The sequence below is a fragment of the Diabrotica undecimpunctata genome, chromosome 1 (assembly GCF_040954645.1).
Source record: "Diabrotica undecimpunctata isolate CICGRU chromosome 1, icDiaUnde3, whole genome shotgun sequence".
NCBI classification, from domain to species: Eukaryota; Metazoa; Arthropoda; class Insecta; order Coleoptera; family Chrysomelidae; genus Diabrotica; species Diabrotica undecimpunctata.
The window spans coordinates 185,366,421-185,506,437 of record NC_092803.1 but is presented as its reverse complement, the minus strand read 5'-3'; the positions used below and the strand labels follow the sequence as shown (position 1 = coordinate 185,506,437).

The 140,017-nt window shown below is 34.1% G+C and overlaps 1 protein-coding gene across 1 annotated transcript; it reads right to left on the bottom strand.

Moving 5' to 3' along the window:
- Positions 1-24,878: 24,878 nt before the first annotated feature.
- l(1)G0289 (plexin domain containing lethal (1) G0289) lies at positions 24,879-135,599 on the bottom strand. Its single transcript, XM_072520765.1, has 8 exons — positions 135,353-135,599; positions 75,805-75,938; positions 67,324-67,644; positions 60,104-60,235; positions 45,021-45,423; positions 32,257-32,408; positions 28,597-28,947; positions 24,879-26,002 (listed from the first exon to the last, which is right to left on the bottom strand). The coding sequence occupies exons 1-8, from the start codon at positions 135,441-135,443 to the stop codon at positions 25,934-25,936; spliced, it is 1,653 nt and encodes a 550-aa protein (XP_072376866.1). The 5' UTR covers positions 135,444-135,599; the 3' UTR covers positions 24,879-25,933.
- Between the last annotated feature and the right edge of the window lie 4,418 nt (positions 135,600-140,017).

Below are 140,017 nucleotides of genomic sequence, written 5' to 3'. Positions count from 1 at the left end.
CAACATATCATTTTAGCATACATACTTGGTACAAACTTTAGTAGTACACAATGCGACAGTCTCATTGTTTACTATCACCCAGTGTACCGAGTAGCTTTGTTGTAATATGTATATCATTTTCTCGTAAAAAGTTTAAAGATTGTATTCACAATTCAATTTTAAGTTGTTCCTTAGCCAGCTTTCTCCAAAAAACAGTTTTTTTTATAAATTTTATTTATAGTGAAAAAGATATTTCAAAATCAAACTTTTTACAGGTTGTAATGTTATAAACATCACATATTTGATATTCTACTTCAAACAATTATTTTATTTCAATTTCTTTCGATTTTATTTATTTATAAACTTTCTCTTTTGTTTTACGTTTTATTCTAAAACTAGTTGGCGCTCAACTTTCTATTTACTAAATATTAAGTAAATATAATAAAATCTAAATTAAAATTTTAATTTTCAGTTTATATTTTAATTCACTGTATTCAGACCCCATTTTGTTCTATGCGATAGACATAAATTGATTTCTATGGTCCGTTCCAAGCGTCACGTTATCTGTCAATTGGCAACGGTTGTCACTTCAATTTAATGAAAAGCTAAGTAGTTTTTATAATACTTTTCGTTTACTGCCAGTAAATTCATTTATATATTTAAATCTTCTCCTGTGGTAAGTACATTTTATATTTCTAGGTTATAATTTTTTTTATATCTGTCTTTTAACTTTGTTTTATAGACAATCCAACCTCCAACCCACGTGTGTCTTTCAAACCCTATATTGTATATGCTTGTAGGATCTTTATTTAAATCATGTTATATAACTAATTTAATAATAATTATTAATAATAATTTTAATGGTAATTATATTTGTTTAATTATCCTTGCAATCAGCTACGTTCTTTCAAAATTGGTTTTTCTATGGCAAGGAAATTTAAGACGTATACAGTCGCTAACTCAAGGTTTATTATTTAGGTTTTTTTGGCTTAATAAATTTTTCTTGTTTCTCTTCTTAGGTGGAACTTTCTGAAGACTCATGGTGCACTACACATGGGATAACAGCTGTAGCAGCATAGCAGATATCATGCGGAACTAAATAACTGCTTAAAACTACAACATGTTCGATCCAAACATCTCAATCAACTTAAAATCTACTCATTCAGTTATAATCCATCCAACCACCATCAGTTCTCAACAAGTTACCCTGTCAACCACATGAAGCCATAATTATCAATTTCAAATTTGCTTAAGGCTATAGGCAGGACTTTATACTATACCTAAGAGACTGAACTAGACGAAGCCTAACAATTGGTTCCCAAAGAAAATTGTTAGTTTTATTGTAATTACTATTGTATTGGTAATAAGCCAATAACGGTGTATAAATAATATTATAAATAATACTAACGGTGATAATGGATAAAATTCAATATGAAAACAAAATGAAATATCTAATCACAAACGGACCCTATACAAAATTAAGAAAGGATCATTAATTACACCTCATTACAGTAAGACCCCTCATTTTTATGAAGTACTGAATGTTCATAAAACGAATATACCACTTAGACCTATTTGTAGTACCATGAATTCTCCTTGTAGTGAACTGTCAAAAATTTTATTAAATATTATACAACCACTTCCAAATAAAAATGACACATTTGAAAAAAATACACATTTTTTAAATAAATTATCAAATATTGCATTTAATTCAAATAATATTTTAGTAAGTTTTGACATAAATAGTTTATTTACAAATTATCCATTAGATAAGACTTTGAATATAGTCAAGACAAAGTGACTTAGTGAGTGATGATACATTGGCAACTAGAACAAGACTAAACATATCAGCTATAATGGAGTTATTGACATTATGTACTGATAATACATTATTTTCAACTAAATAGTGAATTCTATAAACAAAATTTTGGTCTAGCAATGGGCTCTAGTTTATCTCCATTATTAGCCGATATATTTATGGAAGATTTTGAAACAAATATTATTTCTAAAGAAAATTTAAAATCCACAGTATAATGGAGATATGTAAATGATGTATTCTCAATATGGGCTTATGGATCAGAGTTGTTGGACACATTCCTGAATGATATAAACGATAAAGAAGAGACAATCACATTTACCATGGAAAAGGAATATAATAACACACTACCTTTCCTGGATGTTTTAATATCTAAGAACGATACTGAATATGAGACTCAGGTGTATAGAAAACCAACACACATCAACAGATATTTAAATTTCAAATCACAATATCAATATTAAAAAGGGAATCATTAAATCCTTATACGATAGAGCCAAAAGTGCTTGTTCTAACGAAAATTCGAACGTTTCAACGAACGTTCAAACGAACATTTCAACAACATTCAAAACAACAAACACATCGAGGTCTATTTTGTCTAAAACTAAACCTAACAATGAATAAGAAAGAACAAAGAATTGTATTTATAAAATACCTTGTGAATGTGATCAGTTTTATTTAGATAAAACATCAAGGCCATTAAATATTAGAATAAGTGAACATCAATTTTATATTATAAATAGAGAATTTGATAGATCTCAAATATGTACACAGGCATGGGATAATGAACATAGGATTCAATGGAATGATTCTAGTATAGTCCTAAAAGAAACGGATGGTAAAAAGAGAAAAATCCAAGAAGCTCCCTAATTATGCTAAATGAAACCAATTGTGTCGCAAATTCCTCAGCAGAATGCAGTAGGATCTGGTTACCCATACTAAAAGAGAAAGATAATAAAAGGAAAATACAAGTATTAGGAAGTCAGTAACATTAAGAGTAAAACTAAATGTAAGACCAAATACTTACAATGTCGGGATGAGGTTTTTTCCTGGTTTTTCCTCATGATTTACTATGGAATCACTAACAGGAGAATTTTACCGTCATTATGTCATGTTGTTGTCTTTTTAAAGACGAATTACATGCTTTGATTTTTTCTGACGGATATTCTCAAGTTAAAGTTGATTTCATGTAATCGAATGAACTATCTTACAATAAAGTCTTCCCAGGAATGCAACTCAGCAATATTGGCAATATCATTTTGAGGTCGTCTACTTTAATATGCCTGAATTGTCAATATAAATGAGCCAGATAAAATTAAATTATTAGAAGAAGTTTTCACCAAGTAACAAAAAAACAAAATTTGTTTAATTTATTAGTGTTTGTATTTTGAGAATGATTTTCGAAGTGGAAATTGAAACATCAATAAACTTATTTTAACCTTCAATTGTGGCTTATTCCCAATAAAATAGTAATTACTTTAAAATGCAACAAGAAAATAGCTTCAGAAGAATGTTAGTTTTATTGTTATACATTGGCACCCAACTTTCAGTGGTGGTTATAATGTTACCTATTGGCACCCACCGTTTCTGATAGGTCGTTCGATGGTTACCCATTGACGCCCACCGTTTCTGATGGGTCGTTCGATGTTACAGGGTGCACACAGTGTACATTAATATTAAACGACTTGAAATTTTTTTTTTTCAAAATGGCTACTCAAACTCTTCCAATTTTTTGGTGAGTGAATGAGTACAATGAAACATCGCACCAAAAAAAACCAAAATAGAGAAGTGCAATAGTTTAGAAATGCGAGTGAAATTTATTTAAAAAAAAGTGGTTTCAAGAAAAGCCGTTTTTATTCCTGAACAGTGGGGGCGCTTTAGTGGCAGGATTAACCGCTTGGAGCGCTCCGCTCTTCCCTCTTCTCTACCTACTTCTCGGTCGTGCGGGCCTTTGGAACTAATTATATACTAAGCATTTCTAAGAGTATTTTCTAGCAATTTAAAGAAAAATCGATTTTTTGAAAATTGTTTGGAGGAACCTGTCCTTAATGATAAAGTCTATCAACCCCTCTCATCGCTCATTTCTTTCGCCAAGTGGCGTAGTACTATATTTTCTACTAATCCATTAATTGTTTTATCTTAGACATTACCAATGATCAGGTTTAGATCGTTCTTAAATAGTTTTTTAATAAAAGCCGCAAGATTACCATGGAACTCTTCAAATACCTTTTCTGATTTGAATTAGTTTTTATTGGAACCGATTAAGTTGCAATAGTAGTATTTATTTTGATGTAGTGATGATATAAGCTGATGTATGTACTGATAAACCTGTTAAGAATCCTATTTGCTTAATATTATGTATTTCATATATGTAGTTTAGTTCAAAGCATATTCTAATTCTATTGTACTAATTATTCATTTTGTCTTTCTAGAAGGTGAACTCGATAAGTAGGTAGTTCATACACCTACGATGAAAGGCAGTATTTTTTTATTTCTAATTATCAAGATGAGCCTTTGTTATACAGAGTGTCCTGAGAAAGCTGTCCTCCTTTGGGGTTCACAACATATCCTTAAAAACGTGAAACGAAGGTAGCAAACGGTGCTATCGGTAACTAAATCTTAATTTAAAGTGCATAAAAGATAATGGGCATGATTGTAAATAAAAATGTAACTTATAGTACAGGGATAATTTAAAAATATTGTAAAACGTTTTGTGCTTCATGTATTATTGTTTTTAATTCAAAATATCAGTTGTCAGCGGTTCATTAAGTTTAAAATAAGAATTCTGGTCTGTGCCAAAAAGATTTAAGCGATTTTAAGCAGGGTTTAGGCATTTAATGTGTGTTCCAGTATCAAACATTGCTTATCAAACATATCAAAGAATTCCAATATCAATCCATCTTTTCAAGGAGCTAATATACTGATTGTCTATTCGTCTTTAATTTGTTTCACTGCCATAATTCTAATAAACAAACCTGTTAGCCAACTCATTCCAGTCTCTTTAAGTTTAAGTTTGAGTTTTAGTGATTGTTTTATTCTGTAACTTTCCAATCTTGTCTCTCTTTGTATTATCAAATGCAAGGGAGGCAGGCCTAGTAGAGCCTCCATGGCTGCTGTTGGAGTGCTGCGCATGGCATCAGTTAACCCGATACGTTACGATCTAGCGGGCCATTTAATTGTACCACGTGTATTTATCAGTCGATTGGGAAACGATTGATTGAGGAAGTTAATAGTTGCTCTAGACTTGTGAGCCACATACCCATCCTATTGGAAATAAACCTCCTGAAAATTAACGAGAAGGCGTCGAACTGCCATAATGATCTCATTCTGTAAAAATTGTAAATATTTGGGCCCGTTTAGGTTTCCATCGATAAAATGGACCGACAATATGGTCATCTAACATCCCAGTCCAAACATTTAACTTTTGCGGATGCTGCGTTCGGACTGCAACACTGAGGTGCTTATTTTTCCGAGAATAATACCTTGCAACGGATAGATTGTATTTGTTATGTAATGAGAATGAGGATTCGTCAGAAAATAAAATATTTTTTAAAAAGTGTACATTTTCATTCTGTTTATCTAATATAATTTCACAAAACTTCATCTGCCTAAAGTTATCTTCCGGAAACTGTTCTTATGTTGGTTGTATCTTAAAACAGTGATACCCATTCCAGAACTCGCTGGACAGTTCGAGCATTCACGTTAACTTCCCTACCAATTTGTACACTATTGCAGGGTTCACTAGCTTCCACAAAAGCACAAATATCAATATCCCTGTTTTGAAGTTCCTCATCGACAGGTCTAACACGTAGTTTATTACCTTCATGACACTTTTTACAACTGTTTACACATCTAAAAGTTTGAAAATGTTTAATGGTATTTTTAACTGTTGTAACACTTGGTGGGGGTCTATTTTCGGAGGCAACAATAAATAAATCAATTACTTCGCGTATCGAATGACCCTGAAAGTACCATGTTACAAGTTGTACTTTTTCTTGGACGGTATACAACGTAATAGGCATTTTATTAATTATTTGTTTATTCTGTCAGAACTTCGTTTGAAATTTTTAATGTCAATGTGACAATTACAATTCGTACCTACTGTGAAATGAATATAGAGGTGGAAACGTGTAAACTGTCACAATAGCACAATAGCGATTGCTATTGTGTTGTATGGTCAATAAAACAATATCGTGATCTGTAAGCTGCTGTAATGCTATTATGGTATCATGGCCACCTTCTTTATATAGTTCAGCTAGGAGATTATCTAGTCCGAGTGATTTGTTTCTGACTAGTTTTTTAACTGCATCTTTAACTCCAAGAATCGTTGATGGTTCTTCTTCCCTCTCGTCTGTTCCACTTTCCTCATCTCTTTCGTCTTCCAGGTTTCCTTCTTCTTCCTCTATATTAAGTGCTTGGTTAAAGTATTTCACCCAAATACATTTTTCAGCATTTTTTGTCGCATCTCTTAGTTTTTAAAAAAATTAATTTGAGATAAACAAATAAAATAACTTATAAAGTATTTGATCGCTTTGAAATTTTGATTATATTTTAAGCACCACAAGTTCCAACAATCCGTGTAATATGAAGGCTATAAATTTATTTTTAAAAAAGTTAATATCAATATTAAACCGAAATTTCTAACACATTTTGCAACTTTTCACATAAAAAATAACGAACGAAGAAACGTTCAGAAAACACAATTTTTAAGGTTTTTATATGAGTCATAAGTTTCTTATTCCCAAATTTGTTTCAAAAGATACACTGTAAACAATAAAATAAAGGCGATCTTTTTTATTATTTCTCCATACATTGCCAAAAATCTATCAACAAACTTGAAGCATTTGAAATGTGGTCATTGAGAAGAATGATGCGCATACCTTGGGTGGATAGAGTTCGAAACGATGACGTCCTTAAGAGAGCCGGCGTGGAAAGAGAACTCTTTGAATTAATTAAAAAACGCAAGATTGGTTACCTTGGGCACATATTGAGAGGAGCAAAATATGAAATACCACAGTTAATCCTACAAGGGAAGATCGAAGGTAGGAGAGGAGCCGGCCGCAAACAATTATCTTGGTTCTTCTTCTTCTTCTGGTTCCTATCCGTTTCGGATGTTGGAAATCATATTGGCAATCATGACCTTGCTCGCTGCGGCTCGAAACAGCTTCGTTGAGGTTTTATCTTGGTTAAGGAATATTAAAGAATGGACATGAATACACAATACATTCGCGCTGTGTTACGCCGCCAAGAACAGAATTCTAGTAATGAGATCGAGCGTAGGTCGCCTACGCACTTTGGTGTATGGCATGTTAAGAAGAAGATTGTCAAAAACCATTTTTTCGTCAATGAATATCAAGCATATAAATAAATAAACGGTCCGTTTGCGCAATAATAAATAAAAAATTTGCAATTGAAATTCTCTACAACCAAAATCTTTCTTTCTTTCTTTCTCCCCTTCCTTTTATCCTATCAGGGTGTCGGATTTGGGCTAGCTATTTTAATTTCCATTTACCCACCTCTTTCATTCTTTTCTGTTTCCTTCTACAACCAAAATCAAATGTATTTTATTTTCAAAAAAAACGACACTCTACAAATTCAGATCTTCAGTTAAATGGAAACAACTTAGCTTATGTGGAACACTTGAATATTTAGGAATGATCTTTGATACGAAATTATCTTGGAAATACCATATTATGTAAATTAAGCAATCTTGTCAATCTGGTCTCAATTTAATGCGATGATTGTGTTCATGTATCAGTTGTGCAAAGTTGTTACTTATCTGCAAAGAATTCTTGCTCAACTAGAACACATACACAATTCAGCATTAAGAATAGCTACAGAAGCATTCTGTACTGGTCCCCAGGAACACAGTCACACCTTCTTCCTGGAAATTTCTTGCAATATGTGATCTAATTCTTTCTAAATACAATAAACTTAAGACCCCCATGCAACAATTATTCAATCCATTTACAACATACTTGCTTCGATCCCAGATCATTGTCATACCAATACAAATTCATCCAAAACTATTGATGGTTGATGGTGTGGGATCAGCAGTTATAGCGCCGAACATTGTATAACAGTTTAAATTATCTTCCACATCCAGTATTTACGCTGGAGAACTATACTCAATTCTACAAGAACTCATTCATATACGTACTCAAAAAATTCCAAAATCATAATTACCGACTCTCTTAGTGCATTGCATACGATAAAACAGTTACTTACAAGTAATCCTATTAGGTATTTTAATAAAAGAACAATTAAATTTACTAAATAACGCGAGGCAGCAAGTATGGTTTATATGGATTCCATCACACATTTGACTTCAAGGAAACGACACAGCAGATTTTCATGCCAGATAAGCAATACACAGTGTCTCTCCAGTGTTAAAGAACTCAGTTTCCGAGTACAAATCGTCCCTTGAAGAAAAAGTGACAAAAAAATGAGAAAATGGATATGAGAGAATATGAAATGGAGAATGGAGAGAGCGGAGGAGAGAGAAAATGAGAATGGAATCTTTCGCCATTAACTATACACGTCGTAAAGCCCTCAACCGAATATTGGTGCGAGATAAACTTAAATCGAAAGCTAACTCACAGCTACCCAATCTTCAATTCAAATCACTCTGTTTGTGACTTATGTAACTGCAACATTAATGTAGCACATATCCTAATAAAGTGTCCTAATATATTAGTAAAAGACAAAACACTCAATTCCTAACAATATAAAAGCAGTCTTAGAAATACATTGTAAATTTATAAATATGTATGCACAAATTGCAAAATATGAAATTCCTACTTAAATGTGAACCTAATAATTAATAAAAAATACTGTTTAGATTTGAGTCTATATGTATTAACTATTATAGTACAACTAACAACCCAAAGTGATTGATCCTGTTATCAGTAAAATAAAATAAAAATAAAAAATATGATTTTACTTCACTTAAACTTCAATAGATTGAAAAGTATTCTATTTCAAACACATATTAAAAGATATCTATAAATACGTTCGTGTAGGCGGTAAAATCTAGAAGAAAATTTTCTACAAGCATTGTCTTCATTGTTTTAACGAGGCTAATAGGAAAATTGTCGTGTAATTAGATTATGTAGTTATACGTTTTAATATTCAACTGTTTATATCCTGCAAATACGATTCATTTGATCGTTTTGTACAATAACAATCGAGAAGAAACTCAGTGGCGCACCCAGAATTTGTCTTAGGGGGGGGGGGTTTTGAAATTTTTTTATGCTACCTCCATGTTGAGTCCCTACAATTTGGGTTTTAGTTTAATTTAAAGTACTAAAGATAGCAGTTCCAAAGATTTAAGTATCTATTATCCTGCCTACCAACTAAAACCACCCTCTCTTACTTATGCGCAGTTGACTGTCGCACATACCGTACTCCGAAAGTGGGGTGGCCACTGTAAGGCTGACGACATTTTTGGAACACTCCGTTCTCTTATCTAGATCTTATATATTGTCCTGAAGCTATTTTCTTGTGGCATTTTAAAGTAATTACTATTTTAATGGGAATAAGCCACAATTTAAGGTTAAAATAAGGTTATTACGGCTATCGCCGTATTCCCGTTCTCCTCCGGGAATCCTCCCGGTCCAAGGCATGCTCCTCCTCCAAACCTGTCGATTCCATCGCTCTTCTAATTTCATGAGCGTCGAGGTCTACCTCTTTTTTTTTTCAGGGGGCTTCCATTTGTGAAGTTTTTGGGGCCAACTTTTGTCAGGCATTCTCAATTTATGTCCAAACCATTTTGAACCTCTTCTTTCTATTCTGTCAATGATCGTTTCTGTAGAATTCATGTTATTTCTTATAGATTCGTTAGTCTTCCTTTCCTGCCTTGATGTTCTATCACTTCTTCTCAAATAATCCATTTCAACTGTCTACAATCTTCTCTTCAGGTCTGCATTAATTGTCCATACTTCAGAGCCATAACAAAAAACTGATTCAACCATGGTTTGCCTTATTCTTTTTTTGTTTCTTTTGGAAATGTTGAACACCATAAGGAGTTCAGACATCCTACAATTTTACGCCCCTGATTAATTAGTGTTTAATTTCGGTTTTTCCCAAGCCGTTCTTAGCAATGAGTGGATCTTCTAAATATTTAAATTTTTTCACTTGTTTGATTTCCACGTCCTCGTCTATCAACACTTCAAACCTTGCATCTGAACTGATAATTAAGTAAATATTCTGTTTTCTTCATGCTGACTTGTAAACCCCATTTTAAATAATTCTCTCTATAGACGCTTTATCATAAATTCTAGATCATAAGAATCTTGAGCTAGGATGACTTACTCATCCGCAAAGTTCAGGGATTTCAGGGTTCAGGTCATTTCCTATGGGGATTCCCATTCCCTGGCAGTGGTTTTTCCAATTTTGGAGGGCTGTCTCAATATATAAATTAAACAGTAAGGGTGACATACTGACTCCTTGTTTTAGTCCTTTAGTTACTTTTATTGGCTCTGATAGTCTATATCCAATTTTAGGTAAGTAGTGTTATCCCTGTATACTTCTGTGATTATTCCTAGAAAGGTATGGACTAATGTCGAGTTGTTGTTAAGCTTGCCACAATTTAAGTCTTGGAACTGTATTATACGCATGTTCTAGGTCGATGAAGGCTACTTCTGTACCAACCGCTATTCTTTTTGATATTAATTGTTGGAGTATAAACAAGTTATCAGTGCAAGATCAAAGATCAAAAATTCAAACGTCAATAAACTTATTTTAACCTTCAATTGCGACTTATTCCCATTAAAATAGTAATTAGATCTTATCTTTGTCATTAGCCCGGTTGGTGTTCCTCTTCTTCTTCTTTCTTTTTAATAACTACTTGAATGTGATTGTGAAAACTATTCCATCCCTCCGTATTTCCCGTCATCTTCGCGATCATCTACAGTCACAGGGTTCATACATATTTCTTTATACATTCTGTTTTTCTCCACTGTACATCTATTACACTCCAGCATTGAGTGAGTAACAATGTCGGAATATTCGCAGTATAGGCATTTATCTGTATCTGTCTTTCTGAACCTATGAAGATACGCCCTAAAACAGACAATCTACCCAGTCCCTTAGGCTCGGGATCAGCATCTTTGTCCACTGAGCAACATCTTCCTTGTTGTTCTACTCCTCTTGCCATTTTTCTATTGATCTTTCCCTTTCTTTTTTTTTATAGCTGTTGTCAAATGCTTTCTTCTCCCATAGAGATGTCTCTTTTCTTTTCTACTGCTAACACATGCAGGGGAACACAACCCGTGATAGTCCACAAGGCCGCCGCATATACAGTCCTGTAGGCGCATGCTACTCGCAGCAGACTCGTTCTGTCTAATTTTTTATAAGCCTAATATTAGGTATCTATATCTAAATATAATGAAAAATATTATTAATTATTGCGTATTTATACAATAATTATTGTGTTCTACATATTTAAAGTGGTAATTTAATTATTCAATCAGCGTTTTGGATTTTTTGTATTGTTTGTGAAAGACAAGTTACATTTTCCTACTATTCTTTATATATTGTTTACTTTATATGTCCTGGGGGGGGGGTCTAACCCCCAAACCCCCCCCCCCCCGGGTGCGCCATAGAAGAAACTTACAGTAAAAACGACGAAGCTCCGTTTTTATTATATTATTAAAGTTAAAGGAACTGCCTGAATCGTATGGTGTAAGAAATTAGAAGGTAAAAGTAATGTAAGACAGAATAAGCTTGGATGAAGCGTCGCTCATTCATAATTTCAATATGCTTGTTCCATTTATATGCCTTGTTGCTATTAATATATGAGGGGCTTCATTCCAAAACTGGTCTTATCCAATTTTTAAAGAAATAAGATACGGGTGCTAATGGCATCTATTAATTGTAACGATTATTTTGCCTACCACATAGGGTATTATTATGGGGGGTTGAAAATTGGGGACAGAAATTATTGGGGTGGAGATAGGGAAAGCAAAACAAATCGAAACTTATGCGAACGGCTCTCAGGGTTTATTTGGAGAACTGGGTGGTGGATAAGTGAATAATACAATGGGATTGGATTGAGACAACTACAAAAATTAAATAAAGGGGTACTTACATAAGTCTTCTGGACAAAACAAAACACAAGAAGGTCCTCTAGCTATTTAAAATAAGGACGCCGCTTTGAGGAATCTTCCTGCTGGGTGAAAGAAAAAGGCTGTTCCTTAGTTAAAACACAAAAGAGGGTTTGGAGACTTTTTTAAAGTAAATAAACAAAATTGCTTAGGGAACAAAATTAAACATTTATTGTTATCGCACCACAAATAGTTACAAATATAAATGGTAATACAAAAAAAACTATATAAATAGTTACAAAGATAAATACACATTAATAAAGAAAGGCACTTACTATCAGTTTACAAACTCTAGAAGTTGAAGATACTACAAAACTTACAATTGTTAATGGGCGACAATTTGTAGCAGAAATAAATTATTACAAATAAAAAAATACCTTTAAATGAAACTTTACTAACTAGAGAGGTTAACCTTTAAAAAAACAAAAACAAAGTCTTAAATATGATTAGATATTTACCAGATGTCAAAAATAGTGCTAGCTGTCATATATCAATATTACATCTTAAAACTGAGAACAAGTAAAATGACAGCTAAGCACACCCTAAGATTTAAAATCAACACAAAAGAGTTACCTGGATTTCACTAAAATGTCTTTACTTTAAATTTCTGAGGTTAGGAACTGGCTTTACACTCTCTGTACACGAACAAATTTATCTCCAAACTGCAAAAACAATTCTGAAACGGCTTCTTAGGACTGACAAATTGAGGTTGAAGCTGGGGCACTGGACGCAAAATTTGAAGCTCTGCTTCTTAAAAAACTGAAACTATGTGGGTATTTTATAAAGTTGTTGTAAACGCCGTTTTACAAATATCTCAGATGAGAGACGGCATACAAATAAAAAACAGTGATTACTTGGTCAAAAATTGACACATTACATTGAGTATAATTCACTTTTTTCAACAAATTTGCCGGTTTTTTAACGCCGACACTCGTAGCGTCTTGACTCAATGACCAATCATTCAAACCTCACTTTAATTGTAACTACACATTTAACTTAACACTGCTACACATTTTCCATGAAAAGGGGCAAAAAAACACATTTCAAATTTGACGTAAAATTTGGACCAGCACTGAAGCCAACTGCCCCTGACAGCGACCTCAGCGAGAGTGAAGTCATTCTTAAAAATTATTCGCTTCCCCGCATAACTTTCTCAGCGATCTAAGTGGATGTTTATTTTAAACGCAATATTAAGCGGAAAACGATCAAAGAAAACACCAAGAATATGCGTCTGTGATATATTAACAAACTGTAAAATGTGTTTATATCAACTCGGCGACGCAAAAAGAATTGAAATCACTTTTTGGGTGTTTTAACGTAAACGAGGGGATTTTAATATATACCAAAGAATTTAAAAATGCTACATAATAACTACCTATACGTTGTCACTTGAAACTGGCCAAAATTCCCTTTGTCCTGCGTTAAAAGGATAATAAAATCCAAGCATCATTCCATAACTTGCCTTTTTCATCGCATCTATCTTTTCAAAACTCACCTTTAACTGGGCGAACAACAGAAAATCAGAATTTGTATTTCTTAAGGCACGTCCACACTGGAGCAACATTTGGCAACTTGTAGCAATTTTATGTTGCAACAAGTTGCTAAATGTTTAATTCATTAAACGTTTGACATAAAACAAACTGTACTCACTAGTGCAACAATGTTAATGAATGTTAGAACTTGTCGAATCACAAATTCAGTTGAGTACAACATTTTGTCCACACTGCTGTAGTTTTGTGACATGATGGAGGAAGACTTATTAACTGCTACCGCGTGCTTTCTAATTTTGTGTGGTGATTCACGAAAACGGAAACATAAATGTTGGATCCGTCCAAGTTTAAAGAAAAGGGAAGAGTATGGTGGAAAGGAATTATTATCGGATTTAAAGAAAGATGACGTTTTATTAGAATTTTGAACCGATGGGTGCTTCAAAAATTTTTTGCTCATCAATAGTTCCGATATGGAATTTTTGCTGCAAAAAATTGCACCAGTGATAAGAAAAGCAGATACCAACTGTAGAAAGGCTATACCTCCACAAGAACGGTTAGCTGTAACATTGCGCTTTCTGGTAACTGGAGATTCCTACAGCAGCTTGATGTATTTATTTAAGATTTCGAAATAAGCTATCTCAAAGATAGTACCAGAAGTAATTGCTGCGCTAATAAACGCAATTAAAGATCCAGTTAAGGTAAGTAAACTTTATTGTACTTTTTTTATTGATAAATTTAGAAGTTTTACGTGTTACTTAAATGAAATGCCTCTGCGATAATGTTTGAAGAACTAAAAGCAATAGAGGAGTCTAAAAAGTTTTGTATGTATGTCTCCGCTGGTGATGTAGCTGGTGTGCTGCAATACGATGAATGTGATTGTGGTCTCGTAAAAGGTTGCATTGATAAAATTGGCTCATATGTGTTAGTTGATTATGGCATTCCATAATCATATTTACCCATACTTGTATCGACCAAAATATTACTTAAAAGATATACTACAATATTTTGTGCACAGGTGGTATTTAAATCTCTAATTTTACACGCCATATCTTCTCCAAATACATCGAATTTGTCTCACTGTCGTTTATTTTGTAGGTCTTGAATTATTTTATATGCCTCTTCTTTTCGAGCGTTATCAGCGACTTTTTTTTAAGTGTTTGTGTGACACGTCTAGTTTTATTAGGGTGTTTAAATTCGTCACGATTTGTGCTATTCGAATATTCCACGGTTTCCTTACGAGACTCTTGAGAGGCTTTGTTAAATGTCTAAGGCTCCTCACAAGCAGCGTTAGATGTTGATGGCTTTTGAAAACCATCGTTAGACAAGTCTTTCATGCGTTGATTGCCATTTTCTGCATCTTAAAATTGTTGGGTTTTATTTCCACCTTCATCACAATCTGTTACTTGTGAATCATCTAAATCAGTTTCGAAGGAAGAGCCATTAAGGTCGTCCTGAAAAGAAAAATACGTTGTATAAAATATAAACACTACAAAGTAGGAAAACACGTAATATTACAGTGATAAGGTTCAGTGTTCTCATCTAGGATCAGATTTCCTGTTGGATCATAAATTCTAGGTCATTTTGATCATCAGCGAAATAAATGTGTGTACAAAGTGTTCTCCTTATTCAATTTTACACTTATTCCAGATCTTCTCCACCTTCCCAAAGCTTTTATTTTAATTCTTTGATTTTCTTTTTTCTTCCATGAGTTACAGCATATTGTCATTCATTTAACTTTTCCTCTTTTCTTTATTTTCTTTTAGATGTTCTTCTCTGATCTTGTTTAAGGTTTCACATATATTTTGGAGTGATTCTTCTGGATCATATGTTTGCTCTATGTTACTTAGCTTTTCTGAAAGAATCCGTGCAACTGTCTCCTTTGTTTCCTTATCTTTTAGTCTTCTCATATCACATTTTTTGTTACTATTCTTTTTTGTCACATTTTTAAATTTAAACCTAAACTTACCAATAACAGGAATATAATCTGACAATACGTCAGTATCGGGGTAACTTTTAACCGATAGGCATCCATTACGGAATCTCTAGTTCACCATTATGTAATCAATTTGATTACTTATTATGTTTCCTGGTTGATCTTGCGGAGAGACCCAAGTAAAGTACCAAGTACCAAACGTCTTGTTGGTAGTATGAAAAACGTATTTATTATTGCAAATTCTTTTTCTTCTACAAATAGTTTTAATCTTTCTTCCCTTTCATTCCTTTTCCCTAGACCAAAATCACCAATTAATTCACAGCTTTTCCCTTTACCAATTTTCGCATTCAAGTTACCCATAATAATAGTTATATCTTCTTTTTTAATTTGTTTAAGTGAATTTATCAACAACTTATGGAATTGCTCTACCTCTTCTGATTTATTGCCGGTTGGGGCATACACTTGTAAAACATTTAATTTGACCGCAGTAGTGTTCAGTTGGAACTGTATTAATATCAGTTCAGTTGGATTAATCTTTCAGAAACATGTATAACATTTGTAACATATTGGCGTAATTGAGGAAATACGATTACTCCAACCCCATACATATGTTGACTGTCATTATTTCCTGAGTGGAATACCATATGGTTGTCAACAATACAAGTACCACTATTTGGTAACCTCATTTTCGCTTATGCCCATTATACCTACTCCAAGTCTAGTTATTTCTTGAATGGTATTATGAAGTTTTCTAGCCTAATACATTGTCTTCTCATACCAGGTACATATTTTGATAATTAACTCTAACGTTTTTAGACACTTTTCCAGTTCTGTCACAGGGGTTTATCTGGGTTACGACCTGGGAGGCCCTGTGATCTAGACTAGAGGTGAATCACCTCCCCTGCCGAATCTTGGCTTTCGTATTCCATGATTAGTAGCTGTTTCTACTTTAGTTGTGTTTGCCATGAAAGCTGTACTAGAGATGTTATCAGGGACCTTTAATGCAGTGGTTTCTCGTTGCCTTCTAATGCCGTTGACCACTTTCTTGGTTCTTCCGCCTTCGAGACCAATTTCTCAATCTCAGGACAATAGAGTGCCCTTCCACTTACCAGCTCATCCGCCCAAAGCCGTTGGCCAGTAAATGGTGGATTGCTTATCCTGGCAAATACTCGAATGTCAGAGCCTTGTTGGTTATCTAGCAGGATGCACCAGATGACCATGATCTAGATCATCATACGAGCAGGAGAGGTTGCCATTTGAATAGTAGAAGCTATATGTTGCGCATAACTAGCCCATTACATCCCTTTAAACATTTTAGGTTATGTTTTTGTTCCTCTTTTATAGACTATTTTATGCAACTACTTGTTTTCCCAAAATGCCAACATTCAACGGGAAAAATGTTCTTGTTATGTCCGTTATTTGTTTATGTGTTTTCTCTTTTTTTATCTACACAGTTTATCAACTGTTCATCTTTTGTTTTCAAATACCATTTTCCTTTCTCTAGTTCATTTAGTCAAACATATTCTATGCTTTACTTCGTTCTTTAATTGCCGCCTTACAATTATTATAAAATCATTAGTGATTGTTTGGAAAAGTATTTGATTTTTAACTAATTATTTTATATATTTTGTTTTATTATTCTTAATACTTAATACTTTTAACATATATGACTATATTTAAAAGCTACTTATATTCTTTAAATTTCTCACTTTAAAATAAGAACTAAAACACATTTGAACATGTGTAACAGCATGAAGGTTTTTCGATAACCACGTCATAAATTAGAAGATACCGTTAAAACATGTGTGTGGGAACAGTTCGTTAACTTTTACCTCGAATCATATTTCACTAGAAAGTATCGTTCTTACTATTACTTCAAGATGAGTTGAAAAGCGCTAGACTTTTAGCGCGTAACCAAGAGCGCCAGAATATCGTTATTATTCGCGGGTGCACAAGATATCCAGTTTCTACAAAACTAGTCCATATCACAACAAAGCCGCCTTCGGTCAACGGGTACAACTACAATTGAAACAACGAGATGAGTGGTTATTTAAATAAATCCCTTTGCTGATATTTGTGTCAAGTTACGCCAATCAACTGTTATCTCTTATCTGCTATTATTTATTATTTTAAATCATTAAACCAGCGATTTCAATACATCCTAATCAAACAGTCATCTTTTCCTTCTTTAGTTCCTAGCATCGATTTTGCTCCGTTTATGTGGTTCCTGCCTTATAAGGTGGAAATTATTTCCTTTAGTGTCTCAATTTTCTAATTAGGACACTTGTCAGTTGTCATTTTCAAAGCAATGAAGAGCCAGCATAGAATTCGGTTCCAACTTACTAGTCTGTCTGTCATCATCACCACCGGTAATTTAAGAATGTTAGATCGTAACAAAGCCAAAAATAATAACGTTTAGTGTAGTACACTATGTTTTCAATATCTTCTTCTTCTTGTTAGACCTATCCGTTCCGGATGTAATTGATTAAAATGGCTACCCTAATTTTGCTAGCAGCTATTGCGAATTATCCGGTTGTAGACTATTGAACCACTTCCTCACATTCAACGATCGTACGCAAAAAAAGAAACATATAATCATTTTAAAAACAAAATTTTATTCAAACAAAACATAATACTACAAAAATTGTTAAAAATTCTATCTGTTCAAGTCTTAACATTCACTAACTCTTCTTTGCAACAAATAAAAGAACACTTTTTGCCTATTTATGATAGATATTGACTATGTTCAGCTGCACAGTGAGAAAATGTTTTAACCGGTTTTGTCTGTACCTCCGAACATCATCTAAAAACCTGAATATAATTTGTTTATGTCTTTTCAATGTACACACTATTTATTTAGTCATTCACAGTGTTTGGTGACTGTTTACTTTACATCTATATAGAAGTAATATTTGTTCAGTATGGTTACTATGCTATTAGCGAAATAATTGATTCTATGGTCTCCTTAAATCGATGGCTTCATTATATATCGTAAAAGCGATCGATTTTCAAGAAATTTTGTCAAGAATCATGACGGTGGAAAACCAAAAAGAAACCGTCGATCAGAAAATATAAAAACTACAGTATTTATTTAAAATAGTTTTATTGACATACAGTTTTGAAAATATGTATACAAACGTAATTTGAAAAATATTAAAAGAAAGTAATAACGATATAATGAAATAAAGTCAGAAATAGAAATAAATTTTAGAAGTCATCAACAAATTAAAAATTGTGTTAATAGCTTATGATTAAATAACTACAAAAGAATTGATTTATAAGAACTAAAAAATAATATTATCAATATCTTTATTCAGAACATCTCATCAGAACTAAACTGCTTCACAGTTCTATAAAAATAGCACAGCCAGCCGATAGAAATTTACACTAATATCGTAAAATAGAATTATTAACTCTCAAATAAGTAGTCTTTGTATAATAGATCACATCAATGGAAAATATGATGGAAAAATCAACGTGAAGCAGAAATGTCACTGATATACATTCTTGTTAAGTGTTGACAGAATTAACCGACCACCGAATATAATTACTGTCTACGTTCATTGTGTGGCACCTTCATGTCTGAAAGGACATTGAGGTTATGTTAGGTTATATCAGACATGGAGTGTTTATTGGACCTGTTTTAAACAAATCGCATTTCTTGCAAACTAAATCGTTTCCACAATCGAATAAAATACAATTGCGTGAGAAACCAGTAAAATTTCGGAAGAATTTTCTATTAACCATATAAACCACATCTATCAAGATACCAATTTTAACGACCCGTTAGGATATTTTGCTATTTAAATTCACCTTTCAGCTTTACCCACTTATAAAGGTATTTCATCGAATTTCAGGAATATTTATTTAATACCTGATTTGTGTAAATTTACATTTATGTTTTTTTTTGCTTTTTTCCTTGTTTGATTTGTCTACTGACAGGAATCTAGAACGACAATACAAGGTAAGTGTGTTTGTTTCTCCTTTTTTTTGACTATATATGCATATTGGTTTTTAGAGGTTTAGCCTATTTTTTTATCCTTCTTAAGTCAATCGTTTCATAGGTCTAATGTTGAGTTTTCCTCGTCCCTCGACAAAGGACTAGGTGGCGCCCTTTATTTTCCCCCTTTTGTTTAGTACCAAATTCTGTCATTTTCGTAGGAACATTTCAATTCCCCAATTTTTTTAAATATACCCCCATCCCCAACCCAAACTCACCGTTGTGTCCTTCAAAACTTTTAAGCGCCGATTTGTAAGGTGAAGTATCTTGCACCTGAATTTTCTTCTCTTTCAATCCCCCACTTCCCATACAGACAAGTTATTTTACAAACTTATTAAAAAAGGAAAAAAGTTTTACAGGTGCAGCTCTTCAAGTAGACGCTTCAGAGTACCTAACACTCCATTACTACCTGAACCTGTTTTGCAGAAAATGTTGAAAATATTAAGAACTTTATGGCCTACCTGAATCAGCCAGCAAGGCAATTAAAGAATCTCAAACGGTCTTAAATCAAAAAGACGCAAAAAGCAGTTTTGTGAGTGACACAATAAATTCTCTCGATAAAAAAGTAATGACGTTATATGACTCCATTAAAATAGTTAATAATTTTGAAGGGACCATTGGTAGTATTCCTGAAATAACTGGTCAAATTGTATAAAAAACTTACAGACACAATGTTCGAGAATAAAGGCTTTCAAAAATAAAAAAAATGCTTTGGTATTTAGAGGAAATACTTATACCGACTTCCAAATAATACCGGACAATCATATTATATGATTTTGTTTATACATTTTTTTAATAAATTTTGTTTTCATCTTTTTTAATTTGTATGCCTTTTTGTGCATATTTCATGCTTTTTTTTTGAGTGAATCTTGAATTGGTGAATCAACCAATTGGTATTTTATGAAATTTAAGCGCTTGTTTTAATTTTTTATGCTTCTTAATCCAGACTCTAGTGACTAGAGATGCAAAAGCACAGACTATTCTACAAAGTGGTAGACCAATTGACGGTAAAGAGATGGGAGTGGTGTTTATGGTGGACAAGCGAAATCTAAATTATTTTTCACACAGTATTAGAAACAGTATTTTGGGTAGAAAATATTAAATTTTTCTATATAAATTGTATATACCCTTAAACATTCTGCATGGGAAACTCATTAATTTTAACCCCGAAACGATTGACACTAAATACGGGTAAGAAATTTTGATTTTTATTGTTAAGATTCGAAATTTTTTGGTTATTCCCAAGCATTCCATTTAAATTCTACCTTAAATCCTAAGGCGCAACCAGAATTCAATAAGTATCTTCGGAGTAAACGCGAAACATCAATTTATGAAGCAAAGCTTCAATGTATTACTTTTTGTTGTATTATTTTTTTTTCTACAGTAAAATGTCGAGGCAAGCGTCACGGAACTAGCGCCACAAGATGACGTCGTCCCGGATAGAGTCATAAAACAGCGGTTCTTCATATCAATTCACTACTCTCGATCAATTTGTTTCTAGTCATCATACATTTATGTTATTCTAAGCAGATTGAAATTAACACTGCATAAAAACAACCAAAAAATCAGTAAACTAGATGAGAAGTAAAAAATTAAAAGAATAAAATATTCGATTCGAAACGATTGTCAAAATTTAAATGTCATAAATATCATCCAATTAATAACAATATCTGTTTAAATTTTTATGACATTTTCTCGTTTTAAAATAATTTCATATAAATACAATTATTATTTTTTAACATCTTATTTAGTTTATACAATAATTAAATTTACTATCAAATGATATTTATTTGTATTTTATTATTAATTTAATATTTCATCTGAATTTGACAGGTCTATCAGATGTAAAACAACGTATGCTTTGTTAATACGTTAGCAAACATATTAATTTATTAAATTACTTTAATATTACTTGTTTAAAGTATAAATATTAAATAATAAAATTACTTCTCTAGTAGATCGGCAAAGATAAAATCTCAATTCCTGGAAGGAAATTCCATATAGGATATAATATAATAAATCTGCACTTTAAGTACACATATTCTAAAAGATTAGAACGAATAGATTTCACAAATATTTCATTATCGGGTAACGAATATGTGTGTTCGATAACGCTAATAAAATAAACCATCATTGTTCGACGCCGTTGATAGAAAAAATTAAACGCCATAGAATTACCGAAAGGGCCAGAAACATTCAAAAGAATAAAAAGAAGAGTCTGTAAAATTTTGAAACTGACAGTAACTGAAACAAAAGTAAATATAAAAAATTTTGTCCCCTGGTTTAGCAGCATCGAGTTAGAATCTATAGAGAGGGCATCACGTGACTAAAAACGACCTCACTTCGGCCATATTGTGTTGCCACTTTTGACAGATCGTATATGTTTATTTACGTTGGTTGTTTTTCGAATATTTTTAGTTTTATAATACTTTTATAGAAACTGTAATAGTATATTGTGATAGTGCATAATAATGGTTTCTTGTTCTCAACGTAGTTGCAGTAGCAGAAGCGGTATTAATAAAAAATCTTCAGGAATATCGTTCCACAGGTTAGTATACAAACATGTAAACAAAGGAATGGCCCGTACTTCAGAGAATAAATTAATAGTATTTGACTGTATTAATTTATCTTTATGTATAATATATCGTGTTTTTAGTGTTTACCGAGGGATAAATAAATCATAGTTTATTAAAAATGTATTGCACTTTTTTAGATTATGATTAAATCTTCTGAATAACTAGTCATATTTTTATAGTAGTTTTAATATTATTGAGTCCGGCCATGATCCCACCGCCATATTGGTTTCACAGTTAGCCACGCCTACCTACGCAGTTTTTAGTACATACGTTAATATGCTCATAGCTTCTCCATAGATTCTAACTCGATGTTTAGCAGTTAGTTGACAGTTCTGACAGTGACGTTTTAAAGGTGATTTTCTATGACGATAAATACGCATTTTCATCATGAAATAGTGTCAGCCATTTTTTTCGAACAGACATTTTGTAAACAAACAGGTTAGATTATTAATATAAATAATATAAAAAATACCAAAGAAAGTTTATTATTTAAACAAAAAATTAAGTGCCACAATTAGCAAAGCAATTTTTAATCGATTATTATTAAGATACCTGTACGAAAAAGAACAATGAAGCGGTGTTATGGAATATGTAAGAGTGATAGACGCTCTAAATCCTTTAAAGACAATACATATATTATTTTATAAGTTTCCTAAAGCCTTTATTTGTTTATAAACAACGATATTTCTTTATTAAATAAAAAATATTTATTTAAGTAATAAATATTTGAAGTTAAATGTGTCGATAGCAATTAAAGTAAATTGTATACCCAAGCTTAATCAAGCCATTCAGAGCGATGCTGGGAATATTTATATTCCGCTATGCATCAACAATTTACCCATATAAATTACTATCATTCTTGTACTCATTGCGTCGAGTAAGGACGATAAATATACGAAGACGGTTGCGTTTCGATTTAATTCAAGTCTCTTACCACTCCCTAACACGTATTTCTGGGTCTACCCGTCATCAGAGAGAGTTTGTAAGAAGACTCAAACTAAATCAAAACACACCGACTACTCTGGCAATTATAGGAAAAACAATTACCAAAGTATGCTACTAGAGACCTCTAGTGAGGAAATATGACAATCTGATGACGGGTAGACCCAGAAACACGTGTTAGGGAGTGGTAAGAGACTTGAATTAAATCGAAACGCAACCGTCTTCGTATAATAAATATTTCTTTATATATTTATAAACGTATGACTTATAATAAATATTAAACGCCATTGTGAAACCTGTCTGTACGAAAAACATGGCAGCTGATGAAAAGTCCTAGTGTAAAAGAATAATTGGTTATTTTATGTATATGAAAGAAGTTAATAAAGTTTGATGTTTTGAATAACGACTTTTTATCTACTAACAACTTTTTTAGAGTCAATGCGCAGGTGTTAATAAAGGTATTGATATATTTCGGTTATTTATTATGTAATTTATATAGAAGCAAAAGATTATACAATATTCTACAACTTAAAATGGTACAAGGTTTAATGATTCTCTTTAAATTAATGAGATAAATGCTTATTTAAAACTTATATCTATATTTTGTTACAAAAAAGATAAGGAATTGTTTGACACATATTGTAAACTATGACATTTTCATCTATATACGGAACTACAATAATATCTAGTAAAGATATAAAGTTATTGTTCACTTATTATTTTGGTATTTTCAGTTTATTTACCTTTTCCTGGGACCAGTGATCTTATACGTGATGTATATACACTTTTTAAGACACTTTCCTACACATACGCACACTTAAATTCAATCTACCGAATGTGAATTTTCTCAACGGATCGTGCGACAACACATTCACATCAAAAGCAATGAAGTATTGCTTTTTTTATACTCTCTAATTTAATTCTCCTGGTCTTCCACTTTTGCAAAAAGTAAGTGACCATCGGAAAATATAGAAATAGAAGAAACAATGTAAAATAAGTGATTGTCCAGTTCCCTCTAGAAATATATCGCCCGTTAAAACTCTAGCTTTTCCATAAAAAAAGCGTGCGTAATTAACTAGTATACGCACAGGCCTAACAGTACACATTAGTACAGATATATTTCACTAAAGGGGTATTTGTTTCAAATCAATATCACACTCGACAGCATATTTCACTGAAATCAACTGCACCTGTCTGATTAGTTACTAATAAATTCATATCATTCTGTTTTATACCAAATGTCAAAAGTTTACAATGAAATAAGCAGGAATACCCTCACTTGGGAGACACTCCTTCACTACCACTCTGACGTCACAAGTCATGCTCCTTTTCAAGATTGCAGCTACTAAATCGCCTATGTGTTATATCGCATGTCCCGATCGGCTCAACCGAGGTACATGAACCCACATACGCTAGAAAAAGAACTAAGATTCCTTCAACATGCTGCCTTTTTATTCATTAATATTCACTAAATTTTACTGTATGATACTTCGCACCGTCAGTGAACGTTGGGACTCTTTCGCGTTTATCATATGTCAAGCAGTAGTCGTATGTACTGAACGGAAACTTATGTCGAAGAGTGGATGTTAAGAATGTTGTTCGTATAGGTAGATACAGAGATTATGAAAAGAAGACGAATATATGAATTTTGATATTTTTTCACTTTTGGCGTACATACCAGTGCCTTTGCCAACACATTTTTTTTTGCGAGATTTTAAAAGCTAAAGATAACAACGGAGATACACGAATTTCGCACAAGAAAAAGAATAGCGAACCTTTGTCGACAAGTTCGCAGCGACTATGATGTTGAAAAAGAAGACAAATTGACAGTTGAGACAACACGGCGAATTGACAGCTGACATGACAGCTGCGTCATAACCGAAATGGGGTGTGTCTTGTGACGTCAAAATAGTAGTGGAAGGGGCCTCCCAAGTGAGGGTATACCTGCTGAAATATATCGAAAATGTATCGATTGCGCATCGCACTAACTATCGATTTTGTAACTGGAGGAATCGGGTAAAAATATACAATACAAAATAGTCAAATATATGTATATACACCTGAAAAACAACTACAACAATCTTCAAAAATGTATACAAAATATCTTAAGGCACGAAACAAAGGCCACGTTGGTTATTTGTCGGCTCAAAGAACAAAAAATAATTGATAAAATGGATTAATTTGTATTATATACTAGGGTAAGTCCGATACAGATCGCCAAGCGGGAGAATTGGCCAAGCTTAAAAATGACAAAGTACTAGTACTTTGGTACAAATTTTGGTAGATAAATTACAGAAAAGTTGTTAAAATTTGATTTTATTATTATTAACTAGTTTCTGTTTGTAGCGGGAAGAATTTTGTCAATTCAATTGATTCTGAACCGACTTCTCGATGAGCTAGAGACCGAAAATTTTAAACACAGCTCAAGACTGGATGACAATCCAATAAATATTATAATATACATTAATTATAATTTCCACTATGGCCATTAATCTGCCACTTTGTAGGTATCTAGTCCAGGAAATAAAATCTACCTTGCTGAAAACTGCTGAATTATTTATTGAGACCTTCTTGGATAAAAAAATGGATCATTTTAAGTAATGAAGCCTAAATTAATTTATCAAATTAATGAACTGACGACCTAGATTTTAAAAATTACTGTAAAATCTGTGGAAAATGACTTGAAAACCAAAAAAAATCGGAAGACTGTATACGATGTTCGAAGATATGTTCGAACTGGTTGCACCAAAATTGTCGCATAAAATTAAGATAGAATAACATAATATCCTAGGAAAATATAAAATATAAAGAATCTACCAGACTTACCCTATTAACTTTTACTTAAACTATTTACATAATACGACGGTTTAATCAAAAAAATCAATTATTTCCTGTACCTCAAGAGCCTCGTCAATTCCTTCCTTTTATTTATCACAGAAAATCTTGTTGCACAACACTGTAAAAGTCGTTCTCTAAAATTTGGTTAACTAACAGTTCATCGTTTTACTACGGCTTTAGAGAACGTTCAGTTGCCTTTCCTTTCAATTGTCTGATACGTTAAAAAAATACCTAAGAATTAAAATTGGTTAAATCACATATGAATCGTAGCTGCTGTGTATCTGGCTTCGCCTCTTCTCCATCTCCATTGGCTGGGTCGGTACTAGAACAAAAAACAACAAATATATCAGTTTAATAAAAACATTTAGGTTAGATTAGGTTAGAAGAAATCGTCGACATAATACAAATAGATTGACTGCTGCAATACAGTCGCGTTTCCCAGTGCAACAGAGAAAATTGAAGCAAAACAGCGCTTGCATCTCTTTCTGATGTGTCGGGCTTATCGACCACCGATCCTCTCATTGGTCATTTAGGTCATGTGGTCGATAAACCTGTCAAATTAGAAAGAGATGCAGGTACTTACTGCGTTGCGTCAGTTTTCTCTGTCGCACTGGGGGAACGCCACTGTATTGCAGCAGTCAGTCTATTGTCTGTCTGTTCCTTTAGTTATACAGATAGGTTTTTGATCTTATTATTTAGTCTTTTCTGCGCAGGAATTTTATACGTTTATTTGCAATTGCTATCTCTGTATCTTTCTGTGTTAAATTTGCTGCGCCTCTTTTATGACTTCTTTCTTCTAGAGTGTTACTCACGTTTGCTGTTCTTACTGTTATATTCCTAGTAGACTGATACCATTATACAACGCAATGAAAAATTTTAATGATTAGTAAGGACAAACTGACCAAGAGAAATATCTACCTTCTTCTTGTTCTTTCTCTTTCTGCTTGTTCAATTGCTTGAACAAGCAATTCTGCTTGTTCATTGGCGGATTAATACCTCTATGGAAGGTTGTTACTCCATCTTTTCGCGGTCATCCTATACTTCTTTTGCCGATTAGTGACATCTCTTGCTATTTTGACGACACAGATCTCCTCCGTTCTCCTTAAATATATACTGTACGTTATATTTTTTTCTGTTTTCACTTCTCTTTCGATCTCTCACCGCATTTCCTGTAATTCTTCTCAGTACTCCCATCTCTGCCGTTTCCAGTAGCCTTTACCTTGTGGCTGTGTCGGGTCTTGTTTCTGAGGCATATGTCATTATTGGTTTTACACTGGCTTTATAAATTCTTGACTTCATCTCAGTGTTAATGTGTCTGTTTCGCCATATAGTGTTATTAAATTGTATTTGCTTTTTGTACTTGATCTCTCACTTCTTTGTCTAGGTCTCCATAGCCATCTATTTCTATTTTACATCTGGTTGGTTCTTTGCTGACTACTATTTTTACAGTTTCCTGAGATGAGATTTTCATATTAAATTCTTTTGCTTTTCTGTTAAATCTGTGGACCAGTCTTTGCAGACTATCTTCATCTTGGGCGATCAATATTGCGTCGCCTGCGTAGCAGAGTATTTTTATTTCTTTGTTTACCATTCTATATCCTCTTCCTTTGTTAACGCTTTTGATGATTTCATCCATGATTAAATTGAAGAGCCTTAAATTGTAGAGCATGGAGTTCAATGAGTCCCCTTGGCTTATTCCACTGACTATTTCTATAGGTTCTGTAAGTTGTCCATCTATTCTGACTTCCATTTTTTTGTTTTGGTAGATGTTTTCGATAGTTTTTATAATATTTAGGGGAACTTCTTTATTATGCAGAAAATGGATTACATCTTTAAGTCTTACTCTGACAAACGCTTTCTTTAGGTTAATCAGACACAGAAATGCTGGTCTATTCTAGTGATAGTAATTTGCTTTATAACGAATATTGCATTTGTACACGATCTTCCACTACGAAAACCCTGTTGTTCATCTGTTAAACTTATTCTCTGATTTATTAGTACCTGTAAAGTTTTAGTAGTATTTAACAAGTTTATACATCCGTACTGCTCTGGCTGTTTTTTATCTCCTTTTTTGAATAGTAGAATTAGTTCGCTCGTTCTCCACTCTTCCGGTATTTTATTGTGTTTTATAATTTAATTAATTAATGCTGTTAATTGTTCTGTCATTGCTGCTCCACAATATTTCAGTAATTCATTTGGTATTCCATATTTACCTGTGCTTTTTTGTTCTTCAGCTTTTCAAGTATTTTACGAAGTTCCTGTACATTTATATTAAGTTCTTCATTCATGGTAGTCAATGTACGTATCCTTTTCTATGTGTTTTGGTTATATTAGTTCCTTTACCTCCGTTCTTTGACCTCTTATGAAGCGCTTTATTTCCTTTTGCAGACCGTAAAAATCATGTTCCATTTCTTTCGAAAAGCGTTCCTAGTGATCATATTTTTCTTACAAGTGCATGTGTTTCGTTTCTAAGTGTCTTGTAAGTATGGTATACCTCTTATGTTTTGGTTGACATGTATTTCAGGTAATCTTTTTTCTTTTCTTTACATTTTTCCTTCACTTCTGTACATGGAGTTCTTCGCCTTGGGAACGATTTATTTTTATTTATATTTCTTTCACCAAGAACTTTCTTGGCCAAGGCCAAGACATAAGACTTAATTTTTGACCAGCTTTTTGCGTTTTTTATAGATTTTAGAAAATATCTACCTGTTCAAATTAATTCTTCAAATTCTTTAAATGTATTAATACTATTCGAAAATGTTTTAAGACATAAATCTTCATAAAGGGTTATAAATAGTCCTTTTTAAAAATCCCTTACAATAGATCCGATTCCTTTCGTTCCTAGATAGACCTAGGTGATAATTCACAAAATGGTTTAATATAAAAAATTTTACTGTACTAAAATCGAATACTCACTCTAATTAAAATTTGTCCACTAAACGTATGTGGATTCCGATAAGCGTAGAACACCCAAAATGACAATCCAGACAGCATTGCAACCAAGAAGAGTATAGCTACAACACCGGACATTCCTACCTCATTTGGCGGATTGGGTCCTATCATTTTATGGGCCAATGACATTTTATTCTGAGATAACTTGTTGGAATCGCTATGATCGAATACGTAGGCGGTATTTTCGTTTTGATATACCGCTGAACAGACAGAAGCGTTGCTGAAGCTGTTTTTGTCGCATTTGTTCGTCAACCAGTTCTGACGGTGCCTGTCGTAGCCTTGGGAACATTTCGACATGGCGGGACACCAGAAGCACTAAAAAATATATAAAAAATACATTTAGTCGGTATCAATAATTGAATCACGTATTTCACAATCAAGTGAATCACAAATTTATGAAATTACAGTTTTCTGTAGTATATAGGTATACGCACTTAACAGTAAACAGAAACCCCAAAACCCACTAAATTTACATACATTTGTTGCCAGTTGAAAATTTCATGTATTGCAGAAACACCAAAACTCCAGGAATTTTGGTGTTTCTAAAATATAATATTTGAACACACTGATTTTTGACATGACAGGAGGTTTTAAGTTTTTTAGGTTATACACATATAGCATTTTTCATATAAAAATGCTTGCACGTCATAATTTATATAAAGTGACGTCACTTATATTTAAAATTTCCAGAACGTCAACCTTAGAGTTCAAATTTTCCTAAAACAGCTAATAATACGAAACCCATACGGAACTGCTCGATCTTTCATAGGCGTCAACATGGTATAATAATCAGAAAAATAAAATCATGATTATATTGGAAATTTTAGAATTATATCGATTAAATAACCAAAAACATTTATTAGTATTAATAATATAAGTTTTATGAAATAAGTCTTTAAGTCTAATATTCCTCCTATTGCACAAAAGCAAAAAAGAAAAAAAAACATATATAAAGCTAAAATTCACCACTTTTTTATGCACTTATTAAAACACATCTCATGATTTTATTACAAAAGCACAACAGGTTTTTTAAAATATTTCATGAAATAAGGTTTTTTTTAATTTCTCAACATTTTATAAAATTGGTATTATGGGGTTTCTGAAATATGTAATTCAATTGTTTTTGGTACATGATCAAGAATTTGATGTGGTGAGAAGATCGATGAAGCAAAAAAGGAGTAGACAATTCAGCGCACAAAAAGACTGATCAACCGAACGTTATTGAATTGTTAAATCGCTCGAAAAATGTTATAGAAATATTTGGATAGATAGATTTGGAAACATTGGAAATCGAAACGTCGAAAACAAATATAAAATGTTATTCTCGTTAAAGTAAATTGTGGTTTAATTCTATATAAATATAATGTTTTACTTAAACATGCCAGAAGAAAACACTTGCAGAACTCCATTATTTATTTGGTTCAAAAACCTCGATTAACGTTTGCACTCGAGCGTATTTGAGAGACTTGATACATATGTATTCACAAAAGAATATTAAGGAAGTAGTAATTATAAAAAATAATAAAAATTGGCCAATTATTAATGAATTTCAATAGAATCCTAAAATGGCATAAATAGAATGTACCAGAATATAAAGAAATAGTTCCTTTGAAACAAATACCAAAGGACGTTCAGAAATTCCTGAAACAATACACAAACATTATATTGCAGAGAACAGCCTTTTAACATTTGAAATGTGGTTCTAAAAGCGTATACTGAAAATATCATGGATTCAACAAGTTACCAAGTGCTAAGACGGCTACCAAAGGATTGCGAAGTTATAAGAACTATTAAAACGAAAAAATTATAATAATTAGGGCATATTACCAGAGATGATAAGTACTAAGGGTTATGGCGCAAAGAAAGATCAAGGGTAAAAGAAAATTATTCCGAAGAAGGATGTTCTGGATGAAAAACCTTGGAGAGTAGAATAATTGCACCTTAGTAGATCTTTTTATGATGACCTTAGCTATGATGTCAATCAGAGAGTTAAAAACTCTCCGAAAACATTATTTTCTTGGAGTTTTGAGCATGTATGAGGCAGAACAATTATTGCCTAACAAACAGAGATTGTATACAAATACACTGTCGATAGTAAAATTAGGGTTACCAATAAAGTTTACTGACTCATTGCTTGAAAAAAAGTTGTTGTTTCGATAAGCGTTTGACAAATAAAAGGATCATTGTTAATATTTTGCAATGATCACAAATTTTGTTGTGGTAAAAATTGTGGCTGCTGTAGCTCACTAGAAAACTTTGTTCAGGACGAGGCAGAACTACAATAGCTGCAACTGACCGCATTCTCGTTTCTAGTGCTTTGAAACATCGAAAGGTGATGAAAATTTCGTTTCGAAGTGCAAGTAGTGAGAAATGTAAACATAAATGAGTTAACAGCTGCTTATTTATACTGCTGAATTATCTTCTAGGACTAGGGCTACTGGTCTGCCAACTTTCCAGTGAATATCGGATTGACAGATTGAATTTTGCGTAAGAACACTTACTTTTGGGAATAAAACTGTCAAGCTACGGAAAAGTGGAAGAAGAAGTACAAAAACAAATGAACATGGCAAACAGAGCAGCAGGATGTCTCAACAACACAATCTGGAGAAACAAATACCTCACGACGGAAACGAAAACCAGGATATATAAATCAACAATAAGACCGATAATGACGTACACAGCGGAAACAAGAGCAGATACGGCGAAAACACAAAGACTACTGGAAATAACAGAAATGAAAGTCTTACGAAAAATAACAAACCAAACTCTAAGAGATAGAGTAAGAAGTGAGGAAATACGAGCGAGATGTGGTATAGAGGAAATAAACGTGTGGACCAAAAGAAGAAAAGTGGAATGGAATCAACACATCGAAAGAATGACAGAAAATAGAATAGTACGAACAGCAAGAGACAAATCGCCAAATGGAAGAAGATCATTGGGACGACCGAGGAAAAGATGGTCAGACAACGTCAATTGAGGCTAAAAACCGAAGTAAAACAGGCATTAAGCCTATTTATAAAGTAGGAAGAGGAAGAAGAAGAACACTTACTTTTGACTTAAGCGGAATGAAATCGTGTATTATTTTTCGATGACTGCGATTCTGTCTTTCAAATTCAGAGAGACGTATAAGAGTGTGGCGAGAGTAGTGATCAAACGTATGAATGTTTAGCAACTTTCATTTGGTGGAGGATCTGTTATGGCATGGGGAGGCATATCTTTTGAGGTTCACAAGGAGTTGGCCTTTATCGAGAATAGGAAATTGACTGCGCCTAGGTACCGAATAATAATAGAACAGAAGTTCTACAAGACCATGTTTACCGTACATAATTATTATTGAAAACAACTCAACATTTATGCATGATATGAGAAGACATTTACGGAGATATATACCAAAACAACAAAAACATGTTTATTGCAATTAATTATTTATTCCCATGTACATAGCATTCAGTGAGAAACTTTTTTTGCAGGCAACCAGTAAACTAGTTACAACGGAGGACAAAGCCGAGCAAAAAAATAAAAATATTTAAAATAACGAAGAAATTACGATACTATCCTGATTTTATGTTCGGTAGTGATTACAAAATAGTCTACTTTTTAAGTAAAACTGGTGCAGATACATACCTGAAAGTTCAACTTCCTAGACAAACACGTGTTACAATCAGTTGCGTCCAGACACGTAGGTAGAGCTCTCAATACAATAGTAGTCCAGTTTTTAATGTATGTCTTGTTGAAATGAACTCTATCATATTCGTATATTGTTTTTCTTCGAACCACTGCAAAAATTAGTAAAAACTTATTAATTTTTACAACTTAATTTGAATCTCATTGCTATTTTAACTTTCTTAATATATCAATGTACATATTTTTTTATCTATGGCGAAGTTAACCAAATTGAAATTAAATATTCAAGCTTCATTAAATCCACGAAATGTCGAAAGAACAAATACCAACATTAAATCATTGAATCGTTTTAAATTGGTTATCGTTAAATACTCTCGTGTGGGGTAGCTAGCTAGAAAACATCCCAAATATTGCTGGTACCAACACCCCGCGTACGCCAAAACTAGCAAAACAAATAGAGTGATCCAGACTGGGGCAGGAAAAGCTCTGATCCAGCGAGAATTTTTCCGAGATATAACTACCACGCGATAAATCCCGTACTGGAAAACTTCACAAGCGCCTAAAGACCGTAAGATAATCAGATCTATTCTGTAACTTTTAACAAATCGAGTAGTAATGACCAAGTCGAATCGTAATTGCCCGAAATCGAAATGATGGATATCTATCTCGTCGTCTTCGTATTTGGATTGGCATTCTGTAACTCACATCGTAATCGGTGTAAATCGAAAACGCCAACTTCTACTTGACGCGCTCAGAAGTTGGTGGCAACCCCGCACTGAAAAGTGAAATAAGTGTTCTGTGACGTTATGTTACTGGAAAGGCTAGTGCGCGCGAAAAATTCATCAAAAAAGAAGATTATATTTCAAGCTTGTCGTCAAGTAGTTTTGATTTGTTTTGGTTAAGTTTGAAAAGTTCGTTACAAGAATACAAAATGGCAAGCGGAACAAACAGAAAAAGACATCTGCTGAGCAGTTAAATTATTTAGTAAACTTTATCTAAATAAATAACACCACAGACTAAAAAATAAAGCAGCTACAAAAATTAATCAACCGCTAATTTATATCAACAAGTCAACAAATAAATGTCAAAACAATAATGATACCAATATCTATGATACCAATGCGCAAGCGTCAAGACCAATTTCGATGTCGAAATTTGATCTCGACAGCGCTTGTCAATTATAGTCGAAATCAATTTCTACACATATTCCGATAGTAGAGGTCGAGATGAGTTACAGAATACCGATTCCTACAATTCCGATCGACTTGATGACCTCTATTCGATTTGATTAATTTCTATTCGATTTGTAGTTACAGAATAGGGCTGATTGTTTGCTCAGGGAACGGCAAATTCTAATCCGAATATTGGCACGATTCGATTGGTTAGAGATTGATGTATTCCAACCAATTATTAAATATCTCTACCTAAATCTTTACACAATATTTGGATAGATGGATGGATATTTGGATATTGAATTAGTTGAAATTCTTTTCGGAGTAATCACCGATATACAATTTTTTGTCGCTACTTAGTACACATATTAGAAAGAAATGGGACACAGAAGAACCATATCTCCATTGTTTAAACTTCAGCAAGTCTCCACAAGATGGCGCCAGTAGAAAATAAGAAGATTATAATATAATGGTATATTATAAACCATTCTCGATTTATTGTAGCGTAATTATTGTAGTTTTGCAGTATCGAGTCAATGTATATATAGTATATAGTCATTGAGAAAATTGTTATACATAATGAGATTTTAATGAGAAGACATCAGTTTTATAATGGTAGTTTAACCTTCACATCGAAACTGAATATTTTTTAAAAAGAAAATTACTCGTAAAATTAAAAAATATTTAAATATACTAAAAAAGCAGAATTTTTGAAATGTACAGGTATAAAGGTAAATGGCGCGATTGACAGTATTAAATTCCTGAATGTACGGCTGACTTTTGTGAAAAAATCTCTACGTTTGGGATTACAGCTTTCTTCACTGAATCCGGCATATATTTAATGTCTCAAAATATTGATAACAACGACATTAAATTCACAAAACCATTGCTATATTTAAAACATTTTCCATTGACGCAACAGAACATTAAAAAAAAGCAATTCATAAATTCTATATTCAGCAAATTATTATTGCAAATAATAGACAATAAATTATGTTTGCACAAATTAATTATAACAATTTAAATAATGCTTAAACTTGGTTACATAAATAAATAAACATTTTGTTTCTTAGAAGGCAATAATTTTTCATTGTGATGACAATCAATTTAACTCAAATATTTTATTACAACAAACGTATACATCAATTGTTTCGATCGTTTATATGATTAGACTAAAATGTTGCAGTAGACATAACAAATTTTTAAACGTGAAATTATTAATTATCTAAATTTCTTGCCTTTATTAGAACAAAAAGGAAACTGGAAATAATTCAGTTACACCTAAACATAAACATTTATTTTATTAACCCTACATTTATCGCGTGATAAGTTTAAGATACTCTGGTCGAGTCGCTCCCTGTTGCCTGAGACCGGTTTTGCTGGGTAAAAAAATTCTGTAATTACCTATTAACTATAGGTTAATTTTTTTAGATCAAAAATGATAGGACTACATATTTTAAACCCGTTTTTATTTAAACGAAAAATATACTCTTACAAAAGAACAAACAAAATGCAAAGAAACTTCAGCTCTAAAAATAAAGTAGTAACAAAAAAATGAAAAAACATTTATTAAACTACTAAAACACGCCGTACAAAGATAAACTAAATTATTTACATTTAGCAATCAATTTTTTCGGTCCGGACAATTTTTTCAGTAATTTTTCTGTAAACTTGATCGTTTTCGAGTTATAAACAATTTAAAACTGAAAACAACGCAAAATTACGTTTTTCAAGACTCAAAAACACAACTAAAGAATATTAACTTTGATCAAATAAAAGGCAGATGTCGAGCACAGTTTTATTAATTAAATCTTGCCCAAGTACTTTCGCTCCCTAGAGCATCTTCAGGGGCATTTTGTCAATTTTGGCCTATCCAACAATCATAGAATGTCGTAAACATAACATTGCACATTACACTACACTACACAAGGACACTTTGTCCTTGTAAAACAAAGAATATCAATGGTAAGAAAAGACAAAGGCGCCAAACAAAGAAAATGGAACAAATATATGTTTAAAAATCCTAAAAAGAAGAATGAGTACCAGCAGAAAATAAAAGTAATATTAAATGAAAGAGGAGAACAAAACAACATTGAAGAAGAATGTTATCCAAACGACAATTTCAAATATGGCAAAGGAAACATTAGGTGAAACCTCAAGCAAAAGAAACGAGAAATGGTTTGACCAAAATTGCCAACAAGTAATAAATAGCAAAAATATAGCTAGACAGAAATGTCTACAAAGGGATTTCCGATTGAATAGAAGAGTATATGAAGAACTCAGAAAAGATGCAAAGAAAAAAGAGAGAAATGTTGAATAGAAAAATACAACAAATTACAGATTATAATAACAAAAGAGAGAGTAGAAAATTTTACAAAAAAACCAAGTAATACACCCAAGGTCACATGACAAAATCAACAGTTGGCAAGGACAAAAATGGGGCAATTATCAGCGAGAAAGAGGAAATAATGAAAAGGTGGAAGGAGCATTTTCAAGAGCTGTTAAACCCAGAAAAAGAACAAAACGAAGATGAAGAAATAATTCACCATACAGCAGAATAACTAGTTAAGCAACCAACATTGAAAGAAACGATAAACGTCATAGAACATCTAAAAAATAACAAAGCATCTGGCACAGATGGAATAACTGCACAACTGATAAAGAATGGTGGACATGCGCTATGGAGGCGTATCCATAAACTAATCGACCGCATAGGGATACTAGAAGTCATCCCAGAAGATTGAAAAGTAGGAATCATACTTCCTATGTACAAAGGGGGAGACAAACGACTCTGCAAAAATTATAGGGGCATAACAGTTTTAAATGTCGTCTACAAGATATTATCAGGAATTATATACAGCCGCCTGGAATCGTTTTCGGAGGAGATGATTGGTGAAATGAAAAATGTGTTGAATATAACATACCTATTTACAACTTGTATATCGATTTCAAACAGGCCTTTGATGGAGTAGATCGACAAAAGATGTTAAAGCAACTATCTATGTTAGGGATACCTAATAAGTTGGTTAAACTTATACGAATGACTCTGGGGGGTTCCAAAGCTATGGTGAGAATAGATGGAGATATGACGCAGGCCTTTGATATTGAAAATGGAGTTAGACAAGGTGATGCCTTATCAACAACACTTTTTAATCTTACTTTAGAAGCTGTTGTTAGAACACTTTATATAAACGGCTGTATTAATACAAGATCAATGCAAATATACGCATATGCGGATGATGTTGCCATAATAAGCCGCAACAAAAGGGTATTAAACGAAAAAGTTATAGAACTGAAACGAGAAGCTGCTACGTTTGGTCTATATATAAATGAAAGGAAAACAAAATATATGGAGTGCACAAAATAGAATCAACACGAGAATCTGAAGGTAGACAACCATACCTACAAATATGCCTCCACTTTTCCCTACCTAGGCTCAATAATAAATGACAACAACATCAGTCAAGAAATACAAGCACGGATTCTTAGCGGTAATAAGTGCTTTTATGCATACAAAGACTTAATGAAAAGTAAGTTACTGAATCGTGAGTCTAACCTTAGAATCTACAAAACAGTAATTAGACCAGTGGTCACATATGGATATGAAACGTCTCTCAACCACTGATGAAAATCAACTGAGAATATTTGAGCGCAAAATACTAAGGAAGATATTTGGACCAACCCAATGTAGCGATGGTTCGTGGAGAATTAAAATGAACCACGAGCTGGATGAACTAATGCAGGGCGCAGATATTGTTAGATTTGTAAAGTCACAAAGACTAAACTGGCTTGGTCACCTAGAAAGAATGCCAGATAATCGAGCTGTAAACGTAGTAGAGTGATGGAAGCCCCAAGGAAATAGAACAAGAGGAAGGTCCGTAAAAGATGAATAAACGACGTAGAGAGGGATCTTAAAACCATGAACATCAGGCAGTGGCGAAGGAAAGTATCCGACAGGACAGAATGGAAGAACATCGTTAAGCAGGCCAAGACTCACAAAGGGTTGTAGAACCATTAGAAGAAGAAGATTTTACAAAACGTAACAAAATGGAAATTATAGAAAGAAGTTTTTTTGAATAAAATGGTTTACCTATGTTCTGAGTAACGAAAATAAGGAAGTCTGGATTAAAAATATCCGCTTTATTTTATATTAACTAATGATAAACAGTAACACAATTGTTATTTGGTGGAAACCCCATTATTGTCAATAATACTTTCCAATCTTCTGTCTCTTCTTCATAGATAGCACCAATCTCCTCATGCTATATGCAACAAGCTCTTCTCGTGCCTGCTCAATTGCTTCCCATAGTTGAATTCTTGAATTCTATTCTGTGGTCTAAGGTTTCTTTCATTTAATTCCTTTGTCAACTCTACCCACAAATTTTCGATGGGGTTAAGTTCTGGATTCTGGGAAAGCCAAGTTAGAAGAACATTAACATGAGTTTTTTCCAACCATTCTCGAACAATTCTCGTATGCACCGGGTAATTGTCATGTTAGAAGATGAAGGTGTTATTGGAGAATCTCTGTATCACTAATGACAAAATTATGTTCTTAAGAATATGTATCTAACACAATCCTGTTATTTTTTCTTCTATATGAGAACAAATGCCGGGGTCATCCATCCCCATACGTTGACCGATAATCCTCCACTATTTCTTAAATGATGAGTATACCGTTCATCAAACCTATGATTTCTCGGCATATAAACTCTTATTCGACAATTGTTATATGATTGAAGCATTTTTTTATCGGAAAATGCAACGTTAGACTAAAAGTTGTCTTCACAGTTTATGAATTCATTATAAAATACAACTAGTTCTCCTCTTCTGATCCTCAGTCAAAAAAGGTTTCCTTGCAGCTGCAAACTCATTATTCTTCAAACAATTAAAAAAATCAATATTTCCAACTTCTTATGGGACAAATACACACGAATTAGAAATGTTTGGAAAGGTTTTTAAAATCCCCGACCATTGGACATCAGGGCTTAGGTAATCCATAGAGGACTAACTGGTATATTTTAAACATTCATAGTGGTACACATATATGTACCTGGAGTGTTGAAAGGAATGACCAAGGAAACACAATTTATAAAGATCCAAGAAAAGGCTGTAAGCCGTCCTAAATTGCATTATGCACTAGGTATGATAATCAATGTAGAATATCAACAGAGCCATATAGGCGAAGACTCTGAAGTAACTCTCATCAAGAAAAAAAGATATAAAAAATATGTACCAAAAAAATGTTCAACTCGTCTGGAAATGCATGTAAATCATCTTAGAAGGAACTTAATGCAGCAGGCACGTGTAGTGAATAGACTGGAATAAAAAATGCCCAATGATTTATATTGTTACTCAAACAAAAAACTCTAATATATGGGTTTTCCTTTAATTTATTCAAAACTATTTTATCAATCATGATAACATTGTAAACATTCATGCTTGTTTATGTTTGGTTCTTTTGTGAAGTTATTTTCTGATAAGGAAATAGTTGTCATGCCATGAATCATGTCATTAAATTATTCTGATTTATGGTGATATGGATGTGTTGAATTATTGATTATCAATTTTGTTAAATTGTTCTATTGAAATGTCACATTTGATTGGATTGTGTCTATTAATGTTGATAATATATTTTGTTGGCTGTTAGTGCCTATAAAACATACGCATATCATCTATATACCTCGACCAATATAATAAATTTATGACTTGAGTTTATTTATTACATACATTTTAAAGAAAATTACTTGTATCACAAAAACGTAACAAAGAAGTTATGATGAAATTGGAAAAATAACATTTTAGAGAAACGGAAGAATATTTTAGAAAGATGCATAACAGACAAAAACAATAAAAAAAAGAGACAGAAAAAAATTGATTTCTATACAGCGTTCCACGTTAAGAAAATAACATTAGGCTTATGGAGATCAGTGTTGCCAAAACTCTCAGGCATGCGGTTTACTAGATTGTCGATATATTTTTCGAATTTCCATTTTCAATTAACATTTAACTGTAAAGAATAACAACTGAAGAACCACAAAGCCTTATTATCATTATGTAGTCTCAGAGAAGGACATAAAATCGCTGACATACTGTCATCGAATGCCATAGTCTGTGGACTAGTACGCATTTCGATGCGCATCGCCCCGCCTCGAATTTTCCCATTGGCTCTTGACCTGGAAATCCCTATTTATCGCTCGAACAGCGCATATAAATATTGGCGATTTTCAGGTCAGCCAAGTCAGTCCCTCATGGGCTCTTCGAGAGCTTAGTGCTCTCGGGGCTCTGCTTCCTGCATTTATTTTCCATACTCTGTGGCTGAGAATTGTTTCAACTTAACTTGGTGTTTTATTTCGACGAAGAAATTGTCATGTAAGAAATATCTTGCCTTTTTCAAGGTAAGACACCGAAGATAAATATTTTCCAAGTCCATAACCCGAAAATGGACTTAAGTAGAGGAGCTCTCGACAGTATATTCGAAGCCCTCTACAGAGCACCCGGGGATATCAGAAGGTGATTAGACCCTTATTTGTTCCCCCGAGGTGACAATACGCACACCGTATTATTTTAAATTGCAATTAGTAATTAGATATATGCATTCCAAGCGGTCCGTTTATTTGCTTTTAAATCTTTAATAGCCGGCAAAGTGCATGATTTAACTAAGCAATATTTTATACTGATTTCTATGATTCATGGTATATGATATTCTTACCGAAAAACAAATAAACTGTCGTTACTATAATTAAAATAAGATAAAATAAAATTATCTTTTGTAAATACTATTTATTTAATTAAAATCATTTTCCCTACTTTTCATCTCTTGTTTCGAATGGACACTTTTGGTCAATTACGTTAAAAAACATTAATTCATGTCTGTGAAAACGAAAATACAAATTTTACAACCCTGACTCGTGCTTGTGTTCATCGTGGCATCGCTGCGCTTCTATCGTCCATAAGAAATACATGGCCCTATCTCCGCAATGTTATTTTCTTAACGTGAAACGCTCTATAGAGAAGAAATTATGTAAAGGATGAACAAAGTACTAAAAATACCGATAGTGAGGAAATAAATACAACAACAGATAATAAAGATATCAATAGAAGATATTTACTGTATAAAAAATAATTAAACTCCAAGAAGGAACCCAACACGGATCCAAAAATTGGAGGAAAAACGATAATAACGTTAAGAATGATATTGATAAAAAAAATTGTAACAAAGAGAGCCTACACAAAAGAGAGAAACAAAACCGCAATCCTACTACGACTGCGTAATTATCGTGATATAGCGCAACAAAATGTGGTGGACAAAATACTAGTGACATTGATGAAGAACAACCTGGAAAAATTGTGGAAAGAAAACTCGGGCAATACCAAGAAGGTATCCGTGAACCTAAACGACCCACTAATGAAATTTTCTTACTGAAAGAGTCCGATATATAAATGCACTACGAGTAAAGAGTAAATAGAAGGAAGACTTCCAGATATTTTGAAGGGTTGAGTTAGGGTGATCCATTATCGACTCTAGCCTTGAAAGTTATCATCAGAAATACTGAAATGAACAGTGGAAGCTCAGCTTACCCGAAGTCTTCAATGCTATGTTTTTTTAAGGAATGTCAACAGTATTTGGTCACCAAGGTGCAAGATTATGTTTCTTAATACTGTGATCTGAAATCGTTGAATAACTTGAACTGTTAGTTTTATTGGCTACTACCATACATCCAAACGGATTTCTATATCTACTAGACGATTATTATACAGTGTGTAAAAGCCAAATGGAATAATTTCATTATTTAGGTTACTGTACATATTTATAAAAAAATCCCGAAACACGTCAAATTTAAATTATAACTTGACATTCTTTAACGTGAAAATGCAACCTCTACCTTCAACCCCCTTAGAAGGACAGGTACAATCCCCAATTTTTAAAATAGGAAGTATAGGCTTGTGATATATCGTTTGAAAGGTCTTTTCATTCTCCATTCAAAAATGTTGTCGCTTTCAAGTTTATTAAGATTAATTAAGATAAAATAAATTAAAATCATGTGGTTACCGAAATTCGCTAAAATATACTCAAAACGTATTTCCCGTTTAGGTCTTGATAATGAGAAAGTGAACAAAAACCATAGCAATGTGGTTTTTAGATGGTAACCATTAAAACACTTTAAAGAATTTCCGTGGCAACGTTATTTTAACACGCATTAGTAAATTGTTTTATTTAAGTTGTCAGTATTTTAATTTAAGTAAAAAGTTCGTTCAATTCAATTCTGAAAAATGATTAGATTAACGGAAATGCATAAAATAACAGTTTTACAAATGATTGGTTACGGAGATAACACCCGAACACAACAGGAAGTAACTCGCCTATTTCATGAGAAATTTCCTAATTTACCGCCTATATCCCAAGGAACAATAAGTAAAATAGAGAAGCAGTTTCGCGAGTTTGGTCATGTAAGGCAGATAAAAAAAGCAGCTGCCAATGCACTGAGTGATGAACTCAAATTAGATGTGTTGCTTGAGTTTCAGGAAAATCCACATACATCGAGTAGACAGGCATCCACTACATTCAATGCTAGCCATACATCGATAGTAAACATATTAAAAGAAAATAAATTGCATCCCTATAAGATGATACCTACTCAGGAGCTCATGGAAGACGATTTTGATAGAACTTTTTTTTGTGAGCAAATGATGGACATGTTGGATAACAATATTATCCAATTAGAAGACGTTATGTTTTCTGATGAGTGTACTATTTCACTTAACGGTCATGCTAATCGGCAAAATTGCCGCTACCGGGCTACGGAAAATCCTCACTGGATGAGAGAAGAGCACACTCAATACCCTCAAAAGGTTAATGTTTGGGCAGGGATTGTAGGAAACAATATCATTGGTCCCTTTTTCATTGAGGGCAACTTGAATGGCAACAATTATTTGGCACTACTTCAAAATGATGTCATTTCAACGTTGGCAAATTTATATCTTGATCCAGGAAACCCTCAAGTTCCAGCGAATACGATATGGTTTCAGCAGGATGGAGCACCACCACATTACCAACTTAATGTCCGGCAGTACCTCGATACAATATTTCCCAATCGGTGGATAGGGAGGCGAGGATCGATTGAATGGCCAGCGCGATCACCTGATCTTACATTATTAGATTTCTTTTTATGGGGATATGTGAAGAGCCATGTGTACAAAACTAAACCTTCTGATTTAAATGACTTAAAAGAACGAATAACGCTTGCGATTAGGTCGATCGCGCCTGTTATGTTAAATAATGTTAGAAGACAGTTTTATTTGAGATTAGGATGTTGCCAAGACGTTCGCGGTGAACATTTTGAACATCTACTTCATTAACATTCATAGTTCTTTTTCGTGTTCTACATTTTATTACGTTTTGCATTACATTTTAGTTTTTGATTGTATTGTAGCGAATTTCGGTAACCACATGATTTTAATTTAATTTATCTTAATTAATCTTAAAAAACTTGAATTGATTGTATTGTAGCGAATTTCGGTAACCACATGATTTTAATTTAATTTATCTTAATTAATCTTAATAAACTTGAAAGCGACAACATTTTTGAATGGAGAATGAAAAGACCTTTCAAACGATATAGCACAAGCCTATACTTCCTATTTTAAAAATTGGGGGTTGTACCTGTCATTCTAAGGGGGTTGAAGGTAGGGGTTGCATTTTCACGTTAAAGAATGTGAAGCTTTAATTTAAATTTGACGTGTTTCGGGATTTTTTATAAATATGTACAGTAACCTAAATAATGAATTTATTCCATTTGGCTTTTACACACTGTAGATTGTTATGTACAGACACCTTGGAGTCTCTTGCCAGCAGCCATTACATCGCATTATATTTTATGCCAAGCTCTTCACATTTCTATTCGATATAGTTTTCCAGCAAAGCCTAGCGTCGAGTGTCATTCCCAAATAACACTTTGCTGTTATTTATTCGTATGTTAATTTGTTGGGTTTTTTATTAGTGAAGTTGAAATGCAGGGATGTGTGCATCTGATCTACAGTTGTTTGCAGTTCCCTGTTAGCTTCTCCATGGTCTCTTCTAACTATAGAATAACAGTATCACCAACAAAGATTATAATAGTATCATGCTCAAGGTTAAGAATAACACTGGTGAACAGTAAATAAAGTATTGGAACTAGTACACTACCTAGAGGTTCTCATGCCATAATTTTTCTTAATCTCTAAATTTCTTAATGTCTAAAATGTGCGTGCGATATATAAGATTTTAATAATCTCCCAATGCTTACCAACAGAGACCTTCAGTTGCATCTCAGATTGAGGGCTCTAAGATGTTACATATTTTCTATCTTACTATACGGAATGGAAGCTTGGACATTGAAGAAACAACACATAAGAAAAATAGAAGCGTTCGAAATGTGGTGTTACAGAAGAATATTAAAAATTCAGTGGGTTCAAAGGATTGCCAATGCTGAGGTACTACGACGTCTAAATAAGGAGTTAGAAATTATGAACAGCATAAAAAGAAGAAAACTAGAATATTTGGGTCACATAACCAGAGGAGAAAAATATGAGCTGCTGAGAATTATTATGCAAGGAAGGATCCAAGGAAGAAGACGCATCTCCTGGCTGAAGAACCTTGGAGAATGGTTTAACTGTAGTCCACTACAACTTTTCAGAGCAGCAGCCAACAAAGTGACTATAGCCGTTATATCCAACCTCCGATAGGAGATAGAACTTTAAGAAAGAGATCAAACCTTACCATAAGCTCGGTCCTCGTTCAAGAAAACTGGCAAGCAAACTTTCCTTTTCTCTAATCCCTTTTCAATAATGTCTATAATTCTATGTACCTGTTTGAAGGTGAAACAGTTATTCCTAACACGGAATTGACGGAAGGGAATCAGATTCTTTTTTTTCTATTATAGATTTTGTTGTTTTAATATTTTTCGTAGGTTGAATATAACAGGCAACAAAGAGATGGGCCGATAGGAGGTATCTTCGTTAGCGTAACCTCTGCTACATTCCACAACTTAGACACCATATCTCATTCTTATTCTGAATGATGAATGGATAATATTGATCAATTTGACAACAATTTTAGGCGGAAGTTGTTTCAATATTTTTCCGGTGGTAAGATCAAATCCAGGGGCTCAATTTTCACATAAGAAAAACAATAATATATTTTCGTTGTATCATTCATATAGTTCCCGACCTCAATTTTAAATGATTACTTAATTCAACCCTTAGTAACAACTGCTGCTCGTAACTTTAATCCCCACCCTCTAGAAATACGGAGATTTTTGGACTATGCAAAAGAAAAATCGCTCCCTCGACTGCCCTCTACCCTAGAGTATGGTCGTACTCTCTTAGATAGATAAAAACTAGTAAAAAAATAACGTATACACTTGATAAAGCTACTCAAATTCATTGTTATACAATGAATTTGAGTAGCTTACATAACATTTATATAAACATTTATTTACATTTAACATTTAATTACTTATCCTAGCTGTTTTGGACCAAACCTATTGATACAGTCCTAACAATTCTAAAATTATTTTAATGATTTCGCATATGCACATAAAATAACATACTTACAGAATATAGTCTGGTCCATAATGTAGGCATCAGAGAGTCCAACTTTCACAGGATGATGCAATTCTTGAATTTGCTCGACAAGCAACGGTATATGCTTATAGACGAACACAATATCTCCGTTATTGAACAAAGTAACTTGGAACGTGAACTCTCCATCGTCTGGTTTATCCTGCAACGTCACCTTTTCCCATTCGACAGTAAAGGCAGTGCCATTGTCGACGTATTTTATGAAACTTTCATTGGATAAACTGGTGTCGAAGTTCGCCATCAAAGGTGCTATATATTGGGTAGCTGCTAGCCAAGAATGGACGTAATCGCCCGTGTAGAGGAAACCTCCTGTTGCTATGGTCACGTTCTTGATCAAATGGCCGTAGAATGGGAAGTTAAATGATAACTTCACAGTCTATAAAAAATAAATAAATCAGAGTATAATAACGTGGTAAATGGTAAATGGTGTAATATTCATATATACTGTCTGATAAGTAACCTCCTTTGAAATGAAAAACATGTTTTTCCAGTAAATTCTTTCATTTTACTCAATATAGTCTTTTTATTGCTCAATAAACAATTCTAGTGATTTTCCAACTTATTTATGCCGTCCGAATAATACGATTCTGGAAACTCTGAAAAATAACCGTTTGTTTTGTAAATTATCTCTTCGTTCGAGCTGATTTTTTTATTTACGAGCCATACCTTCAGTTTTATAAACACATAATAATTGCAGGGCACTAAATCAGGAGAATAAGCCGGATGAGAAAGCAATTCGAACCCCAATTCATGAACTGTTGCTATTGTCATAAGGCTTTTGTGAGCGGGTGTATGGTCTTTAAGAAACAAAACTTTTTTCTTCTGCATATGGGACCGTTTCTTATTAAGTTCCTGCTTCAATTTGTTCAATAATGCACAATAATATGCTTTTGCAATCCCAAAATACAGAGTAACTTTCCAATTAATTGAGCAACTTTTGGCCGCTTGGGAGAAGTTTTGACGGCTTCAGTTCACTGCCGTGCGTTCATTCTGTTCTCTGGTATATAGAAGTGAATCCAGGTTTCATCAACGGTTACCAATAGATACCAAAATTTCAACGGATTGCGCTGCATAAGGTCCAAATGTTGTTAAGAAGTGGTCGTATGATCATTTTTTTTGGTCAACAGTCAGCAAACGTTTCAGCAGGATAATTTTTAATATTCAAAATTTAGTTCAAAATATGACTAGTGCGCCCTTAACCAACTGTTGTGGCCTCTGCCAATTCAAGCACCTTGACTTTGTGATCAGCTAAAATCATTTCATGGACTTCCTTCGCATTTTTCGGTGTAAATGAGGAGGGCCGTCCAGTATTGTAGTCTGAAGGAGCATTAGTCCCATAATATTTATCCAGTTTTTCTTGTGTTTCTTTCCCCGTTTTATTTCTCAAATAATAATTTTTAAATGAGAGATCGAAAATCATTTTTTTTTCATAAGCTTCATTTTCACACATCAGCTTTATACAGCTGCATCACGCTAAAATTTCACATCTCTAAAGAATGTTAAGACTTTCTAGATCTAATGTTTTTTTTTAAGATCGCTGTGCCCTGATCGGTCAAAGGGCACAGATAACAAGATATCGAAAATAAACTCAATGTAAATAAATTCTAAGATAGTTAATACGTCACGGCAACGGATACGGTAGGTGATTTTTTCAAGTGAATTATATTAAAGTTATATCTGTTTCAAGGTCACCAACAAAGATGTGCACCAGCGGAAATGTATATTCCCACCAATAGATATAAAAGGCCAATTATAATAACCATTGCCCTGTTTTCAGATGACGCAAAGTTAATCATACGCAAAAGAAGTTAACATTCTCATCAGCTGGTGCAATAAAAGATAGATAACTAGGATGTGGCGCAAATTCCCACGGTACTATTGGGACAAATATAGACACAAACAAGCGAAGTGAGTACCGATAGAATATTTTGTTTTCTTGTAACATAGACAATATTATCAAAGGTAATGAATCCATATTTGGTAATGGAACTAGGAAAGCGTTACTGGATATCACCCCAACTATTGCTTTACTACAAAATCTAATAGAGGACTGGTATGGGGCCTGCATGTTGCATCACAGAACCATGCGTTTCGAGATTGAGGCAGAGCGTGCCTAAATCCAGTACTGTGGTTTACCAAAATCAACGGAGTGATCGATGGCAAGAAAATTGTGAAATTTGAGAACCAAGAGACCAAGTGGTAGTCATAGGAAGTTCTAGAAAATTAAATAGAAACACTTTTTGCAGTAGCAAGTAGTGAGAAAAAATGAAAGATATATAAAATAGCCAAACGTAAAACAAAGGAAGAACAATATTTTAATCAACTGAATGATCAAAAAATGGGAAGTGTTTATACAAACTTGAATTTTAGCAGACGATAATTAATATTTTGAAAAAATTATACAGAAACAACTAGGCCTACATTCCTGTTAGCAGAAGTTATATTTCTAACTATAGGGTTAAGACAAGGATGCAATCTAACTCCTCTATTATTTAATCTTTATTTAGAAACAGTTTTATCAGTGGAGACGCAGTTGAGCCGGTATGGGGATACCAGTGGCCAACAGCTACTTAACCATCATTAACTTCGCAGATGACCAAGCTATTAAGTTAGTTCTGGGTTCTTAAAAAAGGGACTCTTGGTGAATATATGAATATCGTGATAGATGTGCATGATAGAGAAGCAAGTAGTGTTAGAGTACGTGCGAGAGAGACTGATACATTTCATGGGAAACTAGCATTGCATCAGGGCTCAGTGCTTACACCGTTTTATTCTCATTCTTATTACTAGTGTACACTATTAGTGTGCAAGGAAATTTCAAAGTAACGTTCCTTGGTGTTTATGTTTTCTGATGATGTGGTAATACTGACAACGAGAGCTGATGAAAAAGATTTAAAGTAGTGCTACGTCAGCCCTCTTGCGACGCTACTGATCCCCTTCTTAACAGTGAAGTTGTATGTCTAATCTAGAAAATACTCGAAAAGCAGGTGTCATACCATTGATTTTTCAGTCATGATGTTCTTCTTCTACCAGGACCACATTTATCTGGATGTTTCCCTGAATGATCAGATGCAAAAGGTATGTTTTTAGACAGAAAAATTCCAATGAAACTAAAACGGGAATTATATAAAACTGTCATTAGACCAGGTAGGTATAACGTGATATATTAAATGTTGAAGAGTTAAGAAAGAAGAACAATGAATAAATGGTGCTAAATTTGGAATGCTTAGAAAAGTTAGGAGAGCGACAAAAAAGGATAAAATTCAGAAATGATACATTAAGGGAAGTCCAGGCATGGTATCTATTGATGCCAAAATGATAGATGAACACGGCTAGATCCTGTTCAACGTCGAAATGATAATCATAATATGAATCGCTGAATTGGAAATGTCTGACAGACAGCAAGATAGACGCAAGACATGTCTGTGAAGGGGATAATATTGGAGGATAAATAAGTCAACGTATAAGGATAAAAGTCCCCCGTATAAGGATAAAAGTGATAAAAGTTCCCAGTGTAGGGATAAAAGAGATTAAAGTATTTGGTTGATTGTTTATATCTGATAAGTCATGTGGCTCATAATAATGTTTGATATTCCGGTAATAATTAATATTTATAGACAATATTTACAGTAATTCTTAATATATTTTAACAGTTGTACATCTATTGCAGCTGTTGATTTTTAATATGTTATATCTGTCATATCTTTGATGTGATTACTTTTTATCTAGATATGTACTAAAAAATGATAAAATAAATTTATTTTATTTGATATTAAACAGAAACGTTATTTGTGTCATGTTTTTGATATTACCAAATCATCAGATGTAACTGAATCATTATATTCCGTTCTACTTTAATTTTTATATAATAATTGTGGTGGGCGTACAATTAAACTACTTAAAACATTACTTAAACAAATTTTAATTAAAAATCTGTAAACTTTGTCATACTTTGTAACGTATAAACGTCACAGATTTGTTATTTTTCTTTTATTAATTATTTTACTTTAATTTTCTTTTGATTTTATTCATTATTTAATTTATCTTTCATTTTATTATTTTTATTTGAAAAATAGTTGGCGTTTAACTCAATCTTTCGATTAATTTTCTATTTACTATGGTTTGTTTTTTAACCAGAAGGTGTAATTCAAATTTACCGCTCCGTAATGCTTGTTTGTAATTGGTCCAATCGCGGACAAGTTTACTCCACTAAATTATGACATTTTGACACTAATGACATTTATGAAATTTTAAAATTTAAAATTTATATCGACGATTTTTTGTATTTTCTGTGTTATTCCTTTAATTTTTAGATTTTTCGTTTGGATTTATATAAAAAACAGTTCTTTTCTTAACTATTTAGCGATATATTAGTGTTATTAAGATAACAATATGGATTCAATGCCAAGTACTAGTGGTAATTATCCTTCTCCGCCTAAAAAATGCCGAATAGATTTGGGCCATTTATCATCAAATGAAATCCAATGCATTATAAACATATAAAAACAAATAAAAATTGATAATCCTGGAATGAAAATAACAGCCATGGTAGCAAAAATAAAACAGACAACAGGTTAGTTTTGCAGAATATTTATTGTTAAAATCAAGACTTACTAAAGTAATGTGCTCCTTTTTATTTGTTGCGAATTCAACTATTTGCAGAACAAATTAAGGAATATAATCAGACTGGAACAGTAATATGTCCTAAAAATATTGGCGGTCGATCTTATATATTTGCAACATACGATAAAACAGTTAAAATATCTGTACGACAGATAGTACATAGCTTCTTTTTCAAGAATGAAATGCCCACTTTAAATAAAATTTTAAGTGAAATAAAATAAATATGTATTTTCTTCTACAATGTGATAAATAAACTCTCTAAAAATTCTTAAACTTGTTCATAACAATCCAACATTTTTTTATTGTAATTAGAAAAACAAAAAAATACACTCGCGATCATAAAATCCGGGTCACCTTGAAAATCACCGATATTTCATTTTTAACGAGCTTTATCGTAAATAATAATAACACAAATACAAACTAATGCATGTTTCTGAGAATTGTTGCGGTTTCCTTTGTAACAAAGAATTCCAATAGTGCCGATTTCGCGGTAAAGTGCACACTTCCCAAAATGAACGCTACCTGTAACTCCTCTTGATTTAAATGTCTCGCTTGTACTTCGACTTTCTGTTCAAATGCAACGGACAAACGTTTATTATTGCCACCATTAGTGGTTATTAGTGCCATTATTAGTGTTTATTTTTTGACAAAAATGCCTTTGACTGTTGTTGAAACGGGACAAATTGTTGCACTTGTGGAAGACGGTCACACTCAACGGCAAGTCGCAAGAACTGTTGGCGTAAGCCTTTCTACGGTTCAACGAGTGCTTCAACGCTTCTAGGAGGCAAGTTTGCTAACCAGGCGACCTGGCTCTGGACGAAGAAGAACGACCAAGGCACTAGATGACCATTTCCTTGTGTTTCAGGCTTTACGAAACCGGACCTCAACTGCGGTTATGCATCAAAATTGTCTAGAGGAAGTACGAAATCGCAATTTTAGTGTTGGAACAGTTAGAAGAAGACTTCGTTCTTCTTGACTATCTTCTCGGGTAATGGCTAGAGGACCGCCACTTCGCCGGGTGCCTCGAGTTGCAAGACTAGCTTTTGCTCGACAATACGCGCATTGGGGAATTAACGATTGTAGCAAAGTGTTATTTTCAGATAAATCCCGTTTCTGCCTAACTGGATCCGATGGACGTGTAAGAGTTTGGAGGAGAACCGGTGAACGATTTTCACAAGCTTGCATTGCTCCAAGAATGCCATTTGGTGGAGGCTCGGTCATGGCTTGGGGAGGTATATCTTCCGACTTCCACACAGAATTACCCTTCATCGAAAATGGGTCCCTAACTGCACGAAGATACATTACGGAGATTCCGGAAGAACATGTTATGCCCAACATGGCAGGGCTTGGAGAAAACGCCGTTTTTATGTAGGACAACGTGCGAGCGCACGTTGCCATGATCAGTATGTAATACTTGGACGAAGTTGTAACGACGAGGGTACCCTGGCCAGCTGGGTCTCCGGACCTGAATCCCATCGAACATCTCTGGGACGATTTGAAAAAACGTATTCAAACCCATACACCTCCTCCTAACAACGCACAGGAGCTTAAGGATCTGTTAGTGAGAGAGTGGAATAACATACCACAACATGTAATCCGGAGAAAAATTGAGAGTATGCCCCGTCGTCTGCAAGAGGTTATTAGAGCAAGGGGAGGCAATACACGATATTGGTCATTGAAATTTCACTAATTTTTTACCATGTTCTGTATTTTCCATTTTTTTTTCGTATGTCTGTTTTATCAACAATTTGATTTGTTTTCTGTTTTTTCAATAAAAACAATAAAACACCATTTTTTTTTCTTTCAAAACAAACATTGATGACAAATAAAAAATACATTAGAAAAAAAAAGGTTATTAATGCACCAGAGGCAAAAATATTTAAGAAACTTCAAATTTTCAAGATGACCCGAATTTTATGATCGCGAGTGTATATTGTTACCCATTGGCACCCATCGTTTCTGATGGGTCGTTCAATGGTTACAATTTACTGCTTATATCTGATAATAAAATTTATAAACGATAATGATAAAGAAATCCCACATGAGTTAAAAAAGAACATAATAGAATGTTGTTTTATTATCAACTAAAGAGAGTTCAAAACAATATTTATACCACTGGTCAGGATCAAGGTTAAGCATAAACTTGAGATAAAATAATTAACGGGCTATGAAATGATGGTTTTATTCACTGCCAAGAATATAAATGAATTGAAGGATATAAATTCGAAAATGCATTATAAATTATTATATTTTGAAAATATACAGGGTAGCAAAATTAACAAATAATCATAATTTTCATTGTGACTGAAATCAATAAGAGTTGATTCACCTCGATGGGCAACACACTATTGGATGCGCCTGGACTAGCTTCAGATTATATAATTAATATCCTAATGCGGTATCATGTTTTATGCCCTAGTTCTCTCCCCAAGTGCTCTCAAACTTTGAGCAATTAAGAAGTCCTAGACTCAGCATGTCCCACACGTGTTCAATTGGGTATAAATCGAGGCATCTCGGGGACCAGGGCAAAATACTGACTCCAGCTTGTTCAAAGAATACCATGTCCTTTCGTTGTCCTACTGAAAAATTGAATGTTAAAACGTCTGAAGGTAGGGTAAAAGATGACGTTCTAGAATTTTTTCTACGTACCGCTGAGCTGCCATGTATCCTCTGAGGAAGTTTAGAGGTGATCTTGAAGCAATTGCATCCCACACGACAACTCTAACAGTGCGGTGCACGTGCCGTTCGACCAAAACACTGTGTACTTCATCTTTCACAACGTCGTCTTCTGACCTTGCTCGGCTGCCATGCATCCCTAAACACAATAAAGATTCATGACTAAAGACAACCCTATTCCATTCCGGGTCCCAAGACAATAGTTCTCTGCACGGTTCACGACGATTACGTGAACGTTCGGGGGAAGAGGTAGCAACCAGTATGGCCGAAATGAAAAAAAGAGATAAATTGTTCGCATTTCAATTGGTCTTCCATGTTCTGAAAACCATTGATTTTCAATAGACTTGGTAGTGGAAAAGCGGCCTCTTAGAGCTATCAACGTTAGGAGACGATCTTGACGCTCTGTTGTTCTTAGTGACCGGTATTCTTAACACCGTGCCCGATAACATCTTATCACAGTATTTAAGCTTCTGGAAACCCTAGTCACAATTTCCCAAAAAGAAAGTTCGACTTTTCTTAGGCCAACTGTCCGCCCCCTATCAAACTCGACCAGTTGATGGACATTTTCCCGACCTCGTACTCTAGGCATTTTTGGAGTTTCAAAAAAAAAAGGACGACACACCACTGATTATCTGATTATATCTGTCCTGGCCTGTTTCTATCCGTGTAATTATTGGCTGAGGGTTCATTTGCGTTATCTAACCATCTTCTCCTATTTCAAAATATTGGGATGCACGAAAATAGCCAATGTAACAGCAATGATAAACATAAAATGTCACTGGCGCTCCCTTGAAAGGGCCTTATAGCGTTCAATCGTTCCACGACTGGATCTAAACGAGAAAATAAATTAACAGATCTTCCCAGGGGCTACCTTGACATTGATGGCCACCAAGATGAAGGACATTACTTATAATAAACAAGAAATGACCAATTACCAAGTTTGAACTTGGTAAAATATACAAATGTGGTATATTGTGTACATAGGGAGTCATCGAGACATATCAGCAAATAAACCAAACTTTGAAGGAGTGTAGCTTATAGAACACCCAAGTACGTAACACGGAAGTGCCATTCTGGTGAAAACTAGTTGTCTATCAAAAGAGACGATGTCATCTCTCTCTCTCCAGATAATTCACATCTCAAAAAATCAGATTCTCACTGTCCAGTAGGGCTATACCTCGGACAAAAAGGAAGACTGCAGGAAAAACGTGTTTCGTATTTTTATTTTCTGATATGTTCATTACCATTTTCGTCAGTCTAATTATTTATCTTGATATATCAATGTTTTTTATTTCTACTAAAAATTACCAGCCGTGAATATTTGTTAAAAAAAATAGCCGGTATATGGAGATGACTGTTATCAGCGTTTTTTGGGTAGCGTTATTAAGATCAGTCCGAGATATATTATTGGTTTCACTACTGGAATATTGTGTTTTAGGTTTTGCTAGTATACCCACAATAGAAAGAGGGGGAACCGGGTAAATTGTCTTTTTTATGGATGTACTGACAGAGATGGTAAGGGAGGTAGCTCCTTGATCAATGTTCTTTGCGGATAATATCCTGTTAGTGGAGGAGAGTAAAGAAATGTTGGAGGGTTGGAGAAGGGCTATTGAAGAGAAAGAACTTAAGGTTATCAGGTCGAAAACGGAGTATATGTGGTTGGAATGAACAAGAATGGTTGCGGACATCGAATTGCTTGGAGAAAAACTAAGGCGAGTAGGATAATTTAAATACTTTGGTTGGAGGAGGAGATGGAAGGACTTTGTGGCAAATGACTTTAGAGAGAAAAGTTTAAATGAACTAGACACGATGAAAACTTAAAATCAAAAGCTGGAGGATGAACTATATTCATTTTACAAATTCCCAATCGTCAATAGAACCACGTGTAAGCCAAACAGGGTTGTACTGATATACGACCTATGTATCATATAATTTTTTAAAATATTTACTTTTGAAACTGTTAGTGTAAGAATTTCTTGAAATTTAATCATTATATCACAATTAAACTAAACTCTAAAAAATAACACGACCAGTAAATAACTTAACAATAACTAATAACATAAATTATAACACAATATATTAACTTAAAAATCAACACGATACAATTTGAATTTAAAACGCTGGCAAGTTGGAATCTGTAACATGAGAATCTGGCTAGCTTAAGGTAATAAATTATATTTAATAGCCTCTTGACGAATGAGACGGCGAATACCAACACGTGCTCATATTTACTGATGGGAATTTGCTAAATGAATGTACACACATCAAAGAATTGAGAAATGTTTTAGAATAAGCCAAGTCATATAAGCAACTAAATAACCAAGAAAGATCAATATGAATTTATTCCCGAGACAAATGAATAAGAAGACGAAAAAACGCAACAAACACTTCACTGTAGAAATAAAAACGACGTGATTATGAAGATAATGGGCAACAAATATATATAACTACATTGTATTTATTTTGAAAACTACTATAAAAACTTTTATTGCGTGATATTGTTTTTAATGTATTTATATATTTATTATAGACTTATGTTATCTGGAATAACGAGAACTTAATTGATCATTAAAAAACTTTCTACTTCGCATATAATTAATTCTTGCTATTTTAAGAGACATTTTGTTTGTTCAACAGAGAAGGTTATTGAAATTAAAATCTAAAATATGGACATATATTGATTTGAAAATATATAAATGGAAAAATGTGATACTTCGAAAAAAATTGAAAAGAAAAAAAAAATAGATTACGTTGCTTAATCTGCAACTAATAACATAATTTTTCATTAAACTCTAATTATTCTTCTTTCTTTTATAATAGGTTCTACGCACATGTTTTGACCTTCATTTATACATAAAAGATAACAAGGGTCTCAGAGACCGATATGTCAAAAATTATGGCATGTATTTTTAAAACGACATTTATCAGTATTTTTCTTTGTTAATATCGTAATAAAACAATATTTTAAGTATGTTTTAATAAAAATAAATGACAATTTTCCAAAAAAAAACAATTAAAACAAAAAATACATTTTTTCTGAAAGCCTTTTAACTCAATAAAAAATAAAACTCTGTGCTTCAGGTCAAATATTAATATAAAATTAACTAAATATTTCTACAGACCTAGGACCTTTTCACACATCCGATACAGATAGGTGTCAAGTGCTTCAGACACATGAACTTTTTACATTTATAGCAGCTGAATCTTGTTTTTCCTTTTTTTGTTGGATGAACAGTAAAACATCTACCATATGTAGAATTCGTTGGAGCTTGCTCATTGTAGAAAATATTATAAATCTCATTAATTCATCATTCATAAAAACATATGTTTTATCCATTTTAAAATAATAACCCTTGGTGTACTGTACTAATGCAAACCTTTCCAATCCTCTGATGTGTACCTTCGGGTATGGTCTTGATCTCTTCTAGATGCAGCCTTTATCATGTCAATCGAGGCAAAACTCCGTTTATTGTTAAAAGTGGCATATGATAAAAATGTAATATTTGATTATCTAAAGCTAGTTGCAATAGCTGATAAAAGTTGACACCAGTACGTACAATCGACTGATATACATAACACCTAGGGTCAGTTATGTTATTAAACGCTCTCTGATCAATGAGAGGGCCAACGGTATCAGCCGACCTCATACCCCACTCCTAAGAATTTACCTTTAAAATCCATGATTTTTAAAAAAGGGCAGGACACCCAATGTATAAATATGAATGCATTCGCAGAGAAGTTACTCAGTCCTTCACAGGTTATTATAGCGTTGGAAACTCATCCTGCTCAGGCTCTGCCTAATGCCCGTTGCAGTTTTTACACCTGTATTTTACTTCCACTTAAGAATGGAATCTTGACGAAGTGAACTCTTAATTATAGCGTATGTAGAGAGCAAAAAGACACCGAATCATCTAAATTTTCAACGCAGCGATAGATATTCGACTGGGAGCTTCAGTATCTGAGAGATCATGGAGGGAGTAAGTCAGACTCTTTCAACTCGCCTAATAGGTCTCAACAAGAGTCCTAGCTTCTCCAAACAGAAACTAGAATACAACCAAGTAAATCTTCTAATGGAACTGAGTCGAGTTTTTAAATATTTTTCCTAGGAGATTATTTATGGAAAATTACCATTTTTTTATTATTAAAAAAGGCTCTAGCGGTCTTTATTGTTTCTTTTTTCAGTTTTTAGAACAGAAAAATAGAATACTGTTGGTTGAGGCCATAATGACAATATAAAGTTAACACTTTTTAAGTTTTTGAGCGATGCTCATGCGACGGTTTTGTTTTTATCAACATTTAGCAATTTCTGAACAAACTTACCTGCCATACTTTTCATAATCAAAATATTCTACAAAATTATATGGCATGAGTCAACCGATATGCCCACATAAACATTTCTAATAGTGATTTAACGATTACTCATAACGATTTTCTTCACTTTCCCAACGGTGTCATTAGTAGTTGATGTACTGTATATGTATTTAGCACCTACGACTTTTCTATTGGTCCTTTGCGGCACGCGGCCATGTTTCAACCAATAGGCGGCGAGGTGCAAAACATGTACACTCAGGTGCAAAAAAATCGATCCATTCCTTATTTCTTATTTATTTGAAGTTGTATAATTTTAGAAATTAAATTATGTATGTAAATTTAGGTGTACCCTCGTATACGAGAAATAAAGTAATATTTTTAATATTGCTTTTTATATTTCTTAAAATAAATTGGTATTTTTCAGGTTTTTGTCAAAAAGGGTCTGAAGCAAGTAGATATTTATTGAATGTTATTTTTAATTCAACAACCATACTAGTGTAGTGATTTTATTTTCAAAACATGTTATATTTTTATTTAATTATCCTTCCTAAATGTCTCTAACTCCGACAGATGCTGCAAGGGCGGTGACTAGTTCAAGATGGTCGTAGCCAATATTATGCAGCTGAAATGTTGGGTGTTAGTCGATCTTCGGTTCAAAGAGCAGTTCGGCGTTTTAGCGACACCGGTAACTTCACAAGAAGACCAGGATCAGGTCGTAGAAGGGTAACATCCGAAAGAGATGATCGATTTCTGGTCTCATCATGTTTGAGAAATCGGCATCTAACTTCAGTTGAACTGGCAAATCGTCTGAGCGAAGTGAGAAATGTAGATGTAAGCAGATGGACAGTTCGTCGACGACTTGTAGAAGGTAATTTATTATCAAGAAGACCAGCCCTATCTCCAATACTATCCATAGAACATCGCAGAGGTCGCTTTGGTTTTGCAAGAGAACATGAAAACTGGAGTGATGCAGATTGGAACAATGTATACAATGTATTGTTCTCAGATGAGTCGAGATTTTGTCTAAGGTCACCAGACGGCCGATAAAGGGTTTGGAGAAGACACGGAAAGCGAAATTTTCAATGTAATATTGCGGAAAGAATAAATTATCGGGGGGGGGGCTCCGTTATGGTTTGGGCTGGTATCAGTTCAGAAGCCCATACTGATTTATTTATTGTAGATAGAGGTTCTATGACTGCTGCAAGATACATAACAAGTATTTTAGATCAGCATGTGGTACCTTTTGCTCCTTTCATTGGACCTAATTTTATTTTTATGGACGGCAACGCGCGTCTTCACAGTGCTAGAATCGTCAACCAATATATGGAGGAGGTGGAAATTGTTCGTATGAACTGGCCAGCTTGCAGTCCCGATGTCAATCCCATAGAACATCTATTCGATATGATGGGAAGACGTCTTCGAGCACGAGTACCCCGTCCAAACAACTTGGCTGAACTTACAGCGGCTGTTCAAGAAATATGGAACCAATTGGATTAATTTGATATCCAGAGGTTAATTACCTCAATGCCTAGACGTGTACGTACAGGCTGTTATAAGCGCCCGAGGGGAAAACACTAGATATTGATTTATTATCAATGTTTTTCTTAATTTCAGAAAGTTTTGAATATACTTGTATTTTTGAGTTTTGGCGTATGTCTCTATAAATAAATGATTTTTTTGGATATTCTGTAAAAATTATTTTATTCTAACATATACTTTTACATATATACCTGATTTAAAACTAATATCTTCAAAGGTTTTCTTTTTTCAGCAAATAATACCCATGGATCGATTTTTTTGCACCTGAGTGTATATGGAATGTTACTTTGGTGCGAAATTCATATGTCGAATGTTAAATATTAGTAGACCAAAAAAGACGACTTTTTATTAAAATCAGTTATAATAAAAGGACTGATTTTAAAATATTTGTAATGTATGATTAAAGAAAACTAAAACAATACAATAGGAAATAAAACAAAATATATTTAAATAAATAATTATAAAAAATTTTAAATGTTTAAAATGTAATATTTATGCGAAATTGAATGTCCTTCGCCATGTTTAGTACCTAATGAAAGAGTACATTGCTATTTAAAAAAATCCAATTGTTTTTCGTTATTTTTGTATACAGTCGTTATTTACCAAGATATATCCTATATTCCATACATAATTGGAAATAATCAGAAATTATTTATTTAGGGACGGTTTGCCAGGTATTATATGTATAATTAGAGAGCATAATCATAGTTTGGAATCATCTGAAAGCCTTTTATACCTTCGTCCATTGGCTGATACAAAAGAAAAATATTTTTCTTATTTTGACAATGGAATGGAAATTAAAATGCATGCCGCAAAAGATAGACGTCTGGTCAAGACAACATTCAGATAATGATCTCGACCGAAGACTAGAATTCTGTGAAAATATGTCCAATAAAATTAACCAACAGCCCGATTACATAAAAACAATTTGTTTTAGTGACGAAAGTACTTTTTCTCTCAATGGAAATGTTAACACATACAATGTGAGGTATTGGAGTGAAACAAATCCTCAGTATGTGTATCGTAAAACACATACTCAATTTCCAAAAAAAAAAATGTTTGGGCAGGTATTTTGGGAAACCACATAGTTGGGCCTGTTTTTCTCAATACTAACTTAACCGGTGAAGTGTATCTGGAGATGTTACAAAATGCAATTCAACCGTTAATACTTGAAATTCTGGAGAATAAACAAGATGAATTCGGCTACTTGGAAATAACTTTTCAACAAGATGGTGCTTCTGCACACCATTATGGTGCAGTAAGACGTTACCTAGATGAGGAATATCGCGGTAGATGGATTAGATGACGAGATACGAATGGCCAGCTCGGCCACCGGACCTCACACCATTAGATTTTCTGTGGGGATACTTGAAATCTAAAGTTTACGCTACAGTACCCGACAATATTGATATCTTGAAACAATGAATTGTTGAAGAATGTAGGGCAGTTTCCCCCGACACATTTGAATGAGTACTTCAAAAGTTTAGTTTAGAATGAGTTCACCTGTTATGACTAGTTGAGAAACCTACATCTGTTTATTACATCCCTCCAAATTTCACTATTATAACAATAACCGTTTAAAAGATACGAGGTGGAACGGACTTTTGACTAGCACTGTATATGTAAAAAAACAAACGAAAAATTCAAAACGGCTGATAATATAGACATGCGTTGGGGATAAGTGTACCACGGTAACAAAAAAATATAGAAAATAGAATATACGTAATCAGCAAAATTTTAAAAGCTATTTTTTTTAGCAAAGCTCGTATAATACACGGTATAACTTAAAAATCATCGTCGCATTTACTATTTCCTTCGGTGGATAACAACAAAACATTTAAACAATACTTACCGCACCACGCATTCTAATTTCTAATAAATATAATCCAAACAAAAAAATAACTTACCGCCGCTCTTCGATGAGACTGAGACAGAAGTTCGTTGACTTTCACATCGCTACGATTGTTCATGTCCACCCAATAGAAATGCCCAATATTCGGGTCGTCATAGATTGATGTATTGTAGAACAAATTCGGGTCCTGAAATTGAACAACAAAAACGATTAATTGAAAGAAAGTGCGATAAATTTGTTTATCATGGTTCAACCATAAGTTGAAACTGTCTGATACTTTTTAACTTAAATGACTAATTCCCTCAGGGTAGATTGTTTTTACTAAAAAAAAAAAACTTTTCCGTCAGCGATAAAACGATCTATGCGTTTTTCGACGCATAATCGTCACTGCACTCTATCCATGCATAAATCATCTAGCAGGACTCTTCTCCCATTTCCTTTTCTGCCCCGCTCATCTAGATTTTTCTTGGTCTACCTCTTTTCTTTTTGTATGGTGGCCATGTTACATTTGTTTTGGTAGTCTATAGTTTGCTAGTCTTTGGAAAATAATATTTTAGTTATTTCGAACTCTAGACAGAACATTTCAACATTATAGTACATTCAACCAACTTACACCTCTAAACGATTAATGGAATTCGGGAATTCGCACAAAACCTTTCGTTGTACTAAAAGACGCGGTAAACTGCACAAGAGTTCTCCATAATCTTTTTAATTACTTACTTTGTTTAGAATAGTTTTGCCTGTATTATCAGTCAGAGTTAATTTGTATAAAATGAGGAGCAAAAATTCAAATGGAATTTTAAATATTATTGTTTATTTGGCTAATAATGAATGTATAAATATAATGGTTAACCTGCTGTACAATTATTTTGCAAATAACATTATAATAGTGTACTTACTGATTATTTAAATTTATAAATCATCATCATCGTCACTAAATTAACTACCGCTATCATTATGTAAATCTATAATCACTGAATTAATTTCACTAATTTTATTTTACTGGATCAACCACTCTTCTATTAATTTTTCACATTTATTTACAGTTTTGGCCCATATTTGTGGAGTTGCAGTTTTAAGAGCTTCTTGCCACATTTCCTCATTTACAACGTCACTGTATCCACTGCATCCAACGTGATTATCATAATACGTTTTACATATACCCCAGATGTGTTCGATGGGATTAAACTGGCAGTGATACGGCGGTAACCGTAGTACTTGATGTCCATAACTTGGTCAATTTGATCAACTATATATATATATATATATATATATATATATATATATATATATATATATATATATATATATATATATATATATATAAATTGTTGGTTTCTGTTACGTTTCGAAATTTCCAGTAACTCTGATTTTAAGTTGTATTCAGGAAAATTAATATTATTTTTAACTAACCAATTTTTTATATGCTCAGTACGTTCTACGACTGTTTTGGTTGTTTCTTCAAAATCTCCGAATGGTAAGGTGCATTATCTAAAACTATAACTGATGGTTCACTTAGACTAGGTAACAGTTTCTCCTCAAGCCATTCAACAAACATATCTGCATTCATGTTTTCATGGTAATCAGCAGATTTTGTTTTTGAGGAAAAAATTAAATCTGCGTTTTCTATAAAGCCTTCTTTCCCTCCTGCATGAAGAATAATGTGTCTTTTGCCTTCGATATCTGTGTGTTTTATTGATTTTATGTGAAAAATTTAATTATGTTGTGAACCACACTACTTCTTTCGCATAAAAGTATCCTGTTATTTTCTTTGTTAAATTTAAATCCTAAATCTCACAACACTTTCCAAAGGCTAGTCCTCTTAATGTCAGAAACTTGTCTTTCTCTTATTTTGGCCAGTAAAGTACCTAAACTGACATGTTGATGATGTTCGCGTATTCTGTACAAAATATTGCGAATTTAAAATTTTTCTCCATCAGGTAAGTCAATGCTCCTAGAATGTTTACTTGTCTAGAGTTGTTTTCTTGTCTTCGGGATACTCAGTCACAGTAAGATCTTCTTGAGAATCTCTGACAGCCTTCACTACAGTTTTTAGCTTACTTTCACTTATCCCGAGTGCGTCACAAACGCGTTGATTTATAATGACTTTAAAGGTCCACCATTGTCTCTTTCCATGGTAAAATATTTATGCACATTTGTAATTATATCAGCAATATCCAACTTACGTCTAGGTATGATGGTCACTTGAAACTACACGTTTGAATTACAATATACTGAGTTTAGATCAATATGACAGAAACTTTCTAACTGTTGTGCTTGAGAGGTAAAATATAATATAACCGCTTACACAGATCCTAAACACATTAAGCAAATTAGCCTAATGATTAATAGGAATGCCGATTGTATTTTAATTATGTTTGATAAAAAGTTTAGAAATGGTTGGAAACCGTACATAAACAAATTAAAATGTTTACCACAATTATTTTACTTTTAGTACAAGTATATTCATTTGAAACTAAAAAGTTAAATATATTTACCAAAACCCTAACTTTAATCCGTAATCGCAGACGTCTCAGAAACGGTACACTCTAACAGACATATGGTCAATCTAACCACCACTATTTAAATTGACAAAATGTTCTAGTTTACTCAGAAGTAATTTTTAACAAAAATTAAAAGTGATATTTTAGTACTTTGTATATATAGGTACTTTGAATATAAATTATCTTTAGCACGGTAGTATTTGTTTCAGAAAAAAAATTATTAAACAAGTAGGTGAAAGAAATTTACAATAAATAACATTATGCAGGAATACTATTTACTAAAAAAAATTGTAACAAAATATGCAAAACTATGAACAACCGGTTAATGACACATATATTTATTTTATACCTAAAATTTAGCAAAGTGTTAAACATTATGGAGAACACCAGTGCAGTTTGCCGTGCCTTTTACCACAACGAAAGGATTTCTGCGAATTCCGTTAATTCTTTAGAGGTGTAAGTTAAGTTGGTTGAATGTACTTGTATGAAATGATTACAAGCTAAGGTTTGAGAAAAAAAATTGTTTTTTCCTTTGTTTCAATGAATTCAAACATATATAAATATAATATTTTCTTTTAATTTATTCAGATATCAGTAGTTTTGCCTTAATATCATTTACGGTTGTGTGCTCTATAAGGGGAAAAAAGAGGAAGAGTTCTTTATTTTTATAAAAATTTTTAGTTCCTCACGGATACAACAATTTTCAAACAAACCCGATCATGCTTAACGTCACTCTCTAAGAACGTTTCTCATTTCTTGATACAAGCAAACACACAGAAAACCAATTAGCATTGCGACTTAACGAGCTGCAAGTAATAATGAAAGTGAGTAGACAAATTAATTATTTATATCTACTGTAAAAGCCGTTGAAACATTGCAAATCCACCGATCAATGTCAACTGGTCGAGTCTCAAAAGAATTCGAATGATTTAATTCGTTGTAGTTGTTTTTTAGAGTGAAAATAAGGTGCGTTTCGTGTCTAAACACAGATATCATTTCGCATATGTTTGTATACGATTTCAATTTCTTTAACAAGCACTAAAATGTATGAGTTTATGTACGGTTTTTTATCTAAACTAATAAATAAATTTTAAGCATTTAAAATTAGTCCAGTCGTCAGAGACGAAAATGCCACTGAACCTCTAAAAATCATACGAACAAGCTGAATTTTGCCGAGAATGTCACTTTTGGGACCCCAAAACAGTTGCAAAAAAATTTGCCGCCCCTACCCCCGGGCTTTCTTCTAAAATCCCCCTCGTAGGGCAGGAAAACCCGAAAATATCGATTTTAGGATTATAGTTATCGAATAGTTTAAATAAGAAATGTAGCTAAGATAATTTTAACCAAAATGTGTATTAACACTTCTTTTGTAGAATGAACTGTTCTCTCACTGAACCGGACTGAATGAACCGGACGCTTGAAGCGACCGGCGATTTTGAATGTAAGTTACGCAAGCGAAATCAATTTTTTAAGTAAAATTTGTATCAACTCGATGGTAAAAATTCGATATCTTTTGATCAGAGTCTCCTATCGACAACATTCACAATGCATTTTAACAGTGAAGAGTGAAGCTTACGTATACAATTTTTGAATTTAGTCGCAAACAAAGTTTTATTCTTCTTATTCAGATCGTATTTCATCGGCAGCAACTTGAGCGAAAAGAAAAACGAGGAAGACCGAAAACATCATGGCTTAATGAAGTCCAAAAGGCAATATCACAGAGAGATCTACAAGCAATGGGAACCGAAAGGTACAGGACATATTTATATAACAAGACACTACAAAATAGAAAAAGCACAGCTACGTTGGTTGATAGAGAAGTTCAACAGGTTCTTACTGAATAGGTAGATTTGATAAGTATTCAGTTCTTGTGGGTTAGGCTTATAAGTACATACGACTTTGATTTTTCTGGAAGTAAAGGAACAATACTAAACAATGGGTTCCTGTAAAGTTCAATCCTTGCTTCATTTCTTTTTAAAATGTACATCTCGGATCTTCCACAAACCATTTCTTGTCGATTTTGCTATGCTGGCGATAAAATACTTCAAATAATACTGTGATGTGGAAATATTGATGGGAACACAGCACGTAACTGTACATCAATATAGTAGGGCAGACCGGGGTTTGTTGACTTATTTTTTCAATAATTAATTTTTACTGATTTATTTTTTGCAAACTGTTAAATTCAAGTATGTCAGCTGGTTCTATACTCCTTCAGGTATTGTACATACATTTTCAATTTATTCAAGTTCTCCGTGCAAAAAATTTAAAGCTTTTGACTGCCTTGCAACTTAGGTCAAGTAGAATCCGGGTACGGGTTTAGTTGACTAGCGGCCTGGGGTTGGTTGACTCAATATTTTCTTAGTGATATCATAAGGGTAATAATACTGATGCAACTTGAAAACAAATGCAGATTCAATTTTTCACGTTTATTTTGACCATTGGCATTAAAAAAAATCTAACAATTAAAAACGAAATTCACAAATCATCATCTGAATTACAATTGATGCATATGAAATAAGTGATATTACTTTTGTTCGTGCATTTGATCTGAGCCCATCTGCTGCGATCGAGCTTCTTCCAGGAAAAGAAATTTTCTTTAGTTTTCGTGTTTTTTATGTCTTTCTTTTGATTGTATGTTTCTCTTTTATGAGGACCTTTCTTTCGCATTCTGTCTTTCTTCCGTGAGAGCGTATTTTATCGAAGTATCGATTAAAATAGCAGTTTGTCTCTTCTTCCGTGATGTTCTCGAATTTTGTCGAAGACCTGCTTTTGGAAACGGCGTTACTTCTGCAGGGAAAAGCAATATAAAACTTCCAGGTTCTATTTTTGTCGATGCGAGTGTGTTTGCAGACAAATTGTCGTTGACATCCGGGAAATGTTCTAGAATTTTCGGTGGATTCTCCATGATTTTAGCTTGCTCCACTGTTGAAATGTTTCGGTTGTTTTCGGTAGCGTTTCCTTCTTCATTTGCTGGTGTAGGCCTGTCTGTCACATATGATGGCAAGAAGTCACTCTGTGTGAAGATATCTTCATTCAGAGGACATATTCCTGTTTTACTAAACTCATCCACTATATTGGTTGGTCTAGCAGCTGAAGGCAGACTAAATTTTACAATTCCAGGATCATATATGGAAAATGCATTATCTGGATTGTTCACCATCTAGTTATCTAAAGCTGAATTGTAGTATTTTTTTAGGGGTCCGTAAACATTCCTATCTAGAGACTGCAATTTATGCGAGCAGTGCGGAGGAAAAGATAAAACTGTTACTCAGTTTTCCTTACAAATATCTAACGTCTCGACAGAAAGGTTAGATTCAAGGTTGCCGAGCAGCAAAACTATAGGGCACCCCTTAGAACATCTTGTGTGAAACAGAAAATGGTTGACAAATTTCACAAAATGTTCTTTCATCCATCCTGATGGATTCTCCTAGGCTACCGACAGGTGCATCTGTAATAAAGTAGTTCCTGTAGTTTACCGTCAACTTATTAATCCATTGTAAAATGACAACTTAGTTCACAAATTTTGTAAAGATAGTTCAAACACTCCTGACCATGGAGCTGCGCGAAGGCGGAGTCAAATTCACGTAAAGGCAGAAAGGTTCTATTGTAAGTGGAATCATACGGTACACTGATTTCGCATGGAAGTGGGAACTAAACCAAATTTCGTCTACTGCGCCGTGGCCAGGAGTGCTTGCACTATCTCTAACTTCAGTACGTGATAGGATTTGTCGACTAAGTCAATAGAGCCCGATATGGCTTAGTCGATAATTCCATGCGTCACCATGTCACTCCGAGAGCGGTATGCTAGACATGCGTTAACGTATATACGAATAAATCACGTCAAATCAAAGTCAATGTATGTAACCTTTCAAAAATATTCAGTGAAATTTGTGACGAACGATTTTATAGATAATAATACAAAAATTTTGAGAACCGAAGTAATTGCTTACTAAGGATGATTTCAGATTTCTCGTTCTCACCGCCACAAAACACAAGAGACCATAACAGCGATATTGTAAAATGTAGGCGCAAGAGTTTGCAGTTTAGATATTGTGTCTCTACAGGCGATATTTTTTACACATTAGAGGAACTAGAGGCAATTAGTCAACTAACCGCTTTAGTCAACTAGCTCCGGCCTCCCCTATCTATCCATCTTAGTCAACTGGTTTCAAAATTTAATTTGATTCGTAAGACAAAGGTGACAATTAAGTATTACTTTAATTGTCATGTAGTTTGTTAATTATAGCTTTTGCCTTAATTTTTCTATAATATGCTAAATAATCTTTTGGAGGACATTTTGTCACTCTTAGGAATCAAGCAGAGCCTACCTTCTTGTCATTGCGTGGATTTGTGGAATAACAAATGTAATTTTTATCATACGCTATGAAATGGAAAATATAGGAATAAAGAGTGATTGAATAAAGGTTCATGTGGGATTGGTTTTAGGCTGATCATAATGACATTTATGTATGATAGATTAGCAGTCAGTGTTAAAGGCATAGGTGACACTGACAAATTGACTAGAATAGAACTGTATCATGGGACAGTGTTTACAAAATTCACACAGTTGGTACATTACTCGATCTTCGAATATCGACTATTATTAATATTGACTTCGACTAATAATAGTAATTGATGATAAAGGAACTGTAACAGATACAATTCTAATTATTCAAAGAATAAAATATGGGGTTTCACGCTTTGATGCGTTTCTACTACTAAGTACGACATAGGTTTAAACCACAAACTAAACAAAAACAACACTTACCGTTTTGGAACTAGTCACGTTATGCTTGGATAGCGACTCATTGAACTTTTTACCTCCCTCTTCAGTATCCAAATCACTCGGGTTGGCGATACTGAAATTGTCGCCATCGTCTGTATCATTACGAGCTTCTGTTACAATGCTTTTATTTACGCTTACAGTGGTACTAGATTTTTCGTTTGGCTTGATAATTGGATCGACTTGTAGAGGTGGCCGTGTGGTAGATGTTATGTTTAGCCTGATGCCGTGGCCGTTTTCGCCAAGATTTTTAGTAAAGTTTCTTACGGCTGTTTCAATAGTTGATTTCTCTGGTATGGTCACCACCTGTAAAGAAGATAATAGTTTAACACAGTATAATAAGGGATTAATCTTAACATTAAACACACAAATTACGCAAATGATCCAGTAGGTACTTGGTTACAATAAATCACTTGGTTACATATAGATTGACATTGTCAACATCGTTTGTTTATAATGCTGTGTGGATGCTGTAATGGAGACAGTAGGAGTCGCGTCATTCGCAGTAAAAATGAAGCTTTCCATCCAGACTGTCGTCTGATCAGTCAAATTTCCTACATCTGTCATTATCTGGGGCAGCATGTCGTCTATAGGTGTGGGAAAGTTACCTTTTATCGATGGAATTGTAAACACGGACAACACAACAGGACGGCGCAGATTGTCATACCTCAAAAAAAAGTTTAAAATGGATTGAAGACCATGGCATACCACTTCTGGAATGGGTTTCTAACAGTTCCGACTTGTCCCCGACAGAGACTTTGTGGAGCGAAATGAAAAAAACTTTGAGAAAACATCCTTCCAGGTATGTCAAGGAAAATTTGCAAGAAATATGGGATTCGTTCACATTAGAATTTTGTCAGAACTTGGTAAAAACTATGCCCCGAAGAATTGTGGATGTCATTAAAAATAAGGGGGATGTAACTCAGTGGTATTTTGACATTTGTTTTTTGTTAAGAGTATGCGTTTATTTTCCATATTCCATTTTCCATATTCTATGCGTTTTTAAGATTTATTATTATTCTGTTTAATCAATAGTTTTCATTACGTTATAAAATATTTTCTATAATAAGGAAATTCAAAAACGTTGTTCGATGCATTAAAACTTCTAAAATTTACGCTGCGCTTTTATTTTTGTTCTCTATAATATAATTTTCTTATCAATCTAAGGTTGGGCCAACTGATATGGGAAGGGGTTCGATTTTTTAAGGTTTTTTAAAATTAAATTAAGACAATGCAGTTCAACATAGAGCGAAAAACAAAACTTATCAAATGTTATTTCCATATGAGCGTGAAAGTGAATCGCCAGTGACAGTAATCGATTCCGGAAGGCATTCTTTTGACGTCGTCTGTCCATCGTGTAGATTGTTTACCTCTTCTTGTTCTAGCCACATGGCCCGCCCAGTTGCTATTCCGCCATGCTATGCGTTCTGACACCTGTGACGCCTGTCCTTCTTATTTCTTCGTTTCTAGCTCTGTCTCTGAGTGTCAAGCAAGCAAGCAATTTAATTTAACCCAGCCTGTGAGCCTTGTACATCCCTTAAAAATGACACTCGTGTGTTACAATGCCCCAATGCTCCAGATCATCCCTTTCCCCCCTATAGCACTCTGATGTGCGATAGAGGCACAACTATCAATAAAGTGTTTGTTGTGTGGAAGTCCTGGGTACAAGAACTCCAACACGATATCCTATCCCGATCAAAGCAGGTTAGCGTAAGGCGCTCATTTCCTGCTATCTCTGGTGACTTATCATCGAATCTTAAATTGCTTGCTCGGGCCCTAAGTCTCCACTTCGGGCTCGCCCAGTTCGGTGACTTGGCGCCCGAGGATGTGGACCTCTCGTGCCCGGGTTTAGGGTTTTTTGTTAATTTTTGGTCTCTTTCGCCTTTTTATTAGTAGTTTTGTAATTTTTTTTTGAGAGATGTATGAAAAGTAATATCATAAGTCATTATAAAAATTGCCAGTGCTATGTGCTTTATATGTTGGCCAGGATTTGCTGTTTTGATCTTTTGTGCTTCCATCGATGAAAGGCATCATCTTATTATCTCTCGCAGTATCGGGCTTGGGTGGTTCTCTAGCTCAGCAAACTTTGTTCTGGCTTTTTTCCGTCGTGTCTGTCAAGCTTACTTGTTTTAGTTCTCTGAACAGGAACTGCTGCTTGTATCCTCTTTTTGTTTGATTGACTTATGTGTCCTCATGCGAGAGATGCATATGTTATTATTGGAAGTATGATGCTGTTAATTAGTCTTATTTTCGTTTTTAGTCTTAATTTGCTTTTTCGACCTATGAGTCCTCTTATTACTGCTCTGGCTGTGGTTCCTTTTTGGATGGTTTGGTCAACATGTTGCTAGGTATTTTGCTTGTCTTTTTCACTCCACGAGATTGTTTTGTACTGTAAGCTGTTCGTCTGGGGTTTCTCTTCTCTTTTTAAACATGACTGCTTGAGTTTTTTTCATTGGATACTCCATTCTTCTATGTTATCCAATGCTGTCTGTAAGTTGTTTACAGCTTCATCAATGGTTCTGTGTTTAGTCGCAATTGCTGTGTCATCTGCATAAATACTGAGACGTGTTTCTGGTGTTGTTGGAACATCGGCAGTGTATATTGTATACAGTAGAGGTGTCCATAGGAGGCTGCGCTGTGTCCGTAGCTTCTCATTTTGTAAGTAAGTCGAAGTGGTGTCCTGTCGAAGGCTTTACTTGGTCCAGGAAGGCTGCTCTATACTGGTTGCCATTGAATCCAGCTGTTATGTACTCTGTTAGTCTGAGTACTTGTAGTTCGCTGGAGTATTCTGCTCGGAATCCAAACTGAGCTTCTGGGATTACTCCTAACCTGTCTGTTTCTGATTGGAGTCTGCTTAGTATGACTAATTCTACAATTTCGCTGACTGCTGGAAGTCAGAAGCTCTCTGGGCTACTCTGAATTTGGTTACTGTAACTAGTTATTCAGAGATACCGATAGCATTGGTTGAAAACCTAGAAGTAATTGTTTGCCCAAACGTACAGTTCCTAAAATACATTGTCAAGAACAGAGTTTTTGTCAAATAAAACCTTTAATACCAAGGTTTTATTATAAAACCTTTAATACCAAGGTTTTATTTGACAAAAACTCTGTTCTTGACAATGTCAAGAATTTTTTTTTATTTTTTATTTTTCTCGATATTGTTATATTATTTTATTTTTTATTTACAGTTTTTTAACACTGAAACTAAACACACAATTAATCGACCGTCGCGCGTCGACTCGTTCGACACGAGTTTGTAGGCCTCCCTCGTGACGTCAGAGCGCCGTTACTTGTAATCTCGAACACCTGCTTTATTGTTCGCATGACATATTTAAAACAGTTTGGAATCTTTTAGACTAGACAGAAAGCTTTTTCAAACGTTCGGTAACGTCAGCACATCGCCGGTAGAATAGGGATCAGTAGCAGTAGCATGCGAGCGGGTTGACGTAACAATATGTAACAACCATTACAATAAAAAGTTGGTGTTTAGGCTGGAATACATCGAAGAATGTATTCCATTAGATGCTAGGCATCGTATTTTCAACAAAATGTCGCCAATTTGCTGGTTGTGTTCTTAAAAACTTCTTTTATTCCACTGCATGAATGGTATAATTCTACTGCATATTTTTGCTGAGTTGAGTTATTTTTGATATATAGCGGATCGGAACTACTTTCCTTCATATTCTATACAATCGTACAGATCTGCGTTTGTTGCACCCAAATCTATAAGATAGTCATCATAATAACGATACTTCGCCTCCTCTTACAACTCCGCTTGCGTTAAGTACCGCCGAAACATCATTATAATAAAACGTTCTGTATAGAAACGTGTGTTCACTGCGCAGTAAAAATACACTTTATTACACTATTCTAGCAATACATCTTATGTGTAGGTACTTATCCTTGCATTTATGACCGCACAGAATTTCCCATATAATTTAGTGTAATTACGATAATCTGTTTATAAAGATTATTTAGATATTCATCACAAAGAAAGATGTCGAACAATAATAATAATCTATTTAGCTAGTCTATGAATGCTAATGGATCAACCCTGTAAATTTGTACCAATATACATATAAATAAAGCGAATAATTTCGTCTTTATTAAAAATTAAAAATAAAGATAAAACTGTGAAACATACTCCGAAAATTTTGAAAATATATGGACATAATGTAACTGATATTATAATAGTTGATTTAAAGTATGACTATAAAGAAAAAGCCAAGAACGCGATGAGTCGACTGTCAAAAATATGGAAGGACCGCTCTTTATCCAAAAAACTCAAAATGAGACTGGTACGGACACTCGTTTTTTCAATCTTCAGTTACGGTGCCGAAACATGGACAATAAAATCAGAGGATAGGAAAAGGATTGACGCATTCGAAATGTGGTACTGGAGACGAATGCTACGCGTCTCGTGGACGGAGCACAGATTCAATCAGTCGATTCTCGAAGAGCTAAACATTCAGACCAGACTCTCCTCTCAGTGTCTTGCAAATGTTTTAAAGTTTTTTGGCCACATTGCGAGAAGAGACAATGACAACTTAGAAAGACTAATTGTGTGCGGAAACGTAGAAGGACGTAGAGGCCGAGGACGCTCACCTATCCGATGGTCAGATCAAGTACAGAAAGCCACTGGAGAGACGTTTTCCGAGTCCATGAGAGCAGCCCAAAATCGCAAGAGATGGAGAGAATTGACAGCCCGCATTGTAGGAAATCACGATCCTCAGCAATGAGGAAACGACAAGAGAGAGATAAAGAAAAAATGTGGTGAATAGAAAAGAGCATTTATGCAGCAGTAACATTTGCATAGTTTGCTTATTTTATGCAAATAATAGAGTTTTGCATATTTCGGAAAACTGTCATAGGACGAGACCAAGGTTTAAGCAAAACTACCGAACCATCTCTCTCTCTCTCTCTCTCCAATGGCGCTACAGCCCAAATCGAACCTTGGCCTCCTCCATACTATGCCTCCATTGTCGGTCCCGCGCCGATCTTCTCCAGGTTCTCACGTCTAGCAAATTTTGCGCGTCCGCTGCCACTTTATCCTCCCACCTTTTCCGTGGCCTTTCTTTTGGTCTTGCGCTCTGCATTTTACTATCTAAGGCTCTTTTTTGCAATTTTCCGCTCTCCATTCTCACTACATAACCAGCCCATAGAAGTCTCCGAACTGTAACCGAACCATCATTGTTCCATAATTTCATAGAATTCACTCACCGCAAAAGACAAAAGTCGAAACCAACTTAAACACAGATATTACTAAATAATGTAAATTTATTAAAAAATATAAATAAATAAAACGCATTACACAACACCAACATATTTTTTACATCAAAGGATGCAACAATTATACAATTGTTTTACATAAAGTTTCCTGCGTCCTATATTGGCATGCAAAGTATATAATAATGAATTTTTATGTCATGTAACGAATGAAATGTACAAATATGTAACTGGATGTTCGTAACTGTGTTATTTAGATACTTCCTGACACGAGTGTCATTTTTTATGCAGCTATCTATCCATAATAACCAATACACAATGTGTTAATGAATGATTATTTTCATCTTTATATTCTATACGGGCAAAACTACACTGGCTGACAGAGTAGTGGTTACAGAAGGGATCCTCGCCTGTACAGAAAAATGTAAGCAAGCAATGCACTTTGGTTGCATTGTGTTTTGTCTAAATGCTGATGTGATCACATGCCGCATGTAATGAAAAGATCTTCTCCAATACAAAAAGAAGTATACCGAAAGGATGACACCTCCTGAAGTAAAATGTTCCGGAAGCAAACTGAGCCTCCGTTTCGATTTCCAAATGCGGCCTAATTCAAGGGGAATACAAAAACTAAAAAATCGAAAGTCAAAAGGTGAAGATCAAATGTAAATTAACTCGAGAAATATGATCAAGAACCATAAAAATTAAAACAGAAGATCACTATCCAAATTGAATTTTACGAATAAAGAACAGCAATAATTTTAATTGTTTTAAGAAGTTAGCTTGGAAAAACCTGTAAAAAAATTAAACACGAATATACTTTTAACAACCAGAATACTCAGCATCAGTGGCATCACAACTCATTATGGGCCAAAGCCTTCTTCAGAACAGTCCTTCAATCGCCCCTGTCTCTGGCAACTCAACTCCAACAGATTTTAAATGATTCTCTGTTCAGTCAAAAACGTTTCTAGCTACTGCACCTTCCTCTTGCTTGATTACATGCCCTATACATCTACGGCGTACTACCTTAAGGAATTTTACAATGTCGGGGTCCCCAAAATTGTTATTTTCTTCCTCAATATATATTAAGCAGTTCTTATCTTTATCAGTAAGTGTAGGTGACCACATTTATGCTGCTTATGTTAGCTCTGGTCTTATTTGTGTTTTATAAATGGTCACTTTAAGTTTTCTGGGTAGTTTTGTGGCCATACGTATGTCTTCGCAAGCCATGATAATACTTATTGGTAAGAATTATTCTTCTTTTAAGTTCTTCGTTGACATTGTTATCTTTAGTCGCCTTCCAGTTCTAAATCGTCAATTTATTATTAATCTTCTAGGTGTCTAGTTGCTTGACCTAGTACAACATATATATTTGGACTTTTGGGCATTTGTATCCAGTCCCATTCCCTGTGCAGATGCCCTTAATGACCGGAATGGTTCGGTCAGAGACTCTGTGAACCTGGCTATGATGTCGACGTCATCTGCATATCCGACAACTTGTACATATTTGTAGAAGATAGTGCAATTCGTATTAATCTGGGACTCCCGAATTACTTGTTTTAGAGTAAGGGTCAATAAGAGACACGATTGTTAATCACCGTCTTAGTCCATTTTTGCAAAGGAAGGATCTTGAAGAATCGTTCTGGATTCTCGAGTAGGTAGGAGAAGTTTATATCTATTAACTGAGTTGTATTTGCCATGATGGTTGCCAACCTTCTTAGAGGAGATGACACATGAACAAGAAGATGCTGCTTTGAAATACATGAATAGGTGGTGGGTGTCTACGCCGAATTCTAGGGTTTTTTTCAAAAATCTGCCTTACGGTACAGATTTGTTCCATTGTTGATTTGTGGGACACATGTTTCCATTTTTGTGAAGTGTACACAGTATCTAGGAATTAATTTATTCAGCGACCAAAAAAGAGGTAAAAAGCGCACAAAATACCTGCATGTCTGGAAGGCTCTGTTTAACTCAGAACTCAGTTCGTATCAACGGAAGGAAGGACCACAAGGTATGAAGCTGCCGTTAGACCTGCAATGGTCTATACTGCTCAAACTGAACTGATACTATTGAACCAAACGAAAAGACTATTATAAATAACGGACTTTACTTTTTGGTGTCAGGAATTTCAAATGTTTCGGTGCAGTACTGCTTCTTGCTTATTCAATCATTTCTCATCACTTGGAGATACTAAGGCAGTTTGGGCAGGTCAGTAAATTTTATATGTTCTCCTTCAAATACGCAGGATGACCTGCCGGTAGCTGTTTGGGCCAAACAGTTTGAACTTCCTATCATCTACGGACTGGAAGAACAGATTTCGAAGAATTTGATGAAAATGTAGCTACATCATCTGGACTTTCTCACGAGGACATCCTACAAGCAGTTCGTGTAGAAGAAGAAAACTGACCTGGAAGTGGAAGCAGAGCCAGAACCAGCTCCGACCCCTCAGCAGGTATTGGATGCGGCAAAAGTATTTCATCGTCTACCAGGAAGACGATATGAGTGCTGTAGAAGATTATATGCCTCTTCAGAAAAAGGTCAGTTCAGTTCTGTGAAAAGGGAAAATAAAACAGACCAAGGTGACAGACTTTTTCGTTAATGTAGGCTAAATATAGGATGTAATATTTTTTTATACTTTGATGAAAATACTCTACAGTACCATATTATTTTGTTTCAGTCAAGTCATTTTTATAGTTTATTGCTTATATCGCTCTTTAATAAATCTATGTTGTGTACAGTATATTATACAGTGTTAATTCATTTATAATCGTTTTTATTAATTTTTTAAATTACAATAGGTTATTTAGTACAGTATTATTATTATTACAGTAACGTTTTTTGTCTCTATCTGTATAACGATGAAAATTCCCGGTTCTTTACATACCGTTAAGTGGACATTAGTTATCCGAATAGTCTGTAAATGTGTAGGTGGAAAGTGTAAATATTATTTGGTCTAAACTCCTTCATATACATTTAAATCATCCGCTCTGGTTAAGGTCTGGTACCTATTGAAGATTCCTCTACGTATGCATTCACAAATTGAATATATAAAAACGCTACAGATTTTCTGCCACGTTTTACCAGCTAGTTTGTTCTAGCTACAATTTTGAGTAATTATCACGTAAAAATTTTTATCTGATAAAATAACACCTATTATGGTATTATATTATTACCACATATTTATCTACACCACTAAAAAACTTACAAACGACGAAGAACCCAAAATTAACAGTGAAAATTTACCTTTTTTGGTAGTGACGTCGTTGGTTTTTCGGAACTAGCAGTCACTTCCGCTGGATTAACCACTGTAGCATTATTGGCTTCTCTTTTAATAATATTGTGACTAACTACCTCGTATACTAGTCGATCGTCTAATTCTGAAACAAAGAAAAATATAATGAATTAAATATATTTTAACATTAATATATACATCTTATAGTTTTAAAACTATTTTAAAGACGATATAAATCTTGTAAACCTTATAAGTCTCTAAGTTGATTTATATCAGAAAACTTGGAATTGATTAAAACCGGTCCATCAATTGACGTCGAAAGTTATAACTTTCGACAAGGATCTATTAACGAGTGACAACGTCTCAAATCAATTAAAATGCGATCTGGGTCTACCTCAAAATCATGATTCAATGAGCTATTGGATCAAGCGAAACCAATTGTTTTATGAAATAAAAAAAAAATATTATCATCACGAAGTAGAGCGGTTAATAACTTTACAAAAAGGTGCCACTAAGCCTAACAATTAAAAATTTGTGTTTACGTACGAGGTAAATCTGAAAGTTTCCAGATCATAGATATTTTTCAATTGCAAAATGCGGTTGTTACCAATAGGATATAGGTCTTCCCTCAAAATTGTGTTTTAAAAATTTAAGAATTTGTTTATATACTTTTTAATAAAATAGCCATCTAGACATGGCTAGTGAAATTTTAAAACATGCGTCAATAGATAGTGTTAATAATATACATATTATGTCTTTTCAAACCAGTGTCTTTGGGCGCTAACTCTATTTTACTTTAATACCTCGCGTTTTTAACAGCTGACAACCCTAATTTGCGACCATTTTTTCGCAGGCAACCTTATCTCATCATATTAAAAAAAACTAGCTTTAATTTGATATAAAAAGCATGCATATACGTCACGAGCGGCGTATTTTATTTAAAAAATAATTGAACGAAATTAAATTTTTGGGTAATTATTTAGTAAGCCGGAACGCCTCAAAAATGCCAAATTTTTTGTGGACTTAGCCGAAAAAGTGAAAAAAACCTCAAATTTTAATGTTTTCTTTGCTTTAAACTAGTAAAAGTGCCCAAATAATCAAAAATACAGAAAAAATAACAAAAAAAGTAGTATGAATAAAAAAAAATTACACAAAAAGCAAAGAAAAGTATATATACATGTCTTAATAAAAAAAACGTAACTAAAACATATTAAATCTCACTGTTTTTTACTGTTAAATTATGAAAAAATGGGTAAAATTGTTTAAAATAATCAAGATTTTTAATATTTCAAAACAATATGGCGGCCATGCGCAAGAAGTTAAATTTTATGTACTTTTGACATTGTTGCCAGTTTTAACCTTTAAAAGATCTAAAAATTTCATGAAAATTACCTTAATTAAAACAGGTGGATACAATCTTAATAACCATGTGCAAAACGAGTACCCGTTAACCATCGTCTTATTTTATTATTAAAAATGTAAACCAATAAACCAAATCTAACCTAACACTGGTAAAAAAAAGCAGTAATATAAATAAATAAATGTTATGATATAATTAAAAATCAAAATTTTTATATTTCATAAGAAAACATGAAATTAAAACTAAACCAACGTAACCAAATCTAACCTAACGCTGGTAAAAAAGCAGTAATAAGAATAAAATTTTATCAAAATTTTTATTGTTCATAAGAAAACGTGATAATAAACGTATAGTAACGTAATCAAATCTAAAGTGACCCTTGTAAAAAAGTTATACTTTTCAGTTAAAAGTAGGTAATAATTTATAAACTTTACGTCTTAGGTAAATTTTTATTTTTCATTAGAAAACATAATTTTGAATAACTATGGCAACACTGGTTAAAATTACCCTTCTTGATCATAAGAAACAGTTGTCATTCCTGTCATTTCTTGTTGTTTCATGGTAAATAATGGCGAATAATGGCGGTGGCTTTTAAAAATCGAGCATATTTTAAATAGGAATTACATAAAAAAGAATGGTTTGCACCGAATAAAAATCATTGCACAATCATTAGTAAGTGAAGGAGAATTCATTGATATAAATTTCATCTCCGTAGACACGGTTCCGGTTTATTAAACTAGTACCAATTGTTGTTCAAAAATTAATTACCATTATTTGAATTAAAAACTATTTGCGGCCACTTTTTGACTGGCAACATGTTATCAATGTATTCTCCTATTCTTAAATGTATGTAAACATGTGAGTTTGAATAACTTCGTTATCCCTTTCGTTACTGATTTCATTGTAGCTAAATAAAACTGTTTAAAATGACTTTAATAATATTCGTTGGTAACTAGAGACCTAACAAAGCGATTGATTTTTTTTACATTGTTGCGTGTCCTTATATCCTTAGAAAAGACATGGGACATATATTTCCCATTAGTGTTGAATTGTGGGATAAATAAATCCCATCAGTAAAGAATCAAACTTATATTCAAAATAAAAAAAGTACATTACACAAAAAAATAACATTACTTCCTATGAATGATGTGGTAAAAAACGATTTTTGCATAGAGGCGCATTGAACGCTGTACAGATACTCGTAGTTTAAGTTGTTGATTTATTTTGTGAACATCTAAAGCACCTTAGGGAAGGTATTTGTTGCGGCAAGTGTCTCCAACGTTGATCATCTGCTTCTGTCGTTTAGATATTCTTCCAGAACGGCTACTTATTCGTCTTTTTACATTTGATTTCGACCTTCCTAATTCAATTAGCTGTTCTGCTAGTGGCACCAGAACATTCAAAAGTGAAAATTTTGTATCATCTTGTATTATACAAATTCTTTCTTTCCTGTAAATTTAGTCATTGATTCGGACTGATGGGAACTCTCAGTCCTCGCATTTACAAAAGTTTGTTTTAAACAAGAAATCACTTCATCGATGTAGTATGTTTTTGATGTATTACCATTTCTTTCATGATTATTATAGTAGGACTTAGATAGCAGGAATAAACCGCGATCTCTTGAAACAGTTTTTTTTATAAGGGAATTTGAAAATGATTCGTTGTGTGACCAGTACTATGAGATAGATGGTACTTTATTGTAATATAACCATAGTGCAACCAATCACTGTTATTATTTAGTACATATCTGTTTTTTCGTGTGAAATTTTATATTTCTGTTTTTTGGAAGTGCTGCTATTCTTTCCTGCTCAAATTATATATAATCGGGTAAAAAAACAGAGCAGACACTTTTTCTTTAATAAAATTGTACCTATTATTTACTAGTTGTTGATGCACTTAAATGTTGAAACATACATACATAAAAAATTAAATTGGGAAATATACATTACAAAGAATGGAAGAACTATTACAAGGAACTATTAACAGAACAAAGACCACAATTCATTGGAAAAGAAAACAGGTGAAGACGAAGCAGATCCCCACAACAAGAAATAGAAATAACAGATAGGGAAATGAGAACGGCCATAAAAGCAATCAAAAATAAGAAAGCACCGGGACCTGGAGGCATCTCACCTGAGCTTATAAAATACGGATCAAAAAAATTACACCGGATGATACAATGGATATTTCAGAAAACCTTAAATGGAGAAAAATGGAGAAATTCCCAAAGGAATGGACGGAGGCATATAGGACATCTATATTTAAGAAAGGAGATTGAAAACGATGCGAAAACTACAGATGAATAAGCGTAATATCATCAATAGGAAGATTATATGGGAAGATACTGCGAGAAAAGATAGAGCAAGCGATAAAAGACAAAATCGGGGAGGATCAGGCAGGCTTCACGCAGGAAGATCATGCATAGACCACATATAAACTCTAGAACAACTCTTCGAAAAGAAAAAAGCAAAAAAATAGAGATATACGTTTGGCATTTGTGGACCTGAGAAAGGCGTATGACTCTGTACCAAGGTCAGAACTATGGAAGGCAATGTACAAATTAGAAATACAGAGGGAACTCATAGAAGCTACATAAGCTCTGTATAAAGAAAATAAAGTTTCCATTAAAATTGGAACAAGAATCATAGGAGACTTCACCACAACAAAAGGGCTCCTGCAGGGTTGTTCCACATCTCCAACCCTATTCAAAATATACTTAGAGAAAACCTTGACTACATGGAAAAAAAAATGCGAAGGCATGGGAGTACCGGTACGGAACGAATACCTATATACGTTAAGCTTTGTAAATGATCAAGTAGTGATTGCACAAGACCAAGACGACCTCAGCTACATGATGAAGAAACTACAAGAATACCAAGGCGAGCCTAGATATTCACCTTGCGAAAACAGAGTACCTATCTACATGTGAAGAAGACATAGAAGATCTACAGATTGATGACAATGTAACAATCAAAGGAAAGGATAAATTCAAATACTTGGGGTTTATAATCACGAAAAAGTCAACAACAGAAGAAGAAATTACACAAAGATTAGGACAAACAAGAATAGTAATTCGACAACTTAACTCAGTATGGTGGGATAGACACCTAAATATGAAGACAAAAACACACATTTATAAAACATCAGTGCGAAGTATGATGACATATGGGGCTGAAAATTGGATCATAAATAAGAAAAACAGCAGTAAGATAGTAGCAACAAAGATGGAATGCCTGCGAAGATGCTGCAGAGTAAGAAGAATGGATAGGAGAAGTAATGACGAAATAAAGCAAAGAACATCAATAGAAACAGACATACAACATATATAGAACAAAAAAGACTAAAGTGGATGGACTATGGACAGGTAAGAAGAACTAGGAAGGAGGAAAAGAGGACGACCCCGAAAATCTTGGAGGAACGAAGTAGACGACGCCATGAGTAAGGGAGGCCTAAACGATGGAGAATGGGATAACAGAGAGAGATGGAAACGGTTGAGCGAGGGAAGGCAGTTAATACTGTAGAATCCCTGAATATATATGATAAACGGGTTTAGTTAAAATCAAGTTATAGGTTACAGACGTGATGTAGGTTGCATACTACTAGATAATGATCTAAGTAATGTCTAAAAATATGGATGCGTTCAAGTAGCATGGGCTTATATGTCCAAACAGTAATGAAAGGGTCATGAACGTAGTGATCTTGCAGAGGATCTTATTTTATCAGAAGAATTAGGAATTATTCAGCGTTCAGAGTACATATTTAGTAAAACAAACTATTATCAACATTAATCGATTTCATCAATTATATTTTTTCTTGTTGTCAATTAGAGATACCAATTAATAATGATTTTTCTTTCAAGTTTTCATAAACAAACGGAAGGTCACCGTCGTATCGCTAACCTCTAATTTATCAGCATTTAAATCAAATATAATTCGAAATTTTTAAAGTCAAAAGTCAATCAGCACTGTCTATCATCTATTTATTGTCCATCTGTGACTCATTAAAAATAGTCGATTGTGCAAATCTTAATGCGACATTTGGATATTTGGAATTCACACTTCTTATTAGAACAAGGTGAAAATATCTTGGCCTAATGCGAATAAATATGTATTTCTTTTTTTATTTAAACAATGCAAGTATTTCACAATTTATCATCCATTTAATTGTCTCATATATCGATAAAAAACGGCTATTTTATATTTATATAATTAGTAGGACTGCTTGATGTCATATTTCATTTATATATTTATTGCCCACCTAACTTCCTTCCTACATGTTAATGTGACAAGCTCAAAATATAACCTTTGTAAAAAACAAATGTTAATTTAATATATAATCGACAAAAATTGCAAAACATAAATCAACGACAAGAACAAAATATAACACTTCCTGGATTTTATCTCAATTTAAGTTTGTAGAGAGAGTTTAAAATATCAATTTATTTCGGCTTACCTTTCTTCCTAATCCTAATTAGATTAAAATTAAGTAGATGGAAGAAATATTCCAAGATACAGCAAGAACACACCTTCAAAATTTTTATCGTAACGAGATCTTGGAGTACATTGTAGAAGTGGCTTAAATACTTATAGTTATATTTTTGCTATAGTTCACCTCCGACAAAAAATTTCAAATAGACCAACACGTTAGAACTACGGCACACAAAACCAAAAAGGAAAAATTAAAGTTGCACGGAGGAAATTTCCAAAAAGCGTTGCTACAATCTTTTGCAACGACGTCGAAACTATTAAATGAACAAGGTTCTGTATTTAATGAAGATTTATGTCGAGCTCTAATGGCGTCTAATATACCGTTCTCGAAGCTATCCAACAATAACTTCAGCTCATTTTTTTCAGAAACATTGTAAATTAATGGTGTGTTAGGAAACCTCTCTTTATACAGTTAAACTCTGTCCCATTTTTTACACTCTAAATTAATTCATTGACAGGAGGACAGCAGAAAAGTTTGTTCTAATTTCTTAAGCAACCATATTTAATGTCAAATGAATCATTTTGAAATAACATATTTACTGCCTTTACCTTATTTATGTGAAACAACATCAGACAAAAAAAGCAAGAGTTTTTCATGAGATACAGCAGTTCAAGACCTATTTAGCCAGACAATTGGTTGGATAACAGAAAACAATTAAATTTTTTACTTCCTTTAAATTTATATCATACAATTTCCTATCTCGTTCATTACCTCAATTTCCTAACCTTCCCATTAAAAACACTATTGGTGACTGTACAAAAAGGATTGAACACAAGGACACACGCTTCATGCTAATGTGCCCTTCATAGCGACTTTTTTTTGAACAAACAATACAGGCAACGGTTAAAGGTAAATGACATAAAAGGAAAGAGCCGGAAATACTACAACCAAAGTCCTACCATATAACATTCACAATCCACTGCTTGGAAAAGGCAGTTTAAATTTTCCGTTTAATACGTTTCAAAAATTCCCATAAAATCGGATAAAATCGATCTAATAGTTGGATTTCGACTATTTAAATAGAGCATTAGAAACAACGCTCTACGGCAATATGATTTTTTGTTGTGAGATGGATTGAAATTAAAATTTTAAGGCTTCTTGATTATACAACAAAACAATTTTTCGAAATATAATGTGCTGTTAATTATCCAATCTAATGCTTTGGCAACGGCTACCACACCAATTCAGTTGTGAGTATTGAGCAATCGGATTTTAATTTATACTGAAAATAATCCTGAATATTGTCTATGTAAATGGCAGAGCCAACACCAGCAGGCGATTTTGAGCCATAAATTTTATAAGAGTGATTACAGTCTTCCAGCACATCCTGTACTACTAGATCTTCGTGAACAATTAAACTTCGTGAAGGAATTACTAACAAAAATAAAATTAAATATCAAAATTAATAAACAAATAAAACAGAAAATAAAACAAGCTAAGGAAACATGGATGTCCATTAAATGTCAAGAAATTGAGGAATGTGAGGCAAGGTATGACACTTTCAACACCCATAAGAAGGTTAAAGAAATGATTTCAGGAAATCGTAACAAACCAATCGGGATATTAACAATTGCAGATGGTACCACTATAACTGAAACGCAAGACAAATTACGTAGATGGAAAGAATACATTGAACACCTATTTTATGACCAAAAAGTAGAACAATCAGAAGTTGTCAGAGAAATCACGGGACCAGAAATAATGAAAGAGGAAGTTATTTATGCCATAAACACAAAAGGTAGAAAAGCTCCAGGAACCGATAATATACCAATTGAACTATTGAAGATAATTGATGAAGATAATATTGATGTCTTGGTAGATCTTTTTAACTCCATATACAAGACGGGACACATACCCAAAGAATGGCTTGTCTCAACTTTTGTAACGATTCCAAAAATCACAAATGCTAAAGATTGCAATGACTATCCGACAATTGCATTATTGAGCCACACATTGAAAACCTTCCTTAAAATCATACATAACAGAATCCACATGAAATTAGAACAAGAAATAAGTGATTCACAGATAGGTTTTAGAAAGGGTCTAGGAACTAGAGAAGCATTATTCGGAGTCAATGTTCTGACACAACGATGTCTGGATATGAATGAGGACATATATGCTTGCTTCATACATTTTAAAAAAGCTTTTGACAGAGTTCAACATGAAAAGCTTTTAAGTATTCTTAAGACCAAAAACATAGATAGTAAAGATCTACAAATTATATCGAATATGTATCAAAATCAGAAAGCAAGAATATGAGTCGAAGGAGAACTGAAAAAGGAAGAAAGTATACTTAGAGGAGTTCGACAAGGGTGCATACTTTCACCACTCTTATTTAACGTCTACAGTGAAGTGATATTTCAAGAAGCTTTATTGGATATTGTGGAAGGTATTTTGGTCAACGGAAATAGCATTAATAATATTAGATATGAGGACGATACGGTCATATTTGCAAATGACATGAAACATCTACAGTATATAATACAACATGTATACAAAGCATGTGAAAGGTACGGACTGCAAATGAATCTCAAGAAAACGAAATCAATGATATTCCCAAAAAAAACCACAAAATGTAGATAACCTGATCATCAATAATACAACGATCGAAAGAGTAACAACATATAAAGATTTAGGAACGTGGCTAACCGAAGATGGAGATCAAACAAAAGAAATCAGATCTAGAATAGAAATGGCAAGAAACACGTTCATAAAATTGAAGAACTTACTTTGCAACCGTAACCTTAATCTAGAGATCCGCATAGGAATGCTACGTTGTTACGTTTTTTCTACTTTACTATAGGGCATGGAAGAGTGGACAATAAAACAGTCTGAAATCAAAAAATTAAACTCCTTCGAGATGTGGTGCTACAGGAGAATCCACAGAATATCGTGGACTGAAAAAGTAACTAATATAGAGGTGTTACAAAGAATGAAGAAAGAATGTGAAGTCATAAAAACTGTTAAAATTAGAAAGATTCAATATCTGGGTCATATAATGAGGGGCGAGAAGTACGTATTACTTAGGTTAATTATGCAAGGGAAGATACAAGGGAATAGAAACCCAGGACGACGCAAAATATCCTGGCTAAGAAATTTGAGAGAGTGGTTCGGTTGCAGATCATTAGAATTATTCAGAAGCGCGGCCAATAAAATTAAAATAGCGATGATGATTTCCAACCTCTGATAGGAGAAGGAACCTGAAGAAGAAGAAGGAATTACTACAATAGCTTTATATTCATATAGTATGTCATAATTAGAGCCAAATAATGGAATCCTTTCTCCATTGAATGGATAATGTGATCGATTGGAAAAGCAATAGCTAGAGTTGAAGAGTTTTTATTTGCCCACCATTTGTTTGTTAGATTTTCAACAAAGAGACAAGATATTTTTTGTAATAAGCTGTTTTGATTATTAACGATGCCCCGAGAGAAGAGACATACACAAAATTATTGTAGAAGCGACCAGAGATGCGTAAAATGTATCGGGAAACATTTAACCAAATATTTTGAAAATCCACAAAATAAAGAACCTAAATGGGTACACTGTAGTAATGCCCATATACATATAATACAAGATAGACTGAATATAGATAGGTACTGAAGCCAACAAGGCCGCTATTATAAATGTTAAAACAAAAAAATATGTGTAAATAGTGGTGACAAGATGGGGAACCTGGTCAGAGGCGATCAACTATTAGAATTTTCTGCGTCATTATCTTTCGTTTCCTGTTTACTGATTGATTTACTCATTTATGTCTTATCTGGTCTAGGTATTCCATCAGTAAAAATGAGGTACCCCAAAGGAGTTCGAATAAGTTAACAGTAACTTATCTACGTAGATAGCATTATATCATTCAATGTCCAAAATAAAATATGTTCGTTTAAAAGATTATGGACATTTATTAAGTAAAACATATTTATCATCAACAAATATTTTTATCGTATCATATATTATTGTCAATAGTACTTTAATATATTATATAATCCAATATAGCTATGTATTACTGATACTAAGATACGAGAATATAAGCAATTAGTTAAATAAATATTAACAAGAGATAACAAAACCTAAAAAAGACAAGCTTACTTTCGATAAAACTATATAGCTTCACAAAAAAATTGCCTTTTAAGATTTGTACATTTTCACACGAATTCATGTCAATTCTACAAACATTAATGCAATCAGAAATTGGTCTAGATTGTCGTCGCTAATACGTATATGGATTTATTCTTTGTCACGCCCTTATATCCCCTTATATAAGGACAATACGATTACTTCCATAGACTAAGTCCGCTTCTACATTCACCACCGTCACGAAGCTTTTTCCTATTACGATGATTAATGGACGTCTAGGTGAATGGAGAAGGAAGTCACTTCATCGTAATTCCGACGCTTTGGCTATAGCGAGACGAGTACGATTCAAACGACTTCCGGTTGTTGATATGTGTTCATACATAGGTAGGTCCTATCATTCAATTTAATGTTTACACCTCGGTCGTTAAATATGGCTTGCATAATTGATGATTATCAAACTATGCAGAGCCGAACCGACGAAGACATTACGAAATTTATACATTGGGGAAAATGATACGTCGTTCCAAAAGTACGACGTTTAACATAATAGTGTGAATTGGGAGAAATATTGCTTGCCATTCTATATTAGAATGAATAAATAATATAAATATGATAGCAGAGAACGATCATGTAATTTGGACCCCTAAGAAGAGATTACGATATATTGAACGTTCCCCATAACAAGTTTTTTGTATCTTCTACTTCTGTTCTAATTAATATTAATTAATTAAATTGGTTTTACTGGTTTTCATTATAAAATTTGGTAAATATGGGAAAAAAACGCTGGACATATAACAAGAAATTTTAATAATTCTTTATTTACGATAAAAAAACATCAGATATATTGGCATAAGCTTCATGTACCCATCCTTTACATGTTTCATACCTAATACAATATTCCTAGTAGTTTTCTCCACAAAAAGGCAACAAGCTTCTTAACCAGTGTCACATTTGTAGTTTGTCTTTTGTTTCAAGTTTCTTCTGCTGTTTTTGTACTTTTCTCATTTCTCTTCTTCTCGTTGATTTACTTGTTGCTACTACTGTTCTTTATCGCGACTAATTTTCGTTTACGAGGGTTGTCTTTTTAGTTTTGCATATAGCCATAAAGACGAATTCATATTCGTCTAATTCTAATTCCAAGCCAAGCAGTATCGAAATAACTATTTCGAAGACCTGGTTCTTCATCCTATAATGAGAGCATTATGGTTATGATAGACTTGGTAGAGCCCTTTTTTAAGTCCTTCAGACATTTACTGCGGGCTTACTGTATCAGCTTATATCACCCGGACTGATTCTGCCAAGACCCGGTTTTTGATACGTCCGAGGCCCAGCTATTCTGAGCATCCTATTGTCCTCTAGGTTATTAGTAGTCAAATTTGATGATTTCGGCTTTTATAACGGCGAATAAACTTCACCAAGGAATGAATCCTCGAACATATCTATGATTACAAGATCTAACACTAATGTCTACTACCACTGAGCCCGGATGCAATTCTGCTCTCACACGCAATTGATCAATTTCTCCTACACCTATCGTTCACTCCCTTGACCTCGTCCCAAGCGATTATTACATAAATATATTTTTGATTATATACTTTCTTATACATTTCGTAAGATACCGTTTACTACTTGTTAAAAATGCACAAAAGCATCAATTAGTCCAACAAAACAAATTGTTTTTAGTAATTATTACGTTAAACCATACTTTCGTCTATATTAAACTTGGCCGAATTTCAAGTAAAAATACGTAACAATGACAGCGCGGTCATGAAACTCATAAAACAACATAAAATTCACATAACAGATATCTTTTTATTCTGCGACTAAGATAATGGTTAACTGTTCAATGTAAATGGGCACAAAGAACCCCAGTCCTCCTCTGAACAATGAATGGCTAAAGTAAGATGTTTTATTATGAATGGATGTGAATAAAGGAAAATACTGATACGATGTGTCGAATATATTAATTACAATTTCGGGCTTTTTAAATGGTACTGTAGTACTACGTAAATTAATAACAGTACCATTGGGTACGATATTCCTAAAAATTTATTATTTTTGATAAAAATTCAATGATAAAAACATAAAACAATCTATTCCAAAAAAAGGATAACACGAAGAAGCAGAAACATATATATCATAGAAAATGATAGAGTCGAAGAAAGCTTTATCTTCGATTAAGGAAGTTTTTTGGGAAAGAATAATAAATAAAAATGAAGTATTCACAGGCCGAAACACTCCATGGTTCTGCACAGACTTGAAGAGAGTGCACAGAACAGAAAAAAGCTTACTGCAAGTACAAGAGAATAAGACACAGTTTTGCAAAAAGAATCAATAATTGTTTATTTTACGGCGTTCACAGCACAGGTAATATTAGTCTAGCAGACTCAATTTTATTGATAGTCTTCCATATTTCAATAATTCTTCATTTAATTTATCTGATTCTGTAAGTTTTCCGTTCTTTCCTACTGAATACAAACCATGAGAAACTAAATTTAATATAGAGTTATGCAACAATTCAGGATATGGAGAAAGAAGAAATAGAAGACCTTTACACTGTAATTCGAAAGGACATTTTTTTTTCTTTTTTAAAGTGCTATACACTTCTATGGTATCGACATTCATCTGCTATTTTTTTAATTGTCTCTCTCTAGCAAGTGTTAAAAATTCACTTGGGTTTTAAATTCCGCACCGAACTCTTTTTTTCCTAGTTTTGGCAAAGTGCAGCTTTCTTCCTTCTCTCCTCTAGATATTAAAATCAATCTCGCATTTATATTATCTCATATTTATCACCGCTCATTATATGACCCAAATCAGTTCCAGCTCTTCTTAATAGTTCCTCGTTTATCAAAAGATCACCAATGATACGCAACGGTTTGTGCAATATCCACATTTTAATGCTTCTGTACTTGTCATTGATTTTAATTTGAGACATGTTTCAGCCCTCCATGTTATAAATTACAGGATTAGATATATTAAATGAAAAACTATTAGAAGAATCAATACTGACCACTAGAAACGTTTTTCAAAAAAAAAATGGAGCATAATTTTTAAGGCTTACAAAAGGAAATATGGCGCTTTATAAGAGGTCAAAAAACAGGGGGAAAAGAAACTAACTGACCCCAAACAAATAGAAAAGAATACAATGATTGACTATCTTAAGAAGCCGTATACAGGGGGACAACAAATAGGATGTTGGAACCAGAAACAGCAGAAGAATCTTCCTTGGGTGTCATAAAAACTATTGAAAAAAACACAACACATACATAGACAAAGGCATCAGAATAAGACAAGGGGGCATATGCTCTGCATTTTAATCATGTAGTAAGTCATCAAAAACGCAATATTAATAGCGTTAAGATCTTAAGAGTCTACAAAGACTAGTTGACAGATTCATCACCAGCGAAAAAGAATTGAATATAGCGATCCCAATTCGCCATAAAAACTTCTCAGAAAACCAAAGCAATTGTGATCAATCATAAGAACCATATATGAGAAAAGATAAAAACTCAACTTAACCTCCTAGGATTAAGACAGGTATTAGGCCAGGTATTAAATTAAAATATTAGGTCAGGTAGATCTTTTATTAGCAATTACAATGATGACTATAATAAACTCTCACTCAACACTCAAAATGCAGATGCACACCTACAGCGTGCTCAACTGACAAATTACCAAAGGGTCATATACTGCAAGTCACAATCATACGGTGAGATTCTAGAGTAATGCGCACCTCATTACGTATGGTTGTGTTGCCTAAGCAATGACCAGGGAGAACTCTGGTGGATTATAGCCTAGGTACCATATGGACGCTCTGCCATACCTGACCGCATTTCATCTCAACTCTTCTTCTTCTTCTTCTTCCTCTTTATAAGCAATTCTGCTTGTTCATTGGCGGATTAATACCTCTATGAAAGGTTGTCTCTATGGAGTTAAATCATGGACGTTAAATCTAGACACAGCTAGACAGCGTAAATCCCAGGTATTTTATTTCCATGACTTGTTTAATACTAATGCCATCAATTTCTATTTTACATCTAATTGGTTCTTTGCTGACTACTATTATTTTAGTTGAGATGAGATAGTCATATTAAATTCTTTTACTCTTATGTTAAATCTGTGGACCAGTCTTTGCAGACTATCTTCATCTTGGGCTATCAATATTGCGTCGTCTGCGTAACAGAGTATTTTGATTTCTTTGTTTCCCATTCTGTATCCTCTTCCTTTGTTAACGGTTTTGATGATTTCATCCATGATCAAATTGAAGAGCATGGGGCTCAATGAATCACCTTGACTTATTCCGCTGCCTATTTCTATAGGTTCTGTAAGTTGTCCATCTATTCTGACTTAAAATTTGTTATTTTGGTACATGTTATTGATAGTTTTTATAATATTTAGGGGAACTTCTCTATTATACAGAAGATGGATTACACCTGTGGGTCTTACTCTGTCAAACGCTTTCTTTGGGTCAATCAGACACAGAAATGCTGGTTTATTATACTCTAGTGATTTCTCAACATCTCAACTCGTGGGAATAAAATGGACACGGACTCAGGTCCTACAGACGTCTTCAGCACAGTAAGAGAGTTTCGGCAGAACAGTTGCTATTAGAAGGTTCAATCTTGCCTTGATACAAGCCAGCAAGTGACTGCGATCTGGGATGAAACGCACGAAGAGCAAAAGATCAAATGTATTACAGAAATAGTTCGAAATGTAAAGGAAAAACACTTGAAGACAGATAAATAAATTCAAAAAATTATGGATGACAGGTGAGATCCTGAAGCTGATGGACAAAAGATGAACAGCCAAATATGACCCGGAAATATATAAAGTGGTAAATATAACAGTAAGAAAAAAAAACAGAAAAGCAAAAAAAAAATACGCAATTGAATGATGCGAAGAAATTGAGATAAATACAGTTAAGATATAATACAGTATTAAATACAGTTAAAACAACATGATAATTACAATGTACACAGGAATTTTAAAGAACTCACAGGTGGACTAAACCGGACACAGAAAGGAAATCTAATTGAATCTGACGGAAACATCATCTTGGATAAACAGAGTAAAATAAGAACCATTCGAAATAGAATGAACTATTATAGACCAAAGAGATAAAAAATGATGGGGCAAGAATATAGAAGCAGGATGTTTTTGCAATAACACAGCTAAAGGATGGGAATACAGCAAGATACGATAATATATAAGCAGAACTACTCAAACGAATGGGCAAAGAATCAATAGGAATTATTATAACAAAGGTACTGGACAACATATAAAACTCTGGAGAAATAGCAACAAAGTGGATGAATTCCGAGTTTGTTGCACTACGGCAAGCCTCAGAGTCGTCTCCTAAAATTGTTCCTAAAGATGATCTAATACTTATAGTAGATAAAAAAAATAAATACACAGAAAAGTTATTTTTTTTAGTGTACAATATTCACCTTTAGAAATACTTATTTATTCTACTTTTTTTAATAAACTAGTAATCTTTTTATTTTCCTATTTATTATTCTGATAATACTGAGCAAAGTTTGAAGACACCTTACACTTTTGCCGATGTTTTTACACTTTGATCCTGTTATTTTCACCGCTGATGCAACTCTAGCACGGATAATCGACACACGCGTACGTTTACTAATCGTGACAACGATATATTAGACAGTTGTAAAACAAAAAAATAATAAATAGAGAATACAATCGAAATGTTTTAACACAGGTCATTAAAATACCATTTATTCTCGAAGCGCTTATTAGATAATCAACCAAAATAATTACTCGTTTTTAGTTACGAAGTAGACAAATATTACCAGGAGTGTTTTGTAAACTGTTAGTAAAGTGGTAAATTTTTTTTAAATAAAATATATTTTTTCTAAAAAGACTAAAACCTTTGTGGCATGTCAAGTTAAATACGGTGGGCGAACTTTCGACACCAAATTGTCTTTGTACCTGGGGTAATCGAAGGGTCAAATTTTATTATAGGAAATTTCTAAACCGCGGCGTAAAGCAGGTAGGTAGGTAATTAGCGACGATGGACATTTGCACCCAAGCAGGACAAGCGGGTTTTCCCAATATTTATTGTCACGGCGGGGGGCGTGGCACTTGTGTACTTGTGACTAAATTATTTCAGTTGTAATTTATTTCTTGTTGGCGTTGACTTGTGCACGTATACGGATATTTAAAAAATGAGTTTGATAAAAAGTTCCCGTGGTCGAGATTTATTAGTGGTGGAGCATCATTCGTTCTCGAAACAGAAAGTGTTAAAAAGCGGCGAGATATTTTGGCGCTGCATCCAAAGAAACACTAAGTGTTCCGCAAAAGTGTTTACAATAGGCTGTGAGGACCTCACCATCACAAGAAGTGATTTGGTACATAATCATGAAGCCGATCCAAAAAAAGCTTGAAGTAAAGATGGTAACCAATGCATGTAAAAGAAAAGCCCAAGAGGACATATCGGAAAAGCCTGCCAAAATTACAAGAACTGCTGTTGCTGAGTGTGATGCCAATTTGCTGACGGTTCCTGACATAGCTAGCATAAGAAAGAACATTTACAACTGTCGTCGTAAACTGTTACCAGGTCCGTTACCAAGAAGCATATCAGAAGTCCATAACGCGGTTAGTAATTATTCTCTTAAAACCTGTCGCAATGAAAGTTTTTTGTTTTTAAATCATCCTGAATTAAATGTAATTGTATTTTCATGCGAGACAAATATTCGTTTGTTGTGTAAATTAAAAACTTTGTATATGGATGGTACATTTTCATACAGTACCAAATATTTTCTACAATTATTTACTATACATGGCTTGGAAAATGGACATTATGTTCCTTTAGCATACTGTTTGTTAAAGGACAAATTGTCAATGACATACAAAAATTTATTTTCTTTATTAAGGTCTAAGATTTTTGAAACATTTCAATTATCATTAGAGCCAACTGAAATATTTATGGACTTTGAAAAAGCAATTCACTGTGCTTTATTGTATATGTGGCCCAATGCAAAAATTAGTGGATGCCAAAGTTTTCACTTACACCAAAACTGGTTTAAAAAAATTCAATCTTTGGGTTTGGTACAAGAATATAAGGATACAAATTCAGAAATTGGAAAATGGTTAAGGCATGCGTTTGGTTTAACTTATTTAAATCTAGCAGAAGTTGAAGAATGCTTTCTTTATGATTTAATGTCATATAAACCTATAAACGCAACATTTGATATATATGCAGATTATTTACTGGAAAATTATATTTTCGATAGCGCTCTATTTCCACCACACAATATGGTCTAATCAGAATCCTTCTATTGCGAGGACCACAAATGCCTGTGAATCCTTTTATTCGAGATTTAATTCTTCTTTTTATTCAACACATCCTTCTATTTTTATTTTTATTGAAAAGTTAAAAAAATTTCAAGTAGACACTTATGTCAAAATAAATAGTTTACATATACCAGCAAAAATCAAAGATACTACTGTTAAGGCTAAATTGGCATTTTTGGAGAAAATGATGGATAAACTACGATCCCAACAAATACGTAGGTTAGATTTTATAAAAGCTGTATCTTATCATTCCTATAATAGCAAATAAATCATTGTATATAAGTATATTAACGGTAAAATGTACAAAAATTAGGTACTAGTTGTATTATATTTAGATATTATTACAGTTATAAAGAAATAAAATGCACATTACTTTTATTAAAATAAATAAATTAATTAATTATGGTATTTTATTTATGTCGCAGCTATATTTATTTGGTGTCGAATATACCTGTAAGATAAAAACGGGAATTGGGGCTGGTGTCGAAAATTGCCATTAAATTTTAGTCGCTGCCTGCTTAGTGTCGAAATTTCCTACGCCCGTTAAATACATAGTTTCCAAATTTATGCATCATTCAAAATTTTCGCTATTATTACTTCACTATTTTCAAAACCCATTGTTATAGATCATGTATAAGAAATATCAACGTTGATAGATATTTTTTGTTTTAAAACAAATACTTTTTTTAATAAATTAAAAATTAAAAATTAAACGGGCATCGATGCAAGCTTGGATCCGAACTCTAATACTACTAACAAGTTGATCAATCATTTCCTGTTGCAGATTCTCCCATTCTTCTCTACAGGAAATTGTAAGTTCAGAATTGGTTCTACGAGGATTCCTTCGGGCATGAATAGCACATTCGAGCATATCCCATACATGTTCAGTGGGGTTCATGTCTGGAGACATCCAGCCACTCCAAACGGCGAATACATTCTCTCTCAAAATAGTTTTAACCCCTTGAGTCGTGTGTGGGCGGACGTTATCATCAATAAATACAAAATTTTCACCTACAGCTCCTTGCCATAATCTCACATGAGGTTCTAAAATCCATGTGATGTACCTTTGTCCTATTAGAGTTCCGTCAATAACCACCAATTCCGTGCGTCCACCTGCCATAATACCTGCCCAAAACAGCACTGCCACCAGCGAAAGGAAGTATGGGACAAGCATGTGCTAATTATGTAGCTCTTGTTGGCTCTCACCAAACACGAATTCGCCGGTAATCACTGTGTAAACAGATTCTGGTCTCGTCTGAAAAAAGCACAAAATTCCAAAGCTGTTTAGAAACCTGTATGTGTTCTTGAGCCCACTGGAGGCGGTGCAAAACATGTCTAGGTTGTAGCTGACGAACTCCTATTAATCGACGACTAATCAAACCTAACTCCTGTAGCACGAATGAAGTTTCTTTGGAGGGATGGTACAGACATAGAAGAATTTCTCCGAATGGAAATTCTGATATATCTTCTCTGTTGTTCATTGGTAACTTGGGGTCTTTCCAAAAAGACACGCTGTTTTTGAAGAGATTGTTAAGGTCACAAATAATAAATTAAAAACTTTGAAATCTTTATCTGAAACACGTTGAGCTTATTGTCGTACTGAGGCAGTTGTTGTGGTCAAAGATAAACTTGACGGAATTATAGAAGCTATTAAAGAGACAATTGATGACGCAACTGATGCAAACGCTAGAGCTCACGGTAAATCAAGTAAAATCCTTAGATTTTATCATGTGTTTGGAAATAATACATCCAATACTGAAAATGGACATAGATATTTGTTAAGCTATAGAAGAAGTTTCAAACCTACCGTTTTTTTTAAGTTAAGTATCGACGCATCTATATTTGAAAATATTTATTCCAAAGTAAAAGAGACTTGTGATAAGCTTAAAATTGGCATTGCTATTTCGAGAAAACGTAAAGTTTCTACTAGATTAAATAATAATGCTGGAAATGCATTTACAGTCAACAATAAAAAAAGAAATTAAACTATTTGTATTTTCTCCGCTTTTAGACCGAATGCTTCAGTCATTAAACGATAAATTTGACCAAGAATAAAAAATATTTATTCAGTAGGCAAAATCATATCGTAAAATATAGATGAGCTAGGAAATCAAGATTTAATAAAATAGAAAATCGATGTTTCCAGTGTTTAACCAACTAATGCTAAAATTTGCTACAATTTCTGTAACAACTTGTACTTGTGAGAGAATTTTTGCTAAGCTGAGCATAATAAAATCAAAATTTCGATCAATGCAATGCTGCAAGACCGTTTGGAACATCTAACGGTGCCTTTTATTGAACCTGCTCTGTAAATATATATAAAGATAGTATAGTTGTAACCTCGGAAACCTTTTTTGGACGGTGCTAGAAAGGTCACCAATGGAGACACTGCCGACGGCAGCCAGATGGTTGGTAGAGAGCGAGTTGTGGGTTCGAAACTAGCTTTTGGAACCGGGAATTTGTCCAACGGACGAAATAAGTAAAGATAGATCAGGATAAGATATATTAGAAAAGATACAGAAATAAACAAAAAGGATGGGTCAAATTACCAAAGATAAGATAAGATATAAAAAGGGCGCCACTTAACTTTTTGGGGTTCAAGGGGATTACATACCATATTATTAGCCCAGATAATTGAAGGTAATATGATTACGATAACTTACAATAAATCTCGATGACTGCTGCACTTCACTGAACTTTACTAGTATCAAGCACTGAATTTAATTAAAATAATGGTACTTTATAACCATATTTAATCTAATATGGTATTAGATTAAGAAACTCAAATATTTAAGTGTGTACACACTTAAAGAAAAAATTCACAGAGAACGGTAAGAGAAGCAAGCCATTCACTCAAAGACCACCCTGACAGAAGTGCCATTCTTCCTCTCAAAATTTTACAAGCTCCCCAAAAAAAAGGTGGGATAACCCCCACTTAAAAATGACAGGCCAGCCTGTATATACTTCAAGGAAGGTAAATAGGTTCTAACAACATAGGAAGTAACGAGAAGAAACGTGAGGAGGTATAAAATCTTTTGGATTAGGTTCTTACAGAAAAATACTATAAAATACTTTTTACGACTTTGTTAACCAAAGTTTAAACAGAACCCGCCTGGAACCGGAAGAGAATTAACCCAGCCCTACCATACAGTATATTATTTCGGCGGCGTCTTTTGATAAGTAGGACCGTACGTGAGAATTCCGTGGTTCGGAAAGTCTGTAGGTTCCAATAAAATTTTCTAATGGTAAACAAGACCACTCGCGTATATATTTGCAAATACGGTCATGGGCGTCTCAGCGACAGGGGCAAAGGGATTAAAAATTGTGTACTATTTTAATTATAAAAAAAAATGTTACATTGTTAACGAATTTTAAAAAATCGTACCATTCCAGCGACAAATGTTTTTTAATGTGTTATTATGATAAATCTTTAATGTTAATCTGAATTTTTAATTTATTTTATTATCTTATCCTTATTTTTTATATATGTGATTGTGGCCACTCATAATTTTCTTATGGTCGTTTCAAACTCGTTTCAAAAATTTACTGTTCTAACAAATATATTTTGAATTGAAAAAACTAATTCAAAAAATTATAAACTATTTTTCATAATATATGAAAATATCATTTTTGGAAATTAAAAATGGGGGAACGCGATTTTCAGCATTGGAACCTACACTAAAAAAAAACTGACCACGCCTATGATAGTAACCAAATCAAGATCTGTTTCTATAACCAAGTTTTAAAATATTTTAGTTCGATTTTAATTTATTAACAATGTTGCTTAGCTATTGTAAATTCGCCTGAGTGTCTCCAATTCTCCAATATATCGTAATATTTTATGCTAATAATCTTTTAAGTCAAATAATCTAAATTCATTTCTGAAATTCTTGAATTCGATTTTAGTTTTTTATCTGCTACTGTTTTTAAAAAGGACATTAAAATAGAAAATATTTCAATGACAGTGTATTTATTTGAATCCAAGTCAGGTAGGTTTCTACTTGTAAAAAACTTATTCGTTTTTCATTACGTATTTTCTTTTAAATATTCTAAGATTTTACATAAAAATTTGAAGCAGCTGCAACGATTAATCTCGAACTAACGTTTTAAGGCCGGGAGGGAGGATGTTGAAGATAACGAGCGCTCCTGGTTGCAAAACATGTATTTACCTGTAATTGTACTATTTTTAAATTTAAAACGACTTTATTTTAAAAAATATGATAATTATACTTACTTTTTATCGACGAAATCCATATTTTTATTGCCGTATTTAACGAAACACACAAATAATAATAAATATTAAACAAACTATGTCTAACGAAAATGTTTCCTGACGAACTAATTCGTTGTCGAGCAAAATTCATGCCACGTGCTTCAGGACATCCAATTACATGGCGCCACTGTATTGTTACATAAAAGTAGCGCGAGAAGCTAACGGGTTAAACAATTTTACAAGAAAAACAATTTTCCTTATAAATCAATAATTTTGCAATGCCTGTGACTTCAAAAAGTGACTTACAACGTCAAAAAGGTGACCGAAATGGTTCGAAAAGACCGACGATTAAGTATTAGGGCTATTGCTGAACATGAGGACATTAAATTAATAAAGAAACTGTCAAATAAATTTTGTATGAGGAACTAAACACGAGGAAATTGTGTACTAAACTTGTATCCAGACTCCAAACGGCGAAACAGAAGGTGCATCGTAAAGACATTAATTCTGACACGTAATGCATCGACCCTGACCCTGAAACCAAGCGGGGCAATCCATGCAGAGTAAAAAAAGCAAGGACGAGTAAGTTCAAATGCAAGGCCATGTTCAAATGCAAAAACCAGGTCAAAGTCATGAAGCAGATGCCCTAATCGTCAGATTACTGCGACTTTTATTTTGACTAAATTTGATTTGCCAAAGGCCAAAGGCCAAATGCAGATTTACCAAAGGTAGAGGTACTTGAGAACACCTTCTGAACATAAGACAAATAATAGAAAAATCTAGGGACTATATATTTATTTTATAGATTATCGCAAAGCGTTCGACAGAGTCACAGGGCAATGTTTATGGCAGATCCTAAAAAAAGTAGGCGTACCATAACACTTAATGTCGCTTATAACTGAACTGTTCGAAAACACTACTGGAACATTTAAAGTGCTTGACACACTCTCAAATGAATTCTAACCATGACAAGGTGTTAGACAAGGATGTATACTGCCTCCACAATTATTTAATATATATGGGGAGCATATTATGAGAAGAGCGCTTGAAGGATAGGAAAAGGGCATCTCAATAAATGACCGAAAAATAAGCAACCTACGTTTTGCAAACAACACAGCACTTCTTGCAAATAATAGTCAAGAAGAGTTAACTGATCTCATATGATTGGTTGAAAACGAAAGTCAAATATTTGATCTGCAGTTAAACATATCAAAGACAAAGATCATCTTATTGGATATTCTTCTTCTTGTAGTTCCTACTCCTATTGGAGGTTGGCTATCATCACAGCTATCCGTACCTTATTGGTGGCTGCTCTAAAAAGATCTACTGAGCTGCAACTATACCACTCTCTTAGGTTTCTTAGCCAGGAAATTCTTCATCTTCCTATGGATCTTTTACCCTTGATTTTACCTTGCATTATGAGCCTTAATATCTCATATTTCGCACCTCTGATAATGTGGCCGAAATATTCCAGCTTTCTTGCTTTGATGTGCTTTATGACCTCGCAATCCTTTTGTAGCCTTCTTAACACTTCTGCATTTGTAACTCGTCATGGTATTTTTAAAATCCTTATATAGCACCACATCTCAAATGATTCCAACTTCTTTATATTATCCACTTTTAGTACCCAGCTTTCCATTCCATACAACAAAGTCGAGAACACGTAGCATCTTAAGGCTCTTATCCTCAGCTCCAGAGGAAGGTCTCGATTAACAAGCATTGTTTTCATTTTTATAAATACTTGTCTTGCAATTTTAATGCGTGTCCTTATTTTTCTACCTTGGTCATTGTTTTTATTTACCCAGGTTCCCAGATATTTCTAGTTATTCACTCCTACTTGTTTTCCTTCGATATCCAGCCTTCCTACTCTATGATGCTTAGAAATAATCATGCACTTGGTTTTCTTAACACGTTCATTTGTAGTCGACATTTTATACTGACTTGATTTAACCTCGTTGCAGTGCTCCTAGACTGTCTGCAAAAACAGATACACTGATCGAATGCTTTTTTCTTCAGGTAGATTGGCATCTTCGATTTGAATATAACTGCATTTCTACCAAAAGATGTCCAAGCTAGTTTCATTCTTCTGTTGATTTCTGGAAGTAAGGAGCGAAATTTATGTATTAATTGTCCCAGGTATACCTACTCGTCTACTGTCTCAAGTGCAGTGTTGTTTATTATTACATCTTGGACATCCACTAGCTCGTTGTTTTCTCAAGTTTATTTTTAGGCCAACTTCATTATACATTTAAGTCGCCTAAAGTTCTTGTAAATCTGCAGGATTAGTAGCAATCAGAACGATGTCGTCTGCATATCTTAGATGGCTGAGGTATTCTCCATCAATGAATATTCCTTTGTTATGCCAGTTCATTTTTCTGGATATATTTTCTAGAGTTGCAGTGAAGAGCTTTGGTGATATTGCGTCTCCTTGTCGGACGCCTCCGGTAGTGGGAAATTCTGGAGTGTTTTCATAAATGTTTACCTTAGCTTTCGCTTGTCTGTATATATTTGCTAAAGTTTCTATGTACGGTTTGTCAATGCCTTGGTTAGTCAAAGCTTCTTTTACTGCCTTGGGATATATAGAATCGAAGGCCTTCTCGAAATCTATGAAGGTTAATGCTAGTGGTATTTCATATTCTTTAGCTCTACTCATTAGTTCTCGAAGTGTATGAATATGATCTATGGTACTGAATCCACTTTTGAAGCAAGTTTGTTCTTTCGGCTGTGCAGCATCTAATGCGTTTTTTAATCTGTTGTTGATGATCTTTGTAAATATCTTATATATATATATATATATATATATATATATATATATATATATACCCGGTATTTAGGCGGCACACGCCCTTCCGGTAGGGATCTATGGAGGAGTATCACCGAGCCGCAAGCCCTTATCTCTTGCCGTACTGCTCCACCATAGGCCGATCAGATACCAGCATATTCTAGACTAAGCCGCAGATTCATTTTAGAATTTTAAACTGCTGCGTTAGCCTTTTTGTTTTCTGTCACCGAGCTGGGGATCGAACTGACATCTCTCGCAGTGAAGCGAAGGAGAAGCCAGCCGCCCAGCCCGCTTGGCTATCCGATCGACAAATATCTTGTATACGATTGGTAATAGACTTATAGGTCTGGCAAAAACAGCGATGTCGTCTGCGAACTTTATGTTGTTCAAGATTTTTCCATTTATTGATATATCCTGTTGTTCGTCTGATATTGCTTCCTTAAAAATAGCTTCGCTGTACAGATTGAATAACACTGGGGACAGCACGCAACCCTGTGTAACACCCCTTTTGATTGCTATAGTTTCTGTATCGAAATTTTCGATTCTAACCTCTGTTTTTTGATTCCAGTACAGATTGGCAATAACCCGTATATCTCGAGTATCCACATTCTTTTCTTTTAACAGTTTTAAGAGTTTCTGATGTCGTACTCTATCAAAAGCCTTTTGATAATCTATAAAGCAGACATAGTGGATACACTACATAAAAATTATCCACACATAACCACGATTGACCAGTTTGAGGTGGTGAGCTTATACTATGTGGGACCATTATATCACTTCAGGAAGAATACAGGGAAGAATACACTTCATCAATACAGGGTCATTTCAGGAAGAAATAAAACCTAGATGCGATCTAGCAAAAGTCGCCGTAGGAAAGATGACCAAAATATGGAACGTCTCTCAAATTTCACGAACTCTAAAAATGAAGAAAGACGCCACTGAAATGATCTGTTGGAAAAGAATGTTACGAATCCCGTAGACCCAACACAGGACAAATAATTTAATTTTAAATGAGCTAAAGGTCAGCCGCTTTCTAAAAAATCTTCCTTTTCTCTTACGGAAAAGGAATTTATCCATTTATTGTGTATTATTAGGTGTCTATAATAAATGTCAGGAATACCTACGTAAGTGATACACAGTTTGGTTACCGTAACGGCTTTGGAACAAGTGAAGCATTGTTTGGGATGAACGTACTTGCTCAAACACGTCGTGATGTATCTGTAGACGTATTTTATTGATTTTCAAAGGAATTTGATCGTGTTCAGCACTCTATATTGATCGAAGTTTTAAGAGACATTGGTTTGGATGACAGAGACGTTAGCATAATTATAAATTTGTATTGGAATCAAACAGCATTAGCTTTAATAGACAATATGGAATCACAGGCTCTTAATATAAAAAAAGTAAGGCAGGACGATACTTCTAGTACTCCTACCTTCTAGTCAACAATATCTACAAAAATTTATTGACCGTGTCGTTGAGAGCTGTAAAGAGCAGGTCTGGATCTGAACATACGGAAAACCAAAATTCTTGTAATAAGTGAATAACTGAATATAAAACCATCTGTATATGTAAATAGTACAAAACTTGAGCATGCTGAACAAATTGTTTACCTTGGATATAAGTTAAATTGTAACACAGATAGACACGGTGAAATTAGATCTAGAATTGAGCAGGTCAGAGCAACTTTCAGAGAGATGTCCAAGGTATTGTCATTCCAGATCCGCCTATGTGTTTGGTATATAACAAAAAGGATTTCTTTACAACAAATACTATACTTCGACAGTCATGTACTTATGTTGAAAAAAGGTGGTATTGTTAAAAAATTTTAAAATACTTTTTGACTGTAAAAGTGTAAAAGCACACTTCGGCATAGGGTAGACTTAGCTTATCAAGAAAGTCTCTACTTACTGTTAAAATTTCAAGAAAATCAGTGCATATTGATAGAACTCGGAATTAAAAACCTTGGTATACTGAACTATTAGCTTTTGGCGGGACTTTTATGTAACAATACAATGGCGCCATGCAATCAGATAGTGGACGTGATATGAATTTTTGCTCGACAACGAATTAGTTCGTGTCAGGAAACATTTAAGTCCGAAATAGATTGGTTAATATTTATTATTATTGGCGTGTTTCGAAATTGTGTCCCTCTTAAGACGCAAATAAAGAAAACTTCAAAAATTATGAACTTAAAATAAAGTCGTTCTGGTGACCCTGAGGACGAAAAGCTAAAATTGAACGTGTTGTATGTTGCTTCTTCGATAAATGACATTAATATGTCACCAGCACATATACCATACCCAAAAGTTTCTGAACCTCGGGATTGGATTTCAGGAGATTTCACATATAGTGAGAGAATTTGCTGAAGGTGAGTATTCGTTGTTTCAAAACAAATCGGTTTTTGGCGTATCCGAAATGTTAATCGATACAAAAATGTTATTATATCTGATCCAGGAAACAAAAACAAGTACGCTCTTTTCAAAAACCAATTCTATCCAGGAGTGGGTTAAATGAAATGATTTATTGTCACATCTATTACCTTACTAAAGTCTCCTTACTAAAGATTCAGGTTCAAGATTCGAACAATGACTGCAGATGGCAGACAGAAACTGCAGACGGCAGTTACAGTTGCCGTCGGGTAGCTGCTGTCTTATTGATTCCGAAAGTCAGCAGCCGCTACTTCAGTTACTTGGTAGCTAAAACAGGTCAGGTTGGGTATTGGAAAAATCTTGTTCGAAAAAGCCTGCACAACCGTTGTATCTACTTAACTAGACTAGAAGAAGGCTTTTATGAAACATTGATCAACAGATTTAATTGACTTTTTGGGCGATCTCCTTTCTAACATTTTCTTTGAGATGTAACTTTTTATAATTCGCATTTTTGCAGTCGAAAAAAGAGGGATATTTAGATACTAGTTAGGGATATTTAGATACTAGATCAATAAAATAATCACTTTCTTCGTTTGTCAATACTTCCATATCATTTAACTGCACGACGACACTAACGGCAGTACTCTGCAGACGGTAGACAGCAACTTTAGACGGCAATTGCTGTTTCCGCCGCAGCAGACGCCATTACTCTGTAGTATCAATGTGTATAAGACTAATTCCGGCATCTGACTGCTGTCTGACAGACCGTCAGTTGCTGTTTAGCCCGACGCCAGGCAACACAGTTAAATAAATACAGTACTGCCGTTAGTGCCGTCGTGAAGTTGGACGACATAGAAGAATTGACAAACGAAGAAAGTGATTATTTTTGCTCTAGTCCTCTACTGTCTAAATGTCTCTCTTTATTCGACTGCAAAAATGAGAATTATAAAAACTCACATCTCAAAGAAAATGTTTGGAAGGAGATCGCCCAAAGTCAATAAAACCTTGATCTTGATGAAAAAATTTTGATTAATGTTTCATAAGAGCCTTCTTCCAGTCGGTTGTGAAGGATTTCTCCTAACACAATAATACAAGAACAAATCATCGTCATCTTCTTCTTGCAGTATTTCGTAATCCATATTTTTTATGTAATACCCAACCTCAACTTAACCATCCGTTAACCATCAAAAGATGATGGAAATTCTGAGAACAACTGGAGTTGACGAACAAGACTTGCGAATTATCTCAGAACTATACTGGCACCAAACGGCAACAATTGAAATGGAGCACACAACATCCGAAGACATACAAATCCGACGAGGAGTGAGACAGGGTTGCGTCTTATCACCGCTACTCTTTAATTTGTATTCGGAGTCTATATTCAGAGAAGCATTGGACGAGGTCCAAGGCGGAATTAAGATTAACGGATTCAGCATAGACAACATCAGATATGCTGATGATACCGTCTTAATAGCAAGCAACGCACAATAACTACAAAATATAATAAATGCGGTAGTTCACCACAGCGAAAACAGCACAAAGAGAGGAAAATGCAATACTTGGGTCATTTGTTGGGAGGCGAAAGATATGAATTACTTCAAGTTATACTGGAAGGAAAAGTACAAGGCAAAAGATCAGTAGGAAGACGCCAGAACTCGTGGCTGAAAGACCTGAGGAGATGGTTCGACCGCTCATCCGCAGAGATCTTTCGCGCAGCAGTTTCCAAAACTACAATTGCCATTTGGATCGCCAACCTTCGAAAGGAGACGGCGCAATGAGAAGAAGAAGAACCTCAACTGTTTTATGCTGCCAAGTAACTGAAGTAGCTGCTGCTGACTTCGTAATCAATACGACAACAACTGCTGCTGAAAGCAACTGCAACTGGCGTCTGCCATCTGCAGTCATTGTCGGAATCGTAGCATTAGCCATTACTTAGTGGTTACAAAATGATCTGCTCAGTAAGCGGATGTATTGGGAGCAAAGTCTTGATACCAGACACGAACTTTTATACAATGCTATGAGACGCAATCGATTCCCGCAAATTTTGAGGTTTCTGGTTTCTGCACTTAGCTTCCAACGAAAATATGAATCAGGGTGACAAGCTCTGGAAAATAAGACGATTTATAAATTAAATAAAAGAAAGGAGCGAAAATCTTTATCGGTGAGGAAGTTCTTTTTATTTTGCAAGCAAAGTTGCGGATCGAAATCAAATAGATCGTGTGTTGCAAGGTAAGGACTTCAACTGAAAAGTCTAACGAAAAAGCTAACAAAAGTAGATGAATAAAAGCTGATCGTTTAACGTAGACCACGTTTCATTGTCGGGAAAAATAAAAGTGATCGGATTTCTGTCAGTTAAAATAAATAAAAAATATAAGATAAAAAGTAGAAGAATCCTGGATAGAATAGAGGAAGATATTATATTAATAAAAAATACATTTGAAACTATGGAATATTACAATTTATAGTATTATAGTAACCCTTAATGATTATACGCTTATATTCTTTCGAACAAATTTATCTCAGGGCGATGGTAATGAGAGCCTTCGATAAAACTTAATCTGATACATAGAAACAACCATGCAAAAAATTATGTTCGATTACAATCCGCACATGACCTAATTTGCCAACTGTATCAGTGGGCACGTAAAGTAGGGCAGACGAGAAGTTTATTTGTTGTTTGTTTATTTTTTGTTTGTTTGTCGGGAGTGGGTTAACGTTCAATTGAAACAGTGAAAATCAAGGAAAAGGTCACACGATAATGCGGCAGCGAATTAAAAGAATTAAAAAGTACGCAGAGTCCAATTTAAAATAATTACCGAATAATTACATTGCTGGATTTACGAAGGTCGTCTCCTTGATTTTTAAGACTTGTATGTGATATTGTATGTTTTTGTTTTGCATGTCTGTTCATCACCAATAGAACAAGTTTTTGTTAAGTTTGTTACTAGAATACGAGCCTTAACAATTATACAGAGTGTTTCAAAAAAATGTAACACCGTCTCTAGAATAGGTAAAAAATTGAAACATAATTGGAGTTTGCTTAGTAAAATTTTTTTGTAACGCCATCCGTTTACAAGATAAAGGGCGTTGTAGAAAAAAAATGTTGAATATTTTTTACGAATTTGCCAAAACTACTGGCAATATTGTAATGAAATTTTATACGAATCTATTTTGAAAACTGATACATCCCATGAATTTGTGTTTGTATCTGACTCTAGTAGAGGGCGAACCTTGGTACAAGGTTCGTACCAAGTATTGTTCAGGATAACTTTTTTTAGAGTAGAATTATTACAACGAATGTCTTCAGAGACGAGAAGTCCCAGATGATTGGAATGAAAGTTTGACAATACTTCTGTTCAAAAAGGGGGACAGGGGTGATCTGAAGAACTATGCTGTCTCAAATGTACAAACTGTTTATGAGAGTAATAATTAACAAGTTAACGTCGATAGCTATCAATAGTACAGCAGGCAGGATTCCGAAAGGATTCGACTCCATAGAACTTTGTGCAATAGAAAGAGCTATGAACAAATGCAGGATAGACTCTCGATACTGAATGCTCATACATAATATTTACAATAAAGCTACAATGAAAATACAAATAGATGCGAAAACCAAAGCTATACCAATCAACAGAGGAGTTCGCCAGTGAGCTGTTATCTCACCAAAGCTATTCACACGTGGACTGGAAGACGTGTTCCAAGGTATTAACTGGGTAGTTAAAGGAATAAATGTTAATGGAAGGAAACGGAGTCATTTGAGATACGCTGATGACATTGTAATATTCGCTACAAGTTTCGAAGAACTACAAACTATGATGACGCAACTATTTTAAGCTTCGGAAAAAGTAGATCTTAAGATGAACATGGAAAAAACAAAAATAATGACAAATACACCGAACATTAGAGAAATAACGTTGAACGACATAAATTTAGAAACAGTAAGCGAATACATCTACCTGGGACAGATAATGCAAGTTAATAAAGAAAATCAAACTGCCGAAATTACCAGAAGAATAAGGTTAGCATGGGCAGGATTTGGAAAACTGAGTTGGATCTTGAAAAGCACTTCTTCTTCTTCAAGTGCCATCTCCGCGGCGGAGGTCGACAATCATCATAGCTATTCGGACTTTTGAGACAGCTGCTCTGAAAAGTTCATTTGGTGTACATCCGTACCACTCTCTCAGGTTGCGCAGCCATGACATTCTAAAATACAAATCACTAAAATACAACAATATTTGAAGACCAGAATTTACGACCAGTGTATCCTGCCTATACTCACGTATGGTTAACAGACGTGGACACTCACCAAGTCTAATATGGATAAAATAGTAAAAGAACAAAGAGCGATGGAAAGATCAATGCTCGGGGTGAGACTTATAGACAAAAAACATACAAATGGAGAACGCAGGAGAACATGCTGCCAAATTAAAATAGAGCTTCGCAAGACACAATGCGCGACTAAAGGATAAAAGATGGAACTACGAAATACAAGAATGGAGACCATGGTTAGGAAAGAGAAGCAGAGGAGGACCACAAATGAGATGGTCTGATACATTAAGAAGATCGGAGGACACAACTGGAAGCAAGTGGCGCAAAATAGAAAACACTGGATTGATTTGGGGGAGGCCTATGTCCAAAGTTGGATTACTTAAGGCTGAAGAAGAAGAAGAAATCATGTGAGGAAAAAATAAATATGGCATTTTAATTATCTATATGTCTAATGTTTTAACAATTCTTATTAGAGTTTCAAAAACCGTATACAGGGAAAAATTTTTGGCTATGAACAAAACGAACAATTTTTTTAAAGCCGGACCTTATTTTTTCTAGTTTGAATAAATCAATTGATTAGGTGGTGGTACTGTAACGTTTGAGCAATATATGAGAAACATCGAACTTAACGTTAAAATTTATGACTAATAGAAATTTCAGTCAAAATCTACAACTCACTCTGTATATTATTAAACAATGGGAGCAGACACTTAATGGTCATTTGTTATTCCTCATATGGGGCTCCATACTAGGTAGTAGTATGTACACCTCATGACTCACCCTGTATATAAGCCAAAAAATCATAATTTTAAAATAAAAATAGACTTGTTTCGGGATTTGACTCCAATGTTGCCTATTCTCAAAAGAATGAATTTATTGCATAATTTTGCCCCTCACTGTATATGCTGATACTACATTTCAGTTGAATCCTACATTTCATTTTATTAAAATTTGTGTATTATTTTAAATAGAAAAGTACGTTTACCTTAAATTATCACCGAATTATTAAATACCAAAAAAAGCGACCACATCCTCTTTCACAAACACTAAACTGAATTACGACCCACCATGGACGTATAAATAAAGTATCTTTATTTATACGTCCATGCGTCCCACTAGTGCGGTGTGTTGGGAACCGATAAAACTGAGGTTTAAATGTACTCTTCGGATTCCCACGAACTGATACGAAAACTCTTCTCTATGTTTAAAAAGAGAAAAATACTAGTAAGAAATACAGTTCAAGAAGAATTATCTTTAACTTAACCAAGTTCAGATAGTAAATATTGTTTTTCAAACTTATTTGAACCAATACCAAATTGTACTGATCTTGGAGAAATCAAATGATGAGTACCTTGGGAGGTTTTGTGATGCTATGCATGATGGAGAAACAACAAGATTGATTTGATAGGTGACAGAACTCTTCCTTATGGACAGCCTCCAACTGCTTTTTCTTTGATGTTTCCTTTACCCAGAGTTGATATCACTATCCTATTCTCCAGAGATGCCCTTATCCATCTGCATATTTATTACCGCAGGTGACTACTCATTGACTTTTATATTGGTATAAAAACATTTAATTTAAAAAGTGTCGTCCAAAATTTGTAGATACATAACTTTTTCGATCTAGCTCAGATCATCCTCAGTGCCTTCTTTTGGTACTTGTAGCTAACACTAAAATTGCAGACTCAAACCATATATTGAGACATCAATATATGGTTTTACATATTTAAATTTAAATTATAATGCGACCCTAGGTCGATGACAATGGTTGAAGATGTTAATACTTAAAGAGCAATATGTTTCTATACTCGACTTGAACACGTGGTTCTTGTCAGTTAAAACGTCACAGAGTTGGTCTCTAAAAAATGTCCCCACTAAAAATTGAATGAATCCCTAGATCAGAGTCTTTTTGTAATATCTTAATACTACACATTTCAATTGTCAAACCAGTCTATACAGTTGTGTCGAGTAAAAATCAACTTAATTGGACTTATTAATGGCTATAATTACCTCTTCGTTTATTTCTGGATCGCAGGGATTGTCTATTTCAGTCGGCGTTCTTGCTGTAACTTCAAATAATTTTTGCATGTATTATTTCCATCATTCGATGTCTACAACTATGCCTGTATTGTTTTGTTCTCTGGTGTTCTGTACCTCTTTAATCTTTTTGTACATATGAAAATATTGTGTTGTGTTTCAATTTTCGTACATTTCTTCATCAACCATGCTTTATTTGCTCTTTTTCCTCTTTGCTCTGCTCTTTATTTCCCGTAGTATATTCTTATACAACTTTTTGTATTCATTGATATTTTTACCTTTTAATTTCCTTCGCTATTCCATCATCTGAAATATTGTATCTGACATTTTTGATTGAAAATTGCCATGCGAAAGTATGGTACCGTCCACCGTTCTTCTATGTCGCTATAGGAGTGTTTTCAACTATTTTCGAAAAATCTTATTGAGCTCCGCTTTTACTTTTTCCTGGATGTTTTCCTTCAGTAGTTTTATATAATAATTATTTTGGGCCTCATTTTCTTATGAATTATGTTAAAACTTTATTTTTACACTCCGTATATGGGTAAAACGATCATCATCATCATCAGTAGTGCTACAGCTCTAGTTGAGCCTTGACCTTCCCCAGTCTATTTCGCCAGTCGTTTCTGTTCATCGACAACCGTTGCCAATTTGCCGCGCCGATTTTCCTTGCGTCCTCGTCCACACCGTCCCTCCATCTCAGTCGTGGTCTGCCTCTACTCCTATTTCCCACTGGGACCGATAATAGAGTTCGTCTGGGTGGGTAATTTTCATTTGCTCTTGACACATGTCCAGCCCATCTAAGCCTACCTATTTTTATGAAGGATATTACATCTCTACCATTTACTATTTTTTTATACTTCTCGTACAATTCGAAATTATATCGCCTTCTCCAAATACCATTCTCACAGAATGTGCCCATTATTCTTCTTAGTATCTTCCTTTCGAAGACGAGCAGAAGATTTGCGTCTGTTTTGGAGATGGTCCATGTTTCTGACCCATATGTCAGCACTGGTAGGATGAGTGTTCTATATATTATTAGTTTGGTTTTCTGGCTTAAATTTCTGTTTTTTAGCTGCTTGCTTAGTCCAAAATAACATTTGTTTGCTAGCAGTACCCTCCGTTTTACTTCTTCAGATGTGTCATTATCGTTTGTTATGAGAGAACCCAAATATGTAAACTTATTTACTACCTCAAAATTATATTGGTCTATACTGAAGTTTTCTTCGGCGTTTCTAGCTCTATCTCTGTTATTTGGAATAGATGCTAACATTTTGGTTTTTTCCTCGTTTATTTTAAGGCCCATATTTTGTGCGGCTGTCAAGAAGGTGGAAGTCATCTCTTTAAGTCCTCGTGTAGTACGTGCGATCAAATCCAGATCGTCAGCGTAAGCCATAATCTGCGTTGATTTATTAAAGATTGTTCCCCTATTGTGTAACTCGGCATCTCTTATAGTCTTTTCTAACGCTATATTAAAGAGAAGGCACGCCAGCGCGTCTCCCTGCCGTAACCCTGCATATGTTTCAAACGCTTGTGACATATCGCCTTGTATTTGCACTCTGCAGATCACTTTACTCATAGTTGTTTTTACGAGCCTTATTAATTTATGGGAAATGTTAAGTTCATTCATGGCTTCGTATAATTTACCTCTTAGGACGCTATCATACGCTGACTTAAAGTCCACAAAGAGATGGAACGTGTCAATATTAAATTCATTGGTTTTTTCTAAGATTTGACGTAGCACAAAAATCTGGTCAATTGTTGACCTACCTGGCCTAAAACCGCTTTGATACTCACCAAGGATTTCTTCCACGTACGTACTTAAACGGCTGTACAGGGTGTTGGAGAATATTTTGTACATTGTATTCAGAAGAGTTATACCCCTATAATTTTTACATTCCAACAAATCTCCCTTTTTGTGCAGTGGACATATGATTCCAGTGCACCATTCCTCTGGCATTTGTTCTTCTTCCCAGACTTTGACTATTATGTTGTGAATTTGGTGCATAATGCTGTTACCTCCATGTTTGATGAGCTCTGCGGGGATACAATCCACTCCTGGGGACTTGCTATTTTTGAGTCGTGTGATTGCGTTTTCACTTCAAATATTGAAGGAGTTTCTACGTGAGTGTTATTTCTTGGTTCTTGGGGTGACGCATCATTTTCCACTTCGGTACCAAGTAGTTCTTTGAAGTGCTCAACCCATCTGCTTTGTACTTCGTCAGCGGTACTGACTATATGTCCATTTTTGTCTCTACACATCGTCAGCCGTGGTTTAAATTCTTTTCTTGTCTTATTTAGGATATTATAGAACTTTCTAGTTTCATTTTCCCTTTAATGATTGAAGCTCTTGCATAATCTGGTTTTCGAAGGTCCGCTTTTTCCTTCGATGTATGCGTTTTTCCTCCTTCCTAAGATCTTTGTACATTTGCTCCTTATCCCGTGTTCTTCTTTGTTGCATAAGTTTATATGCATAATTTTTTCTTTTAGTGATATCTTCACATTCATCGTCGAACCAACTGTTGCGTGGAGTGGATTCTTCTGGTCCTAGGACGTTGTTTGCCGCTTCCTTAATTGTTCTTCTACATATATCCCATTGCTCGCTAGCTGTTAAATTCTCATCTGTTGTGCTTTCATGTTCAAGGTAATTTTGATACCTTTCTAGTGCACGGGGCTCTTTCAAGAGTTTTAAATTGTAGCGAGTACTTTTCTTGCCCTTTTCTTTTTTTGCATTTGAGTAAAACGATAACATTTCTCAGAAAACATAGGTACAGTAATTCGTCAGAAATTTACCCATAATGTAAAATAAAAATCGTCGCAATCTAATCAAAGGTTCAGAAGAAAGTAGTATATTTGAAAAATAATTAGAGAATGCCAACCCTTGAGAACCCTTTGATGCCAACCAATATGTAGCTTCGTCATTTTAAAAATTTTAAACTGTTTGTCCTTGTGTCGTGTTAATGTATAATTTTTAATGTTTATGACATTCTCAATATATTGTTGGATAGGCCAAATTTGACGAAATGCCCCTGAATATGCTCTAGGAGCGAAAGTACTTGGGCAAGATGTAATTAAGAAACTGTGCTCGATATCTGCCTTCATTTGATTAAAGTTCATTAAAGTTTAATTAGAGAAAACTCTAAATACAAAATAAATACATAAAAGTCTTAAATAGTTTTTAGATGCTTCCATTCTTGGAACTAAATTAAGCTCTGGCGTTTTAATAGACCAAATGACGAAGTTTACGGTACTAACAGTCGTCTTTTTGCCTAAACAATGCCTATAAACATACTTTACATTATGAACACGTTAACTGTTATCCCATGAATTATTAATCTAATAATAAGTGTAGATTCCCACCAATACGACCAAAACTGGAATAACTACGTGTTTTTGTCCCATTAACTTAATTTCCAATTATATTTTTCTGTCTCTGATGACTAACCTATAGCTCATTATAATATTAATACACCGACGATTATGATTTGCAAGTAGGTACACTACAGGACAATGAACTTCATGAAGCTAACACATGAAGGTATATATAATGCCGGATATTATGTTCCGTCACTATTACTGAATGATGTTATCAATTTTTTACTGTTTATGCAGGAATCATAAACTGTAAAATGAATTTTTATATTCGCTAATTTATTTTATTGCTTGATTCAAGCATAATTGGTATAGCGGACTTACATATATTTGACGGAATACGGATGGACAGTCATAGCTAACAAGATATACGATGAGTCGATATAATCACATTTTTATTCCCCTTTAACCTTATGCCGATGTATCACGGTAGTAGTCAGGGCAACAGTAGAAAATATTAATTGGTTGAGACACTATTAACTTTTATTATTAGCACTTTGTATGATATTTATAGTATGTTTAATTAAATAACAATAAAGATAATTTATATCTCTACACAATTACGATTTCGCGATGTTTATCGGTTGAAATTGCTTTGTTTTGTTATCAAATGGCTGAGCTGAAACCAAATTTTAGTTCAGTTGAGAAATTTAAATTAGATAATAATTGATTTTGAAATGCAGTTTTGAATTTCATTTATGATTTTAACGAATCATAAATGAAACGAATACTTTAGTTAGACAAATATAAAGGGAACTCTGGCAAAACTTCTCAAAACAGATGGAACACGACTTCAAGGAAACACAAAAAGAAATATGGAGAATGATCAGAGGGCAAATAAAAGAGATGAACGAACTAATAAAAACGAAACACATTCAGAAGGAAACATGGGTAGACTACTTTCGATCCCTATCCCTAAATAAATATTGAGGAGGAAGAGGTAAAGGAAGCATTAAGGAAATTAAAAAATGGAAAATCACCAGGAGAGGACAGAATACCGAACGAACTCCTAAAGTACAGAGGACCTGATCTGACCAAATAACTATTAAAACTAATCCAAAAAATAATAGAACAAAACAGAATTCCTCAAGAATGGAGATCAAGCATACCTCTCTTCAAAAAGGGGAACAAATTGGACCCGGAAAATTACAGAGGAATTAATTTATTAAACACAACACTAAAATTAACAACCAAAGTGATAACACATAAACTGAATCAATATATATATATATATATATATATATATATATATATATATATATATATATATATATATATATATCAAATTATAACACTAGCAGAAGAACAACAAGGTGTTAGGTCGGAAAGATCATGCACCGACGCTATATTTATAATGAGGCAAGTGCAAGAGAAATCATTAGAATACAACAAACTGGCATATCTATGTTTCGTGGACCTTAGAAGGCATTTGACCGGATCAAATTAAAAGAAGTTATCCACTTACTGTACGCAAGAGAGATACCTCTAGGAATAATCAACACGATCGAAAATATCTACCAAAACAACATAATAAAAGTAAAAGTAGAAGAACTAACCGACCCTATTAAAGCCGGCAATGGGATAAGACAAAGAGATTCCCTGAGTCCTCTATTGTTCAACCTGATTATGGATGAAATAATAAAAAAGTAAGAACTAAAAAATGATATCAAATTGGAGAAAAACAACTTAAAATAATCTGCTATGCAGACGACGAAATACTACTCTCTCAAAGTGAAGATAACTTACAACGTATGCTGCATCAATTTAATATAACCGCCAGAAAATTTAACATGTTAATTTCCCCAAAAAAAGACAAAATGTATGGTTACAACAGCAAATTTACTAAGACGTAAATTGGAGCTGGAAGGTCAGATAATAGAACAAGTGATAAAGTTTAAATATCTAGGCATCACATTATCTAGCAACGGAAAGCTCGAAACTGAAGTGTAAGATCAAGTCAATAGAGCGAATAGAGCCGCAGGCTACCTGAATGAAACAATAAGGAGAAATAAAAATATCGGGAAAGAAACGAAAGGCAGAATTTACAACACTGTCATCAGACCAATAATGACATACGCGGCAGAAACAAGACCTGACACAGAAAGGACTAAAAGGATGTTAGAAACAGCAGAGATGAAAACACTTAGAAAAATTGATGGTAAGACACTATGGGACAGAGCTAGAAGTACAGATATCCGACGTAAAACTGGGTAAGAAATAGTAGAGTAGAATGGAACGATCATATAAGCTGAATGACAACAAATAGAGTAGTAAAGAGGGCAAGAGACTGTTCCCCAATAGGAAGACGATCAGTAAGAAGACCACGAAAACGATGGAACAACAACTTACTGGAGGTATATTGAAAAATAGACATGAGTCATGTCTATAAAAATAGGAGAAGAAGATCTATAATTTTGTCAATTACTTAGTTGGAAATTAATGGACTTACGCTATCTTCCTGCCCGATGCTTGAGTTAATACCTACTTCCGACGTTAGTCCACTATTGGCTGTTAGACGGGTGTTATCTCATGTAACACATGTTCTTCTTCTCAATTTACCTTTTTGTTCTCTATTACTGAAGGTTGGCGATAATTATACCAAATTCTGAACGAATGGATCCAGCACGGATACAGCAAAATGTGGAATCAAAATAAAAACACGATTTTAATGTTTTTTTTTTGTTTATTTATTTAAGCTTTTTAATACAAACTAATAAAATAAAAACTCAATGTTATCTCCCTTTAACTTAAAACGGCTAGCGCAAATTCTCTAATACAATTAATATTATGATGATCAAAACAAACTCGTCCTAAGTAAGCCATGGAAGTGAAACATATTGCCTGTGTCGGTTGAGAATTGTCGCGAATGAAATGTTATCCAAATGAACTTATCTGTTGTAAGAGTAGTTCATTTGAAACAAATTTCATTGATGGCAATTTTGAGCTAACACAAGTTAAGTTAATGTTTTTCTTCCTTGGCTTTCTGAGGACGAGTTTTCTTTTGGATCTCATACCTAATAAAAATCAGTCTATTCGAAATTTCCAAACAACAGAAACATGAGTTATTTTAGTTTTTTGGAAGTGAGACAGTAAAAAACACATTTTATCTATCGTCTTATCGCCTAACCTACTTCGCACAGATCTGCACATATAGCCGGTTGCGGAGAAAGCCCTTTCGGCCTGTACGCTGGTTGGTTTTAAGCAGTGGCGCACCCAGGGGGGCTTTGAGGGTTAAACCCCCGCAGGGCATATAAAGTATAAAATATATAAAGAATAGTAAGAAAATGTAACTTGTCTTTCACACACAATAAAAAAAATCCAAAACAATAATTTAATAATTAAACTACCTGTAACGACCTGTACATCTGAAAGGTTATTTCATCGCTGACAGTACTAAAGACTTATTTAAGCAATTTTATTAGCGAAGAGAGACTAAACGGTTTTCATTCAAATAGATGAAGAAGAGGTAATAAACCATATGGCTCTAAAGCAACGCCGTTCAGACATTTTATTATATTGACTGGATTAACAGGATGGATCTGTGGTGGCCTTGTAGACTATCACGGGTTGTGTTCCTCTGCAAGTGTTAGCAGAAGAAAGGAGACATCGTTATGAGAGGAGGGAGCATTTGACAACAACCATAAAAAAGAAGAAAGGGAAAGATCAATGGAAATATGGCAAGAAGAGTGGAACAACACGGAAGATGTTGCCAGTGGACCAAGATGCTGATCCCGAGCCTAAGGAACTGGTACTTTGTCTGTTTTAGGGCGTATCTTCATAGGTTCAGAAAGACAGATACAGATAAATGCCTATACTGCGAATATTCCGACACTGTTACTCACACAATGCTGGAGTGTAATAGATGTATAGTGGAGAGAAACAGAATGTATAGACAAATATTCATGAACCCTGTGACTGTGAGAGAGATGATCGTGAAGATGACGGGAAGTAAGGAGGGATGGAATAGTGTTCACAATTACATCCGAACAGTAAATAAAAAAAAAGAAGAGAAACACCAACCAGACCAACGACAGAGATAAGATCTTTCTTTATTCTTATCTCTATATCTATTATCTTTCTTCTTCTTCTTCTTCTTCTTCTTGATGTGCCTATTCGTTACGAATGTTGGAGATCATCATGGCAATCTTTATCTTATCTGCAGCAGCGCGGAAAAGCTGCACAGATGTATTGAACCAGATTCTGAGGTTCTTTGAGAACCAAGATGTTCTTCTTCTTCCTGGACCTCGTTTTCCAAATATTTTTTCTTGCAGGGTGGCTTGAAGGAGAGCATATCTGTAGTCATTTAGTCATTTATATGTCAGAAGAATTGTAACTTTCGAGATTTGATGGTGGTTAGTATTATGACATATGGGGCTGAAAATTGGATCATAAACAAGAAAAACAACAGTAAGATAGTAGCAACAGAGATGGAATGCCTGCGAAGATGCTGCAGAGTAACAAGAATGGATAGGAGAAGTAATGACGAAATAAAGCAAAGAACATCAATATAAACAGACATACTAACATACATAGAACAAAAAAGACTAAAGTGGTATGGACGAGCCACATAGGAAGGAGGAAAAGAGGACGATCCTAAACGATGGAGTGGGACAACAGAGAGAGATGGAAACGGTTGAGCGAGGGAAGACAGTGAATACTGTAGAATCCCTGAATATATATATATAGCATGATACTATGATTAAGAAGATAAGATATTGCGCATAAGTCGTGACGTAATTGGAGAGTTGCACGTTCGTAATGTCAGTTTTTTGTATGTGTCAATAAATAATCTTTAATAAGTAGTTTGGGGATATCCTTTTGTGTACGATTATTGTAATGATTAAACCTTTATTTAATATTATTATTTTGCTAATTGAATAATTTCATCACAGAATGCATAAAAATCCCATTTAACTTTAACAAGAATTCAAATTCTACTCTCCAATGACGGCATGCGCGAACACAACCGATTTTGTGCTACGGGAAGATCCTATCTTGTTAGTCGTAGTATCATGATATATAGTACCTCTCGGTTCTTATTCATTCTTCTGAGGACCTCCTCATTTGTGACTCGGTCAGTCCACGGGATCTTAAGTATTCTCGGATATAGCCACATCTCAAATGCTTCCAGTTTTCTGTACATATCTTCGTTCAAGGTCCACGATTCAACACCATAAAAAAGAACAGAGAAGACGTAGCATCACAGCATTCTTACTTTTGTATCAAGAGAGAGGTTGTGACTCTTGAAGAAAGCCGCCATCCGATTGAAGGCGGATCTAACTTTTCCGATGCGTGCTCTAATCTCCTGGTTGTTGGTACATTCTTCATTTATTACGGTGCCGAGGTAGTTGTAGTCCGTCACTCTTTCTACAAGGGATTGGTTGACGTAGAGTTAACCTTCTGTTATCCATTTCTTGCTAATTATCATAAGCTTTGTCTTCTTAACGTTTATACTGCTATCTTTAGTAATTTAAATTAGACTAAAACCCAAATTTTAAGGACCTTTAAGGACTACTAAATGGAGGTAGCATAAAAAAAATTCGGTGCCCAACCAACTCCCCCACCAAGAAAATTATTGGTGCGCCACTGAATATTTATATATTTACCGGTGAATATAAAACGAGTTGGTTCACAATAAAATTCGTGTAAAGTGGAAAACTTGTTTGTTATTTTCTTCGTGAACTAGTTGTTTTGTTTATCGGCAAACAGTAATTATATTTAGATGAACAAGTTCTTGTTTTTAGTGCATGCTTTCTTGTTTTTGTCTAGGCACCTGTTGCACCGAATGTTGATCTAGGAATTCAAAAATGTTTCTTTTTATTAATGGCTTAAAGATTTATTTGACGGGGAGTGTAAAAAAAGCGAAGGAAGTAAAACATGCCAGGCAGGATATGCTTAGAGATAGTAATAAAGAGAATAAAAGAAAATCATGAAGAAAATATGCAGTGAGAACAAAAGAAAACAAGAAATATTAAAAAAAAAAGAAGAAAAATTAAATAAATCAAATTATTCTTTTCCACTTATACATAAAGAAGTAATATTAAATATATATTTTTAAAAGATTTTTAGGCAGTAAATAATTTAAAAATAATAAAAAGATATAGAAAATTTAACAATTTAGTAGATAAGTTCATGCGCCAGTTAGAAATTTACGTAAGAAAAACTCGTCAGAATTCAGAATCTTGTACTTACATGTATATTTAAACTTTACTTTAAGCACTTTTTAACTTCAAAAATAATGATTTTTTACCGAGTTTCAAAGCTTTGAAAATGACCGATTTTGCGTTTTTCAAAAATTCAAACACTTTTATAACTGAGCAACGATCAATTTTAAGATTTAAAGAAAATCTTAACCAAGTTGGCCCGTGGTTTCTTGCGGATTTGATATTAGGGACTAATTTTTTGGATGGTTGGGTTTTTGGGCGATATCTTGATTTTTCTGTGGGTGACTTTGGGCTAGAGGATAATGGAATAATTTTTGGAGGTTGGTCAATGTACCAATCAACAGCAATTAATTAGCAATAAAGTATGCCCCAAGATGGGAACTGTAGTCCTTTTTATTGCCGAGATATAGCTACGGCTATGCTAGGTTTACTGAAAAGTTAGCATAACCATTGTTTCTCGAAAACGGTTGCAGAAATAAATTGGCGATTCCTTTCGATTTTCTTTAATAGTTTCATTGTCTTTGGCCGATATCTCGATTTTCTCGGGGGGGGGAGTTTTGCGCTAGGGGATAATGGGGTAGTTTTTGGGATTTTTCAATACACCAATCAACGGTAATGAAGTAGCAAAAAAACACGCTGCCAAGGTGGGACCTGTACCCCTTTTCCTTGATGAGATATATAGCTGGCTTAGCCATTGTAATTAGCAATAAATTATAGTCTTGGTCTAAGTTCGGCCTTATAAAATGGATATGCTAACTTTACCGACATGGCGGTTTACACTAAAATAAACAAAAATTATAGTAATTAGTCACTTTATGCTGCAAGGAGAAAAAATATGTATTTTACACCCTGTGAGTAATGTTAAAACACCGTGTATTTCTAGATAAATCAGGCTATTTATTATACATTCAGATTGTTTATCAATGAATATGCAAAGCAGCTACTTATACTATCAGACTCGAACCGCTTCTAAATGATATCCTTTGAGATGAAACGATGTTTGTAATCAACACACCGATTAGTTGCAAGCTAACGACAGATCTAGAAATTAATATACACGTGGTGGGAAACCTCCAATAAGCAATAAACACGGAAAAATAAGATGATGGAAACCAGATGTGAAATTTAACGATCCAAAATATGTTTGAGTCCTTAAATAAGATTGGATTATAATTGAAGATTTAGTAGTGAAGATTAAAGATTCGTGAAGGAATCATGAAAACAAGATTTTTATGCAATTTGTGTATTTTGGTACAAAATTATACGCATAAATGAATTAGAATACATCATTAAAATTTTTTAGAAGTTTTTAGTGTGTATTTTATGTTATTTCCATATTATCGTCTAATTCCAATATAAAACTATTAATTTTTAAATTTTTTTACTGAAATTGAGATAATCAACCAATTAAAATTCATAAATAAATTGCGCTACCATCGTAGCCCACGCGCCTAACCGAGTCAGTAATATCCACGCGCCTAACGTAGGGTTAAGGATACCTGGGATCATAACTACGAAATATTGAAAAATCCAGAAGCTCTTTTAAAGGTCTTAAGAAGATTCTCTACAACTTTAAGTTGGTTCTACAAGGTAAAATTGAGGGCAAGAGAGGTCCTGGACGTAGACGTATATCCTGGCTGGTCAATCTTAGGAAATGGAGTAGTCTAACGTCAACTCATCTTTTTCGAGCTGCTGTGAATAGAATAAGATGGGTCAATGTGGTCAACATTACCTTTAGAAGAAGAAGAAATTATTCGATATTCGATTAATTTTTTTAGAACTGATGCATTTACATTGATGTGTCAAATAAAAATCACGTTTTTCCTTTCAGAATAATCGTGCATTGTTTCTTCTCATTATCATGCATGCGGTTGATAATGATAGTGTTACGTAAAAATATGAGTCATAGTTTTTAACCTTTAAAACATGTTTTTATTCTAATATGTTGTAGAGATTACGAGAGGCCTCGATTTACCTGAGCGACCTTCCAGAACCAGTGCGAGGGAAATCCAGTTTGCCTTTACCGTTTCGCCATCGAAGGTTTTGGATTTTTCGAGATAACGGCACTGGTATATAATAACGGAACTTTATTTGGAAGGGACAGTTAATTCGGACGACGCGCTCGCGATAAAATGTTACGTTCGCTTTTTAATAAATTATGTATGTTTAGTGAAAATAAATAAATATCAGTCATTGTGCTTTTTAATGAATTAAGATAAGAACAAGACATTATAAATTAAAGACTTAACAATTAATAAATTCACAACAAATGGTGTCAGAGTGAGATCGAACATAAATTAGACTTATAATAATAATACAAGTGTGATATAAAATAAATTGTGAAAATGGCTACGATTTATGAGCTGACAGTGACTAATTTAAGAAGACATCTCGAAGACAGAGAATTAGCTTCTACCGGAAAAAAGGCTGAGTTAGTCCAACGACTAAAGAACGCTTTGCTAGAAGAAGGACTAGATCCAGAGACTTATATATTTGAAGATGCTGTCATCTCGTCGATTTCGAAATTAGAGAACAAAGTTTCCGGCGACATCGCATCATTGGAGAACAAAGTATCCGGCAACATCGCTTCTTTAGAAAGCAAAGTTTCTAACGAGATTTCTTCTCTGGAAAGCAAAGTTACTACTAACATCTCTAAAGTCACTTCAGAGATATCTGCTCTTGACGATAGAGTGTCTTCGTTAAAAAACCAAGTTGCTGCCGATATGTTGGCCTTCGAAGAAAAGATTAAAGAGATGGAAAGGAAGATGGAGGAAACAGGGACAGCAGAGAGAGGAAACAATCCAATTACAGTGGAGACAAAAGAAGAAGAGACGAAATGTAAGTTGGAAACACGGCCGAAATTTGAAGGAAGTGGAGGTTCTGTCCATGTGAAAGTCCCAACTTTCGATGGAAAATCGTCATGGAACAACTACATGAAACAGTTCGAATCAGCCGCAAGAGCAAATGGATGGTCTGAAAAAGAAAAGGCGGTAAACCTGACTATCGCTCTTCGAGGAGATGCCTTAGATGTGCTTCAGACCATAGCAGTAGAGGAGACCGATGATTTCGAACAACTGAAGAAGAGGTTAAATATGCGATATGGCCACGAACATTTGGAGCATGTATATCAGTCGCAGCTTAAAAATCGTAGACAGAAGAAAGATGAGGCTCTTCAAGAATATGAGGTAGATATTGCCAGATTAGTACGATATGCTTATCCAACAGCTCCCGAAGACATGATGGAAAAATTGGCCGTTCAAACGTTTATTGATGGTCTTCGTGATCATGAAATGCAGAGAACACTGCGATTAGCTCGTCACAAGACGCTGGTTGATGTCTTATCCGCCGCCCTCGAATACGAGTCAGCTAAGCAGGCCTCTGGAGGATACAGTAAAGTTAGGACTGTAAAAGAGGAAGGAGATGAAGATAAACTTGACCAGCTCGTTAATATGATGAAAATTATTACATGCAAGAAAACGAAGACCATAAAATCAAGAAACTCACCATCAGGAAAACCAGAACGAGTTGGCTTTAGGGGAGCAGCTTCGACCCGGAACTTTTCCAAAGACCCTCTTATACTAATAGCTTCTTTGAAGTGTCGTGAAGATAGTGTATATGTAGATGGAGAAATAAATGGTAAAAGACATACGTTGTTGGTGGATACCGGAGCGACCAGAACCATTATACGTCCAACAGTTATAAACAGCCGAAAGAAACTGTTACCAACGAGGTTACGACTTCGGACCGCTACAGGTGAAAATGCCAACATTCATGGAGAAATCCAGGTACAATTGGGAATTGGGGCAGAAAAGTTTGTCCATACTGTTATAGTTGCTGACATCGAAGAGGATGTTATATTAGGAATGGACGTAATGAATATGCATGGATTCCAATTGGATTTTAAGAATAAGGTAATCAAAGTTGGCAACGAGGAGGTATTTCTCCATCCACATAATGACAACACTGTGCAAGCAGCCATTACAGAAGATACAGTCGTGCCTGCGAGAAGCGAAACGATCATAGTAGCGCGACTACAGGGAATTGTAGACGAAGGGAGACCTGTTATGATGGAGCCTTGGAACCACGACGATGAGGTTGGCCGTGGAATCATAATTGGAAAGGAATTGGTGACTTCGGCTAAAGAAATTCCTGTGAGACTTATCAATGTCAACGACTACCCAGTGACCCTAAAGAAAGAGACAAAAGTAGGAACTTGTGTACCTGTGACATCCATAATTCGTCAGGCGACAACATCTGATAATTCCAACGACAAATTCGACCAAATGGTTGCAGTTGCAGGACAGTCTCTAAATCAGATGGAGAAAAGGAAATTAAGGGAATTTCTTCGGCAGTATCGTGATATTTTCGTACCGAAAGGAGGAAAGACGGGAAGAACTACCGTTGTTAAGCATAAAATTGATACTGGTAATGCTAAGCCAATTCGTCAAACAGCTCGACGATTACCACAGGCGAAGAGAGCGGAAGCTGAAACGATTGTTCAGGAAATGAAGAAAGACGGGGTGATAGAACCTTCTACGAGTCCATGGGTCTCTCCGGTGGTCCTGGTTAAGAAGAAAGACGGAACGACGAGGTTCTGTGTGGATTACCGTTTGCTGAACAACGTTACCAAGAAAGATAGTTATCCTCTGCCTCGGATCGATGACACATTGGACACATTGGCTGGAAGTAAATTGTTTTCTACTTTAGATTTAAAGTCTGGATACTGGCAGGTAGAAATGGACCCAGTCGATAAAGAAAAGACAGCCTTCACCACAGGATCTGGATTGTGGCAATTCAACGTTATGCCATTTGGACTTTGTAATGCTCCTGCGACATTTGAGAGGCTTATGGAAAATGTGTTGAGAGGGTTATCTTGGAAAACATGCCTGGTTTATTTAGATGACATAATCGTCTTGGGGGAGACATTCGAAGATCATTTGAGGAATTTAGAAAACGTTTTTAATCGACTTAAAGCTGCCCAATTGATGCTAAACCCCAAGAAGTGCCAGCTATTTCAAGGTAAAGTCAATTATCTGGGTCATATAGTCAGTAAAGAAGGAGTGGCCGTGGATAAGGGAAAAATCGATTCCATTAAGGAATGGCCAAAACCAACTGACAAACATCAAGTAAGAAGTTTTCTTGGACTATGTACTTACTACCGGAGGTTTATTAAGAAGTTTGCAGATATCGCTAAGCCATTAACGCGACTTACAGAGGAAGCAAGAGAATACCGCTGGGATATAGACTGCCAAAATGCCTTTGAAACGTTGAAAAAGCATTTAATAACCGCACCAATTTTGGGGTATCCACTGCCAGAAGGAGAGTTCATCTTAGATACGGATGCAAGTAACGTGGGAATTGGAGGAGTGCTGTCTCAGATTCAAGGAGGACAGGAACGAGTCCTCGGATATTTTAGTAAAGTCCTTTCAAAACCTGAGCGGAATTATTGCGTCACGAGAAGAGAACTTCTAGCAGTAGTTAAATCAGTAGAGCACTTCTACCAATACCTCTATGGCAGAAAGTTTCTAATCCGAACCGACCATGCCGCCCTTAAGTGGTTGATGCAGTTTAAGAATCCAGAGGGTCAGATAGCCAGGTGGATCGAACGACTCCAAGAATACGATTTTAAGATTGAGCACCGGGCCGGAGTTAGCCACAGAAACGCTGATTCTCTTTCCAGAAGGCCATGCCCAGCAGAGTGTTCCCACTGCAACAAAACGGAATCCAAGGAAGCAGCAGTGCTAAGAACGACGATTGTCAACGACGACTGGACGCCTACTAAGATAAGGGAAGAACAAGAGAGAGATCCAGTTATACAGAAAATCCGAAAATGGAAAGAGGAAAACCGTCGACCACCTTGGCAGGAAATATCAAACCTATGCTCAGTAGTTAAGACGTATTGGGCCCAGTGGGACTCATTTATCATCGAAGATGGCTTGCTCAAACGAGTCCTGGAAAATGATGACGGTTCAGAGAAGAGAAGACAGTTGGTGATCCCAAAGAGCAGAATAGCCGAAGTACTTCGTCAGTTACACGACAGTCCATCGGGAGGGCATTTTGGTGTAAGGAAAACCCTTCAGCGAATTCGGGAACGGTTTTATTGGATGAACAGTTCCGACGACGTAAAAGACTGGTGTAAGAAATGTACTATTTGTGCTACGAGTAACGGGCCTCACCGGAAAAGGAGAGCTCCTATGAGACAATATAATGTTGGAAGCCCGTTTGAAAGAATAGCTTTGGACATTGCAGGGCCATTTCCAGAAAGTGAAAATGGGGGCAAGTACATGTTGGTAGTAATGGATTACTTCACTAAGTGGGTCGAGATTTACGCACTTCCAGACCAGAAGGCCGCCACCGTTGCAGATAAGTTGATCCAAGAATATATCAGCCGATTTGGAGTGCCTTTGGAGATCCATAGTGACCAAGGCAGGAACTTCGAAAGTGATCTATTCCAAGGAATATGTGATAGACTAGGCATGAAGAAAACAAGAACTACCGCGTATCATCCGCAATCGGATGGTATGGTAGAACGAATGAATAGGACAGTTGGCAAGTATTTGACAAAGATGGTGTCCGATCATCAGCGAGACTGGGACCAATACCTTCCGTTCTTCACAATGGCCTACAGATCTGCTGTTAACGAATCAACGGGCCAGACACCAGCCAGAGTCCTATTCGGACGCGAAATGCGACTACCTTGTGATCTAGAATTTGGGTGTCGACCTGGAGAAGATGTAGCAGGTGAAGATTATGTGATCGAATTACGAAGAAGAATGGACGATGTACATGAGTTGGTCCGTTCCCACCTTCAGATCGCTAGCGACCGAATGAAGAAACGGTACGATACACAAGCCGAAAAGGGTTGCTTTAAGAAGAACGACAAAGTATGGCTGTATAATCCCAAGAAGCGAAAAGGTTGTTCTCCCAAATTGCAGCAGTTTTGGGATGGTCCATACCTCATCATGAAGAAGATCAACGATGTCATCTACCGAATAAGCAAGATTCCGAGGGGAAAACCGATGATAGTACACCATAACCGGTTGGCATCTTTCGAAGGTGACCACGACGTAGATGAAGAAGTGGAAGTAAACCAAGTCCAAGATGTGTCTGACCTCACGTTTGAGGAATTCATGGGTGCCTATGGAGGTACCGGTAAAGCGAGACATGGTGTTACCACTGAAGAAAAGCAAGATCTACTCGCGCTCCCCGATGACTACTCGCTGGCCCTTACCATCCCGGCCAGTATCAAAGACGCACCAGGGTTGGCATCCGTCTTTCGAAGGAAGTTTGGTCGAGTTGCAGAACTTCAATGCCAAGTGCCAGCTCCCGGTAAAACCTTGAAACTCCAAGATGCATCACGTTACCTTTTCTACCTGGTAACAAAAGACACTGCCCGTGACCAACCTACCTACCGAGATGTATGGGAAGCCTTACTTCAATTGAGAGGGCACGTACTAGAGTCCGACGTGCAAAAGTTAGCCATGCCAAAGTTGGAGTGCCGCCAATTAGATTGGAGAGTTATCCGAAATATGGTGGAGGAGATCTTTAAAGACACCGAAGTCCAGGTGTTAGTCTGTTGCAATCCGCATAGTTACTGGTGCGGAGAGAAAACCGTCCCTTGTCATTTTTATACAACTGGAAGTTGTAAAAGAGGGTCCAGTTGCCGATACCAGCATACCGTTCCAGTTCTAGTCCCAACAAGGTTCCAGGAGGAACCATCTTTTGAGAGGGGGGCAATGTTACGTAAAAATATGAGTCATAGTTTTTAACCTTTAAAACATGTTTTTATTCTAATATGTTGTAGAGATTACGAGAGGCCTCGATTTACCTGAGCGACCTTCCAGAACCAGTGCGAGGGAAATCCAGTTTGCCTTTACCGTTTCGCCATCGAAGGTTTTGGATTTTTCGAGATAACGGCACTGGTATATAATAACGGAACTTTATTTGGAAGGGACAGTTAATTCGGACGACGCGCTCGCGATAAAATGTTACGTTCGCTTTTTAATAAATTATGTATGTTTAGTGAAAATAAATAAATATCAGTCATTGTGCTTTTTAATGAATTAAGATAAGAACAAGACATTATAAATTAAAGACTTAACAATTAATAAATTCACAACAATAGGTTTACTTCGTTATTTATCTGTCGACTTATATGGACATAAATTGGGTACAAAAACACCAAAGTCCAGTGAAGTGATAACTGATTGATTATTTCGACCTTATTAATCGAACAGACGACTTAAATAATAGGTCAATATCGGAGTAAGTAATTTATATTTCACACTGGCCAGTTACAACAAAATATCCTACATATAATAATTATGATAAGGACTTTTTATTAAAGAAATGTGGGTTTTCATCTAATCTCAATATCACCATCTAGCACTTTGACACTTGGAAAACCTCTACAATTAAAATATAAATGTACATTATTTTAAGGTAATACGACATCCTCCAGTAAGAATTAACAAGGGAGTAATTTAACGCATTAATTAATTTTAATAAGATTTTTGAAGTCGATCTTCTCGACATCATACCTCACACTGTCTATCCACTTGACACTGTTTTTGTTTTCCATTATTAGCTTAGAAAATATAAGTATGTATCGTGAGGGACAAGATCTTTGCGGAATTTTAAAAACCGACCTACTGGTAATCCGATATAGATACCTATTGTAACACAGACCCCAAAGAGACATTTACAGAGTTGTACTAATCTGTATCCAATATTCAAATAAAATTATCGGAGAAAGTGTTGAAGTTCGAATTATTAATTTGTGTAAAGTTTATTTCACGAAAAATGGTTGAGTGCTTAATGATTGCAATAAAACCCGACCGCAAGTACCCCAGCTTAGTCAACATTAGTTGAGCAGGTAAGTATTCAGGTAAAATTGAAGTTACTGTGGAGTGTCGTTATCTTGTTTGTATAATAAATTTCTGGTTATATGAAAACGATTAAAAAATCGTATAAAATTATAAAAACGATTAGAATACATTTTATTTCATAAAGTTGTAAACATTTTAACAGTGAGTTTCACTATCAATGGTTAATCTTTTAATGACCACAATAAATTTGTTGATCGTTAAGTATTTCCTGGAATAATTATACAGGTTCCCTCTATTCTGTATAATTTGTAAAAGTATATAAAAGCGATAAGAAATTTTTAAATATACATTTTGTTTCATTTAGTTGAAAGTGTTACAAGTGTTACCAGTGTTATACCTATTTATATCTATAAAACAGCATTATGTGGCGTCCGTGGAAAAACATTGATGGTGCTTCTTCCAGTGTTCCAGCAAAGAAAAAGCATTTATCTGCTGACGCTAGAGAAATCGTAAAAACAATATATAGTTCTTTACTTACAAGAGGACTTACTGCTAAGACTGCTGCCAGTGAAATATCTGATTTAACGAAAATCCCTCAACCACAGTGAAAAGAATTACATCAAATCCCATTAAGTCAAGAAGGAAGCGTAAGGATTCCGGTTCTACCAAATGTATTGACGAAAGTGATAAGGACTTATAAGACGAAAAATTTACACAATGTACGAAGAGCAACGGATACCTACATTAGATGCTTTAAAACAACGGCTTACTAATGATGATACACAAATAAACTGTAGCCGGATTAGTCTTTGGAGGATTTTGTCTAAAATGGGCTTCAGATATCGTACAATTGACAAAAGGCAATTGCTTATGGAGTCCCATCGTTTACAAAAGTGGCGTACTGAATATATAACTTCCATAAGGAAGTACCGTACAGAAGATCGACCAATAATTTATCTGGACGAGACATGGTTTGACACCCATGAAACACCATCCAAAGGATGGTCCGATTCTTCCAACAGGTGTCAAACAAAAGCTCCATCAAACAAAGGGAAAAGAATAACAATTTTACATGCAGGATCAGAAAATGGTTGGGTCCCAAATGCCTTATGGCTTTCTGCAAAGAACATTAAAGACTCCTGCGTGGACTACCATGAGGATACAAAGGCAGAGCTTTTTGAGCAATGGTTTAAGAATTGTCTTATACCTAACCTTCCGCAAAATAGTGTGAGAGTAATGGACAATGCAAGTTACCACAGTCGTCAATTACATAAGTCTCAAAGTGCAAATAACACGAAAATTGAAATTTAAAACTACCTGTTAGAAAACGATATATATTTTGAAGAAAGTTATTTAAAAAATGAACTATTAGAAGTGTTAAATCCTTTTTTATTAAAAAAGTATATGTTTGTGACGCATTGGCCGAGGACATGGGACATACAGTGTTACGGCTTCCGCCCTACTATTGTTTATTTAATCCCATAGAGCATATGTGATATTAAGTGATAGTGTAGTCGAATTAATAAGGAAATGTGTTGATGATATCTCCCCAGAAAGTTGGAAAAATTCAGTACGCCATGTAATGAACGTAGAAAATTCATATTATGTTACTTTGAATCACATAATTAAACCAATTGTTATTAATCTTGAAGAGGATAGCGACAGCGAAACAGAATTAGGTATTTAGGAATTCATAAATATATTTTGGGTATTTTTTTTTGTAAATATTAACTTGTATATATTTTTCTATATTGTTTTTCAATTCATCTATTTTTTGTACATTATGTATTCGTTTGTATGTATATACTGTAAATAGAACTATTATTACTGTACATTTTTAACGATATCCGATTAGGAAGAGCAAAGACTTTTAAACACGCCAGTTTTTTGCTGGCAGTCCTAAGCCTGTAAAAAGTGTGAAGGAAAGTACCTTTCTGAATTTAGATCTATATACTACAATTATTCACGAAGAACAAAAAAACTACTTTCTTTATGTTAAAAATTGTTCAATTATCAAGTATATTCGCTTGAACAACCTGAAAATACCATATGAAATAATTTGATAAATTTTTATTATCGTGTATTACACAGCTACCAATGAAATATATTAAATAACAAACTTTCTGAAGTGCGACCCTGTGTATTTCGGTAGTTTATTGAGACACTCTTGTATACACAATAGGACCAACTCAGGTAACCATTAAGCACTCAACCATTTTTCGTGAAACAAACTATACTTAAATGTTTTTACCAATTGATCGAAATACTGATTATTTTTAAAGTAAACTACCTCATAATATAGTATTTAGAAAAATTTACTTTCACCTTTTTTCAAAATTGAGACTGGCAAAATAAAATATTTTTTCAGTTACGAAAATAAAAATGTTCTTTTGGTGGATTTACAATTTTTTTATTAACCGTGCTAAGTTCGTCAATTAACACTTAATATTAATATATTATACAGTGGGGTCCTAGAGTAACCGATAAATGTAATTTCTACGTAATTATAAAGCAGATGAAAACTACTGAACCTGGTCGATTTTTACACAAAAATATACATGTACAATATACAAATCATCAGTAAATATCTATCACCGTCCTAACATAATCGAATTAACAAAAACACCCATATATCTTTTATCACAGTTTATTTGCATTAATACCTAACTTAAAAGATTTACATGCAGCAACTAACTTCATGCTGTGAATATGCGCGTACTTTATAATGTCAATTTTATAAAAATTGACTCTCATCAATTTTTCCCAATCGCGCCTAAAGAAGTATAACTTCAAAAATAGTTTTTATTTACTTACATGTCACATGCGATGCCACAAAAAGTTACCCATTGGTTTTTTTACTATTATAAATTAAATGGTACACTAGCCACTTCGGAAATTCACATTCATTTGGGATCTTCCAGTTACAGTTAATCCAACTCATCGTCATTATCGTTCTCTTCATCACTCTCAGCCAAATTAATAATAATTTTCTTCAAGGCTGGGACATTTTTCATATAATCTTTTTCAATCTTCTTTACATGTTCTATTGCATTTTGCCAGTTTTGAGCACTGATATTTTTGAACTCTATTTTTATTAGTTCGACAACACTTTGGGCATCTTTTGGAGATGTGTTGTTCCACCCTACATGGTTTTTTAACTGATCCCATAGCAATTCTATGGGATTCAACACACAGTAATATGGAGGTAATCTTAAAACCATATGTCCATTGTGGCTAATTTATCTACAATATGTTTTTTAGTTACGACTTTTGTATGAAGAACCTGGATTAGTTGATCTTTGGTGTAATGATTCTCAAAATATAGGTCTTCGGCTATTAAAAATTCTTGAATTTCATCCCACCTACTCTGTTTGGTTGGATTTTTTTAATGCATCTTTAGTGATATAATGCATTGTCTATAACAATCACGCTATTTTCTTTTAAATTTGGGAGTAATGTATTCTCAAACCATGATTCAAAAAGCGTCCCTTCGATGTCTTGATGGTAGTCTAGAGAACTGTCTTTAATACTTTTGAAACTCGACAATAACGCATCGTTCACCCATCCATGTTGTCTTCCGCAATGTAATATGCAAATTCGCTTGCCTCTAGAATGGGCACATTTATTTGGCATTTTCTTGTACCGTTTGTCCAGGCTTTATCTATAGTTTCGTGAGAATCAAACCAAGTCTCGTCCAGATAATAAATTTCTCGACACTCACTGCGGTATTGTGAAATTTTTTCGATATATTCATTTCTCCATTTTATTAGGCGGCTACTTTCCATTATGGTTTGTCTCTTATTGACAGTTTCATATTTAAAATCATTTTTGGTCAAAAATCTTCCCAAAGTCTTTGTGGAACAATCATCAACATATGTTTTTCTTTTAATTTTGCCATGATATTGTTTAGGTTAGGCATAACTTTAGCTACATACATATTATATATTGTCTCACTAATAGGTTCCAAGAGGTGAGGTTGAATTTTTTTAGAGCTTCCCAAATCCTTTCTTGTTGTTCTACTTTGCGAACCTGTCTTTATTAAACGGTACACTGTTGCACAAGAAATTTTTGTTAAAACTGCCGTTTGCTTAACAGCTTCATATTTGGTCATTTTTTAGAAAGTCCATCAAATACATTAACACCATATTTTGCTCAGCTAATTCTTCCTATGCTGAGTACTTGGCCCCGTAGTTTCATCTTCATCTTCTAAATTATTAAGAAACAAAAAATCTCCGATGATGTTTGAAGCTTTTTATTATTGGGTATACATATCTGAGGAGACAAAAAAAACCTTGCCGACCCTGTCTCTAAAGCCACGAGCCGCCACTGTTAGTATATTATTTATAATTTTTATAGTTATATTACTATGATGCACGTCACAAAACTGTTATCAAGCACGTCCTCACTTACGTGTCGAAAACATGGACAATGACAAAAAGCGATGAAGAACGCTTAGGATGTTTTTTACGTAAAATCCTCAGACATGTTTAAAAAGGCGTATAACAAAATGGATTATGGGGCAGGAGCTATAATTTTGAGCTTTACCGCCTATATAGTAAACCTGATATACTAAGTCTAACAAAATAAACATGCTATGGTGGTCAGACCATATAGAGAAAATGAACGAGATGGAAACTACACATTTATAACCAAAGAACCGATGGAATGAAAGGAAAAGTCAAGTCCACAGCACGATTTAAGGACCAGGTTGAAGAAAACTTAAGGGTGTTAGGAGTACAAAATTTGAAAACCAATGCGAAGAATAGGAAGGAATAGAAGCTGATCCTGGAGCAAGCCAAGATCCACTATCGGTTGTAAAACCAATGATGATAATGACACCATGATGATCAAAAACCAGAAGTGTCAAATAAGGGATTGAAAATGTGAAGAAGGCAATCACATATATCTAAAGAGTAGATAAGTAAACGTGAATTTATCAAAAAGTAAATATTTATTAATTTTGAAAGTGAATAAAAAGTCCATGTGTAGAAAAATGCAGGTCCGGAAATTTGGAAGACAAAAAAATTAAAATATGTAGTACTCTTTGTATTGTATTATTAACACTTCTTCCTTAATGATTGACAGGTAAATTGTGTCTTAGCGCAACACATAACTCTGCTGTTGCAATTTAATCATTTATATTTGTTTGGTAATTGCTACCTAAGTCAAAGCTGCTAAGATGTCCACAACGGAATGCATTATCTTCATTTTATCTACTGCTCCTATCAATAGTGATCTGGACCCTTTTTGGGTCAATGTTTCCTCCAGTATGAGGTAAAAGAAGTTGTATTTACCTCCTCGGTGAAAATGTCATTTAATAATGTTTAAAAGTTCTTTGGTTAAACCGTCTATAGTTCTATACATGGTATTTAGCATTCTTCAAAACATATCTCGGAGCTTTCTATTTTTATACTGTTTACATCTAGAATCCATGTTTTGGCTCCATATAGTAAAATCGAGTAAATATAAGTTTTAATAAACATTCAGTGATAAATTGAGTTTTTGAGGATTTAGGTATTACTTAGTTGAAATTCTAATCTGAAATTTAAAAATTTGTACTCATATTTCAACTTCAACTGATGAAGGAGTCAGAGCTGGAATATATGGAGAGAATCCAAGGCTAAACCTTAGTGAAAGTCTAGGTAACCATCCACTGATACAGAGATGTGCCTGCAGGCAGTCCAGGGTCTCCAGACACCCCCCCCCCAGGGCCGCCGCTACCATGTGTGCATCGCACATGGGCGGCCAAAAGCAGTTCACTGATGATAATACTTTTTAGATTTATTTTGTTAAATTCGCCCGGTCGTTCTTAAGTGATAATTTCAAAATGTCCGAAAGAAAAAGAAAACGACTTTCAGGCTTTCAATATAGAAAAATAAAAGAGGCAAAAACTGAGGAGAAAAAAAAACTTAGCGGTGCACTGGAATTATTTTTGATGAAAAACATACATGAAAATATAGAAGACTCAGATATAAATTTAGGCCCATCAACTTCAAGCGAAGTCCAAACCATAGAAAAAAAGTACCAAACAATTGAATATTCCTGCGGATAGAGACGGAGGATTTGATGACAATAATAGCGATAGTGGGAGTGCGATGCTGAAACGCCTGAACCTGAAACCACCAACCAAGACAGAACAATTAATGTTCCAGTTAATCTGGATTGCAGTGTAGGAAGCTCCAGCATATACTTGGTTTCAGATGATCCCGGAAAATGGCTTGCAAATATGAATCCGGTTGCAAATGTGCAACCGATTTATATGAAGAAATTAAAGCTATTCAACCATTTTTTTTCGCAGAAAAAAGGCCTAGTGATATTCTTGAATATATTTACGAAAATAATCTTGTATCAACATTTCCCATTTTAACTATAATAGTACGTATATTCCTAACTCTACCTGTTACTGTAGCTACGAGTGAGCGGTCGTTTTCAAACCTTAAAATTATTAAAAACTATTTGCGATCCTCAATGAAGCCAGATAGACTTTCTGCTTTAGCAATGTTGTCTATAGAACATGAAGATTGTGCGACATTGGACATTAAAGATATTGTCAAAAAGTTTTCCGAAACGAAAGCCCGAAAAGTCTTTCACCTATTCACGGTTTATTTTAATTAAATGGACGTTTAAATTAGGATATTAGGATATACATATTCTGGACGTTGGATCATGGTTATTAAATTAGGATAAAGGACGTTTAAATTAGGATATTAGGATGGGATATTAGGAAATACATTAGGATAATATATGGACGTTGGATCATGGAGATTAGTCTAAATGTTCAAGTAAGTATTTATCTATTTACAAATTATTATTGTTATATTATGCATCTTCTGCACATTATGTATATTATCAAATATTGATGATTTTAAATTTCAATAAATACATAAAAAACATGCAAATGGGCAATTTTTTTTAAATTTAAATAGTAATTTTTCTGAAGATTACTATGAAGATGCAAAACAAATAATATCTGTTCCATTCACAAAACCTTTCAAAATGTAATGCATCTTCAACTATTTTAAATAGTACATAAAACTATACTGGTTTTCGACAGTATTTGGATAACTTTCAGATTGTTTTATGGGAGCCTTGAAAAATTATAACTTAACTCTTTCTAAAAATCTTTGAAAAAAAAAACGAGTGGACACCTCCCCAAATAAAATCTTGGCTGCATCACTGCTGCAGGAATTAATAACGAGGAACCGCAGGGACAGGAAAAATATGGATAGAAAAATTATATTGAACAACGAAAGCAGCTCATATAATACGGACATAATATACAACGAATATAAAAGCATATTATATACTTCTACTTCCAAACCAAGTACTATATTGAACATCTATGGAAAGGCAGAAGTCAGGAAGACAAAAAAATGGGGAAAGAGAAAAAAAGTCAATGAGCTCCAAATACCTTAGAGAAAGACAATGAAAGAATGTAAATACAATATTTCTTTCTTGACTTGACGTTTGTTCAATTTCAGTTTAAGTTATGTCAAAACAAGTACTTTTGTGAACATTTATCTTAAAATTTCGTACTTTCTAAAATAAATTCACTTACAAATTCAACGAATTTCGCGAATCATTTAATCTCATTTTTAACTAAACGCGTGAAATCGTCATCAGCCAATTCTACCAAGCTGTGAAATTATGTAGGAAAAGGATGAAATAATAATCTAATGTTTCCTTTATTAAATTTGCTGACTTGGCAAAAATAAACTGCAAATATTCACTGATTACGCAAGACTGACAACTTATTAGGTAAAAAAATATACACAGATGAGGGTTATCGTAGGTCATTACTTTTTTTAGATATTTCAAAACAAGATAATAAAATCTCTGCTATTAAAAATCTTCTCGATCCGAACCTGCCCAGGGAACGCAGAAAAGTAGGAAATCCTTGCATCCTGTATACTTTGATTTACCCTTTGTTTTTTCGCCAATTAACTGCAATAAATACTTATTTACATGGTGTCTACAGATAATGCCGAAAAAACAACAAGCGTACCGAAAAATTAACAACTACTATACACGAATAGGAATCCAGTGCTGTTTACGAAATTATGATCAAATTTATTCATTTAAGTCTTTTCACCCACGTTTTCCCTAGAATATGCAAGTTATTATACTTGTTGACCTTACAGAAATACAGTTAAAAAACAAAAATAGTGTGCAACAGGTAAGCAAATAACTGGATTTGCAAATTCCGTTGAATCTTTCAGCAAGAGAGTGAACTGATATGGTAGGTAGAAGGTAGAAGTATAACAGAACAAACAAATGGCTTACCAATTTCGCCTAAAATCACAGGTACCGGAAAATTTAAACACAAACACACAATTATTAATGTCTGTTGGCATGTAAAAAACCACTTCGCCATGTTTATTCCACCACCACGCGCTCTTCCCAAGACTATTAAATTATAATAAACACACGACGCGAGATATCAACTAGCAAAATCACCAGCCTCAACCTCATACAAGTTTCCTGAACAACTAAATAAAATAAAAACGAAAATTGTGAAAAATGAGACACAAGACAGAACACGTCATAAAAAGAGTGGGAGGATAAGGATGGATTTAGAATAACGATTCTGTGGCCTTGGTTATTATACGCCGAGGTAGCTGAGTAGCTTTAAGACTTCACAAAACCTCAGAGGATCGCTGACTATCCTTATCTGCCATAGTGTAATTGCATGTTGTTATCTCTCTTTAATGATTAGACGAACCTATAGGGTGAACGTGTGGTCAAACCGGTACTTGAATCATATACAGGGATGGCTTTTGAAAATTATTATGAATTATTTAATTTGTCTAAAAAAAGATAGGAATTTTACATTTATATGATAGATATATAAATAGAGATTTCGAATATTTACTAATGTTTTAGCCTTTAATTTAGGCTTGAACATGTAAAAAAATAAAAATTTAAGTATAAATCACCATCATATGAAGTATCAAAAATAACATCATATATGTGAAGTATAAAATTGTACACGTTTAAAAGTCGAAGAAGTGAATAAGTGTTAATTTAATACAATATGTGAATTTAATACTTCAAATAGTTCGAAAAGAGAGCATGTTTGACAGTCACGTTACTCACGTAAAAGCAACAACCCATACAAGAAAAGACATCATTCCATCAATAGACGGATAACTATAAACTGTTTTATTGTCTCTATCAAAATACGATATTTCCGTGTTAAGACAAGAAAATCCTTGCACAAAAAAAGAAAAAACAGGATGCGTGATGGTTTTCTTTTTTCACATAATCGTAAGTCAGTACACATTTTGACGTATCAATAAAACTTCAATACGTTTTATACACAGAACAAAATATACATTATATCAAAACTAATTATTTTATTATCACTTTTATTGCCAATCACAAAACCTAAATGTTCTTTAATGATTTAATAATAAAAGTATATATTCTTTATACTATATATTATAATAATTTAAATAATGTTTTTAAAATTAAAAGTAACTTTATTATTTATTTATTTTTTAATTATATATTATTTCAATAAATTAATGTTTGCTCCTGACATCATTTGATAATTTATAACAAAGCATACGTTGTTTACTTTTGACAGACCTGTCAAATATCAAATAAATATCATTTGGTAGTATATTTAATTATTATATAAACTAAATAAGATGTTTAAAAATATTAATTATATTTATACGTAATTTTTTTTATTGGTACCCTATTTTACTTATTTAAAGTATGCCGTAGCGCGTTTAAATCGAACTTTCAAAAACGCGCATACATAACTTGTAACGTTAAATAAATAAAATATGAATAAAATATTACTAACAAATATTTCAAAAGCTTTATTTAAATATTTGGAAATCTGAATCTTTTAAATGAATGTGAAAGGGGCACTTGGTACTGTTTGAAGTATTTTTTATATTTCTATTTTTTAAATCAGAGGAAATGCTGTTCAAATTAATACTACCGACATTCTCGGAAGTCAATGGGCATAGATAAATAATGTAGTATATAGATATAGATAGGTAACTCAATGTATAAATTTCGTTCATTAGCACCTCTTGCGAGTGGGGTCATTACTAATCATTATTTGGCGGGAAATTCAAATTGACAAGTAATAATTTCATCCTTTAGCGCCCCTTACAGGCCATTTCGTTACTAATTAAAATTTACTGGGAAATTGAAAATATCTTATTATTTTTGGATGAAATAATCTCACATATATTATTAAAAAATAAAAGGATAAGTAAAAAAAGCACAATTTTTTCTAGATATGCGTGTATTTATTTGTTTTTTAAGATAAAACAGTTATAAACTAATTACATAATATTTATTACATTGATATTTTCAGAAACAAATGTTAAATACTATTATTGTTTGCTTCCTGAAAATTTTTAAAATTGACGCTTCTACAGGGAGCTATTTAAACGATCTTTTAAAAATAATTCACACCATTTATTACTGGAAATGACATTTCTAATGGCTAATTTCTGATTATTAATGTTACAGTACATAACATAACGGTACAAAACAATAATTTACCATGTTTAGTTTCTTTACTAGCACAACACAAAAATTATTTCCTAGAATAACTAAAACTAAACTTTAAACACTAAGTAACCAACTTAAATTAAAATTACTAAGAATAAATGCCAACGGAAGTTAAAGATACATTGACATGGAAAATGCATATTAATTGCATGTTAGACCGATATATAAAGGGTTTAAATTTTAAAAAAATTGTTACTAAGACTTGGTGGGGAGCTGGCGTTGATACCGGCTCACTATTCTATCGTGCCTATATCAGGTCCATATTGGATTATGGATGTATCGTGTACGGCTCTGTTAATTCACAGATTTTAAACAAAATAGATATAGTAGCAAAGCAGCCGTCATATTTAGTAGATGGCTGCTGAAGAGTTTGCTGTGGAACTCTGAGAACCTCATCATCTTGTTTGTATGTAAATATAGATAAAAAGGAGATATTACAAAAAAAGTGTTTTGAATTATATTATTTGTACCGTTTTTTGAACACACTGATGATGTTTAAAAGATACTATATTTAACTTGTGTCTTATTTTAATTTTAGTTCTTAAAGCATATTATTCAGCTCTTCGTTATTGATATTTTATGGACTTTACGGTCATAACATTTTTATGTTTAAGGTATTAGTCATGTTGTAACTGGCTGATTGATAACTAGTCTACGCCAAAAAAAAGTTAAAGATAAAGATAGGATACAGTTAAAAGCTGTAAACCAACGGAAGATCTGTCATTACTTTTGACACAATATACATTGCGGAATTAAGTTTCGTTTGATTATTTTATTTGTGACACCACGAGATTGTGTTAAAATGAATGATTGGTTAAAGTGTTCGTGAGAGAGATAGGCTGTCATTTCTCTTTATTTATTGACTGGGATCAAAGAGATGGGGGAATGTTCTAAGGTCATATAAGTTTCCGGGGCATGCCAATGGGGTTGTACTTCCATTAGTGGCACTCCTAATAATGTTTGAAACATTCTTCTTATTCTTCTTTTAAGCAATATACAACGAAAATTGCGATCGAAAAATCGTGCGTGTTTTAAAGACCTCAATATCCACTTATACTTTAATATACTATTAAATTGAGAAGTGTCGTAAAAATTTAAACAGATGATTCAATATCGTTATTACTTTAATGACATTTTTGACATTTAAATTTTGACAATCATATATATATAACGAGTTTATTACAGCTGCTGCCGTTTCTCGCAACCTAGCTTCCAACGCTTGCGATCGATCCAGTCATCTACTTGTAGACCAATATCTTCCTTTGCACCTTTTACTTCTCGTCTCCACGATCTTCTTGGTCTTCCCTTTTTCCTGCGGTTGGTGGGGTTCCACTGTAACATTCTCTTTGGCCATCTTTGATCATTCATTCTTTCTACATGGCCATACCAATTTCAGCCTTTTGCATTTTATAGTTTCCAGGACGTCAATGTCTATGCCCATACGCTCTCTGATTTCAGTATTCCTTACTCTATCTCGTCTAGTGAGTTGGCAACATCTTCTCCAATAATTCATTTCCATTGCTTTTATTTTGGATGCGTCATTTTTATTTATTACCCAAAGCTCTGAACCATATGTAGCAATGCTTTCTATGATACTTTTGTATATCCTAATTTTTGTGTTTCGGGTGATGTGGTTATTCCAAAGTATACTATTCAGTTGACGTATTGCTGAATTTCCTTGACCAATTCTAGTAGCTATTTCTTTTGTATTCCGACCATTGTTTGTAATATTTACACCGAGATATTTATAGCTATCAGTATTTTAAATTTGTTTGCTTCCTAGTTCTAAGTGCTTCTAAGTGCTTTTAGTGCTTCTAAGTGCTTTTTTGACAATCGTTATGAATCGAATCTTACATCGATAGATATTTTTTTAATGTTTTAGTTCCCATTTAATGTCTAGATTTTGTTAGTTGTTTTTCATGCAGTTTTTAAATTAAACCTACTTAGAAAAATATATGATGACTAGAAACGAATTGATCGAGACTAGTGAATCGATGTGAAGAACCGCTGTGACGCTACCCGTGACGCCTTCTTCCCGTGGTGCTAGTTTCGTGACGCTCGTCTCGGTATTTTACCAAAGTCAAAAAAGTAATACAACACCAGCATAGAGGCTATCATATCACTGTTCAACTACAGATGATAATATTTTAAGTATTTTAAATTTCTTTGCCTAAACGAATATAAACAACTACTACAGGAGAAAATAGAAATACTAAAAACTGGAAATAGAAAGATATCCGCACGACAACACCAAAAGATATTTTATCCACAACTTCATTTTAGACGTGAGAAGATTATTTAAAAAGATCTATTAACGGAGCGGTGAACACAGTTTAGAGAGAAAAACACATAAAACATATGATCAGAAAGATCGCCAATAAGAATATCTGAAGAAGAAGTGAAAAACAG